General features: G+C 47.8%; 1 protein-coding gene and 1 non-coding gene across 6 annotated transcripts; one reads left to right on the forward strand and one right to left on the reverse strand.

Moving 5' to 3' along the window:
• Positions 1–19,730: 19,730 nt before the first annotated feature.
• PRDM5 (PR/SET domain 5) lies at positions 19,731–118,563 on the forward strand. Of its 5 annotated transcripts, none has more exons than XM_066233938.1 (18): positions 19,731–20,233; positions 30,128–30,273; positions 32,402–32,485; positions 33,036–33,185; positions 49,857–49,979; positions 62,798–62,978; positions 63,844–64,018; positions 65,592–65,684; positions 65,917–66,038; positions 68,731–68,810; positions 71,977–72,061; positions 73,284–73,441; positions 82,068–82,161; positions 86,538–86,698; positions 89,109–89,202; positions 95,121–95,206; positions 116,864–116,968; positions 118,032–118,563. In XM_066233938.1, the coding sequence occupies exons 3-18, from the start codon at positions 32,438–32,440 to the stop codon at positions 118,194–118,196; spliced, it is 1,920 nt and encodes a 639-aa protein (XP_066090035.1). In that variant the 5' UTR covers positions 19,731–20,233; positions 30,128–30,273; positions 32,402–32,437; the 3' UTR covers positions 118,197–118,563. The 5 variants fall into 5 exon arrangements, with proteins under 5 accessions (XP_066090035.1, XP_066090033.1, XP_066090032.1 ...); XM_066233937.1 differs by lacking the exon at positions 19,731–20,233 and adding an exon at positions 30,496–30,579 and having other exon boundaries at positions 30,232–30,273; XM_066233936.1 differs by lacking the exon at positions 30,128–30,273 and having other exon boundaries at positions 33,039–33,185.
• On the reverse strand, positions 80,398–80,504 carry LOC136321717 (U6 spliceosomal RNA). The gene has a single exon (XR_010728840.1). It is a non-coding gene; the product is annotated as a U6 spliceosomal RNA (small nuclear RNA).
• Positions 118,564–143,391: the final 24,828 nt, after the last annotated feature.

A 143,391-nucleotide genomic window follows, 5' to 3' on the forward strand; every position in this document is an offset into this window, starting at 1 on the left:
AGGCTTAAGAAATTAATGGGCTAGCTTGAAATACTGATGAAAGTCAAACAGTTTTGAAATAACTTCTAGAAGCAAATGTCTACCAATTTTTACCTTTAAAAATCATTTGCTTGTTGCAAATCAAAATCTATCAGAGAGAAAAACATACCGGTATGTTCTTTGTGTCATCAAAAATGTGGGCAAAGAGAACATAGAATTGGGGAGGGGGCAGGGTAGCCTTCTCCCTGAGGATGGAAGGACCTTTTCAGATGCTGACAAAGGCTTGTTTAATTGTTTAAGAAAGTAGATTCTATCTTTGATTTTTTTTTTTTGGAGGAACCTAAGTTTGAAATCAGCAGTGAGCATGTGGTTTGTGTTGAGTTCCCGTCAATGTGATTGGTCCCAGGTCTTCTGTCTCTAACTGTCCTATTGCTATCAACCACCAGGCTGTGAAGGAAGAAGAGAAGTCATGAAGCTCAATCTTTCAGGAGCAGAATGTGCAGGACATGGGATGCTCCATGACCTTGTCCATGCTCTGTGGTGATATCACATCCTTACATTAAATCCTTGCCCCTCCTAATGCCGCAAGGGGCCTTGTCTCGTGCTGAGCGATTGCTTTGGACACACAGAGCTGTCAAAGGCAATTTTTGTAAAGCAAGGTGTCACCTTGCAGACCCAAACCCTGAGTCTCAGCCCAAAACTGGCCGTGCATTTCCACGTACTCTCACCTGTGCCCGAGGAAACGGGCTCCCTGCTATAAAGGATCGCAGTTTCCTTCTTTTGAACTGGCTCTAATTTCCTTCTTTTGAACATTAGCTTGAACCTTCCAGGGGTTCCTTCCAGGCTGACAATTTTCTCAACCTTGCTCTCCCGTTCTAATCAACGGTGAGTGAAAATATAACTCAGTGTTAGGAAGCACTAGTCACATATTTGCTGAAGATATTATTTACATTGATCTTTTAGGAATATCAATAAAAGACAGTTTTCCAAAGGCCATGGACCTACCTCTTCTGTTAGGTTGTGGAAGAAACGTGCATATCCAAGGGTCTGTGCCTCATTTCAAGCATGTGAACTCCTTGCCTGATGTTTTCTGTCAACAATGTCTTAATCACCAAAATCAAAAGAAAATGTAAATATGGGAGAAAAATTTGCTTCCACTATTTCTTATGGTTCTTGCTACTGAATGCCTTGTCTCTGGAGTATACAGACTTTTGGCCAGTCAGTCATTAAAGAAAAGGTCCTTTATACATAATGACTATTATTAATAGTAAAAGTCTAAGTGCTGAGATAATATTAGGGTACAGAATGATGTGTATTTCAATACTCTAATATTGTAGACAGTTTGGTATTTATATAAAGACCTTGCCCCTCGGAGATTTCTGTCTTTCTCAGACTATTTTTTTTGTGTGTGTATTTGCCATAAACACTTAAATTTGAATAGCAAGTTAAAAGTGAACCGAACTCTGGAAAGTTTTCACACATTTATTTTTTATCACTAATTCTTATTCGCTAACAGGTTCCGTAAGAAGTCTGCTGGGAAGTTAAGGAGAATAATGATTTAGTTGCCTGAATAAAATCCAGGGAGAGGAAGCATTAGGAACCCTCTGTTTTAAAGATGCAATCTTAGATTTTTTTTCTTCATCCTATTAATTCCTTTCATATCATTATCACATATTCTTGCAAATGTATCCATGGGCTACTGATGGCAGGAGAGTTGAGATTCTAGAGTTCCCATTGAGTTCAGCTTCAAGAAATACCCTTTCCAGCAAACCTTAAGTATTATGCTTATCTTTCCTGAGCAGCACTGACAAAAGTGTTGACTGCACGTTTGCAGGCCACACGCTTCTCCTATTTGTCTTCTATGCACAAAGGGTTAGCACACGCTAGTTGTGACCGAAGTAAAGCTGACTTTGGCAAGGGAAAATTGCAGTGTTTTTTGTTTTTCATTTTAGTTGCATATTTACTGATGGGCGTTACCGTAGGTTATTAACACTCGCCCATATCTCCATTGAGTTCCTGCCTGCCATGCTCCTGTTCCCTTCCCTGAGGAAGTTGTAGTGGACCCACCATAAGTAAAGTGATGGGCTGCTCGTAATTCAAGTCCTCAGAGATTTTTTCCCCCAAGTGCACAGTATGAATCCCTTTTGAAAAGAGTACAGTATTATCACCATCATATAATCTGAAAGAATATATGCACCCCTATGCTCATTGCAGCATTATTTACAATAGCCAAGACATAAAAGCAAACTAGGTGTCCATCAACAGATGAAGGGATAAAGAAGAAGTGGTGCGTATAGACAATGGAATATTACACAGTCCTAAAAAATAATGAAATCTTGCCTTCTGTGACAACATGGATGAACCTAGAGGGTACTGTGCTCGGTGAAAAAAAGTCAGAGTGAGAAAGACAAGCACCACATGATTTCATTTACATGTAGACTCTAAAATAGTACAAATGAATAAACAAAACAGGAACATACCCATAGATATAGACAAGCTGATGCTGCCACAGGGAGGGTGGTAACTTTTTGTTTGTTTGTTTTTTTAAAGAGCACAGGCTGACGAATTGCTGCATTAGCAAGCTATGGAAAAGGAGGTTGTGACTCAGATCAAACAAACAAACCAAAGTAATGAGGGGAGAAGGAAGCTAGAATAGCTCAGAAAAGAGAAGAGGTTAAAAATAAAATAAAATAAAATAAAAAGACGAAGGAGAAGGGAGAGAAGGAGAAGGAAAAGGAGGAGAAGGAAAAGAAGAAGGAGAAGAAGGAAAAGGAAAAGGAGGAGAAGGAAAAGAAGAAGGAGAAGAAGGAAAAGGAAAAGGAGGAGAAGAAGAAAAGGAGGAGGAGGAAAAGGAGGAGAAGAAGAGGAAGAAAAAGAAGAAAAAAAGGGGGAGGAAGAGGAGGAGGAAGAGCAAGAAGAAGAAGGGGAAAAGGAGGAGGAGAAGGAAATTTCAGGCTAGAGTGAGCCATTTCTCAGAGATGTGTATAATTTATGAAAGATTGTGTACCACCTACATAAATATAATTCTTTTAATGAAAAGGTTATTTGTTCATGGAAGGTGATTTTCCACAGTGAAACTGGAGTAGGGGCGCAAGATTCATTCCCAGCAGCTGCTTTAATATTGAAATCACCAGTGCTTCAAGAAAAAGGCGTGGTCTGAAGAAGCAAGGAAGACTTCAAGGTTCAGAATGGGGAAAAAAAAAAGGCGTGGAGAATGTTCCGGATTGAGGGCTGCACCTGAACAGACAAGAAGACAAGAATGAATTTACCTGACTGTGAGAAGATGCATCGAAGGAAACCAGGAGAAGAAATGGAAAGGGAACTCTTTAGAAAAATGACACCTGAATCCTTTAAAGGTTATTAACATGATATTTATACTAATGGAATTGAGGAAGGATAGATTTGATAAGCATTTGCCATTTATTGAACAAGAAGGTAGATAGAAAAGATGAGTTCGCCTTCACAATTCCTTTTCCAGTATTCTACCGCTTGAATGTGTGGACATGGTCTTTCCCCTAGGTTCTGGGAACTTGGGTGGACATCATTGAATGTGAATGTAGCAGTGCACACTTCTATAATACTGGAGCTTTCTAGGGGAAACACCCAGATGTGTGCACTATGTGGGGTGACCCAGAGGGAGAACCCTGGGGGTGGATGTTTAGATGCAAACGCTTACTGTATTTACTGAAATTGCTTCCTATTACCTGGAGGGAATGCAAGGGAGAATTTAGTTTAAAAGTGATAAAAACTTGCCTAAGTCTGGTTTAAATGACTTAATCTAATGAGTGATTTGCTTCTGAAAGAAGACCACTCATCCTGGCTCTCTGCAGGCTCCAGCATAATGGAAAAACTTCCTCACTGTTTTTCACACGACCAAGCAGTATCTGTTTTATTGAAGCAAATATATAAAATGACACACAAATATATATATATATATATATGGAAAATATTCTCTATGGTATACCACTGCTAAAGATGAGCAATTTCTCGTTGACTAGCTAAGAAATAGTTGACTGTTGTGTTTTTCCAGAAGAGGGACAATTTTGTGTTTTAACTCTTTTAGCAATAAAAAAAAAAGGTTTGAAGAGGAATGGAAGAGAAAGGAAGAGAAACTGTTTAGTAGCTTTACATGTTATTAATAGAATTGGCAGTCACTCTTAGGTCTTTACAAACACAGAATGAATGGAAACTTGAAAATCGTTGCACATTTTATATATCGAAAGGTTTTAGCTAGCAAAGAAAAAAAAAACCAGCTTCAGAACCTTCTTCAGCAGGTCTAACATTAACCATAAACTAGAAAATAGATGGGCACAATAGATTTTTTTTTAATGTCCAGTCAGTATCTTTCATAGGTGCTATGGTTTGTATAATTTCATATTGAAATAAAAAGCATATTTATTGGGAAATGAGCTATTGGAGTGACTATGCAATTTTACATGTTTAGTCCTTCAAATAATGGGTGACTCTAAGACCACTAAAAAAAAAAAATCAACATGTGCCTTTCTTGGTTGGCAAATGGAATACTGAGCTGTGTATTTGTGCCTGTGAGCGTCTATATCTTACTTTTTATGAACGTCTTTGAATCCAGGGTGATGCCTAAATAAAGACAGCCTGGGGAAAGTGCTGGCTAAGAGAGAGGACAGAACCCTGCTTGTGTGGAGCTTGGCAAGGAAACGCCTTTCAGTTTTCTGTGCAAGTGAAGAGTCAGGGTGGGCTGTGGGGCCAGGGCAGGAGCCAAGGGAGCAGCAGCCTGAGGCACGGGACTTCATGGGGACTGGAATGCACTGCCTACGGTGGGATCCACTGACTTCCGGACCTGTGTCATTTTGTTCCTCTGGCCCCTTGGAATTCCTGGGAAAACTTATTTTCAGAATCTGATTCAGAATGCAGAATTTATTTTTTTAAGGAAACGCAGAGGAGGCTCCAACAGGAGTGTCACAGCACTTCCTGAACATGACATAAAGACCTGCCACCATCTTGACAGAGGTCTGGGGCACTGGGAACACTGGCGGACATCGGAATGGGTCTTGGCTTGGTTCTCCAGCTTGAGGACTTAATGGGGATTTATCAAATCCACAAGCTTAGAGATGGGCTTCTGTGATTTAGAAAAGAGACGACAGACAGAAACTAGAGTATTCTGACAATAACTTGATTAAAAATCCATCAATGTTACATTTATTGCAGGAGACATGTACTTGATACAGTGCATTGGTTTAAATCCTTTCTCAAACCTTCATCACCAGATCAGCTCCACAAAGATATTGCATTTTACAAATTCCAAGAAATTAAAAGGAGGCCATTGGATGGGAGAAAGAAATGCCATTTAACTTGTTTTTCATGGAGGATCAGATTTTCAAAGGGACCTTTTTGGTTAAGTTAGGGTTAGGCTTAATATCAGGATCTATATAGCCATATTATTAGGGCCTGAAAAAGTTGATTATCTCTTTGAAATGCAAATCACTGGGTGACTATTTTTTTGGCAGAGCCTGACAAATGGTCCCCATGTGCTTTAAAATCTTATCATCTTGTTCTCACTACATTCTTTTGACACAGGTGATGACAGCTGACGGTCAATAACACTTAATGTGACCTACGGAAGGGTAGTAGGACATTTTTGGGACTTTGTTATATACGGCAAGTCCTAGCAAACTATTATAATACAATGAATAAAAAAAAAGTTGAAATCAAGAAATAAAAATGTACTGATTCCAGGCACATGCTAGTGTTATTAATTTTTAGAATTCAAAGGTATCTTAGAGATGAACGGTTCCAATTGCTTTGCTCTGCAGTTGATGAAACCGAGTTATGGAGAGAACCCTAGAGCCCTTCTGTGGTGTAGCAGAGTAAGACCGGCCCATCCTATAGGACCCCGGTTCCTGGTCTTCTTCCCTCCATCGCTTGCTGTGTTTGGAGAGAAGTCCCTAGAACCCAAGGCCAGAAAGGCTCTAAGTGCCATAAACAATGTAGGTGAGTGTATCTGCTAGTCAGAGAAGGCAAAGATTATTTCCCTGGAAAGAGCAAGGAGGCTTCAGAGAAGAAGTAGGGTGTGGGTGTGGCTCTGCCTGTGTTTTGCTCCAAGTTTTAGGTTAGAAGAATACACAAACAGGAGCGCCCTGGGTGGAGGCAGGGGTGCAGGGTAAAGTCGGGAAAGGGGGGGGTTCAATTTGAGGGATGGATTGGTTCCTATGCACGTTTCCCAATATGTAAAACTGGAATGTTGGCAGAGGCCATACTACCAAGATTCAGAGGACTGGGAGGGAGGGCCATGCTGTACGGATATGTGACATTAGACCTGGCTAGGGGAGGGAATTCACGTTGACCCTGGGCCCAGGTAACCCTTCTGTCGGAATTCATTCCTCTTCTCCCCAGCGGGAGAGACCTGCCGATGAGTGATTCAGACTTGATTATAATGGCATCCAGGAACTACTATAATTTTTTGCCTGCTTGACGTCTCAGACCTGGTTACATAAGTGATTGCGTAATTGAATGTGTGTTCATACGTGTGTGTGCCCAAGAGAGACCCCAAGTGAAGCCCCCACACATTACACATCTGCTCAGAATGTTCAATCTATTCTAGCTCCTCCCATGCCTTTTGGGCATTGAGAATGCTGTGAAAACACCCCAAAAAGTTAACCTCAGTTCTTTTTTTTCCTGAACTGAGAAGCGAGGAGGCAGGCAGACAGACTCCCACATGCACCCAACAGGGATCCACCCGGCATTATCACCAGGGGGCAATGCTCTGCTCATCTGGGGCATTGCTCCATTGCGGCTGGAGCCATTCTAGCACCAGAGGTGGAGGCCATGGAACCATCCTCAGCGCCCAGTCCAACGTTGCTCCACTGGAGCCTTGGCTGTGGGAGGGGAAGAGAGAGACAGAGAGGAAGGAGAGAAGGAAGGGTGGAGAAGCAGATGGGCGCCTCTTCTATGTGCCCTGGCCAGGAATCAAACCTGGGACTTCCGCATGCCGGGCCGACGCTCTACCACTGAGCCAACTGTCCAGGGCCAATCCTCAGTTCTTAAGGGATGATATCTATTTCTCCCTAGACAGCTCTAAGGGGAGAATATTTTTTAAAGTTTTATACTTCACAAATACTCATCAACAGCCATTTTTATTATATGTGCACTAAGAATTCTTGCAAGTCAATGCACAGATTTTCTATTGAGTGCACTACTTCTACAAGCATTCCTGCATGCCATGTATGTCATGTGGCAGTTCCTGTGGAATGACAGTGCCTTATTTTTTTTATACCTATGTAGGTTATATGACTTTATATGTCTTTAAGTTGTGTGAGGAAAATGACTAATTTTTGAATCATGGACTAATTGACCTCAAAGGAAAGCGATAATACTTACCCTTTATAAATAACCACTCTGTCCTACCTTCTACCACCCCATCCCAAATTGTCAAAGATTCCACAAATAGTAATTTATTCCCACTTTTTTTCAGACTATTATCTTTATTTTTTAAAAAACTATATGGTTTAACTTCAACCAAAATTTTTTTTTTAATCTTACACCAGTAATTGCATTTAGACATATAGCTCTTAGACCATCATCTTTCTGGACACGCTGTCTCCACGGTGACTTGTATGCGGGCATGAGACTTTTTAAGGAATTATTATTGCTTGGGGGAGCGAGGTGCCCCAGGGGTTTGAATTAAAACTGATCACGGCCCTGGCCGGTTGGCTCAGTGGTAGAGCATCGGCCTGGTGTGCGGGGGACCCGGGTTCGATTCCCGGCCAGGGCACATAGGAGAAGCACCCATTTGCTTCTCCACCCCCCCCCCTCCTTCCTCTCTGTCTCTCTCTTCCCCTCCCGCAGCCAAGGCTCCATTGGAGCAAAGATGGCCTGGGTGCTGGGGATGGCTCCTTGGCCTCTGCCCCAGGCGCTAGAGTGGCTCTGGTCGCGGCAGAGCGACACCCCGGAGGGGCAGAGCATCGCCCCCTGGTGGGCAGAGCGTCGCCCCTGGTGGGCGTGCCGGGTGGATCCCGGTCGGGCGCATGCGGGAGTCTGTCTGACTGTCTCTCCCCGTTTCCAGCTTCAGAAAAAAAATACAAAAAACAAAAAACAAAAAAAACAAACTGATCACAAATAATTTAGGAATCAATTTAGCCTCCAATGTGTTTATCTCTAAGTCACAGATGTTTTCTTTCCTCCTTTCTGCGTTAGATGTACTAGATTCCTCTTTAACTTTATAATTGGAGTTAATAAATCAAGGTTTTCGTGGGGGAAAGCCATAGACTTTCAGCAGCGGTGAGCATCACTACATCGGTAAATTTATGTTTATTCTGCAGTAAAACAATAATGCACGGCCCTGGCCTGAATTCACAGATAAAATTTAATCTGTTTAATTGGGCAAGTTCAGGCTGAGGTCCTTCTGTCCTTCATAAAAATGGACACTGGCGGTTTACGACCCCAGCAAGCCTCGAAGAGTGAGTTATGATCTGGTGCTCAAACTGGGACCATCCATAGGATTATTCAGAAAGTAATACCCCAACTGGGGGCACTTTCTTTTTTTACAATGGGATATTTAATTTTACTGGGCCTAGAAATATTTGTCCAAGAAGCAAAAAAAAAAAAAAAAAAAAAAAAAGATTTTTTTTTTTTCAAAGACCTTTGCTTCTTTGCTCTGACTTTTCAGGGTGATTAGTGGTGTAGCAGCCTCTTGGTTCCTTTGACTGGAAAACCAGTGTTTTAAAACCGTCAGAGGCATTTTAAAGTCAAAGCTACATTCAGGCTAAGGAATCACGTTTGAATTTGGGGCTTGAGTACTCTCCCATCCCTCTAGTCAAGTGTTTCTCAGATACATTGCACATGGACTTGTGAACACACAGATTAGGCGCACCCTCAGAAAAAGGCTGAGCCCAGATTGTGTGCGTGTTGTCCTCATTAAATAGAAAGAGAAGGAAACTGGTATTTTTTGAGCACCTACCACAGACAGACACAGTCATCTATGTGTTATAAACATTAATGCATTCAATACTATTTATCTATATCTCTGTATATTATATCTCCCTGCTGGTACAGAACTATTACACATAATGTATATGATTATTATTACATATAATATATAATAACTATATAATTATACTTTATTAGCTAGTATATTATACTACATATACTGAATTATGTATTATAGATATTATCATGCTGTAGAAATTATTTTTCTATTATTATACTATATATACTAAACATAGTTCTATTATATATATTATAATATATAATAGTATTCCTACTTAGTAAAAGAGGAAACTGATGTTCAGACATCAAATAATTTTTCAGCGTGAAACTGGACACTAAAGCCTGATCTCTGTGGCTCTGAAATCTCTTTTTTCTTCATTTTTGTTTTTTAAAATTACCTATGTAAGGAAAAAAAATCCATTCTTTTTGGAAAACTCTAGAATAGTGTGATTAAACTAACGTGACTTTTCAAACCAGCTCTGATCCTGGTCTCCCCTTTTTCCTCCTCTGAGATGAACGATTTTATACATTTAATGTGTATTTTTCAGAATATTTCTTACATATACATACCATAAAAACAGAACGCACGGTGTTGGAGTGTTGTGTTATTTTCCCTATAAGACACAGGCAGCCCACACCGTCATCCAAGTTGCTTTTCTCCCTCAGCATCATGTGTGTGAGACACCCGGTCTCCCTCCGTCGTGTGAAGTGCTCTGCCCAGTTGGGAGTCTGTCCTATTCGTGTGTGCTGCTGCAATGACAAGGAATGTTGTCACAGCACATCTCCTTGAGCATGCGTGCTCGTGCTCCTGGGAGAGGGGAACCCAGAAGTAGAACTGCTGGATTAAAGAATACATGTAGCCCTGGCCGGTGGGCTCAGCAGTAGAGCGTCAGCCTGACATGTGGAAGTCCTGGGTTGGATTCCCGGCCAGGGCACACAGGAGAAGCGCCCATCTTCTTCTCCACCCCTCCCCCTCTCCTTTCTCTTTGTCTCTCTCTTCCTCTCCCGCAGCCGAGGCTCCATTGGAGCAAAGTTGGCCCGGGCACTGAGGATGGCTCCATGGCTTCCACCTCAGGCACTAGAATGGCTCTGGTTGCAACAGAGGGATGCCCCAGATGAGCAGAGCATCACCCCCTGGTGGGCATGCTGGGTGGATTCTGGTCGGGCACGTGCAGGGTCTGTCTCTGTCTGTCTCCCTGCTTCTAACTTTGGAAAAATACAGAAAAAAAGAAAAGAGTACATGCATTTTTAGGTTCAACCACTACTATGCTGCGTCTCCCCAAAGTGTCTGTCCAGTTCACCCTTGCAGAAACTGTGGGTGTGAGCCCCCACACATCACCGATGCTGGGGGCTGTCCGTCTTTGCCTGAGCAGTGGGATCAGAAGGTGGCAGCCCACGTTGCTGCAGTTTGTGCTTCCCTGGTGGCTCCGTGAGGTGATCATCTTCTCAGTGGCCATCTGTTTTTCCACTCCTCTTACTTTTTTTACTTTTGTCCAGTTTTCTATTAAAGTAGTTGTCATTTTCTTGCTGACAGGTGCTCCCTTATTTCTATTGCAAATATTTTCCTCAGTTCTATACTTTGTCTTCTAATGTTGTAATGATGTCTTAAATTATTCAGAAGTCTTACATTTTGATGTACCCTATTGTGTTGCTATTTTACATTAAAATGTTTATTCTCGAAGAAGGGTGACTCCACTCCAAAATCATGGAGATATCTTCTATTTTCTTTTTCCTAGTCATTCTAAAAATTTTTCTTTTTTTACATAGCAATGTTAGACGATAGTGTGAAGTACTGATTGACATCTTTCCCCTGTCTCTTGAGGTTACCAAACAGTGTAAGTCTGACTGTGGGGACAAATCTCTGTTGAGACCAAGATTACTAATTTCTCCAGGGTCCAGTTCAAACAGGGCCTGGGCCTTGGCGTGATTTCTTAGTCCGACTGCAGGTGCCAGGAAGGCTAACCGGCTTTGACAGTTTCTAACCAATAAGAGAAAAAAGAGGGAATTTAACCCTTTGAATAGTGAATTTTTTTCATGCTCGAAGAAGGGTGACCCCCCGAGAGTTTTTTTCAAAAGATGAAATTAGTTCCAGTTAGAGTTTTATTAACTTAAAATTATGTTTGTTTGATAACCAATTTATGGAAACCCAAGAAGAACATACATTTGCCTTTTTTTAATGTTGCCTTACACATTTTTAAAATAAATCAATCATACTCTGGATGGTCAGGAGGCACAAGGACGTACATGAACGTTTGTACTACTCAAAGGGTTAAAAAAAAAGTGCACTTGCTGCAAAATATGCTTGAAGTACAGCATTTTGGTCTTATCCCTATAGATTAGGGCAGTGAAAGAGATGTACGTCTATTGAAATTTAAGGGGTTGCTTAAACATAAAGACAAGAGACCATTTGCCATGTCAATAACGTGTAGAAGTAGAGGTCTAGATTGACATTCTAAACAACTTTTGAAGTGGAGGGGAGGCAGAGAGACAAACTTTCACATGTGCCCCAACCGGGATCCACCTGGCAAGCCCACTAAGGGGTGATGCTCTGCTCATCTGGGGCCGTTGCTCAGTTGCTCAGCAACCGAGCTCTTCTTAACGTCTGAGATTGAGGCCATGGATTCAGTCTCAGCACTTGGAGCCAATTCTCTCCATTGAACCATGGCTGCGTGCAGGCAGGGAGGAAAAGAGAGAGAGAGAGAAAGAGAAGCAAGAGGGGGAGGGTTGGAGAAGCAGATGGGTGCTTCTCCTGTGTGTCCTGACCGGGAATCCAACCTTGGACATCCACACATCGGGCTGACACTCTACTACTAAGCCAGGGCTGAAATACATCATTAAAGCCGGATGATTATTTCGTTTTTTAGTTTAATTGTTTTAGTATTTGTGTCTGTCTGTTCTTCTTAGAACCAGTGGTTCAAATCATCTGATTGCAACTAAATGTATAACATGGACCCAAATAGTGCTTCTTCATATAGGCAGTATAGCTTTTTCAGATTTTGCATTATGGAGGGTTGTCATCCAGAGTCTTACTGAGCTAGGAAATATTGATCCCATGAAAAAAGTGATGTTGATGTGAATAAATATTTTTGAATGAATAAGCGCTCTTTATCATATGTGTCCTTTAAAATGAATTAAAGCTCTTCAATGATTGTTAAATTAGCTTTTTAATTGAATTTTGCTATATTATGGGGTTTTAATGTCTTCCTTTTGAAAGTTCTACAGTTGCTATATAATCATAAATGTAAGAAATATTTTACCCTACAATCATTTTAAATTTCATGTGCCAAATTCTCCCCTCATATGTACTTTATATTAAACTCCCACCGAAGTGACTGGTGGAAATATAGTTAAAACTATCTGAGGGCAAAATTGGAATCACATTTGTAAAGATATTGACTTTTCCTGACTCATGTTTTATTGAGCAATTGGACATTTAAATTGGCTAGGATTATCTGTAATAAAATATTTGAATGTGATGCCATTTAGACATATTGGGAAAAGTAGAAAAATAATTTTTCACTGTAAGTTGCTACTTTTTCAGATTTTTAACTTTCATTTCTTGTGGAAAAAAAAATGTAAAACTGGAGAATTAAACACCTCCACATTTTTCCCTACTGAGCTTGAAAGTTAAAAGCATTGCAATGGCATGAGTAAAATATGTTTTATAGTATATAATAACACCGAGCTGCAGGAGGCTGGCAGGAAAAAGGAAAGAAAATAGAGGAGAATGTGTGTGAAATATGGGACCCAGGAATCCAAAACAAATGAACTGAATAGTTTTAAGATTAACTCACATTATTTCATTTCTACATTCTCATTGTGTAGAAACTAGTACAAAGATTTCAAACAGTTCTCTCTCTCTCTCTGGTGTTGACTTTAATTATCTTTTCTAAATATTAGAGTCATGGAGTGTATGTACCCAGGTGAAACTCAGCCCCAAGTAGACAGAATTCTTCAAGGGACACATCATTGTGTTGTCCCTGTTGGGCACCCGACTTCTGATGGCAAAGCACAGGCTGAGGTCATCCAGTTCTGCTGTTGACATTTAATTAATTTTGCAGGATTTTTTTTTTTTTAGTACCTAATGAAAGATTTGTTCAAGGCGACGGTGCCCGTCCTGTTAAGGAGAAAATCTTCAGTGTGTTCCTCATACCAACTTATAATTCACCATATGTCCGATTTGCTGTGTGTTCCCTGGGTAGGCGTTGGGTCCTCATGTTAGTCTCATGTTGCTCATGCTAACCTCGTGGGTGAAGAATCAGGGCTGATCCCTGTGTCTGTCAGGTGTCGCGTGTCCCTAATCATGGTCCTCCCGGGACCTTTGCTCATGCACCTTGCGCAGCCAGAATGTTCATGCTGAGTTGTTATAACTGATGCATAGAGGAGGCTCTGGGAGCTTCCCGTGAGCTCTGCGAGACGTGTCCTGTGTCAGTGCAGGACCACAGGGTTCACCTGTAAGGTGACTGCTCCGTGTCTGTGTCCCCTTCCAATTAATAAAGGGAATGCTCCGGTGACGGAAACATTGTCAAGCTGCCTCCTTGTTAGGAAGACTTGATTCCCCTAGGAACGCGCTCCGCCATCAAGCCGAGTCCCTGTGCTGGGCCCATCCTTACAGGTTCTATGACATACTTGTCGCGGGATTGTGTGATGACCTAAAAGGTTTCCTTTTATAAATAGACACCGCATCATCCTTTTGAGTTAAAAAATCGAAGACCTTCTTAATAAAGCTTTTTAAATCAAGTGGGGGAATATCGTCACAAACTGTATGCCTGCTGACCAGACCTGGTCAGCACTGTTTACTGCTGGTGGGTTCATTTCCTCCGTTCCTAAGAGACGTGCGGGGCCTACGAGCCAGGAGAACAATGTTTCTGCAGGCTGTTGCGGGAATCACGGGAATCCTGCTCGTCTCCGTGAAAGCATCCCTGTCGTCTAGTCAGCATTTACAGATACTAAAAAAAAAAAAAAAAAAAAAAAAAAAGTCATTCTTGGCCTGGGAGGATGGCTGGGGGCTACCACGCACACGTCGCAAGCGAACAGACTCCCTTCTGTCTGATTATGGCAGAAACCCAGGTGGCTGGCCAAGGAGCATGGAAGAGGGGCTAGGAAACTCAGCCCCAGCCCTGGTGATCACAGCCATGCCTCCCTGTATGTGGAAACCAGTCCATGCCTGGGGCTCTGCAAAGCCACCAGGAAGAGGAGACAGGGTGTGGGCGTGGTTCCAAACCACACCTTCCCTGCGGGGGTCTCACGTGAATCCGTCTCCACTTGGTGACTCGATCACTGTGTTTCTAGATTCCCCAATCCTTGATGTTGTTCCCATGGCTCCTTACTGCACCCACAGAGACCGAGATGCACCTGACAGGTAGGACTCCCCGGGGCAGGAACAATGGAGGTGACTGTTCTGGCAGGTGCTTTTGGAGGAAGAGGTTTCTGGAAGCTATGTTTGGTAGGTAGTCTGTATCATTTAGCACACACTCTGGCATGGTCTGTGTTTTTTATTTTTATTGTTTTTGTCTTTTGTTTCCTCCTGGCCTAAGGTTCTGTATAGCAAAACCTTGCAGAAACGTTCAGAACAGATGACTTGAGGAATCAGCATGATGCCAATTTTTTTCTCCCCGGCTGCATCGCGGCCTTCGGTAAAGAGACTTGCAACAACCGCACCCCTCAAAGCGAACAGCAGGGCAGGCTGGCTGGGTTGTAATTCATGGAGGAGACATCTGACCCGATGGAAGAAGGGAATCTGTTATTTTTGCCATATTTGATTATTTAAATTTTGGTGTCTTTTCTCCAGAGAATACACCTGTCACACAGCCAAAAGTCTTCCAATTTGGTTTGCTATATGTTGACAAGTTTCAACATAGGAATTATGTTAACAAAGGAATTATGTTATCTTCTGAGAGGTCATCAAGCCATCAGCACTCAAGTGTTGTATTTATTTGAAATAACAGTTTCTATGGAAAATGTTGATTCCTATCTCTGTGCTAAGGAGTTATGAAGACATTGTTATAATAATTATTTTTACTCTCTACATAGTTTCAGAGTGTATAGACAATGCCCACGTAAACAAAGAAATTCTTTATCACTTATTTGGAAGGATGTGTTAAGAAGGTGACTTTTAAAATAATACAAATTGAGCTCTTTAATCACCTTTTAAAAAAAATTTATGTATTGATTATAGAGAGAGGGGAAGGGAGGGAGAGAAAGAAAGAGAGAGAGAAACACTGATTTGTTGTTCCACTCATTTATGAATTTCATTGGTTAATTCTTATATGTACTCTGGCTGGATCAAACCTGCAACTTTGGTGTATTGAGGCCTGAACTACCTGCCCAGGGCTGTTACCATTTTATTTTAATAAGGGAAAAAGAAAAGTAGTGAAATAAATTGTGAGTTTTTGACAAACATAGGAATATTAGTATTGCTTTATTGATTGATTACCGATTCTTTTAAAATATTATTGTTTCTGTAGATTAAAAATTTGTGGATAAGCTAGGCCATGTCATAAATAGGCCAGGCCACAAAATATCTGCCAGATTCAGGGAAACTTTCTGAAAAGATAGGATCTTATCTTACAGCCCCTCTCTGCCGAGGAGCTATTCCTGGAACCACATGACTCCGTCTTCTCTTGGACACAGGTGACCCTGAACTTGGCTAATCATATTGTCTTTCAGTTTTAAAGGAGGAGTTGGAGGGGAGTTGGGAGGGAAGAAGAAAGAAATGAAGAGGAAGAGAGAGAGAGAGAGAGAGAGAGAACATGAACTGGAGAGTTCCATCTGTCCTGGGGTCTCTGCTAACCCTGGAGGGAAGCATAACAAAGGGTGCCCGTCTAAGTCACTGGAGCTACACTCCAGGACATTGCAATCAGCCAGTCCTTACTTTGAATTACCACCACCACTTCATGGATGTATGAAATTGCCTGAGATCAATCACCTCTCTGAGATTGTTTCTTCAAAATGGGGCTGTGAAAATTTACCTTGTGGGGCTGTGATGGAAGAGCCATTCGGGCTTTAAGATCATGGGTCCAAAGAACCCTGTCCAGTTTCTGGAATAGATGGGGCTCAATACATGGAAACTATTAGCCTCCTTGGGTTCCTCCCCTCATGGTCCACCAGCTTCTGGTTATCCCTCTATACTCTGCTCCACGAACAGAGCTGACTTTTGGGGTGAGATGAGCTCTGACTTAAGCATTGGCTTTTCTTTTTATAGCATTCCTCACTTAGTCCCAGCAACTTCTAGGTTTTTTCTAATTAAAGGATGCCTGCATTCTTCTCTGGTTCTGTATCTGAGTCATTGGTGTCACTGCACAAAACCAAGAAATGATGAAAAAATGAATGTATGGATTTTCAGGGGCCGGGGGGCCCTATTTTGGGGGCTCACTGGCTCTTGTGCAATCCACGTGAAGAAGAGATGGTTTCAGAGCCCACGTCCAATGTTGCATCCACCAGGTACAAGAACAAACGGCGGAGACTTTCAGGAGTTTAGATGTTACTTTATTGGCCAGTTTAACCTACGCAGGGGCGAACTCCCAAGATGTCCGGAGACACCGTGCTCACGAGGAGCTGCAAACGGAAGCCGCGCCAGGTCTTTATATATCCTAAGTGAGCAAGCATAATACAGAAGCAGATGTGGCAGTTTAGCTATTGGCTAGGGAGGTCGAATGCAGCATAGCAACAGGAGCCGGCATAGCAACAGGGGCCAGTTTTAGCATAGTGGAGAATTTCAAACATAAACTTCTGATAAGGGTCTCTGACCTTCTTTGTTCTCAGCCTCACAGAGGCCATATCAGCACTCCCTGTTCCTTCAATAGTTACACTCTTGGCAGCCCCAGAATATCAGTACTCCCTGAATCTAACATCCAACAGTCAATTTTATTTTCAAGGATTTTTTTTTCTTTTCATGAGTCACACCAAATAAATCTTTATTCTTTTCTGCTCAGCAAAGTTGGTTTTATATTCATCCACTATAAAATCCTTGTGACTCTCAGGAAACTAAAGACAAATCAACATCAGTATTCCTATCTGGCTTTTATTCTACTGTGATGGTGGGAAAGAGTCATTCACAACCGAGACACGATCAAAAGGGATCAACAGCAAGTATGGTAAAATAATTAACCGATACATAGTTATAATTCACGTCTTCCCTCGAATGAAAAAAAACAAGGCCCACACCAGGACATGAGTTTGAATTCAATAACTAGAGCTTGCTTTAGGCATATCAATATATATATATATATATATATATATATATATATATATATATAATTTATTTATTTATTTATTTATTTATTGCCAAAAGCAAATTTAGAAGTAAAGAGAAACATGTTTGGAGTCCTTTCTCGTGTGTCAAGGTCGTGCAATTGTTTCTGGAATCAATAAGGCAGGAGCAGGGCAGTATTTTAATGTCAATATTTTGATTTCCTTTTAAAGGCTGGATTTAGACTTTTGCTGTAGAGCAGAATTTTAATTTCCCATTTTTCAAAGATAATATGGAAAGGTCACTTTCTAGCTCTGCAAGTTTTAGGAGATGACTCATCAAACCACTGCTGTCTTATAGGTTTCAACATCTAATTTCTGGCTGCTGTTGTGTGTTGTAACCTGGCACACATGTGTCCAATGGTTTCTCTCTTTTTTTTTTCTGTGTTGTAATAGAGATGATTTTTATTGCCGATTCCCATGTTTTAGGTAGTAGCTCATAGGAACTCTCCATCAAACAGATAAAAAGAACATTGCATACTTTAATGAAATACATGATTTGCTCCGTAACAAAATCCCTGATGGAGATTTATAAAAGATCTGGAAAGCTTCTAGGCTTATTACTTTCAGATTTATCTCTACAAACGTAGTTATTTAATTTTTACTGTGTCCTTATTAGGAAAAAGGACTGCGTTCAGAAAGATGAGTACCTGGAGCTGGCCCACTCTGTTCCCCAGAAATGCAGTATGCAACCCACAGGGACATGGGCCCAGGCCAGGGTCACCGGTGAGTGAGGACTGTGTCAGGCTGAGACCTTTCTCTCTCTCATGATCAAGAGCTGTGGAAGCGTCAGTGCCCAGAGACGCGGCCAGACTGAAGGATAGTCTTCTGACAAAGGACACTTTTCTGAGGAGAGGCCATGGGCCACCCTCTGGTCTGATTCTAGGAGAGCCCAGTGTCCCAGGTCTGGGCTGGTTTTAGCACAGGTCAAAGGGCACCCAGGGAAAAGATACTCTAGTTCAGGTTCTCTGAAGCACAATGCTGAATTCTAGGGTCGTCATCGGCTAGTTTGAAAATCTCAGCTTAGCCTCGAAACTCACGTTCAACGAACAAATATTTATTGAACACCTATTATATGTTTCAAGACCATCTGATTTCAGATTTCCCCCAAACAAAATCTGTGTTTGTGTATTGATTCCATTTCCTCCGACAAAAGTTAGGAAGGATCTTCAATGGTGTATCAGAAAGGCCAAAATTCAGAGAATGATTCAGGTATCGTTCCTCTCACCCCTGGCATAGCCTCCCTGAAAAAAAAAATTTTTTTTAAAGGGTCATTTGCTTTATTCTTTGTAATCTCCAAATATTGCTATTATTGATTTTTTTTCATAATGCTTAAAATAACACCTTTTTCTAAACTTTAATAAAATTCTTCTTCTTAGGAAATTAGGAACTGTCTGCATCCTAAGGCCTTCCTTAGTTCTAAAGAAGCAGGAGTCATTTCCATGGAGGTGCTGTGAGAAACATGAGGACAGGCCCAAAATGGAGTCACTTATGCTAAGTACTGCAACCAAACTGAGACTAAACATATAGCTTGGGCTTCTCTAGAAATCGACTCTTAACACCAGTTGATCATGAGTTGTCTGATCATCACTAGTGAAGTCATCTGTCTGACTGAGACCTGCTGCCTCCTAAAATAAAGTGATCTTGCAATAACCAACCTACATTGTTGCCCAAACTTCCTTGGTCCCCTCCCCTTCCCTCCTGCCTATAAAAGTCTTCATTTCATAAAGTTCCTCTGAAGTCCTATCTGCTATATTGGATGCTGCCTGATTCATGGATTGTTAGGTAAACCCAGTAAGGTCTTTAAAATTTATTTAGTTGCACTTTGTTGTTGTTTTTATTAAGAGTGCAGTCTTTAATTTTGCCAAATTTATTATTTTACTGGTTTATAAGGGACATTTAATGTTTATTGGGACATCCATGGTTTCCAAGAAAAGACCCTGCATAGAAAATTATCAAGAATATCAAGAGAAAAAAAGTAGAAAGCTCTTGGTTTGTCTTGAAGGATTAAACAGCCTTTTAAGTTTCTTCTGGGTCCATTAGAACACCTACTAACTTTATCAAAAACACTGAAAAAAGACCTGTGGCTTTATTTGATTGCTCTGACCATGGATTCTACCGTTCCCTCCCAGGTCCCCCACCTCCACGGAGGTAGGTATGAACATTTATTAGGTGGTTTTTCAAGCAAGAGAGGATTCAGGAATCCTGTACCTTGGGAAATGTAAGAACTAAACAAACAAACAACCCCCAAAACAAAAACACTGGTTTCTACTCCATTTAAATATTAAACAGTTCAAGACAAATTCTGAATTAACTTTAAATGGATTGTTTGCAGGGGGTGTCCACCCCCTTCTCCTGTACGTTAAACAACATACTTATAGGTCCCCTTTAACTTCAAAGCTCTCCAACAAGCATGAAAAAACCAAGTTGCATCACTCTGATGTGAGAAGGATCCCTATTTCCCCGGCCCCCGGGGGCTGTGCTCTGGAGTCTGGAAGTGGGTAGAGCCCTTTGGGAGGATGCCCGGGCTGTGGCTGTGTCGGGCCCAACTGCGTTTTGCATCCAAGGAGTCAAATCCCCGCCTGGCACTCCCAGTGTTTTCGGAGGGGCAGACCCGGAGCAGGACAGGGCGGGGGCACTGAGCGGCCAGAGGCAGGCGGAGGCCCGGGTCAGCCCCGCTGCGGGTGCGGGTCAGAGCCGCCACCCCGGGCCAATCAGCGCGCGGCGTCCGGCGCCCCTGGCCGGCCGTCCCGCGCCCCCGCTGGGGCAGCTCCGGCAGCGGCGGATCGGCCGAGCCAGGGCCGAGGCGAGGAGGGGCCTAGCCGCGGGGGATCCTGGAATCGGCAGGGAGGTGGGGATTCTGGGAGGAAAGCTCCATTTCCTCCTTCCCGCCGCCTGGCTCTTGCACCAGCACCCCAAATTTCGATGTGCCGCCTACCGCGGAGTGAGAATGCTGGGCATGTACGTGCCAGACAGGTTCTCCCTGAAGTCGTCCCGCGTGCAGGACGGGATGGGGCTCTACACAGCCCGCAGAGTCGCAAAGGTGGGTGACCCGGCGGCCCGCGCGCCCTGCCCACCCCTTGCGCCCCGGGCCGCTCTGCGCAGGCCGGGCGCGGGCTTCTCGCCCGGGGTGCCGCCGGGCGGCCGGGGTCCTGCGGGGTCCTGCGGGGCGGCCTGGCTCGCCGGCCTCCCGGCGGCAGCGCCACGTCAGTGTCGGCCGCGGCCCGCTGCCCAGGCGGGGGGCGGCATTGCCCGCGGCCCTGCGGCAGGATGTCTGTCCTCCCGCTACAGGAAGTGTCCTTGTGCAGCCTCCTCTGGCCGGGCACCCGCGTCTCCGTGATGGCTTCGCCCGCGGGGCGGGGTCCCCGGGCATGCACGCGGCCCCGCGGCCGTCCTTCCTGAAGAACCCACGCGACCAGAGGCGTCGCGTCCGCCCCGCGCGCAGCACCCCCCCCCCCCCCCCCCCCCCCGGGTCTGAGTCTCGTTAGGAGCCCAGGAGGGCATCCGTTCTCTGGCTTCTGGGAGGTGCCATCCACAGGATGTTTTTCCTCTGCCTCTGGCTTTTTCCTCTGACTTGGTCTTTCCTTCTAGAAATTGAGAGGCAAGTGAGCAGGGCGAGCCCATAGCATTGCACACACAGGACTGCCTGGGAACGCAGGACGGACGCTGAGAGCAAAAGCCTTAGGCGGAGCGGTGACTAGAAAATTCGAAACTTTTGCATTTGATAGACATGCGTTTATAGCCCTTTCTCCGAGTATGTAAAATCTGGAGCCACAAAGGCAGGGGCGAGGTGCCCAGGGTAATGAGAGCCTCCGTTTACTGAGCGGATGCTTTGCTCCATGGCGGTACCTAGTACTCCACCTGCGAGAGAACCCTCACCAGCAACCACTCCTCCAGAACAGCGCTGACCATTCAGTAAGAGATGCAGAAACAGAAGTCCTGCAGGCTCTCCTTTCCTGCCGAGCTAGTGAGTTAGTCTCGGCACCCACTGCTTCAGGGTGCAGAGCTCATGTTCCTTAAATGAAGGTCCCTTACCATCTTCCCCGCACCCCCCCCTCCCCCCATCCCATCCTCATCTCCTTAACAGACATTTTTAGAAAGGGAGGTTTGGGCAAGAGAAGGCCTGTGCAGGCAAGGCATGCTGTCCAGCCCAGAGGGTCACTGGGATGCACCAGGGACACCAGGCTGCATTCTCTGAGTACAGACCTCCCACCCCTCACCTAAGAGCAGGTGGACCAGGGCGGACCAGTCCTCAGAGGGCTTCCCTGACGTGACCTGTAAGCAAGCTGCCAGGGCCAGTCTGGAACAGAGAGGCCAGGTGATCCCTTTCTTGGTGGGAGTTTGAAAGGACAGCTCAGAGGAGGCAGGTATCTGAGTAAGAGGTGGACTCAGTAGATGCTTCTGCCAGATGGAGGAATGTTCAAGTTAACAAGCTTTCAAACCAGAAGCTGAAATTTTACTTTCCTTTCTCCTAGGATATAAAAAAGTTCCAAATGGATTTTTTTTCTTGAAGCTCTCAGGCTTCAATGTAAATACGTAAAAATAAAACTGTTCTTTAACTCTACTTAATGTTATTAATAGTAATGTACTAAAAAAGTTGGTCAAATATTAGAACGACAGTAATTCCTATTTATTGCCTTATATGGGTAGGTTTTTAGGGATAGCTGGCCAGTGTACTTTCTTTTGATGTATTTATTAACTCCGACTTATTTTTCCATGTAGTTGATTACCTGGAAGTATTTAGTATTTGGGGGGCATAGCATGAACAGCTTCTAAAATCATCAGCCACATCATTTTGCTATTTGCAGTACTAAATGCCCCCCCCATGTGTAACTTCTATAAACAGAACAGTCACATCTAGAATGCATACCTATATTTCAGGTGAATATGCAGATGTTTGTGATAAATCCAAGTGACAGTCTCTGTGGGTGACATAGATTTGTTATGATTATAAGATACAGAATCATACAGGCCAGTGATCTCAGACAGGTTTGTTGATGCCAGAAGGGATCTGGAAGCAGGTTTCAGCGCCCTTACCTTCCCAGCCTGAGGGGGGAACAGAAGCTGGATTCAGATTTTAAATGAATGGTTAGGCTGACGCTGAGGATCCAAATGCCTTTAACCTAAGTGCGTATAGCACGGGGGTCGGGAAACTTTTTGGGTGAGAGAGCCGTGAACGCCACATATTTTAAAATGTAATTCCGTGAGAGCCATACAATGACCCGTGTACATTACACATTATCCAATAAAAATTTGGTGTTGTCCCCGAGGATAGCTGTGATTGGCTCCAGCCACCCGCAGCCATGAACATGAGCAGTAGGAAATGAATGGATTGTTTTATATTTTAACATTATTATTTTTTTTATTAAAGATTTGTCTGCGAGCCAGATGCAGCCATCAAAAGAGCCACATCTGGCTCGCGAGCCATAGGTTCCTGACCCCTGGCGTATAGTTTCTTGATTCCTACATGTCTCCCAGGTTACCTGTACCAGACCTCACTCTGGGCCTAAGTCGAGGGGTCTGAGAAGAGAGTATTTCAGCAGTTCATTAAAGACCTTAATTTAAAGTTTTTATATTCTCTAACCGGGTTATGGAATAGATCAACTTTAGACACATACGTTTGTTTCACAGACATTCAGTCGCCCTTGTAGAACACAGAGCAGCACGTAGACCGCTTGTTTGAGAAAATGATTGCTACCGAGCCTATGTTGAGTTCAGATTCGGAGAATTGAATCCAGATGGGTCCTGGGGTCGGGAAGCTGGCTGGAGACTTCACACCCCCCCCCCCCCCCCCCCCCCGCTTCCTTCACCAGGGTGACTTGGGATTCCCTCATCAAAGGGGACCCCTGCCGCTCTACACCTACCCCTTGCTGCTTAGTGTGCCTAGAGTGAGGTCCCCGGCTGCAGAATCGTGACATTTCCGGTCTCTACCTTGGTCCTACCAGGTTTTTTCTAGTAGATGATTATTGCTCTTTGCAGGCCTGTTGGCTCTTGTATGGGGGAGGGGAGGGGTAAAATCTAAGGAGTGACAACGAGGACTTCCTGTCCTTGTCTTTAGTTGCCATTATGGGAACTGGATGAGGAGGGCCACCTGGTAGCTATTTTCTCCTGTAAGTCCTGCATTGTGGTTGGGGAGACAACGGATGAGAGCCCGTCTCCAGGTTACCTGCGCCCTGCCTTTCCAATCAAGGCCCACACCCAGTGGAGGGCTTCACATAATTTAACGACTGGTTCTCTGCCCTAATGACCTTTTCAAGTATAAAAAAAGATATACCTGAAACGTAGTTTATTATTTCATGCATTTAATACTTAAATAAGAACAATAGAAGAGGTACACAAAACTAGATGATGTTAAAAGAGTTTTAAAATATTAATGAGAAAATATTAAATAATACCTGACAAAAAAACAATAAAATTGTTATTGAAGATATTTCCATATTGCTTCTTGATGGGAGTCCTCACTTGCAATTTTTTTCACCTGTGGACGGAATGAACATGTCCACAGGCGCTTAGGATATGCTGTTGCGCAGATGAAGGTTAACAAAGAGTAAGGAATGTTAATTTGTGATTTTCACACTGGGTGGCTGCCCAGGCCCCCACCTTAGAGAGAACCCTGATGACAAGTGCCATTTTAACAACCGGTTCACCAAACACAACAAAAAATTAGGTATTGGTTCTGCTGAACCCGTGTGAACCAGCTGACTCCCACCACTGCCCACACGTGTCAAAGATCGTTGCCTATATCCTTTTCACTGAAAAAATAAAACACTGAAAACTTTCTCTATTTTGATAAAATGCTGTGTCTGTGCTCATAGGGCGAACCCAGACACCCAGGTGAATGCTTTTAAAACATTATTTTGCAAAAATGAGACCAGCATTACACTCACTTCATCACCTGGTGTGTCTCAGTTTTCTTGAGGAAATCCCTCCAAGTAATCTTCTTTGGCTCCCGTGTGTGGTTTTTGATGACTGACTGTATTTCTGTGCTGTGGATATGCCATGATTTTCACTCACGCGGGCCTTGCCTCACGCCGTTGTTCCATACTGCTGCGTTGGCAGCTCTGCGCTGCCCGTTTGGAGCATGCTGGCGAACCAGACAGAAATGCTGGTGCTTGTGTAGCTTGCATTGTAGGGAGGGCAGAGGGAAAATAAACAAGGAGCATAGAAGATCAGTTTAGTACTGTGGTAGGTCGTGATCAGAGCTATGGAGAAAGGAAAACAGGGAGCTGGGTGAGGTTGACTGGACCCGGCAGGATGTGTGGGTGTGTACATGCAGGATGCTCTCATACCAGGTGGGCCAGTGCCCACCACACAGAGAGATCCGGGCAGGGATCGCAGCCAAACGTGTTTCTAGGGCAGAGCATTCTAGGCGGCAGCAGTAGGGCCTGGGCCCTGTGATGGGAGTTTACCTGTTGCGTCCAGATGAGGAGGCCAGCGAGGCCGGAATGGATGAACCAGGGGGCTGGGTGTAAGGGAGGAGGCCAGAGAGTCACTGAAGGGGAGAGGCACAAGCCAAAGAGCCACTTGCCTTCGACCTTTCAGTCCCCTGTGATGACAGTGCTTGGAGTGAAACAGGAGGGCTTGGAGCAGTGGAGGGACGTGTTCTGACTTGAGTTGATCAAGGATCACCCATCTGCTGGTGAGAAGAGGTGGGCCCAGGGCAGGTGTGTCAACTGGAGACCGTCCAGGTTCTATAGCAGTAATCCACGGGAAAGGTGATAGTGGCTTTTAGACCAGGATGGTGGCTATGCTGGTGACAGACTATGCTGCTGGGTTACGGGTGAAGGAAAGGGAAGGACCAAGGACATTGCAAGCATTTTCGCTTGAGAAATGGGCAGGGTTGGATTTTCCAGTTTGTTACTCAGCCCCCCTCCCGGTAGAGAAAGCCTCGCACCAGTTCTGGGCCAGGCCCGAGGCTCCCCCACACCCAGAGGCCTCTATGTGATAATAGCAGTTGTTCTGCTCACGAGAAGCAATGAGTTTAGGGTTGGGGTTAAGGGAAACAGTGGTGCAGAAGGTCACCGTATACCTAGCCTCTCTTCTTCCTTACAGCTCTCCCATACAGTACTTCCCATTCCATACTTATTTCCTCTGTGCTGATTGCTTCCTTTTTTTTTCTTTTTTTTTCTATTTTCTAAAGTCAGAAACAGGGAGGCAGAGAGACTCCTGCATGCACCCGACTGGGATCCACCTGACATGCCACCAGGGGGCAATGCTCTGCCCATTTGGGCCCTTGCTCCACTGAGGCTGGAGCCATTTCCAGTGCCTGAGGCGGAGGCCATGGAGCTGTCCTCAGTGCCTGGGCCAATTTGGAGCCTTGGCTGCGGGAGGGGAAGAGAGAGAAAGTAGAGGGAAAGGTGGAGAAGCAGAGGGGCACTTTTGTGTGCCCTGGCCAGGAATCAAACCTGAGACATCCACACACTGGGCCAAATCTCTACCACTGAGCCAACCGGCCAGGGCCCTGTGCTATATTTCTTAAAGAATAATTCTGTTATATCCTGGGCGTTCCTTCTCCCTCTGACTTCCACTGTATCAGCTGAGAGTGATAGGAACAACGCCAGTAACCTCAATCTTGGGGGTATATCTTCTCCCCATGACAAGAAGTTGGCAGGTGGACTTTGCTCTCACTTCTGTGGCTCACTGTCAGGGCGGGAGGCTCTGCGATTCTTCTGGCCCCAGGGTGGCTGCAGCAGCCCCAACCCCAACTGTGGCTCAGTGTCAGGGCGGGAGGCTCTGCGATTCTTCTGGCCCCAGGGTGGCTGCGGCAGCCCCAACCGTCATGCTGTTGTTATTCCAGGTGGAGAGAATGAAGGAGTGACCAAGGCTGACCAGCAAGAACTTTGGTGGTTTCTGCTTGGCAGTTGTTAGCCCTCCTCACTGTCTCAGTGGGAAGGCAGTCAATGGAGTTTTGCTACCTGGGTACATTGGTACCCTCGACAAGGTCAGCACTGCAGATCTCAGGAGGATGGGGATAGGGAGGGAGGCAGGTTGTCTCCCCAAGCAGTCACAGTAGGGAAGGAAGATTGGATATTTTTCAGAATTGCACTTTTTTTAGAACTGTACTTTGCGGGAGGCCCTATTTGTATTGCAAGAGCGCAGGCTCTCACAGTCACTTACTGTTGAAATACAATTATGCTGCCCGCGGGGACACCGGGCTCCTCCTGGGAAAAGTCATCACCTCGCATCTGAAGTGATTCACTTTAATTTATTTCCGCTACATGTATATATTTTTTATTTGCCAAACCATTTCAGAGTACATTACAGACTTGATGACAATGTACTCCTCGGTGTTGCAGGGTCAGGGCATGCTCCGAGGGGGCCAGGATGCCGATTTAACATCCCACAGAAATAACAGTGATTTCCTGCTGTCTTTATTTATTAATTTTGTGTGTGACAGAGAGAGAGAGACAGAGAGGAACAGATAGAGACAGACAAGAAGGGAGCTGATATGGTACGAATATCTATATCTCTATCCACCTTTTGCCTAATGGTTTTAGCCTCCTTTGATAATCCTTGCCTCCGTTACATTATTAGGGATTTCTTTCTTTTTTCTTTTTTTTTAAGTGCGTGAGAGAGACAGACAGGAAGGGAGAAAGGTGAGAAGCATCAACTCATAATTGCAGTGCCTTAGTTGTTCATTGATTGTTGTCCCATATGTGCCTTGACCGAAGGCTACAGCAGACTGAGTGACCCCTTGCTCAAGGCAGCAACTTTGGGCTCATGCCAGTGACGATGGGGTCATGTCTGTGATTCCACACTCAAGCTGGTGAGCCCATGCTCAAGCCGGCAACCTTGGGGTTTTGAACCTGGGTCCTCAGCATCCCAGGCCATCACTCTAGTCACTACGCCACCACCTGGTCAGGCTTAGGGACTTCAGAATGGTGATGTCACTCAAATATTCCTCCTCTGTTTGTACTCTGGTGATTATCTGTGAAGAAGAGCTTTCCTTTATCACTGACTGCCATCTGGTCATCCTGACCTACGGTTGTCATGGAGGAGGAGGCTGGCTACCCTGAACTACGATTGTCATGGAGGAGGAGGCTGGCTACCCTGAACTATGATTGTCATGGAGGAGGAGGCTGGCTACCCTGAACTACAGTTGTCATGGAGGAGGAGGCTGGCTACCCTGAACTACGGTTGTCATGGAGAAGGACACATGCCTTGTTCTTTCTCTTTTTTTTTTTTTTTTTTTTTTTTTTTTTACAGAGGCAGAGATAGACAGGGACAGACAGACAGGAACGGAGAGAGATGAGAAGCATCAATTATCAGTTTCTCGTTGCGCATTGCGACTTCTTAGTTTTTCATTGATTGCTTTCTCACATGTGCCTTGACCGCGGACCTTCAGCAGACCGAGTAACCCCCTGCTGGAGCCAACGACCTTGGGTCTAAGCTGATGAGCTCTTTGCTCAAGCCAGATGAGCCCGCGCTCAAGCTGGTGACCTCGGGGTCTCGAACCTGGATCCTTCTGCATCCCAGTCCGACGCTCTATCCACTGTGCCACCACCTGGTCAGGCCTTGTTCTTTCTCTTTAATGATTTTACTAAGCTGTTATCCTCGAAGGATGGCAAATGAGGTGTTTCTTTCATTTTTAATCAGAAGTTTCTTCTTTCTGACGATCATTATGGCCGTGAGTATGAACTAACATGCCTCAGCCAGTTCTACTCTGTTCTCCGGTTCTCCAGTTGCTCTACGTCTGGCCTGCGGGAGCGCTTTCTAATAGAATGTGAGCGCTGGAAGACATCTTAGAAGTCCACTAACCCAGGTCCCTGAGTTTTATCAACAAGGACACTGAGGCACAGTGGTGTGTGGCTTCCTGGTACGTCAGACAGCTAAATGAAAGACCGACAAGGACTGGGGTTCAGATCTCTTGAAGCCTCAGCTGGCATGTACCCAGCGTGAACCCCTCTTCTAAGGGGGTAAGCCTATGGTGTCTTGCTTTCATCTTCTTACTAATTATGTTAAGCAGAGGAACAGAAAGCGGCCCACATGTTTGCAATCATCCATTTTTTTTGTTTGTTTATTCAAAGTTATTGTCTAGCCCAGTGGGTGGCAAGATTGAATGGATTAATTAACTGCTTTGTCCAGAAGCACCATGGTAGGCTGGGCATTGGGCCGGTCTGTGAGGTAAGTTTGATGCGGACAGTTTGCAGGAAGCGAAATTGGACATCCAACCACAGACAAGCCGAGAACAGGTCAGGTGGGGGTGGCCAGGAGGGTGCACCCACTCGGGCCGTTTTTCTGTTTTCCTCTGGAATGTCGCCAGAGAGCTGCAGATATTTGAGAGAAGCCTGTGAGGTGAGGGAGTATGTGAAGTCCTCGCCTGGGAACGATCTTGCCATGAGAGCCCAGACCAGAGGCCGTGGTGATCATGCTGGCACACGGGAACTGCTGGAGGTGGGGTGGGGAGTTTGCCTACAGCTGGGACGGCAGCTTCAGCCGCTCATACACAATGAATCATGTAAACATTTTTCATTTCTATAAGTTGAAAATGGTCAAGTATTGACAATTTCATACGGTGCAACCAAAAGAAAAATTACATATATATGTGATTATATATATGGTGTGTGTCCCAAATCTTTCCTTCATTGGTATAGGAGAAACAACTATGTTAGGGCTTGTTCACTGGCACTTTGCATGATTAGTGCATGGCCATGTGCATGTAGCCTACCTAAGGCTACGGGCGTACCCTCAGCTTGGATGCTTATCTGTAAAGGGCAGTGTTCCTGGTCATCCGCCTGCACGCTGCTGTGAGGAGCGGTGTCCCTCTGCCTGTGGGCTCGTCCGCTGTTGCAGAGACTCTAATAAACGGGGATGATCCACCGCGTTCCAGCTCTGCAGCGTCTCTGCTGTCTGCCTGAATCTACGTGGTCCTGCCTGGCCATGGCCACTGGCATCACAATAGGTGTGTTACCCAAGTGGGATTGGAGCCCACAGAGGGCAGGGACTTCATCTCCTAGGGTGGAGAGCAGAGCGGTGGACACAGTGAAAGCATGACTCTGAGGAAGTGCTGCTTGTAGGGTGGAAACCACAGTGCTCGGAGAGGTGGAGGAGGGGCGGGGACCAGGCACTGGGGTCCTTCGGGAAGCCTTGGGGTGCGACTGGGCCTGGGGAGCCTGAATCTTCCTCTGAAGAAGCCAAAGGTAAATCGTGTTAATTACCTGCAGGGTTTCTGAGCGCCATAGCCGTCTACGGTTAAGAGTTGGCCATCCAGGTTCTTATAATCAGGCAGCCGCAGGAAACTCCAGTTGACCTGACCCCCTTGTTCTGGTGCATTCGCAGCTGTGCTCTGAAGGCCGTCTCTTCCGATCTGGGGTGCTAAACACTCTTACCAGTCTGCCTCCTTGGGGGCCTGTTTTTATGTCACTGATTTTCAGACTGTGGCAGCAACCTGTTGGTGAGTTGTGAAGTCAAGTTCCTGGGTCGAAACTCGTCTTTTAATGAAGGCGATTAAAACAGACTAGACTGGCCTGACCAGGCGGTGGTGCAGTGGATAAAGCGTCGGACTGGGATGCAGAGGACCCAGGTTCGAGACCCCGAGGTCGCCAACTTGAACGTGAGCTCATCTGGTTTGAGCAAAGGTTACCAGCTTGGACCCAAGGTCACTGGCTTGAGCAAGGGGTCACTCGGTCAAGACACATATGAGAAAGCAATCAATGAACAACTAAGGTGTTGCAATGAAAAACTAATGATTGATACTTCTCATCTCTTCGTTCCTGTCTGTCCCTATCTATCCCTCTCTCTGACTCTCTCTCTGTCTTTGTAAAAAATAAAAAATAAAAAGAAAGTAAAACAGACTAGACTGTGGGAGTGCATGCATTGTGCAGAGGAAGGCTAGGAGTGTTTCACAAAATTTCTGTTTTAGTTTTGCATGTGTGCGTCTCTCTGTGTGTATGGGGCCGTATGCTCAACGGAGATGAGAAATGTCTCTCTCACTCAGGGTTGAGGAGAAAACAGCAAGCCGCATCTCTCCTAGCATGGGTTTGCGACAGAGTGGCTGTCCACCATCACTAATGAGGAGCCAGAGTCAGAGTTCTGAGTCTTTATGTTGAAGATTCAAAGCGTTGAGTCCTGGAAGGCACTTAGGTGGGTTTCCATATTCTTAAGTCCTTTGCAGAATCGATCGAGTCATTGTGTTTCTTCCAAATTCATCCTGACTGTCCTGGGCTGATGGGGTGCACTGACATCAGCTTCTGCAATGGGTGATGAAGGCTGAACACAAACACGTGTCCAAAGGGAGTACACATGTTAACACCACATCCTCCCGTGTATTGCCAGAACGTACTGAGTGCTTGCTCTGTCTTCCAGATTGGCTTTATCGTCCGTCAGTCTTCTCGTGCCGTCCAGCAGTCAGTGAGCTGAGTGACTGCTGTGCACAGGCTGCCGGCCGGGGTAATGACGACATCGTCAGTGGGGCTGTGCGGTGATCTGTCCACGTTGGGACAGGTGGCTTGGGGCAGTGGACAGTACCTGTGCTGAGAAGGAACAGCTGGTTCCCTGTCCTCTCTCTGATCTTGGCCAGGTGACTGACCTTTGTCAGTCCAGTGATTTACACTCTTGGAGTCCCAGTGGCCTTCACTGTTCCCTGGGGACATTCTCACATGGGATTATTTGGCGTGTGGCACATTGAGGTTCTGTGCATATTCAGTTCCCTCCCTCTTCTTTTGTTTCTTGTACTGCCTTTCTTAACTGCCCTTCCATACTGGTGAGGTCCCCTGTCGAGGTGACGATTCCCTTCTATAGAAGCCTCTTTGGGTCTGTGGTGTGTTCTGCCTGAGGAGTGGTCCCAAGTATCCAGGGTCAGCGTGGAGTGGCGGCATGCAGGAGCATGGCCGCTTCCAGCCTCCCCGACCTCTGTTCCCTGACCTCTGCTCCCTGACCTCTATTCCCTGACCTCTGCTCCCTGACCTTTGCTCCCCGACCTTTGCTCCCTGACCTTTGTCCCGATTCGTGTGCTGCTTCCAGCCTCCTCGACCTCTGTCCCAATAACTGTGTGCTGCTTCCAGCCTCCCTGACCTCTGCTCCCCAACCTCAGTACCCTGACCTCTGTCCCGATACCTGCACAGTCCCTGTGTCTTTGGTGAGCCCTGTGGGGTTGTTAGGGTTAGAGTCCTGGCTTGAAGGATCTGAGCAGCACTCTCCGCCCCGAGGTCAGCATTCCAGAGGCTCGGCCTCTGCGGGTACTCAGGGCATCTGGGGCCCTTTCCTTCCTCTGTGAAGTGGGGGTCTGGGGTGGTGGTAACACTTGCTGTCCCCAGGGGCTTCGTGTTCTGTCCAGCATTAAGTAATTCATCTCCCTGGAATCACAACTCTGCTGGCTGTTGTTCTCCCTAACTGTGTCCATCAGAAGAGTCCCTGGAGGTTCTGGGGACCCCAGGTTGTACGGAAGGCCAGGCCAGCACAGGGCCGTGTCCTCTCTGAACACGTGTCCACTCTCCTGTCCCCCCTTTGGACGCCTCAGTGAGACAGGCGTCGCTTTCCTGTGGCGCCTGCCTCTCAGGTCCCCGCAGGGCTGACTGCAGCCCGTCCCAGTCCTCCAGGGGCTCTCACCTGGGAGCCTGTGGGAAGGCTGCTCCCTACGCCCCGTCCCAGAGCTATGATTCAATCAGCCCGGGCTCCCACGTCCGAGAGTCTCGTGCAGGTGGGCCACAAGCAGGTGTGTGGAGATCACTGGTTTCCAGCTGCCCCTTGGCTGTTTGGAAGATTGGCAGGAGACTTGAAACTTTATTTACGATGTCTTCTTCTGCGAGCGGCAAGCCTGCCCCTTCCTTCTCCACGATTGGGATGAATTTATGATCTTTATGGAAACCAGGTGATGTTCAGCCTGGTGGGCTTGTCTCTCAAGTCAGGCAGCCCCCCGCCCCCACCCCGTGCTTGTCATCTTAGGACCCCTTGCCAGGGCGGCCACGCAGAGCCCTGTCGGAACTTGAATGCTACAGTTTACGTCATTTAACCCTTTGATCTTGGCCTCTCGTATTTTGGATTCAAGATCTTAGGCTGAAAACAGATTACATTGGATTTTAAAGATGTAAATGCTTTTTTTTTTTTTTTTTTTGTATTGGACACGAGTTAATATTTTAAATGTGTCTCAATCATGGGGCCTGACGATTTAGAGATAAAAAGAAAATACTTTCCAGAAGAGAAAGAATAGTTTATTTCGTTAACTTTGTTGTTGTACTAATAATGCCTTTTCAATCTGATTGTCACTGTGCAGGGCGAGAAGTTTGGACCGTTTGCCGGAGAGAAGAGGATGCCGGAGGACCTGGATGAAAACATGGATTACAGGTTGATGTGGGAGGTGAGGACAAGGTGGCTCTTTTCCACGTCATATAAAGCGTGTTTCTCTGTGTGCAGTTTAATGCACTGAGTGGGTGTGCGTCGATATGTGTTGGGTCAACGCAGATGGTGGCTGCGTTGTCGTGGCTCAGCTCCGAGGAACCCGGATCACTTAAAAGACCAGCAATTCGAAGAAAAATGCTGTTGTTAGACTGTCTTACTAGACAGTTGGAGGGCTCTGCAGTGTGTGTAGCTCACCACCGAAGAAGAAGTTCTCCACGCAGAGGATGCTTGGATATCACAAGAAGCACGTTCTTGTTCAGGATGCGGGATATGCTCTCTGTACGTGAAATTGCGCTTGTCCCTTATTTTCCCGTTGTAGCTCTGACAGCATGGCAACAGTTCTGAGCTCCTCGCTGGAGTGAAACATCCCGCCCTCCCTACACCGTCCTTGGAGGATGTGATACAGTGATAATAACGTGTCTTTCTCGACACAAGGGCTTTAGGGAAGAAAAGAAAGCGGGATCTAAATGTTGTTTTGCACCCAGATGATGCTCTTTCTTACCCTCCAGAAGGTGTGGGCGTCTCCCGGGCCCAAAAGGACACGTTTGGGACACACGGAGCGCCCGAGATCAGTCTGCTTTCCCTGCCCGAGCCCCACTTCCTGGCATTTACAAGTTTTACACTTGCTGAATTTTCTAAGTCTTTCCCCTGGAGGATTGGTGAGTAAAAAAAAAAAAAAAAAAAAAAAAAACTGCTATGTTTTGCATCTGAGGCACGTTGCAAAATGCAGAACATCAAGGTGTGATAAGAGTTGTTTGTTTTTCCCACCAGAAAAGATTTCCGTGCCTCCTGCTAAATGGCATGTTTTCCCAGCTACAAATCCCAAAGTGCACGGTCACAAGATTGGCCCATGTGTCTTGTGAGAATTGTTCATCTCTATTTATAGCAAATTGTTACTTCATCGTAAATGTACACACCCCGGTGGGCTGGGGACCCCTTATGACATAGGGCTGTAAACATCATAAATAAGGATTATTTGGGGAAACTTCCTTCCCAAACCCCAATTGTCTACCTCACGTGCACACTTGGGTGGCTCTTCATTAAGAAGTCCCCTCTCCTTGCGGCTGACTGAGGAAGAACAGGTAGGCGCCAGGTGAAGACTGAGATAGCCACCTCGTGAACAGGCACACCAGAACCCGTATGTGGCTCTTGACTCAGGACAGGCTGGCTGGGTGGCAGAGTGTGACTTGGCCCCGAAGGCAGAGTGTGGACTTGATACTCTGCTTCTTTCATCCTGACCCTTGAGCCACATGTGGCAAGTGTTGGGCCTGCAAGGTCAATTCTGAATGCATTAGCCTGTTGACAGCGTGGACCTGTGTGGCCCGAGTCATGTGGGGGACACCAGCGGGCCTGGCCGGGGCTGGTCTCGGGAGCTGGCTGAAAAGGCACACTGGAGTGGCGAGAGGGAGCCCGGCCGAGAGAACTAGGACTGTCAGGGTCTCAGCTGTCACAGACCGGAAGGCACCATGCTGGGGGGGGCATACCTGGAGTGCATTTACTTTCCTCTCTCCGGGAGGAAAGCAGGACGCCTGGGAAGGGGAGGGAGAGGTCACACTGAGAACACATACCTGGAGAATCCAGGTTCCTTTTCTCACCCTGAGAAAAGGAGGTGGATGTTTGGAAATCTTCCCAAAGCAGGACCAGGCCCGGTGAGCGAGGCCTGGAAGTGTGCTCTGAAGGGTCAGCAAGTGACCCAAAAAAGGGCCACAAGTTACCAGGCAGCTCTGAAGTAGAAGGATGAGACTGTCGGACACTGAGCCTCCTTGTAAAGGAGTCCTGACTCAACACTGTGGTACTGATGCACAGGTGGACATGTGACATCGTCTTTCGTGAAGATGGTGTTAACAGCATGGTGGGGGGAGGGTGGCACTTACAATAAGAGTGTTGGGTAAAAACGATATCCTTGCGGCAAAAAATTATCCTGACCCCTAATGCACATCCTGTATAAAAATCAAGTTAGTATCCTTGTAAATGTAAACACACCAGGTAAAAACAATAAAGCTTTAGAAGGAAATGTAGACAGATACCTTCATGATCTTAGGGTAGGTGGAGGTTTCTTAAATAGTAAGAAATAAACACGGCGGCCTGACCAGGTTGGTGGCGCAGCGGATAGTGTCAACCTGGGACACAGAGGACCCCGGTTCGAAATACTGTGGTAACCGGCTTGGGCGAGGGCTCATCAGCTGAGCATGGGGTCTTCAGCTTGAGTATGAGATTATAGACATGACCCCATAGTCACTGTCTTGAGCCCAAAACTTGCTGACTTGAAGCCCAAGATTGCTCGCTGGCTTGAGCCCAAGGTCGCTGGCTCTGCTGTAGCCACCCCCTTTCAAGGCACATATGAGAAAGCAATCAATGAAACAACTAAGGTGCCACAGCAAAGAATTGATGCTTCTCATCTCTCTCCCTTCCTGTCTGTCTGCATCTCTCTCTCAAAATAAATAAACACTGTGAAGGGAAAAATGATTACTTGGAAACCAGTAAAATTAAGAACTGTTCATTGGAAGAACCATGAAGGGAATAAAGAATCAGGTAACAGAGGGCGAGAAGATATCTCAAACGCATCTGTCTGCAGCTGGATCTGTGTTCAAAACATAGGAAGAACAAGTTGATTTCACAATAGAAAAATGGGCAAAACACTTGAATAGACACTTCCCGGAAGGAGATATCCAGACAGCCGATAAACCTGCTGGAACCGGAGACAGAGACAGGCAGACCAGCAGCAGACATCCATCCTGGAGGGGACTGCATCAGGGACCTGGTGTGATCTCTGCGTGCCTCAGGGTGGGGGGGACCCCTGGGTCTGCTGGGTCTGGCCCAGCCAGCTGAGGAAGGCGGGAGTCCGCAGGGGTGCTGGGAGGGAAGGAGTCTGTTTGGTGACCAAGGCAGGAGTGATTTGACAGGCGCTGGACTGGGGGCCTCCAGCGTGCGGTCAGTGAGGAGTGGCCGGCTTCTGGTTGTGAGTGGTGAGAGGTAACTCATCCCCCATGGGGCTTGCTGATGGGGGTGCGTGTCAAAAGAGGCAAGTCCGGAACAACTTGGAAATGTTTGGCCTGTGCCACGTGGGTGGAAGGTGGTGGCACACTTGAGACAGGGCTGTTGGGGAAGGTGAGTGGCAGGGTGGGAGCATGGGGTGGGCTGCTGTCCTGTGGACTGTTAAAGACAGTATTAGCAGACTGATCTTGAGTGCCTGGGATCTAGAACATCAATATACTTGGATAAAAGGAGAGTTTATGTCACAGTCAATATTTAACAACATGTTAATATCTAGTAAGCATACTGAATAAATGTATGTTATTTTTACCGCTGGCCTTCTTAGGAAATGTAGAAGTTAACAGGAGAAACGGCTTGTCGCTTCCCCTGGTGTTTTACCGCCGTGGGTTTTTCTGCTTGGTTGAGGATTTTCTTAGTTGCGAAGATGGTGATTTACTGAACTGTGGTTTGCAGAGAGGCCGCTTGGGTGGATATTAAAGTGGACATGTTGTTTAGATGTTTTTCTCTCTCTCTGCAGTTATTTTGTGATTACAGCTGTTCTGCTGTTGGGGAACTTGATTCAGCACCAGGTTTCCAATGTGTTTTAGTTTTGGGAAAAAAATGTTCTCAATTGTTTAAAATCTTTTATTTTCCTTGATTGTTTATGGAAGTCTTTTTTTTTTTTTAGGTATTTGGAACCAAGAATTGTCTTCACCAAATGTTTTTCTTTTGCAGACAATAACATTTTGTTTCAGGTTCCAAATGGAACCACTTTAAGGGTCGATAGATATCACTGGACAGATACCACCCAGGAAGCCCAGTTGGAATGCTGGGAATCCCAAAACACACGTCGTGGTCCCCTTGACTCGGACCTTGGACACCCGTCCTCTCATTGGGGATAAGGCAAAGCAACGGAATGTCATATGTTTTTGGGAAGTTCCGTGTCAGGTTTATTGTTTTATTTTTCTATCAAGTAAGAGTCAGGGAAGTGGAGAGACAGACTGCCGCATGCACCCTGACTGGGATCTACCCAGCAACCCCCATCTGGGGCTGCTGCTCTGTTGTTTGGCTACTGAACTATTTTAGTGCCTGAGGAGAGGCCATGGAGTCATCCTCAGTGCCTGAGGCCAACTTGCTCATTGCTGTGGGAAGGGAAGAGAGAATGAGAGGGTGGGGGAGAGGGAGAGAAAGGGGAGGATGAGGGGTAAACAAGCAGATGGGCACTTCTCCTATGTGCCCTGAGTGGGAATCGAACCTGGGACTTCCACATGCTGAGCCAACCAGCCAGGGCCTGCGATGGTTTTGTGGTTGTCTTTTATTTTGCTTTTCACAAGAAGTTTTCTACCTGAATATGTTAGCCAACTGCTGGCCGCTCAGCCAAACCTGACATCTGATTAGAAGAGTCCTGGGAATCTAGGCCAAGGAGCTTGGTTGAAAAAAAACCCCAAGAAACACAACAATATCTGCATTGTTGTTGGCGCACGTTCACTGTATTTGAGGCCTGATCACAACTTACAGTGCTGTAGGGATTTTATAATAGATGCATCTGGCTCCAAAAACACAAAAACCAGCAACTACATCTCATGTAAACAAGGAGGCAAACGTCAAGTCAGAGGAAATTCTGGATGGTTGGTTAGTTAGCCGCGTGATGCCACCCACCTTATTCTACCCCTTTGCTGGCCTCAGCAGGGGCTTCATCCTCAAGCTGGTGGCAGGTGGCAGGCAGGGCTTAGACAGGTTGTGTCTGTCTGGGAAGGACGCCTTGTCAAGAGCTAGGTCCTCCCTTGCATTTCTCATACCGGTGGAGCAAAAGGAGGTTCCCAGCTGTTCCTATGGAAAACCACGCAACCGCTAATGAACAGGGACCCAGAAATGAACTCCATGTTCGCCTCCTTCTGATGGTACAACCACATTTACCCCCTCTCCACTTGTTTCACTGGGTTGTTCCCTCCTGTGGTCGCCCTGGAACTGGCCGGTGGGGAGGGCAGCGTTAGGGGAGCATGGACACGGGAACAAGTTCTGTTCTTTGAGGAAGGAGGACGGCTGTCCACTCCCAGGCTCCTTTCTCCATGGGATGTACATGCTGGTTATTTGTCCGGTCAACAACCACTGGGTCTTGAATGCTTGCTCCATCCTGATGATGACGTGTCAGGGGGCGGGTCCCCCTCGAGGGAGAGGCAGTGCCCAGCGAGGAAGGCTGAGCTTCCTGTCCGGAGGGAGTCCCGCGTTGGCCTCAAATCCTTCCTAGGTTCTCCGGGGTTTCGATGGGGGGGGGGGCAGTGTGGAAAGCACGCAGATTGGAAGCCATTCAGTTTTTAGAGTCAAGAACGGTGGTTGCCCCTGGAGGTTCCTCCTAGACGTGGGGCGTGTCACGTCAGGCGGAAGTGTGAGGGAAGGCAGGGGACAGGTGGACCAGGGGAGGAACATGTCAGCCAGCCTGGGGGGTGGGGGTGGAGGTTCAGGACACTCCTTTTCTGTGACAGAAGTCATGTAGGAGGACGTAATGTCAACCAGGAGAGCGCTGGACGGGAAGTTCTAGTCCCCCGTGGTCTTCCGTGAGCTCACGCTCACGGGTCATTTTGTGTGCATTTCCGTGTGTCTTGAAGACCAGCGGGGACTGTGTGGGTTTTGATGTTGATGTCTTTCAGTGTGAGCGGTGATGGGATAGCTTCTCTGACTGGTGATCTTCGAGTGAAGCTTCTGTTATACATGTTGGAGGCATGTGTGACACTTCTGTAGCTGCTTCACTGAGATGGCATTCATGTGCTGTAAAGTGTGCGAGCCAGTAGGTTCCAGCCTGCTAATAGAAGGTGAACGTCATCACCCCTCATCTTAGACTATTTGTCATCACTTAACATAGAAACCCAGCACCAATGAGCAGTCGCTATTGAATGTTTTGGGTAAATATCACCTTTCTTATAGAATATCTCACGGAAAATTGCATTGTCAAGAGCCATGGCTCCCTCAGTGACTTTCAAACGCAGAATTCCGGTCATTTCCTTTGCGAACTGATTTTGGCCCCGGGCTTCCTACATGGCCAGTTTTCTCATGGAGACTCGGGGGATGCCGCGCTCACCTGACCTGGCCCTCGGAGGACTGGGGGTGTCGGGTCGGGCTGCCCTGCAGGGCGTCTGCTGTGCATGACTGGCTGACAGCGGTTCAGGAGGAGCTCTGATTGCACCCTAGTGGGCACACGGGGCCCGGCTCCTGACCCCATCTCAGCACCGTGCCCCAGCGCCACCAGTGAGCCACTGGAGTTGGCCTGCAACCCAGAGTCTCCTCCCCATCTTTGTTTGCATCTGTTTTCTGTGTCTGTGTGGTGTCGGCCTTGGTTGCTGAGGGCGCCTGAGCCAGGGCCCTGCGTATGGGGGGACTCTAATAGGAGAAGATGCACCATGTGCCTTAGGTCACCAGATCTGGCCGGCAGGCCACTTCCAATATTCCTGCCAGCTGCCCAGGGAGGCATAGGCCAACCCTCCCGACATCACTGTGGGCTGAGAACCCTGTCCACTGCTGCCCAGTGCAGACAGGAGCTTGTCTGCAGCCTGTGGTGGGGCCTCCTGCCTGAGAACCGGGCAGGCGATGGGCACCCGGCTCCACAGACCACCCTGGGGTCTGGGGCCATCTCCTCCTTCCTGCTGGGGACCTGCCATTGCCCCACAGGCCATGGCTGTCGTCTCAGGCCCTTGGAAGGACACAGTCCTTCTGTCAGGGCTGGTACCTGAGAGAGACAGAGACGAGCAGCAGGGGACCAGTATCTTCAGTGTACCCACAGGGCTGCCGTTCCTGGTGAGGCAAAGACAGTCTCTGTTTATTTTATTTTATTTTATTTATTTTATTTTATTATTTTATTTTAATTTTAATTTTTTGGTACTGGCTACCGTGTTTGGAGTAGTGCGGAATAACAGTGGTCGTAATGAGCAATCTTGTCTTATTTCTGTTCTTTAATGTTGGTGCTGGTGTCTTTAGCCATGAAGATTTAAATTGGCTCTGGTTTTTATATGAAAAGTGCCTTTTTGTGCTTTGTGAGCTACTAAGAGGTTTTATTGGGAGTGTGGTGTGAAGTGGAACCGGCCATCAAATAGAGTGAATTCAGATGATGTTTCATTTGTTTTCAATCTCCTCTTGTGATCCTGAAGCAGAAATCCCAGTTTTAATTGTGCATCATTTAATCTCTATTTCATCTAGTGAGTAAAGACAGAAAAAAAAAAAAAACATTTCACATCCCCGGCCTCCCACTTTCTCCTCTTTCCCGGGCTGTGTATATTGATCTGGGATTAAGCCATTATTATAGAATTCACATTATCAATCTTCTGCTTCAATAATACAACCTTTTCCTTGGTGGGATTTTTGACTTCCTGATTTTCGATTATGTGGTCAATGGATTGGGAAAATCTTCATTCGTGGAAGGGACCCCGAATCTGCATGAACCTTTTTTTAAAGTGTGTAACGTTTTTTTATAAGGCGTCCTCATTGGAGATGCCCAAGGAAATCAAGGACCTGTTTAAATTAGATCGTGGGGCCGAAACCAAGGAGCTGTCATTCTTGCAGAAGCTTTGTATTCGTTTTTTGAGACATCATGGAGAATAGAGCAAAGGAATTCTTGGTTGGGGAAACGTTATCTGGAAATGACCCAAGTTCTTCAACTAATTTTTGAGTGAAAGACCAGACATATTGAGAGTAGTTAGGAGAGTGATGACTCCTAGAAGCCCATAGGATGGAATGGAGAGTGAGTTAGACCCGTGAGAGTTTTCAAGCCCGGGGAGTCCCAGAGACGTGACAAGATTTGAGTGTCACATTTGACAGTGGCTGTCATGATGACTTTGTACACAAGATGGTGGCAATGCGGCTAGAAGGGTGGACAGATGGTTGACCCCCTACAGCCAGGGTGCTGCTGGATTTTAATCTAAAAGGAGGCTCTGTCTTGGCCCTTCCTACCCAATATGTTTTATCCAAGACTCATGAAAATCGAGTACCTCATCAAACCAAAGGTATGCCTGAGCCAGGATCACAGTGGAGAGGGGCAGGTAATATCTTTTCCCTTTTTTATTGTGGTTAAAAAAAAGATAACAAAATTTACAATCTTCACCTTCTCTTAGGGGTACATTTCAATCATCTTAATACATTCACATTGTTTTGAAACAGACGGCCAGGAGATTTTTATCTTGCAGATCTGAAACTGTAACCCATGGACTTTTGCTTCCTTAACTAACCCCAACTCTGGTGACCATGGTTCTACTTTCAGGGGTTTGGCGGCTTTAGAGACCTCGTGTAAGTGGACTACTCAGGATGTGTCCTTCTGTGACTGTGTTTCTTCTCACTCGGCATGTCGGTGAGGCCCGTCCGTGGTGTAGCGAGTGTCAGGGTTTCCTTCCTGTGTGAAGGCTGAGGATTATTTCAGTGTGTGGCTAGACCACGTTTTGTTTATCCATGCATCCGGTAGTGGACATTTGCGTTACTTCCACCTCTCGGTCATTGTAAATAGTGCCGCTGTGAACATGGGTGTGTGCCTCTCTCTTTGACACCTTTCTTTCAAGCCTTTGGGGGGGGTGTCTAGAAGGGAGATTCCTCAGTGATACTATGATCGATCTATTTTTAATTCCTTGAGGAACCTCCCTACTGTTTTCCACAGTGGCTGCACCATTTTACGATCCCGCCAACTGTACTCAAGGGTTCCGATATTTCTACAGCCTAACACTTGCTGGGTTTTTTTGTTTATTTTTTGTGTGTTCGTTTGTTTCTTTGTTTTTTGATAGCAGCCATCCTAATGAGTGTGAGGGATAACATAAGACATATAGTCAGTATTCAAAAACTGTTGGTAACTAGAGTGTTGTTTCTATGACGGAGGTAAGCGTGGATAAATCTCAAGTCAATTTTAAAGTTTAATAAGGGTGATACCAGACCTACTATTGACTCACATGCAGATGCCTTAATTAAGGGTTTTTACTTGATTTTATGGACACTTTGGTTAGCAATATGACTTTTCAGAAGCTGAGTTGCCGTAAAAGAAGTGGGATGGAGGTCACAGGAGGGAACAGTGCTGTCTCACTGCTGGGACTGGTCAGGGGGATTGAGTCAAGTGTGGGGGTTCGCTCTGTGTCTGGACATTGCCGGCAGTGCACAGGGCTGTACACAGACAGGGTCTGGAAATGCCCTGTACGTCAGCCGGGGGAGGGAACTGGGCTCCTAACCTGAAGAAGAGCAGAAGCAAGGTCCTATTATTGGCTTCCCTTCCCCCTCTTCCTCCTCTTCCTCCTCTTCCTCCTCTTCCTCCTCTTCCTCCTCTTCCTCCTCTTCCTCCTCTTCCTCCCCTTCCTCCCCTTCCTCCCCTTCCTCCCCTTCCTCCCCTTCCTCCCCTACCTGCTTTTAGACTGTGCTCGCTGTCCATCTTACAGCCCAGCTCTCGGGCAGAGTCTGGCCGGCTCTTCTGTGCCACAGCTCGGGCATCGGCCACCTGAGCCCTGGCGCTCCCCAAGACCTTACTTAGAGGCACAGGTCTCAGAGGTTCCGGGTCTCTCGGCTGTGGCTGCGAGGATTTCGTTTCTCTCCTGTGGCAGGTGAGCTTCCAGTCCACCGTGTTCAGTCTCCACATTTGCCATTTTATTCAGTTGTCTTTCTATTTTTTATTTCTATTTTTTTTTTTTTGTATCTATGCTAGTCTCCTGATACCAACCATCTGCGGAGTCTCCAGTATTATAGCAACACAGGCTGCGTTTGTATGCAGGGTAGTTCACATTTCTGTTTGCCCAGACCTTTTGCTGTTATTTATGCGGTAAATTAAACGTGAGAACAGCAGGCAGGCCGCAGGTCTCTGAGCAAGCAGCTTGGTTTGTTTATGTCAGAGTGGATACACTGTTGTGTGGTTACTTAGTTTCTTTGGTCTATTTTAGTAACAAATTATATTGCTAATTTATATATATATATATATATATATATATATATATATATATATATATATATATATAAAAGTGGACTTAATGAATCTTTTCTAAAGTTAGGTATGGTATTTTATTTAAATCCAAAAACACTGACGTGCTTGAGACAGCTCTGTAGACACTGGAGGCCCTCCAAGCACTGCTGAGAGTTTGCACCACACTCTACCTGAGGAATTCCATGTTCTCATTTTATAGAGAGAAGATTAATGTTCATGGACTTGAATAAGTTCCCTTTAATGATCTGGCCTATAATTTCCTTACTGTATGATAAATGAGTCCTCGGAAAGGACTTTGTTCTTTGAAGAATTTTTAGGACAGCTCCAATAATTAATGTTTTGATGTGCATATTTGTTACTTTCTAACTTTTGTTTAATGAATCATTTTTTTTAATCTTTCCGTCTCACAGGCCCTAGAGATCAACTGAAATACATACAAATTCTTTTGTCCTCATTCAAGATGGTAATTTTGTATTTTTCAATCTCAGACATTTCAAAACCCAAAGGGAGGGTAAGTGTTGACACCCTGCCCAGGTCCTGCATGCTGTCTCCAATTTGCATATTCATGGGTAGATTGCTGGTGACTAGAAATCACCGAGAAAGTTGCCGAGAAAGGGACTATATTCTTAGGTACAGACGAGACTGTAGAGCTGAGGATCCCTGTTTTAAATCCGTGGGCTTCACCACCATGCAGAGAGAGAGTGGGAGATGTCCCCTACCAGGACGCTTTCTCCGTAGGACTGTGTGCTGAGCCACCCTGTGCTCGCCACCTGTCAGACCCCCAGCACTTGAAGGATCTCTGTGGCAGGCAGTTTGCATGTTCTCTGTGAATTCTGTGACCTTGCTTTTTCCCTGGGTACCACTGCAGAGCACCTGTCAGCATTCTAATAAATTTATCTCATCTCCGCGGAGCAAAAGGACTCAAATGGGTCGTCTCATCACTTATTTTAACCACTAGACTCATAGACACTCACCTGGAAACCTGCAATCCAAAAAGTTCTGAAAACCAAATAAACCAAATTCATTCCTCCCAACCTCCCTCCCTCCCTCCTTCTTTCTCTCCTTCCCTCCCTCCCAACCTCCCTCCCTCCCTTCCTCCCTCCCTTCCTCCCTTCCTCCCTCCCTTCCTTAGCAAAACCTGACTTGAACTTAAGTGAGGCTGCTTGTAGCCTTTTGTTTTTTCCTATTTAGCATGCCTGCTCATACACTGAGTTACAGAACTATGAATATTTGATTATGGCATGGTATTTTAAGTTTTGGAGGTTTTTTTGAGAGAGAGAGAGACAGGAAGGGAGAGAGATGAGAAGCATCAACTTGTAGTTGCGGCAACTTAGTTGTTCATTGATTGCTTCTCATACGTGCCTTGACCAGGGTGGGAGGAGGGCGGGTGGGAGGGTGCTCCAGCCGAGCCAGTGACCCCTTGCTCAAGCCAGTGGCCATGGGATTATGTCGATGATCCCATGCTCAAGCCGACGACCTGGGGGTTTTGAACCTGGGACCTCAGCATCCCAGGTCAACGCTTTATCCCCTGTGCCACCACTGGTCGGGTGGTGTTCCAACCTTTGTAAAAGTGTTTTGCAAACGCAGTATAAGTACTGTATTGCCTTTCTAAGACAAACTGTTAGAAAACTAGTTTTCCAAAACAACTGGCTGAGGAACTGTGATATTGTATAGGAACATCTCCAGTTCTTGCTTAGGTAAAAGTCCAAGAACTATTGACCTTTCTAAAGGAGGGAACCAGTAAAGGCAAATATAATAGGGGAACAATACTGAGTAAAGCAGTGGATTTTAGAGTCTGGAAAGGGCTCTTTGTTCATGGAAGTTCATGTCATGTATATCCATGAGATAGACGTGGTAATACCCACGTGCACAAGCTGTTCTGTCTTCCGGGAGTTAGTTGCAAACAACAGGCTTGTTTTGTTTCTACTCAGTGATACCTTTGGGTGGTGAGATCATGGGGACAGGAGCGGGTCCTCAGAGCATAACACCAGGGCTTTGACCTGTGCCCAGGACACGTTTTCTCTCTCTTGTGCTAACAGCTGCCACTGAAGTACAGTATCTCTGGACGGGGAAGGTGTTTTTGTCACTTTGTAACGTTAGATGACTTATCTTAAAGGTGGTTTGTTGCAAAATTAAAAACAATCTCTTAGGGAAAGCCCTCTTTAAAAAACTCAAAACCGATGTCACCTAATACCTTTTGAGTATCAGTTTCCCCAAATTCTTTTCTCCATTGTGCTCTACCTCTGTATCTTTAATGGCTTAGTGTGCCTTTATGAGGTGCAAATGTCATAGAAAAATGTTTGTGGCCAATTGTTTCCTTATGTGTTAAATTCTTGATGTAAGTTTGATATCTCTATACACACCAGTGAAAATGTACTCAGGCAGCTCTATAATAAATATTAAAAAAACATAATTTAAGATTTGCAGGAAACCGATGTAATGGGAAATGTTGAAACATATATATATATATATATATATATATATATATGTTTAATTTTATAAGGGAAAGTGATGATAAAGACTTAGAGTTAAAATTTAGAAAGACCATGTAGTAGTCTCTTTCCTATTCCGTTCCCTCCACTTCATTTAATATAAAACTAAATTCCTTACATTAAATTTATATTTATATTCTATTTAAAGGCTTTAGCATTTTCTTTCTTTTTTTTTTTACACAGCATTATGTAAGTTTAAAATCATCGTTTATCATCTCAACTAAAGTAAAAGAAGCAAGAACGTGTGGGCCTCTATGGGTCCTGCAGCCCCGAGGGACTGGAATTGGTCATTACCCAGATGGGCTCAGAGGCCAGTGCCCGCTCAGTCTTCCCCGTTAAACCTAGGCAGAAACGCGGACAAAGCACCTAGAATCCTGACCCATAGAACAATGAGATGAGTGAGAAGATTGTTTTAAGCTGTCCTGTTTGTGGTCATTGCTGTGCAGCAGTCCCAGGCTAATCCTGATGTTGGTACCAGGAGCAGCTGTTGTTGCCCATGACAAATTACCCCAGATACTTCAGTGGCTCAGAGCAATACCCTTCTTGTATTTTATCTTGCAGTTCTGTGGGTGGGACATCCGGGCAGGCTCTCTGGTTCAAGGATCTTCAAGGCCATATCCAGATGTTGGCCGGTCTGGTTCTTATCTGGGAGCTTGAGGATCAGCTTGTTTCCAAGCACCTTTGGATGGCTGGTTGAAATTCAGCTCCTTGAGGTTACAGGACTGAGGTACTTGTTCTACTGATTGACTGTGGAGGCAAAATGCCAGGAACTGAAACAGCTAAATAAGCTATTCAGTGAGCAAGCTGTGAATTCTGTCAAGAGACATAGTAGCTATCAAAATGAAAACTTGGCCCTGGCCGGTTGGCTCAGTGGTAGAGTGTTGACCTGGTGTGTGGACGTCCCGGGTTTAATTCTCATCCAGGCACACAGGAGAAGCGCCCATCTGCTTCTCCACCCTTCCCCCTCTCCTTCCTCTCTATCTCTCTCTTCCCCTCCCACAGTCAAGGCTCCATTGGAGCAAAGTTGGCCCAGGTGCTGAGCATGGCTCCATGGCCTCTGCCTCAGGTGCTAGAATGGCTCTGGGAGCAACGGAGCAACGCCCCAGATGGACAGAGCATTGTCCCCTAGTGGGCGTGCTGGGTGGATCCTGGTTGGGTGCATGCGGGAATCTGTCACTCTACCTCCCTGCTTCTCACTTCAGAAGAATACAAAAAAGAAAAAATGAAAACTGTGGCAACTGCAGAATAAACACCTGGGTATAATCTACTGGTGAAATTGATACAGGATATATAAACCCTGGGTCAGGATTACTAGCTGGTACTGGGTCAGGGTTGGGGGTGGAGGAATGAGGTTGATAAGCTATGTTGATGTGTGTTATGCACCAGAGCAAGAAGGATTTTAGATGGAATCCTTTGAAACATCAACAGAAGCAGGAGGTGTGCCCTTTGCTTAGAAAGGATAGATCACAGCCGTTTTCTAGTGATGAGCCCTGGTTTCAGTCTGCCCACAAGGCCTGTCAGTACCCATGGCTGGAGCACACCCCGCTCTCTCCCGTGCTCCGAAAGAAACTCTGACGTCTGGTTAACTCGACACAGAGCGAAGGCATCTGGTCTCATTAAAAACAATGGCAGGAGGAAGGCCTGTCATGTGAAGAAGAAAATTGTGACATTTTATGCTCTGAAGACATCCACACTTTAAATCGCAGCACTTACGACTACCTTCCTTGAAAAGCTTTGTCAAGAGAGACGGGAGGGATAACGCGTTCTCTTTAAGATGCAAATCACACCACCTAACATTCTGCGACTTCTCACACAGGATGCTGTGGCTTTCTTTTGGGGAAACTGAGTCTGTGTCACTGCCATTCCATCTTACATTAAACTGTTCCGGTTGCATGTACCACTGGCCCGCGGGCAGACCTGTCTGCCTGGCTTTGCCCTGGGCTCTGCGATAGGCTGTAGGCAGCGCCTCGTGAAAAATGTCCCGGGCAGTTGGAACCACTGCAGGGCAGTCATAAAGTAACACCGCAGACCCTTCTCCTGTGAAAATGAACAGTCCCAAGAATACATGTGCTTCTCTGTCTACACTTGACCTCATTTAACGAAGACAAAATGTGAATTGAACAGTCTATATTGATGATCTGTTTGTTGTTGTTGTTCATTTACCTGTCAGGGTGTTCTCTTCCTGAGCCAAATCTTTCTGTGATTTCCTCTGTCCCTTGCTGGGCAAGGAGACCAAAATCCGTGGTGACATCTTCAATATGGCATGTTGTCCATCGGGAAAGGGACAGAAGGGCCAGGATAGCATGTCTGGATGCGTGGAAAGCGATGTGAGCTGTGTTTTAACAGGAGGAGGGGAGGAGGACCTGGCACGTTCCTGGACAGCGAAAACTGTCATTTCACACAATGTAGCAAAGTCATGGAGGAAACAAACAGCTGTGTTGAAGCAGGAGGGTTTTCACTGTCACCTGAGGTTTCTTTTCCCTTCCTCCTTCGGCTGCTTTTGTGGACCTGGTGCAGGCAGCCTGTGCACAGCCCACGGGATCAGGATTCGGGTGGTTTTACTGCAGGATGAGCATGTCGATCGACTTCATGACAGATCCCAGATATATATATATATATATATATATATATATTTTAGCCACAAAGGTTAGTTAGGTGCTGGAACGTGATACTAAGAGGAATTCTGACTCTTCTTTATTTGTGAGTCTGTAAGAAATGGTCCATTTATTGACTTGGGGTTTTGTATTCCATTAACATAGATTAAGTGGAAATTTGAATAGCAGCCATCAGTCTGGAGTTTGTTGATTTGGTGGCTGTGAGACGGGAAAGGCCGGGTTAGAGTGTCCCTGGGTGTCTCATGTGGATATTCCCAGGAGGAGGAGGCTGTGGGCAGGGCAGGATGATCGAAGGCTTGTGAGTGGATAAGCCACCAGCTTGAAGGGATGTCCACAGAGGATCTGTGGCCGGGGCATGGCCTGACCTTTTGCCAGTGTCTGATCTCAGCACCCGTCTCTTCCTCCGTGGCTCTCTCTGTTCCAGGCCGTGGCCTTGTGGCTGTTCTGCCGGCAGACCTAACTTGTTTCCAACTCAGGGCCTCATTCTCCCTGCCTGGTACATAGCTCTGCTCCCTCTGCTCCCCCACCCTCCGCTGGAGGGGCCCCTTCACTGGGAACTCTTCCTCGGGTCACCTGCTCGGAGGGGCTGTGCCTGACCTGACCGCTGCATCCGGCTGGCCGAGCCTGTGTCCCCTGGCTCCATTTCCTCCTCTTCTGCTTGTCGTTGAGCGCTTGCCTGACCCTGCACCTGGTGGCGGCCACGCCAGCTGCTCGGGTGCCTGGACCTCAGGCTTCCTTGCCCTTGTTCACTGAGAGAACCCCAGGCTGGAAGCGCGTTCCTGGCACCTAGCAGCGACTCAGATGTTTGTCGAATGAACGATTGTCTGAATGTATCAGGAAAGTAGATTTATTGGGTTGGGGGTGCTTTGCTTCATAGAGTACAATTTTGGAAATTTGGAATTTGTTTTCCCTACCCCAAGTCTACAAAAATGAATTTATGGTCTTTTTTTTTTTTTAAATTGACTTTATTGATTAATAAACTATATAGGTTTCAGCTATACATTCTGTCACACATCATCTATACACTGTGTTGTGTGCTGACCACCCCAAATCCAGTCTCCTTCCTTCACCATGTACTCCCTTTCCCTTTTCTCCCTCCCCCATCCCCTTCCCTTAGAGTCTTTATCTCTGTGTCACTTGACATTGGAGATCTGGGAGCTGGTCACTCATTCCCTGTCTCTCTTCTCCTGGATTCCAGTAGCATAGCAACATGACAAGACCATGGGCTTAGGTGGTGGATGTTCTGTTCAGCAGACCAAGTGCCCAGTAGCTACAGTGCAGGGGTTTTGGAGAGGTCACATTCGAACAGCTTGGATTCAGGCATGTCCAGCAGACTCCCCGCTTCCCAGGCAGGCACCCCCTTCCTCCAGCGGAAAGCTGAGTGGCTCTGACGAGGAGGACTTACGGCATGAACCAAACACAGAGAGCTCTTTCCACAGGGTTGGGTTGGATGGGAAATAGGATCTTTTGGCAGCCAGAGATGTTCAAACCACTTCTAAAATTATGTATGACATGCCCAGTGGGTCCAGCCACACATTTAGAGCAGATTTTTTTTTTTTTAACATGTAGGAATTCATTTTTTTCTTCAAGTATCTTAACGTATTTTTGTAGTTTCCCAAGAGGCAAACTCACCTCACAAGGTCTCAGTCCTGTCATACTGTGAATTTATGGACCCAGTCTGGTTCTTTGCAAGTGTTCCTGATGCAAGTGTTCCTGATACCAGCCGTGCCCACAGGCGGGCCGCAGAGAGACAAAACCGAACTTGGTGTGGTTGCCCACTAGTTAGAAACGGGGAAACGAGGGCCCCGTGGCTGTCGGGTTCCGCTGGTTGGGTCAGCATGTCTTCCTCGTAGAGAAAGGGTTCAGAAAGCAGGTGGAGAGAGACACTGGAAGGATTGTTCCAGCTCGCCACCCCCAGTTGGGGGAGCCAGACAGTCAGTACCACCCTCTTCTGCTGAAAAAAAGAGGGTGGACTGCAGGCTCGGTCAGCCCCTCAACAGTCGCCATAGCAACGCACGTATAAGGCTCTACCTGCAGCTACGTGATCTTGACCAGGAGGTAGCCGTCAGCACAGGGTGTCTCTGGGAGTGGTGAGGGCCGCTGTGAATCATCTGGACGTCTGCCCAGTGACCCCCAGGCTCTCTCTGTACCCCTGTTCACAGGGAGGAAGGGGCGCAAATCCAGCATCGGCTCAGCTCCCGTGGATGAGAGAGGTGTATGCTTAGGAAGAAACGTCATGCGTGTTCTAGCCTCGATGCATTTAATGCACGGAGGACACGGACTTGACGGGGAGACTCAGGAGCCCCTTTTCTGTTCCAGGTCCGCGGGAGCAAGGGAGAAGTGCTGTACGTCTTGGACGCCACCAACCCGCGACACTCCAACTGGCTGCGTTTCGTCCACGAGGCGCCATCGCAGGAGCAGAAGAACCTAGCTGCCATTCAAGTGAGTGTCTCTGCTTCTCGTTTTCTCCTGTGCCCAGGGCGGAGCATGAACTCGTCTGTCACTGTACCCTGTGCTTTCGCTTAATTTCCCGACAACCTGCTACAAAAGGGAAAGAACGGTAACCCACTCACAGAAGCAGAAAGAGCCCATCTCGTCAGCTCCTGCAGGAAGGGCAGGGCGCGTGGTGAACACACACTGGATCCCTTACTTTATGGGAATTCCTGGCAGGGGTTGGGGGGACAGATCACAGGGTCTGAAACTGTCTTTGGCAGGCCATGCTGTCAAGCACTTGAATCCATTCCCCAAGTGTCTGCTGACAGTTTTTTTTTTTTGTTGTTGTTGTTGTTTTTTAATTTCTCTGAAGCTGAAAACGGGGAGGCAGTCAGACAGACTCCCGCATGTGCCCAACTGGGATCCACCCGGCACGCCCACCAGGGGGCGATGCTCTGCCCCTCCGGGACGTCGCTCTGTCACGATCAGAGCCACTCTAGCGCCTGGGGCAGAGGCCAAGGAACCATCCCCAGCGCCCGGGCCATCTTTTGCTCTAATGGAGCCTTGGCTGCGGGAGGGGATGAGAGAGACAGAGAGGAAGGAGAGGGGGAGGGGTAGAGAAGCAGATGGGCACCTCTCCTGTGTGCCCTGGCCGGGAATCAAACCCGGGACCTCCACACGCCAGGCCGACGCTGTACCACTGAGCCAACCGGCCAGGGCCGGAAGTTTTTTTTAAGTTTGATGGGTTACTTGGCTCACAGCACAATACTCTGTGCTATTGTTGGGTAAAGGCTTTCCAGAGAGCGTAAACTTGGGTACAGCCCCGCAGCCAGACTTTAACATCTTAAAGGATAGTGCACTGGTCAGGGCTCTCCAGAGAAACAGAGCCAGGAGGGTCCCTATCAGTCTGTCCATCTGTCTAGAGACCTACCTAGAGACAGAGGGGGACACAAAGAGATTTATTATAAGGAATTGGCTTATGCCACTAAGGCTGGCAAGACTGAGACCCATAGAGCCGCCATCCCACTGTGAGTTCAGAGGCTACTGGCTGCTCTAAAATGACTACCAAGGTCGTCAGGTTAGAGGAGCTGACGTTCTAGTTGGAAGGTCATCATATGGCAGGAGAATTCCCCTTCCTCAGGGGAGGGTCCCCTTTCTGTTCTCTTCAGGCCTTCAACTGATTGGATGCGGCCCACCCACATCTTTGAGGGCAATCTGCTTAAGTCTGTCTAGTTAAATGTTAATTTCATTCAGAAATATTCTCAGAAAAACACGTAGAATAATGTTTTGATGACTCTCTGGGCACCTGGTGGCCCAGTCAAGTTGACGCACAAAATTAACCCTCCCGCCCTGGCCGGTTGGCTCAGCGGTAGAGCGTCGGCCTAGCGTGCGGAGGACCCGGGTTCGATTCCCGGCCAGGGCACATAGGAGAAGCGCCCATTTGCTTCTCCACCCCTCCGCTGCGCTTTCCTCTCTGTCTCTCTCTTCCCCTCCCGCAGCCAAGGCTCCATTGGAGCAAGGATGGCCCGGGCGCTGGGGATGGCTCTGTGGCCTCTGCCTCAGGCGCTAGAGTGGCTCTGGTCGCAATATGGCGACGCCCAGGATGGGCAGAGCATCGCCCCCTGGTGGGCAGAGCATTGCCCCTGGTGGGCGTGCCGGGTGGATCCCGGTCGGGCGCATGCGGGAGTCTGTCTCACTGTCTCTCCCCGTTTCCAGCTTCAGAAAAATGATAAAGAAAAAAAAAAAATTAACCCTCCCAGGTGGGAATGATGGTTTTTAAATTTTGTATTCCCATAGCCTAATATTGTGCTACATAGAACAATAGGCTCTGGTACAAACTATGAGCTGGACTTACATGAACCCCCTAGGTGTAAATTAAAGGAAGAGGAGAAAAAATTAAGGTGAGAAGTTTTTGAAGGTTTTCAGAGGGGCTCTGTTAAAACTCATTGAACAGATGATCTAAAGAATACAGAAGTGTTATCTTCTGCTGAGAAAGGGATCACACGAAAAAATCCAGCTTCTGGGTTTTGCATTGTAGAAGAGAGAAGGGAAAAGAATAAGGGAACTAACATTTCTTTGAGTGTTTACTTTATGCAATGTTCTATTTATTCATAAAAACTGAGAGCTTAGTATTTACTGAGCCTTGTGCTGATGTCACTCAATTCCAAGTATAAAACCACACAGTGGCAGGAGGGAAAAAATGCATAGTTAGGTTTTTAAAGTAACCAGTAGACACAGTCATCGAGAATATTCCATTTCCTGATGTCATTAGCTATCCACATTTTTTTTTTCTTTTCAGTACAAATAAGTATTGGATAACTTATGTGACTACAGCCTCTTCTGTATGGAAAAATGAGAGAGCTCTTTCCACAGGGTTGGGTTGGATGGGAAATAGGATCTTTTGGCAGCCAGAGATATTCAAACCACTTCTAAAATTATGTATGACATGCACTGGCCCAATGGATCCAGCCACACAATTTAAGCAGATTTTTTTTTTTAACGTGTAGGTATTCATTTTTTTTCTTCAAGTATCTTAACATATTTTTGTAGTTTCCCAAGAGGCAAACTCACCTCACAAGGTCTCAGTCCTGTCATACTGTGAATTTATGGACCCGGTCTGGTTCTTTGCAAGTGTTCCTGATACCAGCTGTGCCCACGATGCTCTGAAATCTTACTTTGCTACCTGTTGTTCTGTATGTTCTTGAATGTTGGGTTTTTGATACTATTCTTCTTTTCAAACTAGGTTATCGTTTTCTTCTTGTGCTTGAATAATGGTTTGATGCTTTCCCCAAGTTCCTTTAGTTGAAGAATACTTTTCCCCTCTTTTCCTGTGATTTCTGTCACATAGGAGCTCTCTCCGTTGACCCAGACTTTCAAGGTGTTACATGCTGAGCGTTGGGTTTTACTGTGGAAATCTCCAGGATTCCTTTTGTTCCCTTTGAGCATTTTGCTTATCCTGTGGATAGAATGGCCCATGAGAACATCTTTCCCTCCATCTTTTATTCCCCACACTCACCTCCCTCTGGGCTCTTTTAACATTTCATGTAACTGCAGCCTCCTTGCAGAGGTCTCTGAGTTTGCGCCACTGTTTGCGAGACCCACCACGGCCTTTGTGCCTGTGCTGTGCATCCCAGGGGGTGGGCAGCACTCTTCCTCAGCATTATCAGCTGTGTGTCTTTTCCTCGAAGAAAGCAGGAATCTACAGAAGGTGACCCCCGTGGCTTCAGGGCTCCTCTAAGACGTTATGGTCCGACTTCGTGAGGGGTGAGGACCCTTGTGGGGTTAGAACGGGGACTCTCAGCGGACCAGAGGCTCTGTGGAGCGTCACACCAGACATTCCCCTTGCTGTTCCAAGGCCCCGTCAGAGTCTGGGGTGCAGAAGTGGGTGGTGGTGCCTTGATTCCTTAGCACCCTGCTTATTTAGCTGAGAGGAAGGTGGGGTGCATGGTGGCCACCGAGCAAAACGTGGGTCTTTGTGAGCTCTCCCCCAGTAACGTTTTTCCTATCTGAACAGTAGCTGGAGCAGCAGGCTGCTCAGGGATCAATATCCCATCTTCCCTGGGGCAGAGAGCTTATTCTTTGGGTCCCATGGCTGATAGTGGTCAGCCTTCTGATCAGTGGGGACAGCTCCCCCGAGGCTGGCATTCAAGAAACGCTGAGTTGCTAAGAGGTGAGCAGAACATTTTCCTGCATAGCATCAGGCGTGCCAAGTTGCATCTGAAATTTGGAGGGTTAAGGAAAATTTTTAATTGTGCCATGGGTCCCAGGAGGGGAGTAAATGAGAACCATTTGTGGCGATGTGGCTTTCTTAGTGGAAAACGTCAATATCTGGTCCAATGTGGTTTTGGACACGGGATGAAGAATCTGAGGTCTGTTCTGGCAGGGGATAGAACGTCTTTTCAGAGATGTGGTTCTAGCTCTGGTTTCGCAATGTGTTTGGTTCTGGAGACGTTTCTTTGGAAATGAGGACTTAAGTATCTGAGTTATTGAAGAAGGATTTCATAGGCAAACGGTTCTTCCCACGGGCACACCTTTGAGAACAATCAGGTAAACTGTGCGTTCAGACCTCTGAAAAATCATTTCCAAGTCAACCAGAACATTCTAAACAGGAAAGATGTGGCTTACCATGAACCAAAAGAATCCTTAAGCTCTACAAGAAATGGGTGATTCTTATTATGTGTTCATTTTGTTACACTGAAGGAAAAATGCATGTGTTGTATTTGAAACAAATATTAGACCTTGCTGTTTGGCAGGCTTTCAAAAAAACTTCTGCTCTTTTGTGATAGAAAACTATATGTTTAAATACAGAATTAGGTCACATAAAGGAGAAACTTGGCATTCTTTGGACATTTCAGAGAGAGGGTTCCATCTCATGTTCTTAAGGATATATGTTCCTGAATCTTCCTTCGAGACTTTTTTTTTCTTCAAAACATCATCAACATAAATGAACAGGCGGCTTGGTGTTTTACAAGAGTTGTGGAGGGAGAAACGGCTGGGTCAGGGTCACCTCCTGAGGGTATCTGGCCATAGGGGTGGTCTAAGTCAGTTGGAAGGGTCTGGGGCTGAGCTTCTAGCATCAACACAGCTCCACCTCAATTCTGAAGTCAGCTTGGACCCATGACCAGGAGGTTGGTTGGACGACTTAGAGCTGTTCTCCTTGCTTCGCCTCATGTGAGAACAGAGACGTGGGCAGGTCACCCAGAGCTGGGAGATCAGAGGCGAGTCTCCAAACAGAGCCACAGTTTGGATGTTTTTGAGCTCAGATAGGACTTTCTCCATTGTCAAGCTGTCGGGGTCCACCTGCTTATCAGCGATGCGGACGCAGAATTCAGGTAGCCGTCATACCAAGCAAGCAGCCAAACAGCCCACAAAAAGAAATCTCAGAATAGCCCGGATGTTATTGTTCCCTCCAATTTTTGTGGTTTTTTTGTTTTCTATTTGTTTCTTACCAGATTTACACAAGGACATTTCTACAATGTTTTCTAGACTGTCTTTTATAGAATAGTACGGTGCCACTGTCTTGTGGTTTTTCTTCAGTAATACCATTAAAATATCAGTTAAATGGCTTGTCTTTTAGTGGTGTTTTTTGTTTTTTTCAACCTTTTTACACCTGGGGACCCATGCAAATAGAATGATTTCAGGGACTGCGAAGGCAGAAATCACCCTGAGCTGAAGCAAATTTGACTAAGATCACTGGGTCAATAATCTTCATACAACATCAGGGTGGTTTAACTTTTTCATGGACCAGCACAGAGTTTCTGGCAGACCGGTCCGTGGACCAGCAGCTTAAAAACACTGGTTTAATGTGTTATCTTATGGTAAGGTATGTGTTTGTCTTTCAGTAGGGTAAAAGTTTAAAGTCAAATGCCTAGCCCTGAATCCTAGGAGGTTTTAAATACCAGCGCTGCTGTGATTGTGCATTCCAGGGGGGCGGGGTAGGGGGAAGTTGATTATTTATCAATTTATTATTTTCAATCATGTCGTCTGTTGTTTATTGGCAGGGCGAGTGAAGTCTCATGGTTTATGGCAACATAGATCTCCTCATTCGCACGAGTGTGGGCTGCTGCGGGCTCGCCCCCCAGCTCGGTTCCACGTGGTATCTCAGGAAGCGCTCTGACCAAGGGACATGCATTTTCCAGGCAGAGGGGGCAGGAGCAGTGGCCCAAACACGCGAGTCTTCGAGCTTTCTCTTGGACATGGTTCACTTCACTTGTAATCACATTTCATGGGTCAGTGCCAGTCACCTGGTGAAACCTGATACCTACACCCCTGTCAGTCCCCCCCCGCCCCCCCTCGTCCCCCCACCGGCAGCACACTAAGCCACATGGCAGCTCCTACAGGAGCAGGGTGAGCACTGGATTGTAAAGAGAGGGAAGGAGACAGACAGAAACATTGATCTGTTCCTGTATGTGCCCTGATCGGGGGTTGAACTGGCAACCTCTGTGTTTTGGGATAAAGATCTAACCGACTGAGCCATCCAGCCAGGGCGACAGTGCATGTCATTTGAAGCGTTTTGGTTTTTATCACTAGATTAATATTAATATGTTAATGTCACCTACATCGTCCTGCGGAAATGGTTTTTTCTCCTGATGGGCGTCGGCTTTGTCTCTTGAGCCCTCTGCAGGTGATACTGCGATACCAGTTGAGACGGAGGAAGGGTTTTCGTAAACAAGAGTTACGCGAGAGGGTATCAAACACGAAATCCTTGCGTGCTCCTTTAGTATTTTCTCCTTCTCTCTGCCTTCTCTGACGGTCTCCTTGTCATGCTGCTGCTGATCAAGGGGGAGTCCGACCTCCACCCTCCCCCAGCACCAGCCTAGACTGGTTCAGTTCGCACGCCCAGCGACTGCTCTGAGGTCTATCCCCTCAGAGTGGAGAGCATCGTCATCATTTCAGTTGGGCAGGCTGGGTTTCCTCAGCGCACCACTTTTTCAGTACGGCACCTGGTGCCTCTGCCAGTTTCCCGCTCACGGCTTTCCTCATGTTGTTCACATGCGGACAGCGGCCTGCCAGCTGGTCCTTAAAAGCCAAACCGAGTCACGGACGGACACAGGGGAAATACTGGGTCACCTGCGGCCTCCCCGGCAGCCGGTGTATTTGCGCACGGTGGAGAGGAGTGTTTTCCGGCAAAACGGGGACAGTGGCTCCGGTGGTTGGGACATAGCACCACTGAGCCTCCAGTGCGTGAGTCTGTGTGACTCATCCTCGAGGGGCATGGCCATGGAGAAGGGACAGTGGGCATGTGGTTGGAGGACGCTGCGGTGTGTTAGTGACACCTGATGTGGACGGGAGAGAGGGACTTGGAAAGGCAGGTCCGTCTTCTCGGGATCCAGGGTCACGTGTTTTGAGATCGTGATAGAAGAAGCAGACGGAGGGTGCCGTGAGTGGACCTGGCCCTGGCTACGGCCGCAGTGCGGAAGCTGTCCCATTCATTAATGTCTGGCTGCGCACGGTGTCCAATCTCCTCTGTCATTCTGCTTCAGAGAAGGGGCCTTCTGGCCTGACCAGGTTGTGCGATCTAGCTTTTCTTCATCGGCCTCCCATGTTGATGTTTCTTCTCATACCCTAGCACTATCCCGGTCAGCGGGGTGAGGCCTGAGAAGGGAGGGACAGCAGGGGTCACCTCAGCTTGAATGTGTCCTTGCCCCTGGAGTCAGTCATTCACAGGGCTCTCGCTTGTGCCTGACGCTGGCCCTGGGAGGGATGAGGTGATACCGTCTGACTTCAGCATTTTGCAGATGGAGTAGAAAGAGTTTCAGAGATGACGAGAGACTTGCCCAAGGTGACAGAGTCCCGGTGGGAAAGCCAGTAGCAGCACAGCACTCTTTGGCTCCTCTGGTGCACGGCGGGTGGGGGAGGGCCCTCTGAGACTGTGTTCCACCCGAGGGTGGCAGTCCGCGGCGGGGTCCAGCTTCTTCTCATGGGTGCCGATGGAGGCAACACAGGAAATAAAGGGTCCTGAGCCCAGGTTCTGACTCCAAAATGGAAAATTATTTTGTGAGTCACTGAAAAGTGAACAGAAAGAATAAAAAAAAATTAGATGGAGGCAAATTCCCTTTGGCCCTTAATGTGTCAGGTTATTTTAGGCTCACTGGGGACAGACATTATCCTGGGACACTGAGATTTTAGCTGCATAGACTGAGTCGGCTCCATTCTCACCACAGGTCATGACAGGGGTCCTCCTCAGGTCCATACAGGCTCTGGGATCTACCAGAGTGGACTTGACTCTCAGCTTCCCCGTGCGGAGAGGGCGGGCGGCAGGTTGCAGGCACTGTTGAAGCCGCACCCTGTTGCTGACCGTCTGTTCCACGCCTGCCGCCGGCCCACTGCCGAGCACACTATCTGTTCTGTGTCGTCTGATCCTCACAGCAGCTCTTCGAGGTCGGTACTGATGGCCCCAGTTTACAGAGGAGGTACCTGGGACGAAGAGAAAATGAGAAAACCTTCCTGAGGACACAGTTAGTGAGGTGTGCACTGGAGAGGGGGCAGGTGGAGCCTGTCTGACCCCCTTCTCCCTCCCCCCCAGCACAGCATGTCTGTCCCGTGTGCCTGACATGTCCCGTGTTGACCTGGCGAGGGGACTACAGTGATCTGATGAAGCAAAGCACAGAGACCCCTTCAGGAACCTGCAGAGTGCCAGATCACTGGGACAGGCCTGTTTCTTTCAAGTGATCTCAGCCACGTGTCGGAAATGAGCAGTGGGGACCAAGGCACCAGTACGTCAAGGTTGTGTTCTGTCTTCTGCTTGGCGGATGAGGAGACTGAGGCTGCGGAGATGATGAAGAGGCTCATGTAGCCAGTTCCTACTCCTGTGCTAAAGCCGACCTCTGGCTGCCTCTTCCTGCCCCGCCCCCGCCCCCCAGCTGGGCTCTTGCTCCTGTGTTGGGGCTAGAATTCCATCACCAGGGGGACTGACCCTTGTGACGGAACTGCCCAGCCAGCGTGTGGGGAGACCCTGCTAAGAAGACTAGTGTGGGACAAGAGAGGTACAGTGATGAGCGTGTTTGTATTTCAAGACTATTTACATCAAGTTAACTACTCCAAATTCAGGGCCGTTGACTCTAGCTGTATTTCCACGGCAACTCCTCTGTACTTCCTGCATTCAGAAACGATGACCGTGGTGACCAAGAGTGTTGGTGGGGTCTCTGCCTCAAAGAAACCCTGTCTAGGGGCCAACGTGGATTTCATAACGGGGGATGTTACTAAAACGATGAGTCTAGTAAAATCTCAGCCACTACCCTTTCAGTTTCACTCAAATAAACAGGTCAGAATTCTGCTGCGCTTTTTTTTTTATTATTTTTTTTATTTTTTAGGCCCTGGCCAGTTGGCTCAGTGGTGGAGTGTTGGCCTGGCGTGCAGGAGTCCTGGGTTCGATTCCCGGCCAGGGCACTCAGGAGAAGTGCCCATCTGCTTCTCCACCCCTCCCCCTCTCCTTCCTCTCTGTTTCTCTCTTCCCCTCCCACAGCCAAGGCTCCATTGGAGCAAAGTTGGCCCCGGGCGCTGAGGATGGCTCCATGGCCTCTGCCTCAGGCACTAGAATGGCTCTGGTTGACAGAGCAACGCCCCAGATGGGCAGAGCACCGCCCCCTGGTGGACATGCTGGGTGGATCCCGGTCGGGCACATGCAGGAGTCTGTCTGTCTGCCTCCCCCCCAACCTGCTTCTCACTTCGGAAAAATACAAAGAAAATTTTATTTACTTTTAAAATTAAATTTATTGAGGTGACATCAGTTAATACGATTATGTAGGTTTCAAGTGTGCATGTCTATGACACATGATCTATAGACTGCATTGTGTGCCCACTGCCCGATGTCACATCTTCTTCCATCACCATATGTTTGACCCCTGTACACTGTACTACCCACACCCTCTTCCCTCTGGTGACCACCACACTGTTGTCTGTGTGTGTCTATAAGGTTTTGTTTTTCTTATTGGCATGCATTGGCTGCAATTATTTTGTGATTTAAATTAACTTTTTTTTGGTTAGTCATTACACATGAGTCCTATTTTGCAGACTGGTGAAAGAATACCTAATAAGCCAGTGTAGAAAATGGCCGAATTGACTGATATTCTTTTTTTTTTTTCAGGGGGTTGGGAAGGCAGAGACAGATTCCCGCATGCATCCCAACAGGGATCCACCCAGCAAGCCCACTAGGGGGCGATGCTCTGCCCATCTGGGGCATTTCTTTGTTGCTCAGCAACTGAGCTCTTTTCAACCATGGAGCCATCCTCAGTGCCCCAGGGCCAACTAGCTCTAACCAGGCATGGCTGCAGGAGGGGGGAGGGAGAGAGAGAGAGAGAAGCAAGAGGAGGAGGGGTAGAGAAACAGATGGGCACTTCTCCTATGTCTCCTGACTGTAGAGATAGTGAGCTGAAAGTGATATACACATAAAACAAAAATGAAAGGAGACTAAAAAACACAAAACATTCAGAACGACGAACAATGATGTGGAGATGAGTAACACTTGTGAGACCAGGCCTGGTACCGCCTCCCAGTTCCCAGCGTGATGGAAGCTCAGGGCTGAGCCATGGTTTCCTCGGAGCAGATTGTGAGGTTGAACAGCCTCCTTTCTGCTGAAGTGTTTTCTGCAGACTCATTCAGAGCTGGTGACAGGAACCCTTAGTTGTCCCAGGGAGGTGACCAGCCCCTGAAATGTTAGTGTAAGGAGTGACTCTGTCATGGAGGAACCAACTGCAGGGCAGTGGTGACCTGTTAACCCAGCAACTGGGCATCATAACTGAAATTTTTTTTAAAAAGTGAATGTCCGGATACAAACATTAAAACAGTCATCCAAACTTGAGCATCAGGTCATAAGTAACCATGCTGATGACCACAGGGAGTTGATACTGAGTCAATGTTCCTTGAATCCTTCTTGCCCAAGGGGCAGGAGGTGAGCTGGGAGGGGTCTGCAGGTGCCAGATATCGGAAAACTACCCCAGAGAGCTCAGGAGGAGAGCAATCTGGCGGGCTCTGACCCTGGGAGGCCCTGAAGAAGGACAGTGATAAGATGAGGAGTTGTTGGGTGATTCAATCAGTTAAGTGTAGGCAAGGGAGCAATTTAAGAGGATACTTCTTAAAATTTTTGTGGTAGTGAATGAAAAGGAAGAGGCTCTTGGTTTAGGCGGCAGCAGCAGTGAAACATAGAAAGATGTCTAGATCGCTGCCTTAAATAAATAGATTGCAGTCATAGACGTAACGCCGTAACGCCGTTCCTCCTCTATCACGTATGCAGCACACGGATAAAACCAGTTGCTGGTTCTTGGAGCCTACCTTGCTGGCATTATTCTTAAGAACGTGAGGTTTTAACTGCTACCTGAACATTTTTCTTTTGTTATAGAGTCCCGGAAGAGGCATGCTGTGTCTTGTGATTGCAGTGTAAGTTAACATATCATGTTTTAAAATTAAAAATTGCCGTCTTTTCTTGGCGCTTAGGAAGGCTGACACAAAATGAATGGCTAACATGCGAGACAGACATTTCAATTAACTTTCTGGGATATTGATCAGATAAGCATGAGATTTATGATTGTATTCGGAAATCTTCATTAGATGAGTTCTTGGTTGCTTCGGGTAACTGTTAGCAAGTGGTTTCCCAAACCCGAGAAAGTACCGCACCTGGGTTCATTTAAAAAAAAGAGAGAGTTCTCTTTTGCTGAGTGTCTACGTTGTTGTTTTGTTTGTTTGTTTTTGTTGCCCTCAGAGTCACAATTGGGTGGAAGTTAATTCGGTGTTCTTAATTAAACATCAAACTTTTCATGTCTTTGGAGGTTTGGAATCCTGAAATTCCCAGGAATGCTCTAAATATGATAGCCACCTCCTTTCATGAACTGTGTAGTGAATGGTCAGATTTGCTTCAGAGCTTTGAGCCTTTGGAAGCAAGCCTCCCTGGTGCAGTCTCTGATGGATGTGATCATCATTTCTGTCTCTTCCAGGGCATGTTGCAATAGATATTTTTAAATTACAAAGTAATCTGGTTGTGTCTGTGGGAGAGGGGATTCTAAAAGAGCACTGAATAGAGACTACCCCTTCTCCCAGCTGCACAGGGTAACTGCCTAACTGAGTGATGCACAGTTAGTTTTACAGTTTTACACGGGGGTTGTGCTTGTGTACATGGACATGCATGCCAGCGTACATCCATATATACATACACACACACACACTTTCCTCTCCCTCCCTGCTGACCTCTCCCACTCCTCCCCGGTCCCATCTCCTTAACACGGGTGCTATGATGTCGCTGAGGAGAGAGGTCTGCTCTGTGCTTCCTGGAACGTGGTGGGGAGTGGGGTCCTTGTCCCCTCCTCTGCTTGCTCACTGCCAATGTGCAGCCAGTGCAGCTGTGCTCTGTTTCTCCTGATCCCCAGCAGCCAAACCAGGAGCCCACCCAGAACAAATCCTCACGTGTGGAGAAGACGGCCATTCTGGGTGCCCATCCTGGGGGGCTAAGGAGCCCCCTTCCGGCTTTCCTGGAGCTCGGCCCCAGGCCCTGCGGGGACTTTGGCCTTGATTCCAAGTGTGAGCTTCCCTGGGGTTTCACTGGGAAGAAGGTCCTTCTTCTCTGCAGCCTCCTTCTTCTCTGTCCATTTGTGGTAGAGATTCATTCTGCGTTAGTTAGGTCCATGTTAGCCCGTGTCTGAAGTCTTCTAGAATTTTCCAGGAAGCTTTGGTCTGTTGATGGAACTTTTCTTCTCTCTCCTGTCCCTGTAGCAGGATTTCTGTGCCAGGAGGACTTCATCAATGCTTTGGACCATTGAGTCTTCTTTTGCTATTTCTGGTCCGGCGTTTGGAAATTCTTTCCGGCATTGTTTGCAGTTCCTTTGGTTTGTGTTATGACTTGAAAGTTTATTCTTTCATCCCATTTTGCATTAAATGTTATTCAAAGGGATATCATTGCCTGCTCCTTGCTCTCTGTGTGGGTGGGGAAATGACACCGTGACTTAACAGAGTTCTCTTGACTGCGTTTCTGAGCCTCCTGGCTGGACTGCGTAAGGCTGATGAATGATGCAGAACTCACTTTTACAGGTTTAAATAATGATTCTGATTTCATTTGCTCTGTACTGATGTCACTACTATCATCTACATTTGCATTCTAGTTGAAGGTGACCGAATATTGTCAATTTCCTTTTTCAACATCCAGATGAGTCGGACCTAGAAAAAAAAAGGAATCGTAACTTTTTAAGGATGTGTGGTCCTCAATGCATCTTAAAATGTTTCTTAATTACTATTAGAAGTAAACGAATGGTTCGGCAGGCCTATTATTATTATTATTATTATTATTGAGATATATGCATTGTACAACACCATATCTATATGTTTTTTAAATTTTGCCTCAGGAAGGGGAAAATATTTTCTACTTGGCGCTTGAAGACATAGAGACAGACACAGAGCTTCTGATCGGCTACCTGGACAGCGACATGGAGGCTGACGAGGAAGAGCCGCAGACTATAACCGTGACCCGGGAAAGGGCAGTTGTTGGTAAACATGGCCAAGGACAGCCGGCCTCCGGCAGGACAGGTACTGCCTCTCGTCGGGGATCCCAGTGAGCGAGAGCGGAGGGGACCCCTAGCTGTGGTGGGTCATGGTTGCATGACCGAGGGTCTTCTCAGTCTCTAGTTACTTTGGTCAACTCAGTTCCCACAGGGCGTCCAGCGGTGTGCCCACCACACATAAAATGTGGGTGTCCAGGACACAGCTCAGACACCAACCGATCACAGGGCTGATCTCTCCATTGTGGGGTTAGTGGTGGTTTTTATTTTCTTCGTACTTTCTGCATAGTCTAAGTTTAATCTCATTTGATAATCAGAAAAACATATGTCACTTAAAATACACACTTTGGGGCATCTGGGCAGAGCCGGAGGAGTCCGGGAGGGACTGACCAGCCCGTGGCAGTGGAGTCGACCGCACTTGCTGTCAGTCACTCATGAGCCTGTTGTGTGACGCGGCTCCGCTCACACAGACATGACATTCCCCTTGAGGCTTCCACCCCGTTCTCCTCGACCAGGTGTGTCTCTCTGTGCATCCCAACGTGAACTCGAGAGGAGCCACTTCAGGGGAAACTTAAGTTTTCCAGTTCAGCACTTGTACTATAACGGCTCTTTGAAGTGAATGGCTCATATGATGGGGTCCATTAAAAACTGGTTTTGTAATCATTTGGTAGAACACACGTGAGATATGGAATAGTTAAAAACACACAATGTATTTCTCCCTAGTTAACACTTCCTATTATTTTCCGTGGAAAACGCTATCGATGTTCACAGAGATAATAAGAACCTGCAGCTCCTAATGCCACCAACACAATCAGTGGGGTTTTAGAATGAGGGGGACCGGAGCGGTTCCTTTCCTTTCTGGCCAGTGAGCCCGTGCCCCTGTCCACACGCAGACTGCTTCGGCTGTGACGGGGACCATGCCTGCCCCCAGTGCGACTCCAGCTTCACCAGCGAGGAGGTCCTCACCGAGCACCTCCATGCCCTGCACCAGACGCCTGGCGGGGACAAGGAGTTCAAGTGCAGGAGCTGCGGGAGGAAGTTCCCCGTGCGGCAGGCCCTGCAGAGACAGTGCGTACAGAAGGGCGGCTTTCACGCCTGCACTAACGCTTCCTTCCACCAGGTCTCTAACTTGCATGTGTGCGCGCACGCGCGTGTGGGTGTGTGTGTGTGTGTGAGAGAGAGAGAGAGACAGAGAGAGACAGAGACAGAGAGAGACAGAGGCAGGGAGAGAGACAGAGGCAGGGAGAGGGCATCATGCACACTGACGTCACCGTCACGGACTTGTCTGTGTGTAGCAGGTTGATTTCTGACACGTTCTGGTGGTGAGCTGAGCGAGGAAACATTGCGAAGGAGAGTCAATCTCCATCCACATCCCAGATGGCCATTCAGTGTTGAAGCTCGTGCGTTGACTTATCTGAAGTGAGAGATGCGACATGTAGGTTGAAGGGAGGGGTCAGGCCTCAGTGTTTGCATTGATATCTCCGCTGGAATCAATCAGTACAAGAACAGTTTTAAGAAGCATAGAGTTCAGCCTGACCAGGTGGTGGCGCAGTGGATAGAGCATCGGACTGGGATGCCGAGGACCCAGGTTTGAGACCCCGAGATCGCCAGCTTGAGTGCGGTCTCATCTGCCTTGAGCAAAAAGCTCACCAGCTTGGACCCAAGGTCTCTGGCTTGAGCAATGGGTTACTCGGTCTGCTGAAGGCCCACGGTCAAGGTACATATGAGAAAGCAATCAATGAACAACTAAGGTGTCGCAACGAAAAACTGATGATTGATGCTTCTCGTCTCTCTCCGTTCCTGTCAGTCTGTCCCTGTCTATCCCTCTCTCTGACTCTCTCTCTGTTCCTGTAAAAAAGAAGCGGAGAATTCAGAGCATAAGGAATCCGGGACATTGTGGGAAGCCCTGTATATTTTGTAGCAACTTTGAGGAATCACTGGAAGGGGAATGTGTGTAAGGAGCAGGAAGAGGAGATGAATGAGACGAGATCACATGTCACTCTGTGCCCTTGATGTCTTTCTCTGTATGTTAACCGCGTATACATGTATTCTCTCATGCAGACATCCTCTAGTGTCGCGAATGATTAAAAACGAAAGAGTCAAAACAATAGAGTCAATACATATTATATATTCATCAGCTTCCATTTTCAGCAGAATGTCACTTTGCATGATGAGCAAGAATTCCTTGACATTGGCTTACCAGTTCATTTGCTTTTTCTTTTTAATTGACTAAAGTAAAATTTGAAGTGTGTGCTACATTTTGTAGGAAGACTGATGGCCGTAGGTTGTAGCCAGCCATGCCAGCTTATGAAATTTGAGCTGAAAAATTTCTGCTCAGCACAAACTTAAGATGCTTCATTTTCATCCTAACAAGAGATGAAACATTTGGACACTCTTTTATAGGCACTTAAAAAAACGGGGGGAGGAAATGAGGGTGATACACTTGAAACCGACCTGGAGACTGCATCCAGTCAGGTTGTAGTGAGTTGAGCATCCTGTATTCTACACCAAAGACACTTCCGCTAGACACCGAAGGACCGGATGGCAGGGGGTGAGCGCTCGCACAACTGCGCTCTGCGTCGAGGGCTGGCTCTCGTGTCGGACTGGCCGTGTTTGTCCCCTGTCCCTCCTGTGTCCCCAGTGTTCTCCAGTGCCCAGCAAAGAGCAGTCCGAAGGATTCCTCCCGAAGCGTCCAGTGCTCCGTCTGCAGCTCCTCCTCCTGTGCGGCCTCCAGGTCTGTGTCTCGGGGGTCAGGGGCTGCTGGTCACTGTGGGTCCCTTTGGGCGTGCACACATTCTGGGCCTCTGAATGGTGCAGGGTCCTTGGCGACAGGGTGAAATGGCTTTCTTTCTGGCCTGCCTAGGTCCTGCACGTCACGACCCCAAGCATCTCTGCTGGGTGCGTGCCTTACAGAAGCCTCTCCCCCCCCCACCCTCCACCCCCGGCCCCTTTCCTCTGTCCTGCAGTTGTGAGCAGCACCAGGAGACCTGCCGGACCAAAGCCAGGTTCGTGTGCAAGGCCGGCAGCTGTGGAAAGAGGCTGAAGAGCAGGGACGCCCTGAGGAGACACCACGAGAACGTCCACGCTGGTGAGACATCCCGGGATGGTGTCCTCAGTGGGGGCTTCCCCTGTCCGGCCAGCTGCAGCTGTCTGTGTGTCCTTGTCACCGTGGAGCAGATAGCTGGCCTCTCCCTGGCAGCACATGCAGACCAGGGGCTCTTTGCTTTTCCCAGACGCTGTTCCTTTTTCGAGTGGATTTCAGCAGAATTTGTCATTTTCCTGTCTGAGTTCGTCGAAACCAAAACCCTAAGTGAGGATCGAGTCGTGCTTGCCAGTCAGGGGCACGAAGAATTGGTATTTTTTAAATATTAGTAATGATGGTTCGTCATAGGAGATTTGTGACATTTCATCACATGGAATCTTTTTTAGTAGAGCGACTTCGTAAACCAGTACACAGTGCCCTTCTGCCCTCCTATTTTTACTGTAAAATCCTATTTTTACAGTAAAATCTTATTTTATTTTTTAAACGCCTCTTGTTTCTCCTGTACTGGAGAAGGTTACCGACCACGTTGGATTTAGCAAAGCTCAGGTGCTCTTGGGTTCTTTCTGATGCCTGGATAAACAACGCAGCCAACATAGCATGTGACCGTCACCTGAGTCTCGTCTGCTGAGCGCAGGGCACACTGGTTCAGGGACAGAGCCCATCGCGAGGGGCCAAGCAGATGGCTACGTTGTTGGAGTTAACGCCTCACTCCGTGGGGACTGTCCCTCAAAGGAGGCGGAGGTTCCTGGAGCCCCCCCTCCTGTGCAGACCCTCTCTTTGGGGGTACCCCCCATGTCCTGGGCTTTCAGGAAGCAGTGAAAGGTTTCTTCTCTGCACCCCCCCTGCATGTGCCCTCATCAGGGAAAGAGGATAGCTGGGATGGGCCTCAGTGTCCCCCTGTGTGTTGTCTTCCTTGCTGCCGATGTCCTGGGGGCTGGTGTGAGCATGACTGCTGGCTGCCCATTAGGTTGTGAGCCCTGTGAGAGCCCCTTGGGGCTGACCAGGCAGCCTTGCCAGACGCAGCCTCGGGTGGGGCCCACTACCCAAACCCTTGGCTCTGCTTTTTTTCGTGTGCCCGAAGTGCGGAAGGCGGCGTTTTTCTGTGTGCGCCTGTCCTAGGGTCTTGGTGGTGCCGGTGATAGTCCGGCCCGACTTTTCGAAAGACCTTTGTCATTTGCAAGCGATTGTGCTCCAAAGGCTGCCTTGAGTTTTCTCCCCTGTGGTCTGCAGTGTGTTATAACAAGTCTTTCTTGGCATCTTCACGGTTGGCTCTGAAAAGCCAGCTGCAGAGACCATCTCTGGGCACTGCCATTACTGCCCGTGATGGGATGCGTGGGGTCTTCCGGCTGTGCCGTGTTAGCCTCGTGTCCTGGAGACTTCTGGTGGTTTAGCTGGGACATCCTCACGGTACTGGCACTGCGAACTCGTGGGGATTGTGTAGGAAATGGTTTACAGCAGTGGTCCCCAACCCCCGGGCCACCAACCAGTACCGGTCCATGGGCCATTTGGCACTGGTCTGCAGAGAAAGAATAAATAACTTACATTATTTCCGTTTTATTTATGTTTAAGTCTGAACGATGTTTTATTTTTAAAAAATGACCAGATTCCCTCTGTTATATCTGTCTAAGTCTCACTCTTGATGCTTGCCTCAGTCACGTGATACATTTATCCATCCCACCCTAAAGGCCGGTCCATGAAAATATTTTCTGACATTAAACCGGTCCGTGGCCCAAAAAAGGTTGGGGACCACTGGTTTATAGAACCAATTTTTTGAAATTATGTTGCTGTGTCATTGTGGGTCATATAAAACGTGCATCTCACCGTTTTCAGGCCGAGGTCCCCGGGCCCACCCTCTGCTGGGGTGGACCCCACTGTCTGTCTCCGCTGTCACCTCTGCCTGGCTTCTGCCTCTGCTCTGGGGCCTCTGCAGGCTTTTGGGGAAAGAGTGTTCCCTGATCCGAAGCAAAGCCGTGTTCGCACATGTGGTTGTGGGAACCTTTAACCAGACAGGCGAGGGATTCCCAGAAAGAGGGTCTTGTGGCTTTGACCATGGGTGGTGACAAGTGGTCCTTGTTAGCAGCCGTTTGAGCTGAAGATGCTGAGAGCAGAGAAGCTGAACTTGCAAATGAGCACCACATTTTCCCAGAGAAACTGCACCATGTGTGGCCAGGCTCTCGGACCAGCTCCTAGAAGCATCTTTCGCCCACACTGTGCGGACGCCTGCAGTACCTGCGTGTGTGCTCCGTCTAGGTGTGTTCTTTTCTCGTGCATCTCTCACCTTTGTGGTGCACCTGTTCCTGTTTCTGGAAATTGGATCTGAGAGTCCGATATCGGATTGATTAGAATGCAGGAAAAGTATAATAGTATAAAAGCTAGTTCCGGCTCTGTGGTTGCTGCTGTCGTTGACCCTAGGGATGCTGGTGGGGTGCTAGGAACAGTCACGGTTTCCCAGGAGGAAACAGAGTGAAGGGGTGACTTCCTTAACCCACGTCCCAGGTTTAGCCTTGGCTTAGATTCCGGGGGATGTGAGCTGCGAGGTTTTGTATTTATGGGAGATCACATGGATCTATAGTCTCAGGTGAAATGTCAGCTGTCCCCATGTTTCTTCTCCGAGAAATGAGGACTCCAGTTCTGTAACAGAAGATGTGAAGGAGAGAGAAATGCTTCGAAACCTTGCCTCTGATGCTCCGCTTCATGTTGCCACTTAAATCATGATGATATTTTGTGTCTATTTCAGGGGATCCTAAGAAAAAGCTCGTGTGTTCAGTGTGCAATAAAAAGTGTTCTTCAGCATCAAGCCTACAGGAGCATAGAAAGGTCAGTAAGATTAAGGTTAATGCTTCTCCGAGTATAAGATTTTTTTTTTTACTCATTTCTGGCACCTGCTGTGTCTATTTAAGTTGATTTTTTTTTTAACTGTTGTAAAGCCAGAGCTTGTCACTCATTTACATGCAAACGTAGTATATAAAAACACAAGACTGGTCATGTAGAGGAGCAAACCCTTCCAGCGAATATTTTGAGTTCTGTGGCTCAGAATTAGTAGAAATCACTCTTGAAGACTATTGTCATGTCTAGCCAGGTCCTTCACTTGCAAGTTTCATCTGGGGCTGTTTGTTCAGATCTCGGTAGATCTAAATCCTACCTGGTGGCGGTGGAACACGGCACCTGGGTTGTCTCTACAGGAGTATTAGTAACCAATCAGTTCAAGGCAGCGTTTCCTCCGCGCGCGCGGGGCAGCACAGCTCCATCTGATGTCTCATAGAGGTTGGTTGCAGTACTTCACGTGGCCAGTAGATGGTGCCGCGTTCCACTTACTCCACGTCTTGTTTCCCACACCACTCTATGCAATCCCAATGTTTCTCAACCAACCACTGGTCCGCCCGAAATTTTGTGCCGTTCTGAGCGTCACCCGCCCTGCTGGCATCCCTGTACTTTCCAGTAAGATATCCTGTGCTCCTTCTTGAAAATTATTAAATTTGGGGCTTGACATTTTACGTTATTACCCCTCCATATCGATTAGTACACTGGGGACGTTTTACACAATGTACTTAGCATTAGGCATAAATGGCATTACCGATCATTTTCCCTTTAAATCTAATGGTTTTATTACACCTTTGTAGGCATTTGGAAAACAGCGTTTGCCTGGGTTTTCCACAAAACATGAGATATTTAATGCACAAATGCTTTCGTGCACAGCAAACGCTTTCTGGTTTATAAATTGGGGAATACCAGTTCAGGTCAACCTTTAAAAAATGTTTTTATGTTTCAGAAACCGTGAGGGTTAAGAAGTAAACAAAAATGATTACTATGCTGCCGTCTTTTTTTTTTTAAACAGCTTCCATTTTATAGATCCATGAGTCATCTTTTACATTTTTTTTTCTTTTTTTTTTTGTATTTTTCTGAAGCTGGAAACGGGGAGGACAGTCAGACAGACTCCCGCATGCGCCCGACCAGGATCCACCTGGCATGCCCACCACGGGCGATGCTCTGCCCACCAGGGGGTGATGCTCTGCCCACCAGGGGGTGATGCTCTGCCCCTCCGGGGCATCGCTCTGCCGCGACCAGAGCCACTCTAGCGCCTGGGGCAGAGTCCAAGGAGCCATCCCCAGCGCTCGGGCCATCTTTGCTCCAATGGAGCCTCGGCTGCAGGAGGGGAAGAGAGAGACAGAGAGGAAGGAGAGGGGGAGGGGTGGAGAAGCAAATGGGTGCTTCTCCTATGTGCCCTGGCCGGGAATCGATCCCGGGTCCCCCGCACGCCAGGCCGACACTCTACCACTGAGCCAACCGGCCAGGGCGAGTCATCTTTTACATTTTATTTATTAATAAAAGTTTAACATTAAAAATGAAAGTAAAGTAAATACGATTTCATTTATGTACAGCTGAGAAGGCCGAATATCCTTCTCAGAGCATCCTGTCATCATAAAGGGTGTTACTATGTATTGCAGACACATACGGTTTAAGACCAGACATCTGTTTTTGAATAAACAGCGCACGTCATAGCCTTGCGCCCCCACGGAGGGGTTCAGTCAGAGCCTCTGTGATGGTCTGTGGTGACTGGAGAGGCTGCTGGTCACCTGTCTCAAGCTGGAGTCCTTCTCCTGTTCCATGCGGCTTGTGCCTTCTGAGTGGGTGACCATATGCCACTCTGCTTTCTGAGGGACCATGGATCCCTCTGGACACCACATGGCCCTCTGATCAGAGGAACTGTCCTTGCATCTAGGGACAAAGGCCAGGCCAGTGGGAGGACCTCTGTCTGCTTCTGCTCGGTCTCTTGGCCTTTTCTGTGCTTTTCTCGGCTGTGTTGACAGGGTCCTCAGGAGTCGGCTCTGACGGGAGCCGTTAGGCGGGTCGGCAGCCTGTGACCTGCCGTGTGGTGGGTTGGGCGCAGAATGAAGGCCCAGACGGTGGACCTGGGTTCGGGGCCCCCCTGCACACCTTGTCCCCTCTTTTTAGGGCCACTTGGATTGGGAGATGACGGTCTTCCTCCCTCATCTACTGCTCATTACTCACTGACGTACCTGGTCAGGGGCCTCTGCCATGACCTCGCTTGCGGGCAGGGCCCTCACTGTCCTGCAGGGGTGCGTGGTGCCATGGCTTCCCGCACAGGTCCTCTACTGGCCTGGGGTTAGCACGTGAGCCCCACCTGTAGCAAGGCTGAGCCAAACCCGGGGCTTCACCACTGTCACTTCTGTGTCCCCAGCCACACACTGTGAGGCTCCCACTTATCAGGAAGGTCAGGGCGCCTCACATAAGGCTTCACCCAGCGTCCTCCTGTTAGGACTCACTGCACTGGTGTCTGTAGGAAACCAGACTCACTCTTGTCATACGTGCCCCCTGGGCTTCCTGACTGAGTGTTGGTGCGGGAAGGGACGACCCCAGGATGCGGCTGTGACCTCCACGTCAGCCAGGAGTCTGCTAAAGCGATCCCCCTTATCTGTTGAGGCTTCTGATCCTTCCTTTTCCTGGTGTCCCCGTCACGCGAGGGGGTACTGCACACGAAGGGTTTCTCAGAGTCACACATCCCCATGGCTTCCCCAGCCGTCCGCGTGGTGTTCTGTGCTGTGTACATTTAAGCTTCAAATGCCTTCGACTCCGATAGCGGGACTGTTACCACCTGCAGGCCACTTGTCTCCCGGTCTCCATCTCTGCATAACCGAGGGTTAACACAGCAGGAGGATTTTTTTTTTTTTTTTTTTTTTTTTTTTTTTACGGAAGGGATACATTTAATATTAAGGAGGTCAGCAGTGTTACATATTTAAACAGCTACATCTTACTTTCTTTTAATGACATGTGTTCACTAAGTAACGTAGGTCTCATTGCAATTTCAGCTGATAGTGGGGGAATGAACAAGGGAGGGTAGACAATGACAGGCCGTCTGGTTGTTACTGTAGTGACTGCCTCGCAAGTTCCTGCTGCCCTCTGAGCTCTGTGTAATTTATTTCGCTTTGACGGTGGATGTAACTGTCAGCTTCCCCTTTGGCAGGTTCACGAGATATTCGGTTGTCAAGAATGTAGGAAGAAATTTATTTCAGCGAATCAGCTAAAACGTCATATGATCACCCACTCAGGTAAAACACACACAATATTTTTTATTTATATTGAAACCACTCCAGTATTCACCTTGTCATTTCCAGGAGCTCGGAGACTGGTTATCAGGAGACCTAGCTGTTAGTTCTAGCTCTGTATTTACTAGCTGTGCTATTGTGAACAAGTCAGCTAACTCCCCCCGCCACCCCTCACCCCCCCCGACCTCAGTCTGATTATATAATATATAGAGCAAGGCTGGCCGGACTAGTGGAGTTCGAAGATCTTCAAAGCCAGCACTAAGTTTGTTCCTGAGTCCTCCTGGCGACTCAGTTTCTGCATTTCTCATCTGCGAAATGGGATGCTGGTTCTTCCACTTCCAAGCTGCCAGGATTGCGCTCATCTGGGGGTCGAGCCAGCGGAGGGTCTGGAACTGAGGGCCGCATGGGCGGTTACGGTTCCTACGTGTGGAGATGCTTCCCGTGTTCTAACAATGGGACTGATAAACACTAGCGCGACGTTTACAAATACATTTTGAGGATGTATGTTTTAAAACTTGTAAAAAACATCACAAATAGGTCTGTCACACAGATTTGTAAAATCTCAGTTCTGAAGAGAACTCTGGCTTTATGAGGTCTCTTTCTAGAGTGCAGGACGTCTCTAACTTCTAACTTGAGGCCACTGAAGTCACAATGTTTTTGAGCGTCCACTCTGGAGATAGGTATAGATATTTTGGTAAATGAAAATAGGAGATTGGGAGCAGATGACCTTCAGATATGCTTTGTTTGAAATGCAGGGTGTTGTTGTTTTTTTTTACACCTACTTGTCAACATCACACAAATACTGTGTAAGCTGTGTGGGGGTCAGCGGGCTGAGCGGGAGGCCAGGCCGTCCTTTCTGTCTGTCACTGTCAGGCCACTCCTGGCCTTGGGGAGTTTACCCAGATGTAAACTCGCACCTATTAGCAGATGTTTCACCGGCTAGTAGGATTTCTTCACTGAATTTTAACTTCACCTTTCTATCTAAGCTGTGTGACCCATTGAGTTGACCAAGGGGGCCCTGCGGAGAACGAGATCGCGTCTCTCTTGCGGCCAGGCCCATGTCCAGCGTGGGTGCCTCAGGCCAGGGGGTGGGGGTCAGCCATTTTGATTTTGGTCGTGTCCGAGACACCATGGCCCTGAGACATGATACAGGGTGAGGCTGCTGTTCCCCTTTGTGTCCTGTTCCTCGTGTGGACGTGAGATTGTCTGCTCTCGCTTTTCACAGAGAAACGGCCCTATAATTGCGAGATTTGCAATAAGTCTTTCAAGAGGCTTGACCAGGTGGGCGCTCACAAAGTCATCCACAGTGAAGACAAGCCTTACAAGTGCAAGCTCTGCGGGAAGGGCTTTGCTCACCGGAATGTGTACAAGAATCACAAGAAGGTAAATGCGATGAGTAGTGTCACTCCCTCCCCCCCCCCCAACATGATTTTCCAACTGTTTATCTTTTAAAGAAGTTTCTGAGCAGCAGGGCAGGCTGTATCTGGCACAGTGGGAGAACCCAGTGCGGTGACTTCACCCCTCCCTCAGGCCCTGAGCCCCAGGGCCCCGGGGCCTTCCGTTCTCTGTCGGGGGTCTTCTGTTCTCTGTAGAGGGTGCTGTCCTCACAGGCACAGTGTCCCCTGCCTTGCTGTGCTCTCAGGTTGTGTGAATTATGACGCCTTTGTTCTTCTCCTCCTCTGCATGAGGTCTGACGCCTTTGTCCCTGTCCCCTTTCTGAGAGTCTCTTCGCCCACGCGCGGTGCGGTCTCTGCTGAGGAGTCTTCTGTCCGTCCCTCTGAGCACCGGGGTCCTGACCCTGGGGGGTGGAGGCACCCTGGGTACTTTCTGCTGGACCTCTTCCCACTCTTCCGTGTCGACCACAACCCTGACTGCTGCAGTCCGCTCTAGACGGGTGAATTCCAAATGACTCGTCCTTTGAATCCCAAGCTTTCGCCCGACCTTTGTGTGCGACTGCTTACCTGATACATAGCTGGGTGTCTTTCTGACCCAGTGAATTCAGCCTGTCCCCGGGTGGCCTTTCCATTCTTTGTGCCTCGGATAACCTTGCTTTTGGAAGGTCCCTATTTCAATACTCCGTTCACAACGACAGTGTAGATGTGTCCCTGTGTCTTTCTGTTAGTTTTAGCCCCGTTTTTGAAGTTAGAAGGCAGTTCTTTAAAGAGTCTCCCCTCTGTGTGACCTCACCACCTTCCCAGCCCTACGTCCCTTCACCGTCCCTGGTGGTGGCTCGTTGTCACGATGTCTAAGGAGGCTTCCGGTCTTGTCACTTCCCATTCCAGTGCCCCCGCCAGGTAGAGCATCCCAGAGCACAGCTCTGATCGGTCCCTCCTGTGCTCTCGTGTGGTCAGCAGGATCCCGACACCGAGGGATGGCACAGTGCACACACCTCACCCTGTCACCTGGCTCTCTGCACTGTGGCCTCAGTATTTTCCCAGCTTTCTGTCCTTAATTCTCTGTGTCACCATGTCTAAAACTGCTTGACATTTGTCTTCATTCGGTGTGACCTCATTGACTTCCCTCTTCCTCATTTTTTTAAAACCAATCTTTTTTTAAAGATTCTGTTTATTCATTTGAGAGAGGAGAGAGAGAGAGAGAGAACGAGAGAGGAGAGAGAAGGGGGAGGAGCAGGAAGCATCAACTCCCATAGGTGCCTTGACCAGGCTAGCCCAGGGTTTTGAACCTGCAGCCTCAGTGTTCCAGGTCGACACTCTATCCACTGCGCCACCAAAGGTCAGGCCCCTCTTCCTCCTTTCTAACGGGACTCTCTTTAAATCATCATCCCTTCCTTCTCTGTGTGGATTTCTGTTTGCATTCTGACACTTGACTCAAGCTCTTGGCTCCAGAATGTATCAAATTGTGTTTGATTGAATTAAGGGGGAAATTGTCCAAAGAGACTAGACATCTTAGAAATGTATGTTCAGATGTATTTCTGATGTGATAAATATTTGCTTATTGATTTTGGTGGATCGGGAATCCTATCTTTTCAAAAAACTCGTTACTTACTTTCGACTCCCCAAGAGCCAAAAGGCGGATAGCCTCTTGTTGACAGGAAGCCATACTGTGAACATAAACAGTCGGTTAACACGTATATTCTATGTTGATATGTGTTATATGCTGCATTCTTTTTGTGTGTGTGTGTGTGTGTTTTTCTGAAGCTGGAAACGGGGAGTCAGACAGACTCCCGCATGCGCCCGACCGGGATCCACCCGGCACGCCCACCAGGGGCGATGCTCTGCCCACCAGGGGGCGATGCTCTGCCCCTCCGGGGCGTCACTCTGCCGCGACCAGAGCCACTCTAGCGCCTGGGGCAGAGGCCAAGGAGCCATCCCCAGCGCCCGGGCCATCTTTGCTCCAATGGAGCCTTGGCTGCAGGAAGGGAAGAGAGAGACAGAGAGGAAGGAGAGGGGGAGGGGTGGAGAAGCAAATGGGCGCTTCTCCTGTGTGCCCTGGCCGAGAATCGAACCTGGGACTTCTGCATGCCAGGCCGACGCTCTACCGCTGAGCCACCGGCCAGGGCTGCATTCTTCCAATAAAGGAAGAAATTGAAAAGAAAAAAGAAAACGTTAAGAAAACCCTAAGGACATGAAAATACATTTATGATATTTACTGGGGAATAAAAAAGCCCCACGTGTTCATGGAACCACACAGTTCCAACTTGTGTGGTACCAGGGTCAATGGTCGGGATGTCAGTATTTTGGGGGACTTTTCAAAGACAGCTCTTTTGAGGTCACTTAAACAGTTATTATTTCAGTGTCCATATTAAAAAGAAAAGAACAACGAAAGGCAGGTATAGAAAAGAGTGCACAGGTTGGTAGAGAGTGTCTGGATCTCCCTGCTGCCCACCTTCTGTGGCTCGCCGGCGAGGCGTGCCCAGGGGCTGGAGCGCACTTGTTCCCGTGGCGTGACGGGGACACGTATCTGGCCGATTTCCTGCCCTGTCCCTGGAAGCCTCTGGTTCTCTCTCTCTGATGAAACTGATCTGCCCACACGCCTGAGTTTCTCACAGCATGGTTGACGTGACGTGCTATGTGGGAGCCTTGGCCCGGGGCCTTCGTGCCACTGCCTGTGCTCTGGGCCCTAAATCAGTGGTCCCCAGCCCCTGGGCCGTGGACCGGTACTGGTCCATGGGCCATTTGATACCAGTCCGCAGAGAAAGAATAAATAACTTACATTATTTCCATTTTATTTATATTTAAGTCTGAACGATGTTTTATTTTTTTTTAAATGACCAGATTCCCTCTGTTACATCTGTCTAAGACTCACTCTTGACGCTTGTCTCGGTCACGTGATACATTTATCCGTCTCACCCTAAAGGCGGGTCCGTGAAAATATTTTCTGACATTAAACCAGTCCGTGGCCCAAAAAAGGTTGGGGACCACTGCCCTAAGTCATCTGAAAGTAACAATGATGCCTCGGGAAGGACAGAAACAACGACACCTGTGGTTTCCAACGGGGAGAGCACATTCGACCTGCTGTTGCTGCTGCTGCTGCAGACAGAGGGCTCTGCGGACTGTGTGACGGGCTCCTGTGTGTGTTCTTGCCGCAGTTGTGGGAAAGTGTCTGAAATAGCCTCCAGGAGTGAGGCGATAAAACCAAATCAACTCTTTCTTCTGTTGTTCTTCACCAGTCGCCAGGTGGGATGTGGAAGAATAGGGGGGACAGGTAAGAAAAGCAGGGGGTGGGGGTGGGGTGGAAATACCATTCGGAGTCAGACAGATCTTCCTCATGCAGCATGACTGAAGGTGGTTATTTTAAATAATTTTTTATTGTACATGAACTTTTTTGTTGTTGTTTTAGTTTTGATGCTGTAACTCAGGGGTAGTCAACCTTTTTATACTTACCGCTCAGTTTTGTATTTCTGTTAGTAGTAAAATTTTCTAACCACCCATCAGTTCCACAGTAATGGTGATTTATAAAGTAGGGAAGTCACTTTACTTTATAAAGTTTATAAAGCAGAGTTACAGCAAGTTAAAGCATATAATAATAATTACTTACCAAGTACTTTATGTTGGATTTTTGCTAAGATTGGCAGAATAAATCTTTATAAAACAACTTACTATAGTTAAATCTACCTTTTTATTTATACTTTGGTTGCTCCGCTACCACCCACCATGAAAACTGGAGCGCCCACTAGTGGGTGGTAGGGACCAGGTTGACTACCACTGCTGTAACCCATGCTTTTTTATTATGCTTATTTGATTTATCTTCAGGTCAATTATCTTAATGTTTAGGTTTACTTGCAAAGGGGGTGTGGTCCTTCACGGGGATCCTGACAATATGTAGTGGAGTTGGGAGGGAGCACCTTCTGTTTCCAAAATCGAGGTGCTTGCTGGCGCCTCCTGTTAGTCACATAGGCCGGCATTCCTTTCCCTCCCCCTAGTCTTCTCTGGGAGCCACGGGACCTGATGCGTGGCTGTCCTTCAGGGTCTAGCTACAATAACAGATGGCTTCTCTGGGTCCAAGTGTACTTAAAGCCTGTAAATCACAACTGGACCAATGTTTCGGAACCCCTTGGACAGAAACCACTCCATTCGTCTTCCCCCTCCATTTGATTCCCTATCAAACTTGATGCGATGCAAAACTGGGGTGAGGCGAACCTCTTCCTCCAGGCAGGACGCCGGGATAGACTGACCTAGCTCAGACTCTGGGGCTGGCAGTGCTCGCTTGAGGGTGGAAGTGTGCACAGCGGACATTTGTCCTGAGGAAGTCATAAACAAGCTCCCAGGGTAGGGGGTTGGCAGGATGGGGGGACAGGGACGGAGGAGTGTCCAGTCTAAAAAAAAAAAAAAGACTCTTTTTCTTGTCTCTTTACATAGCCTTCCAGAGGGGAACTTTTTGAGCTCTCTCGGGACCTCTGGTCATAGTCTTTCTTGGAATATAGTATACTATCCAGTGACTTCCAAATTTGGGGCCATGACCACTTTGTGTTTAAGGTGCCATGGCCAGTCCATTAAAAATAGCACAGAGAAGGTAAAAAGGAGAGTAAGGTCATTGAATGAAATAATATGTGTCTGGCGTGCATATGCTGGATTTTTGTTTGTGTGTGTGTGTGTGTGTGTGTGTATCATTGACTTGGTCACAGTCAGTTTGAAAGATGCTACAGCTCAGACTTGGCCTGGGTGACATTTTATCAGACCTCACAGAGAAGGACAAATCTTTCTCTCAAGAGATGAGCGGATTGGGTTCTAACACTGTAATGGCTGGCTTGCGTTTCACACAGTGACAAGAAGAACGTAAGTCCTTGAAAACACCTTAGGAAGGCGCCGCTCTCACTGCAGCTCTGCGTCTGGTCTCTCCCCTTCACGTCCGCCACGGGCGTCGCAGGGGGTCGTAGAAGGGGGCGACAGGCTTGTACAGCACCCACCACCCCTGAAGTCTAGGAGATCAGAATGCTCTCCGGATGGTGGCTGAAGAGGTGTGGCTGCTGTCCCCATGGAGTCAGAGCTTCCCTGAGGGAGAGAGAAAGCGCTCATTAGGATCTGGGAGCTAGTCTACGGCCATCGGGGGCAGAACTTCCATGGGCACAGTCAAGGTAGCGAGCTGGCCAGGTTCTGTAGGAAGCCGTGTTGCCCGGAGCATCTTTGGTCAGACATTGGGGTGGCATCTCTGAGCACGTCGTAGAGGGCACAGTGCCCCGAGTGGGGGTCCGAATGGCTGTCTTGGAGGAAGACCTCGGACAGTCTGTGGTGACTCCCCATTGGCAGACTCTGTGCACTCTCAGGGAATGCTTCAGGCCAGAGGATTTAGTCATTGGCTCCCTGCGGGGCGGGGAGGGGGAAATGGCTTTGTACTAATGGAGCTTTGTGTTGTGGGTGTGGCCCTGCTGGACTCTAATTCTGTAGGGACATCAGCTAAATTGTATCCTCTTCATTCTCTGAGGGGGAAGAAGGCCTTTTCCTGTCCTGAGCTTAAAGAAATGAATTTCTTCTCTCTCTCTCTCTCTCTCTCTCTCTCTCTCTCTCTCTCTCTCTCTCAGGTTTCCATCGGTTTTTGTGAGAAGGCAGCCTTGTAAAGAGGCAGTTATAAAGCCGGCAGTAAAAATTTAACTCACAGACGGCACAAACAGCCAGATGACACACATTTGATGCGGCTTAATGTTTATTAGGTGACCCAATGGAATGGTAATGTGCTTATGATATGCAGACTTGAGACTTCAATGACCAAATTCTTAAAGAAAGAAAAAAAAAGAAGAAGAAAAAGAATAGTGCTAACCCATATTTCTGGAATATTCAAGTTTTTTTTCTCTATGTATTTCTCCTGAATTTCATGAAAGTTTTCTTGCTTTGCGCATGGCCATTTCCAGTAAATACTGTTACCTGTGGAGCTACCATACTGAGAGTCAAGGTTCTCACTTTTCATTGTGAATGGCCCTGGTGAAAATTTTACTTTGCTCTCATGCAATTAATATTTAGTCTCTGTGGCTACAAATGTACTAATTCGGTAGTTACTCTATGAAAAACCATGCCATAAACCTTCTGACTCATCTTGATGACATCTTATGAGGTGTTATGAAGAGTGCAGCAAATTTTCTCCCGTGTTTTTTCATCAGCAGTGGTCATCAGACTCGGTGCACACAAGGATCTGTTTCATCACACGTGTCCGTGAGTCCGTCCCCTTGTTCTACCAGCAGATGTTGGTGTCATCAGTGAACTTGGCACTCAAATAGGGACACCCTGTAACTCAAGGATCATGTGATTCCTGTCGGGGAAACATTTGTTTCCCTTTAAAGATGAAAAATGGAAGCCTAAGTCACCTTTAAAAAAAAAAAAAGAAGGCTACATTTTATCCAGTTCTTATAAAATGTATCTCGGAGACAGAAGTCATCTATCCACACTAGGGGCTGCACTCTACCCCCCTGACTCAAGTCAGATGGCCTCCAAGGGTCGTCAGAACAGTGGCACCTGTGGATTCTCTGCTGCGCCTTCCCAAAGCCACGCTGTCTCCACTCCGTGCGTGGAATTGCAGCCTCGTGGCAGAAGTGTTTATAGTCACCTGCTAGGCACTGACCGATTATTAGTTAAAATATGCTGCCGACTTCAGGCCAGCATCTCTGAGTGGTGGTTTTGGTTTGCTTAAGCGGGTTGCATGGCACATTGCTGTCCCAAGTGTTTCATAATCGAGCTGATCCATATCCATAGGTGGTTTTGTCCTGCATCGAGAAAAAGAGGAAGCATGCGTTATGGTGGAATATGATATTTTCAGAAGGCTAAAGCAACCCAGTGTTTCAGACCTTTTTTTGCCTTGCATTTTAAAATTTAATTCTTTCTTTCATATGAATACCTGGGTTTCTGACATGCTGAGGAACCTTTCTCCACTCAAAAATTATATATATATATTTAAATATGGAACACTCCATGAATTTGACTGCCATCCTTGCACAGGGACCATGTTAATCTCTGTATTTTTCCATTTTTTTAAGTATATGCGCTGCCAAAGCCAGCACCAAAAATCATTAAAATTTACTTATATTTCCTTATAGTTTGCTTAGGGTTTTATTCAAAAAAAAAAAAAGACACCTGAATTGAATTGGAATTTATCTTGCAGGGATATGGAACAGATCGAACTTATTTTATTCCCCTGAATGTCTAATAGAGTTGTCTAAACACCATTTACTAATAAACATGTTACAGTTTTCCTGTCTATTTGAAATGCCCTATTTTTCTTTGCTGAATGTTAGTATATTTTATGTAATAAAAGGAACCTCTCCTCCTCCTCCTCCTCCTCCTCCTCCTCCTCCTCCTCCTCCTCCTCCTCCTTCTTCTTCTTCTTCTTCTTCTTCTTCTTCTCTCTCTCTCTCTCTCTCTCTCTCATATTGATCTGAGTTCACCTATCATTTCACGTTTCTGTGGCTGAATAGCACCTTGGAAGATCCATCCTTTCTCGATAGTTTTCACAGCTGAAAACAGGCATGATGGGTAGGTGCCTCTCTCACCAACCTAGTGTTCATAGGACACGCTTGTATCCCGAATGTCTTCGTATCCACTCACCCAAGAAAATATGCCCATCCCTGTGTGGTGAATTAAGCAACTTCCTTTAGATTATTCCCTTGATTGGTATGCCCCATGCATCATAAAAGCCCCTCAGTAACACAACTTGTTTCATTATAAGGGGAGAGCACAGTCCAATGGTGGATGTCATGGTGTGCCCTTGCTGTCCATGCTGCCATCAGGTTTCATCCACAGATCTGTGCCAAGTGGATTGGTGCCGGCGTGTGATGCGGAACAGGTGTTGGCTTGGTGGTGGGTGTTTCCAAGTCTTAGATCTTAGCAGGAGGTTTCTGTTGCTTCTCGTGCATTCATATATTTTGTTTGTCGTGTGTTCAGCAGTGCTTGCTGCATCAGAACTGTTGGATATCCGGCCCGTTATTGAAACGGTTTGAGCTTATCGGTAAATGGGGATAATAGTTGTATTGTTATTCATTGAGTGACTGCTGGGATAAAGCAAAATAATTCCTGGAAAATGTCTGGCCTCGGACACAAAATGAACATTTGACACATGCTCCCTAGCATTAATCAGCGATGAGTGAAGGTTCTGGTAGAATTTAGGGGGAAAGCATTGCCTAGGGTTAAAATTGATCTGAAGTTCTTCATTGAAGCTGAGTGGGGAGGGGGCCAGCAGTCTCCCCAGTTGGCTTTCTGTGGACAGTGCCCGACCAGCAGCACCACTAGAGGCTGGGCCATAATGGAGGAACTTGTGGTTCAGAATATTAGGCGTTGATTAGACTAGAAGTAGAGCCCCAAAAATCTCCACGTCCCGAGCAGTATTTTGTGATGATAGGCACAGCTGCCTTTCCCGTTGATCAGATTTCTAATTAACGTGAGCATTGGAACACACGGCGTTCTCCTGCAGACGCAGCGGCATATTTGTGGGGACAGTTTACTGGTGGGAGAGGGTCACCAGGAGGAGGAGATGGGGTGTCTGCTTTCCCATCTTGTCTCCTCATCTTGAGCCCAAGCTCAGATTCTTGCAAGCTTGGCCTCCCCCGACTCGGTTTCTCTGTCTGCAGACCCACTCTGAAGAGAGGCCGTTCCAGTGCGAGGAGTGCAAGGCCCTGTTCCGCACACCGTTCTCCCTGCACCGGCACCTGCTCATCCACAACAGTAAGTCCGTCCAGTGGGCGCGAGCGGCGGGGTGAGCCCGTTGGTCCTTGTCCCCCTGGAGCGCGGGTAGGCACAGGAGGGTGGACCTGAAGTCATCGTCTGCTGTACACCCAGGACTGCTTGGCTGTGTCTGATAGGGACAGACAGGAAGGGAGAGAGATGAGAAGCATCAGTTCTTTGTTGAGGATCCTTAGTCTCCTTAGTTGTTCATTGATTGCTTTCTCATATGTGCCTTGACCGGAGGTGGTGGGGGCTACAGCAGAGCCAGTGACTCCATGCTCAAGCCAGAGAGCCTGGGCTCTAGCAAGTGACCTTTGGCTTCAAACCAGTGACCTTTGGGCTCAAGCCAGCGACCATGGAGTCATGTCTATGACACCACACTCAAGCCTTGGGCTCAAGCTGGTGAGCGTGCGCTCAAGCCGGTGACCTTGAGGTTTCAAACCTGGGTCCTCTGCATCCCAGTCCTACGCTCTATCCATTGCGCCACCACCTGGTCAGGCTCATCTTTCCTTTCTTTATCCTTGCTTTAATTTCCCACAGTGAGAGCAATCATTTCATGAGGTGTCATATTTCATATCACTTCTTCCCACTATTTAAAAGTTTGGGTAGGAAAATATTTCCTATGTTCCAGAAGGCATCTTGGAGATTTGTTCTAAAGCAGACGTTTTGGTCTCTTTTCACTGGAACGATTTTATATTCTTGGGTACTGACATGTTTTGGGTGTTGACCCAAGCAGCAGTGACCTGGGTGTACGTGTGTGCGAAACGCTTGAGGGGTGGCTGCTTCCCAGTAAAATAATAAAAGCAACGACAGAGGGAACGTAGCTGACTCTTTAAAACATGCTGACTCTGGAGTGATTGCGTGAGCTCATGGAGGTTGGACGTTGGGAAGGGTCGGAGTAGTCATCAATCTGAGCCCTTAGAGGGAGGGGTTGAGAAGGACTGAGACGCAGAGAGAAGCGGGGGCATCCTGCAGGCCCAACGGGGCGGGGCGGCATCCCGTCATAAGCAGCCAACGGTTTCCCGCTCACCACACAGCCTCTGGGGCCTCACTTCTTTGGCAGGGGCATGTGTTTGCTTTTGGTTCATTACACACATCCATCTGCACCTTGAAAATCCGTGCGGGAGTCCCACGTAGAGCTATTTTTAGAATACAACAGCCACATCACCGAAGGGCATCAATCTGTTTCAGAGAAGATGTTCCTGCCCAGCTGAATTTTAAAGTGGGTTCACTGCTCAGGTGTTAAAGTCACCTGAGATTTCCTGCACGATCGTATCTAAAAATCAAAGCAAAAGTGGTCATGACCTAGTAATATGTCTCTTTCTGGCTTTTAATTCACGCCGTTTTAATTAGCAGAATATCCTCTTCACGTGCCCCCTCTACCGCTGATTAAATTGTTAATATGTCTGAGGAGAGCTGAAGGAGTTATTCTCTCCTGACAGTTGATGGGACAGCGTCAGATAGCATCTTGGGAGGCATATTCTCCGGCCAGAAGACATATCTCAAAATCAAAACCATAACGATATTAAGGTTGTTAGGCACACGGAAGGTGTGGAGGACAGTGGAGTGCACCTTTTCCCATAGGCAAGGGCTGTGTGATCTCACTGTTCCCCGGACTCCTGGTTGCTCTGGGGACGTTCTTAGCGTGGCTTTCTGTTTTCCTTATACAGAACAGCTGGACCCTGAATAAGCACAGCATGTCGTGTCGCCGCAGGGATGCCCGTTCTGTGTCGCTGTCACCGTGGTCAGAAAGAGAACTGTTACAAGATGAGTGGGTTTCAGACTAGGGATGTAGGCAAGGGAGCCTCTTCACTTACAGGCCTGGCCCCGACACTCAGGAGGACATCATTTTTCTTTGCGTAGAAGAAATTTTATTTTTCATACCAGCAAGGGAGTTTCCACGGAAGGAATCCAATACTTTTTGACTTTGGCCTGTCTGTTCTCATCCCTTTGGGGGGCAGGGGACCGAGGTGACCGAAGATGGAACCTTGCCTGTGTGTTCAGCATCATGGTGACCAACGCAGGGGGCAGGTGGTTCCTGATGCCGCATGGGGACACTGTTTAGGAAGAGGAGCTCTGGAAGTGAGTGAGTGAGTGATGTGGGTGACGCAGACATCAGGTCAGTGAGCTAGAATGATGGGGAACCAGACATGGCCCCGATGGAGGACAGAATACCACGTCTCATCCTACACGGCAGGAAATGGGAACCTGTCAGAACTTACAATGTGAAGGCGGTTATTAGAAGCTTGCATCAGAGCTCAGGACACAAGGAACACTCGCCACAATTACCTGTGGAAATTGTTACTATTTTCTGGTACCCTGAGAACCAAAAGGCAGGTTGCTAAGCCAGCTTCTTGGTTGTGAGGTAAGGACAAAGCCTGATAAATTTGAGGTAGAGAAATCTGGCAAAAGCCGATAAAAAAAAAAAAATCTCATGTCAGAATTTAAAAATTCTGATAAACTTTAAAACCAAGCTGTCTGGACTTAAAAGTGAAAAGAGACAGGTGAGGACCCCCGTGGGACAGTTTGAGGAGGATTTTTCTTGGGAAGCAATGTTTCAATTCACTTGACCGTTGAATGAAAATGCTTTGATAGGAGCCAGTCCCATCCTGAAGGGTTTGTTTTTACATTCCTTTCAGCGCCTGAATAAGATCGAGGATTAACATTTGTAAACTTAGGCCAGTTTATTAATATTTCATTCTCTTCTCACTGGTTACTTCTTTTATATCAATACAATGTTTAGGTGGATCTAAATAGGTCCATGAAGACAGACGAGGTCATGTCAGTAGCCTCTGCCACACAGACGAGCCAGGGCGGGGACAGGCAGCTCTCGGCACCTGCCCGATGCCTGAGTGATCTTTACTTTTGCACGTGACTGTTTCCAGTTCAGATTTCAACAGGCCTCTGAGAGGCTGTACCCAGCCATCATTCTGTTTGAAAAGACAACGGGAGAGTGACTTGTCTTTCTTTTCTCGTTTCCTTCTTTCTGTCCTTCCTTCCTTCCGTTGACTGTGAAGAAGGAATGGGCTCTCATGTTACTTATCCGTGTGCTGGTTCCAGTGCAGGGAGTCCAAGGGTTGGAACGGGGGTCCCCTCTGATGGAGACATAGAAAGTGACCGGTGTGCTTGGTCTCAGAGTGCGTGTGTGAATCAGGGTTAATGGAATGGTCCTCTCACGAGGGATGATATACCCGAGCACTGCTCTGCCTTACCCATGGGACTGTGTGCTCTGTGCATCTTACACCTTTCCGAGAGCTGTCCCTGTCTTCTGATTGTTGTACATTCATCACTTAAAATGTATTGCCATCGGATTGTGGAGCGTTGGACCTATGTGTTACGAGGAGTGCTACAGAGGTGGCGTTCTGTGAACACTGAAAAAGTGCCGTGAGCTCCCTGAACACAGGTTCCAGGGAGGGGGAAGGCCAGGCTCCCTAATGGGAAGGGGCACCCCGGGGCTCTAGAGCAGTGGTCAGCAAACTCATTAGTCAGCAGAGCCAAATATCAACAGCACAACGATTGAAATTTCTTTTGAGAGCCAAATTTTTTAAACTTAAACTATATAGGTAGGTACATTCCTTATTGAGGTAGCGCCCGCACGCGGTATTTTGTGGAAGAGCCACACTCAAGGGGCATGTGGCTTGCGAGCCGCAGTTTGCCAACCAGGGCTCTAGGGTATGAATCAGAAGTTGCCCCTCTGGGCTTCCCTGCTCTCCACAAGGTGTCAGAGAGCCTGTGTTGAACCCCAGCTGTTTGACAGCTGACTAAGGTCCCCTGTAGGGGCCTCCTGTCCATCCAAGTGCCTGAGACCAAGTCCCTGAGACTGTGCTGTGGCAGAAAGGGGGTGGAGGGTGCCCCTGTCCTGGCATGGGAAGGCTGCTCGGACCCACTTCTGCCTGCCTTTGGAGCCTCCCTCCCCAGCTGGCTGCCTGTGACCTGGCCTGACCATACCCCCTTTTCAGAAGACCAGGGGAATCATCGTGGGGTTCAGGGGAGAAAGGAGGGGGAACCCCACCGCCTCTCACTGCTTGACAGAGGCCTCTGGTCACCGCGAGACTACTTACCTTGAAGCCCAGCCCCTGCCCTGCACACTGACTTTTAAAGAAGATGCATGGTACCTCAAGAAAAGTGATCCCCACCTTTTTTCAGTTGAAGGGAATGAGACTGTACATGAAGGTCTTCTCCCTCCATCCCCACCCCCTGTCACACAGTGATTTAGCAAATAGGGAACCAAAATGTGTGGTGGAAAAATGGCCTTTTGTGATGATGACAAGTTGTTGGAGCTGTGACGCTAACTTGCAGGGCAAACACAGGCGGACAGCGGGCTGGACCCTCCTGCTGCGTCTCACCTTCCTCCCCTGTGCCCTTCGATCTCTCAGGTGAGAGGACTTTCAAGTGTCACCACTGTGAGGCCGCCTTCAAGAGGAAGGACACCTTGAACGTCCACGTCCAGGTGGTCCATGAGCGGCACAAGAAGTACAGGTGCGAGCTGTGCAACAAGGCCTTCGTCACGCCGTCTGTCCTGAGGAGCCACAAGAAGGTCAGTCTCAAAGCCCCCTGGGCGTGGGGGGCCTGGTGCGTCTGTTGTCCAGGTAGCGTGGGCGCACGCAGTGGGGCACATGCGAGAATCAAGATGGCGTTTACTGATCCACAGATGACTGCAAACTGGACAAGGAACGCATGAGTTACAATATATCAGCTCTTCGGGACCTGTTTCCTTCCCTTTTTTCAGAAAAGATAGGTTTTTTGTAGGAAAGGAAACCTAGCATTGAGGTCGAGGCCACACAGCCCCTGAGAGCTGTGGGGGCAAGGCGGTCAGAGCACTCTGTGCATGGGAGCCCCCCCTCTCTTTTTATAGGTTTTTGGATTAACACGGGTGTTTTTAAAAACAAAATAGGAAGTGCCTTAGTCATTGCATTATTCAAAGCTAATTCAGATGTCGAGTGACAGGTTATGAGGCTATCGGGTGAGCAGGTGGCAGGCCAGGCCTGTGCATTGCTTTACAAACACCTTTCCGGTTTTTTTCTCCATCAGCCCATGTCGGTTCAGATAATACTACTTGCCAGTTGTTTATAGAAAAACAAGTGTGAATGCCGGCTGTGTGAGCTCGGATTTATGGGTCAGCCCAGAGGGCCCACTGAGTGCCCCCTCCAGGGTTCAAGCTGTCTCTGCAGTGGAAAAAGTTCTGAAAGCACTTTCATAGAAGACAGGCTGGTCCTTGAGGTGACGACCTCTGTGCCCCCTCCCGAGCTCCAGCCCCTCCCTCTGGTGCCATGGCCTGTTTTGATGTTGGCACAATAACTGTTCTTCCCCAGGAGATTTTGAGAGGAGTTTCAAATGCTTAATCTGTCTTCTCTTTTTGGAGAGATCCGGTTTTGTTTTTGTTTTTTTCTCTTTGAACTTTGTAACATTGTATTGGAAATTGTTTTAAAAAATTCTCAGGCTGTGTAAGTTTCAGGCATGCAGCCTTATGATTGGACAAAGTGATCACCAGCACAAGTTCATTACCATAGGTTTCACCCCTATACCAATCCCACCTCCCCGACCTCCTCCTCACTGCCAATCTGTTCTCTCTTCTCTGAGTTTATTTTTGTTTTGTTTGTTTGTTTTGCTATCTTTAGAGCAAACAGAGGAATGAAATCATACGCTATTTGTTTTTCTCTATTTGACCTATTTCCATTAGTACAATACCCTCTCCGGTCCATCAATGCTGGTCACAAATGCCAAGATTTCCACCTCCCCCCTTTTTATGGCCAAGTAATGTTCCATTGTCTATATGTATCACATCTTCTTTTTTTTTTTTAATTTTTTTTATTCTTTTTTTTTTTTTTTTTTTTTAGAGAGGAGAGAGAAAGGGAGAGAGAGAGACAGAGAGGGAGAGAGAGAGAGGAGAGAGAGACAGAGAGAGAAGGTGGGAAGGAGCTGGAAGCATCAACTCCCATATGTGCCTTGACCAGGCTTTCGAACCGGCGACCTCAGCATTTCCAGGTCGATGCTTTATCCACTGTACCACCACAGGTCAGGCTCACATCTTCTTTATCCAGTCACCAGTCCATGTAAAGTTACATTGTTTCCCTTTCTTGGGTGTGGTAAATAACGCTGCAATGAACATGTATTTGTGAATCCGTTTCTTTGGATTCAGTCCCAGAAGAGGGATCACTGTCAGAAGGCAGTTGAACTTTTAATTTTTTTGAGGCTTCTCCATACCAGTTCCCACAGTGGCTGCGCCAGACCGCATTCCCAGCAGCGGTGCAGGAGGGTTCCCCTTTCTCCTCCTCCTCACCAACATGTGCTGTTTGTTGTCTTTTTGATGACAGCCCATCTGACAGGTGTGAGGTTCAAATACCTGCTTTGGAGGAGACTCATGTAGCTTTCCTTGTGTGGTTTTTATACCCATTAAAGGTATATTGATTGCGGGCAGTGATGGTCTTTCAAACTGACTGACCGCTCGAGTAACACCTGCTGATTTTAAAGGTTGAATTAGTCAAAGTGAGTCCAGTTCAGACAAGCAGGATGCAGGTAACCTGACTTCACTGAGATTGAGTCCGTCCTCAAGGGTTAAATACACCCAAAGAATGTGGGCCATGCATCCAAGGAAACGTTCCTTGGCAACAGCCAGGGGCAGCCGGAGCCCCATTCTGACCCTGTGGCTTGCTGGCATAGACTGGCTTCGTTAGAGCTGAGTCATTTTAGGCGGGGGCCCCATAAAAGGCTTAGAAAGTAAACTGTGGAATTATTTTCAGCTTAACACTAATGCACGGTTCTGAGAGCTTTTGCTTTGAACTAGTGGGAATACCCATGATAAATAGTTGAAAATCTCACTGTGCTATTAAATCATCTTAATGAAACATAACCCAGGAAGAAAGGATTTACCGTTGTCAGAAGCACTTAATCATCTTTACCTAATTCTTGACGTTTATCCTCAACCCTTTCTATCCCGTCCCATTTAGACACACACGGGAGAAAAGGAGAAAATCTGCCCCTATTGTGGCCAGAAATTCGCCAGCACCGGGACCCTGCGAGTTCACATCCGTAGCCACACAGGTACACACGCGGTGACTGATGATAAAAACCACCTTCTCCAGATTCTTCCAGAAAGACCAGGAACATGGCGATAATACGAAATATCTCCCAAATGAAGAATTAACCTGGCTGTTTTCTCTCCCTTAAAAGTTTTATAAAAGCCAATTTCTTCCTCTAGAAAAATGTTGAATGTGTCCATGTTCTGCAGCTAAGTGGAATAGCTAATGTGAAAATGATCTGATCACTGTTTGTGCTATGACAGCGCTTTAATTGATACACTGTCCTCACGGACAGAAGAGGGAAGAGAGGATGCACTTTCTCTGGAAGGCTGGGGAAGGGGACCTGCTCTGAAAAACATCCCTCCTATAAGACTTAAAAAGTGGTGTTTCTTTAAAAGGCACTGTCGTGTAGAACTTCAGATCACTTCCCAGAGCGTGTCCCGGTCTGTCATGTTCAAGTCTGTAAGCGTGACCCGCACTTTGCTCTTTTCCCTAGTCCTGCGTGATTCTGTCACACAGTGCACAGCTCACTTGGGAAATGTCGGCTTCCTGAGGGACCCGGTTTCCCTCATGCATTAATGTCATTACTGGTCTCACTTCACAAGGCTGCCTTTGAGCATGTGGTGGCAGATACACCGTTTTTACCATTCTAGATTTTGATTGATTTTTCTAATTCTTGTATTTAGTAAAAAATTCCTTCCTTCCTTCCTTCCTTCCTTCCTTCCTTCCTTCCTTCCTTCCTTCCTTCCTTCCTTCCTTCCTTCTTTCCTTCCTTCCTTCTTTCCTCCTTTCCTTCTTTCCTTCCTTCTTTCCTTCTTCCCTTCCTCCCTCCCTCCTTCTACCTTCCCTCCCTCCCTCCTTCCCTCCTTCCCTCCTTCCGTCCTTCTTCTCTTCCTTTCCTTTCCTTTCCTTTCCTTTCCTTTCCTTTCCTTTCCTTTCCTTTCCTTTCCTTTCCCTTTCCCTTTCCCTTTCCCTTTCCCTTTCCCTTTCCTTTCCTCCTTCCCTTCAGTACACAGCTGTTATAATTAACACAATATTCTAAAATGCTTTGACATTCTTCAGGATAAAAGACGAGGAATGAAATTCTAAAAGGCTTCCATTATTTCAGTAATTTGAAACTTTTATGCTTCAGTGCCAAATGAGAGGTGTTTTCAAAATACTCTTAACATTCCCACGTCCCTGTACTCCTGTGTCACCTTAATGGTGGTAGTAACATACAGAGAGAAAAATGATGATTCAATGCAGTTTCACCAGATTCCTCTTTTCAGAAACGGCCTTTATGTTTTAGAGCAATTTTAGGCTCACAGTACAGTTAAGAGAAAGTACAGTGATTTGCCCATCAATCTCCTGCCCCAACATGCATAGCTCCCTGATATCCGCCTTCCCAGCCAGAGGGGTGTGTTTGTTACAACTGATGAACTTACACCAACACAGAAGAACCACCCAGAGTCCATAGTCTACATTAGGGTTCCCTCTGGGTGGTGAATATCCTGTGGGTTTGGACACATGCGCAGTGGCGTGCACCCACGATGGCAGCACCCACCGTGTAGATTCACTGCCCTCACATCCTCTGTGTTCTGCCTGTTCCCAGTAACTCCCGATGTCTCACTGTCTCCACAGTTGTTGTTTTTTCCCCAGAATGTTACCTGGCTGGATAGATGACTTTATTCCTAGGAAATGCTGATGAGCTGATAGACCTGGTAGTGAGGTGATGTACCTGTGAATGCCCAGCGATAGGAGGAGGTCTTAGTGGAGGTGATGACCGTCTTCCCATTTTCCCTCACGTCGAAGGGGTTGGTTTCATTTTGTTTTCATTGTCTGCACACTGTCCCTCAGTATTTTGGGAAGCAGATTCCCCTGTGTGGTCACAGCCGCTAAGGTATACGAAGAGGAAACCGGACTGCAGCCTGGGCCTCCTCCTTCCAGTATGCCCGCTGGTGTCTCTCGTCACTTCCTGTCTAGTGTAGGGACCCACGTGGTGTCTGTTGTGTCGAAGGCAGTTTTCTGCCTGTTCACTTTCTCAGGACGGGTCTTAACTTGGCTGGCTCATGGCTAACAGTCATGTGTGATAACTTAGCTACTGAATTTCTCCTACCCGTCTGTTAGTTCTGGGTGGAATCTTAGTGTCTATGCCTCTGTTGAAAATTTTTTTTATTAGTGTTTAAAGGAAACATTAAAAAAGAAAATCCCTCTGGTTCTTCATGTTTTGATATTTTTTCCCCTTTTACTGCTAGATAACCAGCCAGTTGTATCCTTGCCTTATCTGTCTCTTCTGCATGCCCCATCTCTCCCCCCAGCCCCCACCCCCTGCTCTATTCCCATTCCCACCCTCCTATACTGCTCTGGCAAAGTCTGACAAAATTTTGTTGTTGTTGTTGTTTTCATGAACCTTGAAAATATTATTTTTTCATAACTTTGTATCTACCATCTAAAGTCAGCTCATTCTTCATAATTCAGTGATTAGAATAAGGGCACATGCCACGTGTGTGCACGCGACATTTGCTTTTATGGATCGTTAACAGAATATTCTTGATTTTGGAAATAGGAGGGAATTTCAGAAAGTTTCCCGTTCAAGCTTCTTGCTTGAACGAATGCCCCTTAGAACACAGCGACTAGCTCAAGTTGCATAACTTGTGTCTGGTTCATCGAGGACATAGCTAAGCCTCAGCGTGTCCCTCGGTGTATCACGCTGCCAGTATTCTTATCTCTTAGTCTTCAGCAGTGCTGCCTCACCCTTACCGAGGCCCTGGGGCTCTTACCGTGGAATTGCATACATTCCTTCTGTCATGTGTGTGATGGTATTACCTTGGGGATCAATCCGTTGAGGGTAATAATCTCGACTGGGAAGCTTGAGGGTGTGCCGTTTGTCAGTTAGGGTCTACCTGACACTCCCCACATGGAGAAGCTTTTCCACCACAGAACCAACTCCCTCTCATCCCTGTGTACTTAATGCTGGTCCCTGTGCGGAGCGCGGGTCCTGGAATCCAACTACCGAATTCCGAACCCCATCTTATGCCTCTCCTCCCTGCGTGAGCTTTCTTCAAGTGCTTACATCTCTTCCAAGCTTTGTTTCCGGGTCTGAAAAGCAGGGGTCGCGGAGCCCCAGCCTCCCAGGGCTGGTTCAGGACCCTATGAAGGTGCTTGTGTGTGTGCAGGGACCGTGCGCGGTGCCTAGCAGCAGATGAGCATGCCGTCACCCGGCAGTGACGTGGGCTTTGTGGTGCTTCATGCTCGCTGTGCCCGCTTGGGTTGGATCGCAGGTATGCACACTCCCAGATACGCTGTCTGACCTTCTGTTCCCGGGTCCCCCACTTCCCGTTTCTCTTGAGAACCTCTAGCAGCAGCATGTAGATCATCTGTGAACACACAGAAGAATAGGGGTGTCCGTTGTCATCTGGGGCTGTGGCGAGGCGAGGGTGGGGCGGGGGCATGCTGTCCCCTCGGTGAGGTGCCTGTTGTGGTCCGTGCCTGGTCGGCAGCTCCATCATCCGTCACCAAGGGTCCTGGGCTAGAGCGACAAGGAGGGTGCCCTGCGGGTCAGCTGATATCGCCGGGCACCAGCTCCTGAGGGTTTATAGCTGCTCAGGGTCAATGAGAACCGGGGTGAATTCCGCAAGGGAGTCCACGGACTGTGACATGAATTCCATCAGTTGTTCATAAATTATGAAAGAAATTCTAGGAACTGCTTTTAGGGTTTTAAAGCTGTAGGCCAGGAGGTTAATTACTTGCCTATGGTTCCAACCAGCTTTCTGTTTTAATAGATACCGGCTGTGCTGGCCTTCTGTTCTGGGCTTGCGTGCACACTGGTATTTGAATGTAGTAATAAATCACTGTCCTAGGAAATATTTAATTTTTCAGTAAATACCTGTGATCAGCTTGGAAATAAAGGATCGGTATATTATATATTATATAATATAATTCGATTCTCCTTGGATTTTAGCTAGCAGGTTTTCTTTTCTAATACATTTTGCTGTAAAGAATTTTATTCATCCTTTTCGGAGTATTTGTTCACAATTTTAAAAGCAGTAGCTATCAATGATTACACGTAACTATATGATAATCACCAGCAAACAAAAGCAGACAATTAGCAAAGTATAAACACAAATGAAAAATTAAAACACGTTCTTCACATTTTTATAAGAAGCAGAGAGTCCTGATATGGTGAGAGGGGAAATTATTTCTGCCACGTGTATTTTCTAATTGGTTAATGACCAACATTAGGCCACATTGAATCTTCCAATACCCGCGCTGGTCTGTGAGCTAGCAGGACAGCTGAGCATAAACTCTGTGTAGGAATGAGTGATCTCACCTCAGCATCACGCCTGAGAGATCTCAGGTTTCCCAGAGAAGTCTTATTCAAAGGTGAAGTCGTGGACTGCAGGATTTTTGTTTCCTCTGTTATTATGACACTCAGATCATTTCTGACCACCCACCCGTGGAGTGTCCTGTTTCTTCCTCCTTCCTCTCCCCACCCCCACTCAGTTCCTCACAGTTGATTTTGGGTTAGTTGCAAACAAACGTATCTAACGAGAGAAAAAGAGAGACGCTCATTGTGACTTTCTGTGATCGTCTGATTACTTTTTATTTTACCCCCCCTTCTGCGCCCCCCCCTTACTTTTCCTCGTTGAGCTTGGAGAACCGAGAATGCCCCCATCTGTGCCTCAGAAAGAACTGGTGTGTCAGCTGTCACTTCAAGGAGCCGTTTCTGTCAACAACCTGAGAAACTCTCACCTTAGATGACACAGACGACTGGCCTTGTTCACTATTATCACCTGACAGGACAGTGTTACATCGGATTAGACTCTGATCCCACCCCCCGGTAGCTGAGTTATCCCGAGCAAAGTGTGCTCACCCTCTCTGTTCCCAGGCTTTCCTCATGGGTAGGGTGCCTGGATCGGAACGTTGTTGCCAGAATGAAAATCATGACCAAAGCATCGGGCAGGCGTGTGGTGGTTATTCTTTCTGTTCAGATGAGTCTTTTTATCTTCCTTCTCTTGGCTAATGTTTAGATGAACTGACTTTTCACACAATTTGGAATGCCGGGGTTTAGCCTAAACAAAACGGAGTCAGCGTCCACATCTACCGGCAACAGGAAGAAATAGCAGCTGTTGGGACTTGGTGGCCTGTAGTACTCAGAATCTGCGGCTGGGCGCTCCCCTGAGGAAGGCGGACGTGGATTCCTAGGAGCTCATGCAGACTGAAGGCTAGAGTCTAGTTCCTGTTCCTGCCGTAGTAACTTTCTGTGTAGACAAAATACTTCCTGGAAACATTCTCATCCTGGAAATTTGAGAAAATGAAGGAAAGCATAATATGTGCAATATGAAAAAAAATAGAAATAACAGTTTAATGTGCAAATAAAGCAAAGGACTTGAATGGTTTTTAACACACTGACTTGTACAGTGTGCAGAGTGTGTGGCCAGGCAGATGGATTAATCCTCAGAGTTGAAGAAAGGCAGGATTACCCTCTCTGTGTCTCTCTCCCCTCCTCTCTCTCTCTCTCTCTCTCTCTAAAACTCAATTAAAAAGTAAATAAATAAAAGCAAAGTATCAGTGAAACAGAGGCCTTCCAAATGAGCAGTAAGTACAGTGCTCATTGCTTAATATAGCTCGAAAATAAATCGAAGATTCATATAAAATCTTTTACTCACAAATTTTTCAAATGAGGAGATGTCATAATGGCTCACATATTGAAAGGAAAATGCCTCAGGCCTGTTTCTGGGGAAATGTCACCTGTTTCAGGGCCCTGGACATGCTCTGGGCACGGTCCTGGGCGGTGGGAGGGAACACCAGCGGTCTACCCGCGCTGCCCACGGTGCGTGGGCCCCGCTGTGCCCCCAGCGCAGAGGGGACCGGACCTCGGGTGGGCTGGTGATGGCTGGTGGCACGTGCTTCATTTGTGCGTCCTGTTTTTCTGACACGGAGCCCCCCTCTGTCTCGCAGGCGAGCGTCCCTACCAGTGCCCTTACTGCGAGAAGGGGTTCAGCAAGAACGATGGCCTGAAGATGCACATCCGGACTCACACCCAGGTAAGACGGTTTCTGTCTCCTTCCAGCTGATGACCAAGACCACGCTTCCCATGCAAAAGTCAAGGCCATGTGCCTGAAATGACGTGTATATATTTATGATGGACATGTGGGGGATACATACTTGTAAGGACAAAACAGTGAAAGAAGCAAAAAATCCAAACCCCCAAAGGGTCCCTGTCCTTTGAACTGTGTGTGACTCGGTTTCCGGGAGTCATAGGAGTTACTAGTGAGTGACAAACTTCCGCGTAAATGGGTGGCAACATTTTGGTACTAAGAATACACTGAAGATGCCCTCTTTCTGAGTATTTGCTAGGAGCCATTCTTGAACAAAGGCATCTGTCCACATGGTTAACACACATGTTCACAAGAAAACCATTGGAAACAATGTCAGTTGTTGGGGGAGGTGGAAGGCAGGGACAGCCTGTTGATGGTCAGGTGAGCCTGGTGATGTCCGTCTCTTTCCCGGGTCCCCTCTGTGCTATGTTGTGCACCCCTCTGCTTGGATGGTTGTCACCCCATCCTACACGGCTTGTCCAGACGTGCGCACGTGGCTGCCTGACAGCAGCTCAGTCCCGGCCCTTTGCTCAGGGCTGAGCGCCTGAGGGTCCTGTGTGTGACAACTCGAGGTTGTTTCTAGGAGTGCTTCTTGATGGGGCTCCTTTGCGTTGTCCTTGTAGCCTCTTTCTCTGCAGTTTGGCCTTTAAAGGTGCTTCTGGTCTGGATATACAGGACATGACTTGTCTAGATTTTTCAGAGACCTGCCTGATCTGCTGAAGAATGACTTGCATTCAGGCCTCTCCTGGGTTTCCCTGCATACCTTCACTGTAAAATAAAAGCTTTAGATAAAACACATAAGAATAATGACGTCCTTCCTGGGTGATCATGTGCGGGGCCTCCACGCAGTGTCCTAGGCCAGGAGAGATGCCCTCTGAGGTCCCATGGGGACAGTCCTCTTTTTTATTTTTTGAACAGAAGAGAGAGAGAGAGAGAATGCCAATCCTCAGTGGGTTTACCCTTCTGATTTATAACATCATGTTCCTGTTACATGACGATTAGGCACTGGTCTACTTCCTACATATGAAATTACTCCCAATAAAGTGACTTACAGTATACATATATACTGAAGATATTTAATTCACAGTGAGCCTTGTTCAGGAGTTTTAAGCCTGTTTGCGTGTAGTTTACTTTTTTCTTATACATGTGCAGCTGTTACAGACGTTCCAGTAATGTGTTCTAAAGATATAGGCATGTAAAGATGCCACTGTCCAGGCAGAGGGGCCTGGTGCCTCGTACCAAACCCTGGGCATGCAGGTACTGCCATATCCTGTGGTCACCGATGACAGACATGCCACAGAAGAGGCTGTTTAAGTCACTGCAGAAGGAAAAATAGCCTTTGGGTTTTCTCCAAGAAAGAGGGGTATTTCTTTTTTTTTTGTATTTTTTTTTTTTTGTATTTTTCTGAAGCTGGAAACAGGGAGAGACAGTCAGACAGACTCCCGCATGCGCCCCACCGGGATCCACCTGGCACGCCCACCAGGGGGCGATCCTCTGCCCCTCCAGGGTGTCGCTCTGTTGCGACCAGAGCCACTCTAGCGCCTGGGGCAGAGGCCAAGGAGCCATCCCCAGCGCCCGGGCCGTCTTTGCTCCAATGGAGCCTCGGCTGCGGGAGGGGAAGAGAGAGACAGAGAGGAAGGAGAGGGGGAGGGGTGGAGAAGCAGATGGGCGCTTCTCCTATGTGCCCTGGCCCGGAATCGAACCCGGGACTTCTGCACGCCAGGCCGACGCTCTACCATTGAGCCAACCGGCCAGGGCCAAGAGGGGAATTTCACATTCAGCTAATTTGTGTTCTACTTTTGAATAGAAGTTTATAAGTGAGCCTCATAAACAGACAGGTACATTCTAGTGCCTTCCCGTTTACTAATTCAGATAAGCCTCAGAGTTATTCATCAGTGCATTCCTTGTTCACTGCAGCCCCTGTGGGTAGGGGTGATGTTCTCTTTGGCTCCCACTTCCGGAAAGTGGTCATTTATCTGTCACAACCTGGGTTTCCCGGGCTCACCTGTTTCACTTGGTGACTATGGTTAGTTTTCTGCTTGGGGCCTGATGAAGACAGAAATTCTGATGTTCTCTGTCCCTTCCATCAGAGAGGTGCCCTCTACAAGGCCCCGTGGGGACAAAGTCCCCATGTGGCCGTGGCCCTGAGGGGAGTTTCTCCAGAAGGCTGAGTCTCCCAGGTGCACAGTGGTCCACAGTGGTCCAGCGGCCAGGACAGGGGCCTTGTCGTGGGCCGGGTCGTGGGCCGTGTCTAATCTCTCTCCAGCATCCTTCTGGCGGGGGGGGGGTGGTGCCTCGGTGGGGGCCGGTTTCATACTTCCGACTCTGTGGCTTGACTTGAGACCAGGGCTTGAAAACACCCTTAAGAGGAAATATGAATTTTCCCAAGGCACACCGCCAGGGCCTGCCCTCTGCACCCTTGCTGTCTCCATAGGAAAGTTCGGTCTCCCCTCCCGGGGTCTAACCCCAGCAGACACATCTCGGGTGAACTCCTTGTGTAACGCCTGCAGTCCATTTGCATGCCTGGCACTTAGAACCGACGGGTCACTTGGAAGTCGTGGGCCTTAGCTTCTCCTGTCTTAGACCCATTGAGCCAGAACACTCACTGTCCTCGCTGTTGGTGCCTTAGGGTTCATGCGCATGAGTATCTATTTTGTAAACATCAAGTTCAATAGAAATTGCTGTTTGTAGCCACTTACCACAGAAAGCTTTGTGTCTCGTGTACTCACTTTTGATTTTCAACATGAGAAGCACCCGGACCCATTAGAAAGTTATTTCAGAAACTCTGCCTTTGGAACTCCACTCTAGAACCCCGACTCACTGACCCGGGTTTGGGGAGCCCGTTCACGGGGGCAGCCAGGTTTATCCTTACAGATAGTCAAGTGTGGTTCATGGCCAGGGGTTAACAGCGGCAGGGGGTCTCTTTGGCTGCTGTCTATTTCAGTCCTTTTCTTTTAGGAAACTTCCTGTCCCCTGACCCTCAGATGGTTCAGCCTGTCGGCGGGTGTGACCAACGTGTGCATGTGGCACTTTGTCCTGACTTCGTGCAGCCCACCCTGGGGCTGTGTCCGGACTGTGGTCTGAGTTCCCAGGTCTCGGGCACAGAGAGTGAATGCTGCAGTGGCCATGCAGGCCGGATGGGGAGGAAAAGGAAGAGTGACCGTTGTGAGGGGCGCAGATGCTGGGGGAGGGGGGCGTGGCGTGGGGCTCCTGTGGCCTGGATGAGACCAGGAAAGGGTCTCGTAGGGGGGAGAGTCAGCACGGAGTCCCCATGGACACATGGGGAGGCCCGTATGGAAAACTTAGAGATGAATGCCTAAGCCGGTCTGTGGAAGCATCTGACTCAAGCTTTGAGGAAATTGTGTGTGTGTTGGGGGGTGGAGGGTCAGGCACACCTACCCACCAGGACCAGGACCATGTGAAGGCGGTACCCACAGCCCCGTCAGGCTGGCCTGTCCCCTGTGGCTGAGCGTGAGGATGCGCGTTGCGGTCTGAATGCGTCCGGGGGAGAGTCTGGGCTCGAGGACCTGGTGCAAGTTCTAGAGGCGTATTTTGGTAGCTGCTTTGGAAAGGTTGCTGTAAAGTCGTGCTCAAGAGGAGAGTTGAAGGAGGCAGGCCACGGCCGGGTGAACCGGACAGGGCACTGCGCCAGGGTGGCCGTGGGCAGGCTGTGAGAGACTCCTGTGACAGCGTTGACAAGGCTTGGACTAGTAGTGTCTGTATTCGGTGCTGAACCACAGGGTGAGGTCCCGGATGAACCTGGGGCTCCCAGACGGGCGGTGCAGGGCAGGGGGATGTCCCTGTAGGGTTAGAGGGATACCGAGGGCTGGGATGCCTGGGCCGGTTCACCGCTGGGAGCGTGCTCACTGCTTCCCTGTTTGTAACACGGCAAGAGGACGAGATAAAAACAAACGGAATAACTCTTCAAAAATGTGTTACAATTTCAGAGGAAACCTTTACATTTGTTTTTATTTTTTTTTATGTTCCCAAATGCCGTCTGCTTTGTGTTCTGTGTGGACCCGGGAGGAGGACGTGGCTCATTGCCCTGGTTTGAAAATCACTTTGATTTGGTTTGATTGTTTCTAGAACCCACATGTTTCTCAGGGGAAGGGGGTTGATAGGCCTGGTAAGTGACTCATTTAAGACAAATGGCTTTAAGATACGATTGTGTTTTGTTTGGCTCAGAAAATGCACCTGCGTGAAACTGGACATTCTTCCTCCAACACAACAAGCCGCCTTTCCTTTTGTAAAATGGCAAAATCCATGGCTTCCTTCTCAGGGACCGACAATGGCATGTTCTCCCTGGGTCATCCCTTTTTCATCTTGGTGACAATTCTTTGTGATGGTTGTCAGCCCACTTGGCAGAGAATTCCTCCCCTTACTCCATGTGGCCGTGCCATGAGCTGGTCCTCCCGGGCCAGGAAGACATCTGTGGCACGCCGGACGAGGTCCCTGAGGTCGGGTGTCTGATCCAGGCATTCTAGAATGTGCCAGAGGGTCCCGACCTTCCCTAGGCTTTGAGGGTGAGAGGTGAAATGTTACAATAAATCGGATGTCATACTCTTTGACATGATTATTGGGGTAGGCAGATGACGCCGTAGGAGATGAGATGGAAGTCTTTTGGGACATTAAGTTGTTTCCCTGTAGGTAGGTGTCCTGGGGCGAGCAGCTCTGATGTGAGGGGCTGACCAGGACCCGGGCTTGAAATGTGATTTTTTTTACAGCTCTTTTAATGACACGTTCATTTTCATTCAGTATTTCTGTGACTGGTTTTATTTGGGGAGGAGGTGGGAAGAAAGCCAGTCCTGTCAATCTAAAACATAGTACATACCATGACAAAATAAATGACAAAAAATAAAAAATAAAGACCAAAAAGATAGAGAAATTAAAGACAAAACAAAACAAAAACACAAAAGATAGAACATAATGTGCATTGATCAGAAGGTCGGGGTGGGTAGTGAGGTGGTCTCAGGGTGGCTGCTGTTGTCACCTCCCTCCCTGAGGGCCCTGTGCCCGTCTCGCATCTGCCGGCCGGCCGGCTTCCTTCCCTGTGAGTGACAGCTTGGCCGGCACAGTGAAGCACACGTGACAGTCCGGGACATCAGAGGCACGGCTGTGAGAGCCCTGCAGCTCTTCCCGGTGTCTCTGGGAACCAACCCCCAGGCTGTGAGGACCCAGGTCACAAGAGGAGGCCACAGACAGCTAGTGGGAAGTCCTTTGAATCTTAAGATTCCAGCTGCAGCCTCCCGGCTACCCCAGTGGAGAGGCTCTGAGCGGGGACCCAACCACGGGCCCGGGCAGCCCACAAACCGCGGGGAATACGTCCGTTCCAGCCCCCGTTAGAGGTGCAGACCATGGAATCGGGCTGCAGCACCTTCGGCAGTAGGTCACTGGCCCTGGTGCTCAGTGTTGCACATCGGCGAGATGAGGACAGTTTTAATTGTGTCTGAAGTGACCCACTCCTTCCCGCCCTCGTGCGGTCCAGGACACAGAGACAGACGGACAGATGGACGTTACAGAAAGGCCGCCTCCTTTCCCATCTGCCCCCTGGCCCTCGGGGGCCTTCAACACAGCCGGATTTACCGGATACTATAACTGAGGTACCAGTGGAACTTTGAGTCCGCTCTCATCGGAGCCAATGAGTAACATACATTTTAGACAGGATTTCACTTGTAGGGATTAGTCAGGGTACATGCAGCTGTTACCGTGAACAACGGGAATAACGTTAGATCTCTGTGTGGGAAGTCGCAGAGACTGGTGACATGTGGTTTTCTCGATACCCTCAGGTGATCCCTTAAAAATTAAAAATGAAAGAATGTATCTTCGGGGACTCTGTGACCGTTCCTGTTTAACTTTGCTCAACAGAGACCTCAGCAGGCCGTGGTTGGCTGCACGGAGCACCCCTGAGGGAAGAAGTTGTCTTTGACGAGTGGGGTGCATTCCAATGATAATTCTTGTAAGATTCAGAAGGGTGCACTTGGGCTGCCTTGGCCCGCACGACATCTTATTGAGTCCACTTCTGTGCTGTGTGGTGTTTTCAAAGAAGGGTGAAGGGACAGTTGAGGCCCTTCAGGATTCAGGATGAGGGGCTGATCAGACAGAACATGAACAGGACCGGAGAGACGTGCCCCTGGGGTGCCATGAGCCCCACAGAGGGAGCACCTGGCTCTCCGGGCAGAGGGCACGGGCAGGAGGTGGTCTCAGGAGAGATGGACTGGAGGTTAGCTGGCAGGAGGAGACTGCCACTCACCTGTGAGGTCACTGTGGAATGAGCAGGAACCGCTGGGCTGCAGGAGGCCGGCCAGCAGCCAGAGAGGCCGACAGTGCCCCTAGTCATGGCAGCCTCCGCTGGAGGTGGGGGGTGGGGGGGGGGGGGGGGGGAGGCTCCCTGAGCTGTTTTGCATCTGCATCCGTGTTTCTTCAGCGTATCAGTGAAACTGTCCTTGTGTTCTGTCTTCTTCATGGTCTCCTGTCCCCTCCTCCTCCCTGGTCAGGTGTCAGCTCCTGTGCAACTGTGGATGTGTTGACTGACACATTCATTCGTTACTGTATCAGCTCGGTGTGGCCACTTTTGGGTCCTAGTTTTCCTTCTCTTTCATCTTCCTTTGGAGCCAATTAGTTCCTATTCGTTCAGCATGATCACTATATACTTATCCGTGCTGGTGTCTGTCTGTCTTTTCTGTAACAATGGACTTTCCAAACAGATCTGTGTTGATGTAGAAAGGACCAAACCTCTCAGACCCGGTCGCCGCCCCGGGAGTGCGCTGTGCCCTCAGGATGGAGGGAATTGGACACTAAGGTTGTCCCACCAGCTCCTTCTTCAGAGCGAGGACTGGGCGTGGTGGGAACGTTGGCACTTGGGAACCAGTTGGCACTGTGCCCGAGGGAGACCGGGTGGAGGTCACTGAGCGAGCTTGAGGTGGGTCAGAAAGCGTGATGACAAGTTTCTAGGGAAAGGAGCAGTGTCGAGGGGAGGGTACTGCATGCTTCTGTGCGCAGGTGTCAAGTTGTGCTTGTGGCTGGGGAGGGACCTGGGGCAGAGCCCAGGGATGGGAGCAGCAGGCCGGACCGGGCAGGGTCCACAAGCCCGGGGTCCACTTTGCATGCTGAGCAAAGACACGGTTGAGCCTGTAGGTTGCAGTGAGTCTGCACAGGCTTGTGTGTGCTGTGCAGTAAGAGATGAGCAATAATCGTAGGTGTCCCTGCCTTTTAGAAACAACCAGGAATAAAGCAAACATTCATTCCAAGCCACTCTGTGCCCTGAGATCACTGTGTGTCACCTTCTATATAACTTTTTCCCCCCACATGACAAAAACGGTCTTGCAAGGTAAGACTCATCAAGTTCTAACTCAATTGCTATGTCTGTCGTTATTACTAGGAATACTCCGAGAGCGAAATTTAAGGAAGATGTTACTAAAATTCCTTTACCGGTTTTGACCTCTTTTGAGTATTTGTGGAACCCATGAGAGAGCATCAGTTAAGAACAAGTGTCAGCACACAGCTTTCAGTCAACGGCCATATTAGTCCCAGTGTCATTTCCTATGGCAGCTGCAGGGGAAAGCTGACTGATGGCATGTGTCCCCGTACCCAACTGGACCTGTTCCATCTGGGCCAGAGGACAGCGGTGTCAGCAGCCTCGCACCCTGGCTGGGCAGCCCGTCTGTGACAATCATGCACATCTTCCCCAGGTGTCCAAAGAACCCCGTCGTGAACTCGGTATATCACCACGGAGCACACGCAGAGCAGTCTGCAGACTTAGGTAAAATAAAACTCTAGAAATATTTGCATGGAGGCTGATGGCGGCTCTGCCACCAGGGTGTTATCTTTAGACTTTAATAACAAACTTCAGGATGTTAGGAAAGTGCATGCCATCTGAGATGCATATAAAGAGAAATTTTCTTTGTTTCTAAGATAAGCAACTTCCTTAGGAAAGTGATTCATTTTCTGTACTATTTTCTCTCTGAAACAGAATTGTATATCCATCTTGTCCTCCATTCAGGGGGTTTAATTACTAAAGGAGCAAGTAAGAATCTTGAAATAAAGGACCACGTAATTGCGTGAAGCATCTTGACATAAAAGGCCATCTATTTATGTGACTGGATTCCAAAAACAGCGCGATTATCAGGAGATTCATACGTTAATTCCCTTTCTTCATCCAAGCACTCTATTTATATAAAGTGCACCCTTTTTTATTTGGATTCTATTATTCACATATATATTTTGATAACTACGCAGATGAAAGGAGGTTCGTCTAACACCTAACTTGTCCTTCTCGAACTCTAACTGTGGGCCAAGCCTTAATGATAAGCAGACCCTGTACCGTAATAGCTCACGGTACAAAGGAGAGGGGTGGGCTGGGAGAGGGTCAGCTGGCCTGTCCCGAGTCGGGGATGGGAAATTAGATGTCTTCGTTGCTGAAGGCTATATTCTTTATTACTATGTATGCAGCTATTGAGATGTTGTAAACGCTTAGGTTCCATATTATATGAACTGATCTTTATACAGAAATTCTAAGAAAACAGGTTCTGATTCTCCATTTCAAACAGCTTGCTGCCACAGGGTCTCCTAAACCCACTGGGACCCTCCCTCCCCCTCCCCCTCCCTCACCGGCTGCATGGAGCCCAGGTCTTGGGCTCCAACGTGTCTAGCAGGAGAACACCCAAGGTGCCTGTCATGAAGACAGCACCCCCGCCCCTCACCTGCAGAATTATTCAGCAGCCCCGGGATCACCTCTAAGAGCACTGTCCCCTTCAGTTTGCATGTTTTAAGCTATTTTCAGTAAACTATTGTTAGTTATTTTGAAAGCCACTGGGGAACCCCTTGTAATTCATTTCAGTAAGTGACATTTCATTGTGGGGAGACTCACGCCCTCACGTTTTACCTACATTCCTCATCCTGAAGTTTCTATGCGTCCTTGGAAAACCCTGAACAGCACTGTCAGCGTGCGAACCTTCCAGACCAGCGGAGGTGGCTTTTCTAGGAGTGATGTGTTCCCAGGGAGATATGCCCGAGCCAGGAATGACTCGCAGGCAGCGGGTCACGCAGCGAGTCAGGGCCATGGGCAGTGGTGAGGCCGAGGGAACGGTGGCCTAGAAGAGCCTGTCGGGCCTGTTGGTCACACCACCTTCCTGGAGGAGGCTGGGAACAGGTTTTCCATGATTTGATCTGGGTGTTATCTAGAAAGGTCTTGAGGTGTGAAAGGTCCTTTATTTTAGATTCGGGTAAAAGTCTAGGCGTGGCCCTTTTTCTCCATAGAAGGGAAAAGGCTTTGATGTACTTTTCTGTCTAAAAGAGGCAGGCTGTGGGTGGTTCTAAGAACAGGAATGTCATTGACAAGTTGACTGACCCAGACTGTGCCGATGCTCCTGGACACCTGCTTATGCAGAGGAGCTGAATCCCTGACTGTCTCTACCTCGATCTTCATGGTACGACACACTGCATCCAGGCCACTGCAACCCATCAGAGAGGGGTCACCCCCTTCTGGGGCCCGGGGCCCAGCTTCCAGGTAGCCTTCTCCCCGCTGCACTTCTTCTAAAAGTCCACTCTGTTTTCAGTCTTGTTCTCAACTGAGAATGACCGTTTTTTCTCTTTTTATTTATTTATTTATTTAGTCACAGATTTGGGTGTTTTCCACTCCAGTCCCAGTGCTGTGTATTTTCGAATTAATCTTCTTAGGGTGGGAAACGCGTAATGCGAAGCTACCCTTTCCTGCGACTCAGTCCTTCTGGAAAGGATGTGAGCAGAGACACACTGCTCACAAACATTAGGGGGTGTTTCAGAATGAACATGAGGCGATACAGTATCCTGTAAGTTGTGGGAGCAGGGTATTATCAGGCTAACAGCACGGGTCTGATGCGGCATGCGGCCGAGGATGGACGTGGTGGGGGGTGTTCGGTGGGGAAGCGAGAGAGCAGAGAAGCTGCACAAGTTCGAGGACATTGTCACACCCTTGCGGAGGAAAGCAGGCGTTCGTTTAGAGAAAAACCAACTGGCCCTTTGACTCGCGTGCATATTCAGATACTATTCAATGTAACGAAGTGTTCCCAGAAACCACCCTTGTGCAGACTCACAAGCAGAAAGAATATATGTGAGTAATATTATCTATAACAACAGCATATAGGAAGTAGATATATAAAATATATAATTTTGTAGTGTTATTTTATAAATGTATAAAATATGTAATTTTTTAGTTAACTAAATAGGAAACACAGAAATTAAAAAATGTAAATATATACTATTTCTATAAACTTACATATACTGCTAGATGCCTGTATCATGGTATGCTCAAGATTTTAACTAGGACTCATAGCGAAGCAGAATCCAGAGGAACTTCTCAGACACGGTTTTGTTACTGTTATTTACTTATACGGGCAAAGACCTGTCGGGCAGAGGGGCTGCTTCCCCAAGTTTCTTTTCCTTTGTAAGACTGTGGTTTCTGGCGCTCATGCTGACAGCTCGTGGCCATGCTGTTGGGTCATACCGAGTCCACCTGAGAGGTTGCTGGCTTGAGGTGTGGCGTTCTGGAAACCCTGATGCAGGAGTGGGCAGGGGGGCTTTGGGGACCGGTCATAAGATCTGGGCCTTCCCCTCGGGGTCCGCAGTGGAACAAGGGCAGGTTGGGGGTGATGTGAGACGTGTCCGGGGACCGACCCTTATCCTGACGGAAAACCCCTGGTCCGAGCTTCTGCTCTGCTGCTTGCTAACTGCCTAGGACTGTCAGCCTCATCCAAAGTATGCACATTTGAGAACCTCCGTAAGCTTCAGGACGACCACCCCCGGGGCTCCCTGTGTTCCTGCCCATCCAGCCCTCCGGCCTGCGCCCCAGGCACTGAACATCCTGCATATTCACTCCAGATGCAGGCTGGACCGCAGCCCGCAGCAAACTCAGCATGTCTGTGGGGGCCGTCTGTGGGGCTGTCCCGGGACTGGTCTCAATATGCATAACACTCTAACTCTGAATGAATCCCATCTAACTCCAGCCTTCATCAGTCCCGTCGACACCACAACTGTGTGTGCAGTCAATGTGATGTGCACCCTTCCCTTTGTGTGTGGTTTGCTCCTTCTGCTCAGCGGGTGAACACGGGCAGCTCACGGTGCCAGGATGAGTTACAATGAACATTTCGCTGGAATGGGATGTGCCCGACTGCTCTGGAATATTAAAGCTATTGGCTTTGTCGCGGCAACAGAAGTAAACCAGCTAAAACTAACATGTGTTTTTAGACATGTGAGCAATGTACCGAGCCACTGCCAAAAAAAAAAAAAAAAAAAAAGGACATTCCCGCCGCAGCAGAGTCTGTAACATGCGGGTCAGTTTATTGCCATGTAATATATGACTTGATGGCTGAAGTGTACATGTTTTAAATATTAAATCCTGTTTCTGTTTCTCCGTTGGCAGGACATGAGTGAGTTCTCCAACATCTGTCCTGTTTAGGTGCTGGCCAGCGCCGGGCCGCTGCAAGGCTGCACGCCTGTTCTTTTCGTGACATCTTGAGCCCTGACCCCAGGTTCACTCCCTGCCCCGACCCTCATGGGTGTGACTTGAGGTGACCTGTCTAGAGAGAGAGAGAGAGCTTTGGAGATGGTTTTTTTGTTTGATAGGCACGGAATACGTGCTCTCACTGGGCGCTGAACCAACGTTCACTGGGGCTCAGTTGCTGGGTGTGCAAACAAGAGTTCCATGAGTTGACTCTTCCACCAGGCACCTTATTTGTGTTGGTTTGATGGATGTCTGGCTACTGGTACTGTCGCTGCGATTGTAGACGAGAGAGCGAATTTCGGGGAGATTGTCCTGGCTGGCAATGCGGAAATCTCAACCAAGGAACCAAGGCAAAGGATTCAACCAACAGGGTAATCTCAGAATGCTTCCCAGTGGCCGCTGTGATTCCAAGCAGATTTCTGTCCTGGAGTTTACCAAAAACGAGGAAATTACCTCAATGCAAAGTCGTCTTTTATCCCGTGTATTCCGAGAGAAGGAGCCGGGCAGTTTCTGAGTCACACGGGCAGTTCCTAAGTTATGTCATTCTTCTTCCTTTAAACAAAACAAGAGATGAAATCTGGACCTTGCCCCTGAAGCTCTGAGTTTCTTATCCCCTCTCCCCATGCCTCTCATCCTGTTGCCTGTGTTCTTGAAACTCCAGCCACTGTCCCCAGTAGGGTAGTCCGTACTCTTCCTGGGTAGCTGTGTTCATCCTGTCACAGGGACTGTAGACTAAGTGACACACACACAGGAGGCAGGACCCTGGGAGGGGGGAGTCCTGGGGGGCCCTTGTATTAGCAAAGTCCTTGGTCTATTGTCAGGTGACTGCTGGTGGATTCAGAGGATGATGCCTACAGTTACAGCTGTAACTTCCCAGTTCAGGTGGGCGGTGTTCATACAGAAATTGATCCGACCCACCATGCTTTTCATCCCACACTGAGGTGGGACTTTCAGGGCCGACACAGGGCTGACCCCGGGGACACGGGAACCGTGGGGCATACTCGTTGTGGTGCTTGAGAGAGAGAGTCATCAGAAGTCCCTTCTCTGGGAACACACCAAGCCCCCAGCATTCAGAAGCTAGTGGGTAAAAACGTCACCATTAACGTTTCTTTTCAAAAAGTGCCCTCTGGTTGAGTTTCTGGTTCCTGCGGCCGATGGTCAGTCATCTTATTTTGGGGAATGTGGGGGTGGGGGGGTGTTATTTTGCAGAAGGAAGCAAGCACCTCCAAAAATCAGTTTCCACAAAGGACCTCACTTTTGAACAAGGACAGAGCTTGGATGTACTTGCAGAACAAAGCTGGACCTGAGAGAAAGGGTCAAGCGTGAGGTGCTAATTAGATGACTCAAAATGATGTTCTGCGGTCACTGCTGGGATTAAATAATGTGGACAGTGTTCAAGTTTGTGGAAACAGAAATAGCTGCCTGTACTCCAGCAGTCCTGTCCAGTAGTCTTCCCCTCTCTCTCTCTCTCTTTCTTTCTTTCTTTTTTTTTTAATTTGGCCTTTTAGGTCGACTGATACTTTGTCAAAAGTCTCGAGGATCTGAGCACATTGAAACCTAGTGACATCTCTGCCAGGACAGCTACGGGATCCTCATCTGTGCAAATAGGCGGGCTGTTTTGTTTTTTTTTCCTCCCCCTAAGCATTTTGAGGTTTGAAAGGAGCCGTTTAAGCTACTAGCTCCCTGCCATCTGGGCAGTGTGTTGACTCAGATATGTAATTTATATTGATGATCTGACTTCCTACAACTTCTGCCCGCTCTGTGATGGCTCTGTTTTCACCTGTTGACACGAACTTGGCTGAAACGAAACGCCGTCTTGGCCGTGGGTGAATTGGTTGCATGTGTGATCGTACCTTTCCGCTGTGTTCTTATTACTTTTAAAATGCTGTAATGAGATAAGTATGTTATTTCTTTAGAATGAGAGATCCCTTTTTTCTGAGGCTGTGCATTTACATAATTCCTTTCTCGTGCGGACCTCGGCATAAGCTTACAGTTTTTATTCGAAGATGGGTTGCGCTGGCCACCAACACGTCTGTCAGAAAGCATGCTTGTTGTTTTTGGAAGGAGGCAATTTGAGTTAAATCAGTTCTCTGTGGGCTGATTGCTGGATTGGCCTTTACTTCAATGTAGAGTCTGGAACCAGACTGTATTCTTATTTCTCACTCCCTGCACCCCACTGCTATGCCCCCTAAACTGGCGGGGGTACTCGTGATGGGGCGCGTACCCGGGTTTCTGAGTAGCCCGGACAGCTCAGGCCGATGGGCAGGTCCACCGGACTCCGCCTGTGCCTCTCCCTTTGTGCTTTTGCATGTCTTTGGGACTCCTCACCTCGAGGACGAGGACCACGTTGTAAACTTGTGTCTTCTCCAGTTCCTAACGCCTTGTCTTGCTCAGTACACACAGCCACATTTGCCGCTGAGCTTCCCCGCAGTTACATCACCGGACGGTGGGGATTATCCCCACTGCTTTGGGCTCCCATGTCCATAGAGCTGGAAACGTCTCAATTCATTGGTTTGTAAGCCGAAAGTGCTAGGTCGTCAAGTCGAGCAAAGGGCCTTCTTAGAGGAAGTGGTTAATCTTTTCCTTCCTGAGTTTGCTTTTGCTGGGGGATTACTATGTCTGAGACTATAAACTTCTCAGGAACGTTCCAGTGTTTGAAAAAACAAAAGCTCCCTGGAACATGCAAAAAAATAAATAAACAAACAAAAAAGCCCACTTAGGCTGCCGTACACTTACTTTGATTTTCACGAGCAGGTTTTTAGGACACAGCCAGCTAAAATGTTGGAGACTGGATTTGACAAGAGAAGGCAGGTGCATTAGCACCTTGAGTGTGATCTCACAACTCTGACAGTTTGTGTCCATAATCAGCTTCCATTCTGACTGTTGTTTAAAACTCAACATTTTTGCCTTGGACACATACACACATATATTTATGTGACACACATACACACATATATTGTATATACACATACATGTATGTATATATGTATGTATATATGTATATGTATATATGTATACATGCATGTGTGTATATGGATCTTGTCCTTATATCCTCTATATCTTCTATTGTATTTTTTTCTTTACCATATATTTTCTTATATTTTCATTATAATTTATATTTCAAAGTTTGTTTATTTATAATTTTTTTTTACCTTGTGAGCATAATTTTTCTTTATAAGATGTCCCTGCTTGCCTGACCTGTGGTGGCTCAGTGGATAAAGCGTCGACCTGGAAATGCTGAGGTCACCGGTTTGAAACCCTGGGCTTGCCTGGTCAAGGCACATATGGGAGTTGATGCTTCCTGCTCCTCCCCCCCTTCTCTCTCTCTGTCTCTCTCTTCTCTCTCTCTCTCCCTTTCTCCTTTCTAAAAATGAATTAAAAAAAATAAAAAAAGATGTCCCTGTTTATCTGATTAGTCTTCTTTTGTAAGATTTTTGAGAAAGAAGAGAAAAAATCTCAACAATTAATTGTTATGCAGGGAAAGAAATATCTCAAGTTTCCTCTTAGATAATTTAAATAATAACAGTCTTTCACTGAACAAGCATTCCTTTTCTTCCAAGGATTACAAAGAACCTCCTTTATGATGCCCAGTTCTCACAGTGTTCTCAGAATGCCCAACAGCAAATATATTTTCAGTTCCTTTTAAACTCCCTTTAAGAGGCTGCCATCTGAAAGAACGCCCCCCTCCTGTTTCTAGAGCCGGGTCCGGGGACTGTGTTGTATCTTACCACATCTAATAGACGGCCACACCATGGGGTCTCTATTCACTGCTGCAGTTTCGCCCTTCCCTCCAAGCTAGTCACGCAGGAGGGTGGCGGGTCTCAGCATCAGCCCTCCCTGAAGCTCCCCAGGGGATCCCATAGGCAGGCAGACCGGGGTCCAGGCTTGGCCTCACCAGGAATCCCTGTCTTGGCTGGCTTGGGGAGTCCCCTCTTCCGAGCCCTTGACCAGGTGGACACGTGAGCACCCACGCAGAGTCAGGGTCCTGCCGGCAGAGACTGTAGAGAAGGGGGAAGGGATTGGGTGGGTAGGTGGATGGGTAGGAAGCCACCAGGTCACTACAGACGTTGGCCCTGGAGTAGGTGTGTCCTGTAACCTTGGTTACATTTGTAAGTTCTTATTTCTCCATCTGCAGAGGGACCCTGGCCATTCCAAATGTGCAGCCCTTCTTGTCCAACACGTCAGTGGCACACACCGTGCCACGTTCCAAGCACTCAGCCAGCCAGAGGGAGGAGGGCAGTCAGGGAGCCTGGGCCACGCTGTATGTAGCAGGGACGGGTCAGAGGAAGGGAAGGACATGCCAGTGGTGCCATTGTGCTGATTGTTACCGTTACAATGACCTGGAGGGGACAGGGGCCTGGCCAGCACCCTCCGCTGCTGGTTGCTCACGGCAGTAGCTGGTGATGACCTGGAGGGGACAGGGGCCCGGCCAGCACCCCCTGTTGCTGGTTGCTTACGGCAGTAGCTGGTGATGACCTGGAGGGGACGGGGGCTGGGCCAGTACCCCTCGCTGCTGGTTGCTCATGGCAGTAGCTGGGAAGCTTTTGCGGACTCAGTTTCGCAAGGCTCGTGGGGTAGGCCCAGGCATCAATGTTTTTTAAAAGGATTCCCAGGTGACTAAGTGTGCAGGCGAGGATGAAGTCCTCTGGGGCGGAGAGGTGGAGGGTCCGAGGGCAGAGTCCAGTCTGGTCGTTTGCATGGCTGTCCCTTACGGGCTGGTCTGAGTCACCCCGGGAGCCCTGGAGAACAAGGTTTTCCACTGGTTTGGGTGACTCTTGGCTTCATCCCAGATGAGCTGCCCTCGGACCTCAAAGCCAGGGATAGGGCTTCTTCTCTTGCAGGCATTCCATTGACCCACATGGTTCTGTGGGCTCAGGAGTGGGTTATCTCCAGAGGGACTGAGTGCCTTCCATCGCTAGGTAACGTCTGCACAGCACTTGAAGGCAACTTCCTATTCTGTTTACTGGGCTTATTTTTACTTTTCTCTATGGGAGCCGTGTGTGTTCATTTTTTCTAGAGAGCGTGTTTCCCATTAGCTGCGATGTGAAACCGAGGATGGCGTGTTGGGTAGGAACCTGCTCTAACATGTAGCTTTCTTTCGGGTTTCCTATGAGTTATAGTTTTTAGGTGCATGGTTTATGGGGCCATGGGTACTCTGTTGAAAGGTCACACCGGCTATAAAAATAAGATGGTGAATGAAAAAGCCACAGAGGCCGTGAACATCTGTGATGGGAGGTTCCCGGCTGGCTCCTCGTGAAAGGGAGCGCCAGGCTCTGTCTGAGAAAGTGTGTAGCCACATGCAGTTCCAGGACCCATGAGATAGATGGCTAGGGACTTGTGGGCTGCCCCCTGTCCCCTTGGTTGTGTGTAACAGCACAGTGGGGACACCCTCGAGCCCTCCGCTACATTGCTGCATTCCACCTGCAGCTTGTTGTGAATCGGATGTTATATGGAACTGGGAGTCGTCGGTGTCACTGAGGGAATTAGCCAGCCCCTAGGAAAGCAGAAAAATCTGGAAATATCAGCATGGGCTTCACAGCATCTGCCGCAGAGAGGAGTTGAGGCTGACTGAGCTCTGGTCAGTGGTCACTGCAGGACACTGCAGGGCTCCCTAGGCTTGGAGGAGGTGCCGAGTAACATCCTGAGGGACATTACTGGGGACACACATCTGAGTGACCGGCTGGGCATGCTGGGCTGGCTGGTGGGCGGGGAGGGCTGCGGCTCTGTGGCTGACAGCCTGGCTGGTCCCAGGGGCACCGCACGGGCCCTGAGCAGGCATTTCTGAGTCACAGTTTCTGGTTTCTAATGGTTGAATGTTTATACAACCCACCTCCCTGACATCAAAAATGGCGCTTGCAAAGAGACAAGATCTTTGGAGCGGAAGGAGAGGGGTGATGTTTTTAGTTCTAGAGTTTCTCTTAACTTTTCATAAGGAAAATGTCAAACCTTGAGGAAGGATAAGGAATCCCCAGGTGGCCTCCCCGGGTTCAAGGAGAATCCATCCTTTTCCCATTTATAACCTCCCTGCTAACCCAGCCTAGGACTTGGCATTTCTACACATAACATTAACATGTTATTTCATTCAGGGTTTACCTAACTCTGATGGTAGGTATCTTTTTAGATGAGGTGCATTATAGGATTTGTTCACCTGGATGACTCCTGTGACTAGAGATATTTTTATTTGAGATGAGTTGCTCTTCTAAGTGGGGCTGGAAGAAGCTCCCGGCCCATGAACTCTGTTTCTGGACCGTGACAGGTGCCGAGTTGGAGAGGAAACGTTCAGAAGGTCGACAGCATGTTTGCATGGCTGCACATCGATGTGCACGGTCATTACAGAGGCATTCCTTTGTATTGGATTTTACGAAGTCAGCAACACGTGGGGAAAAACAGAATCTGTCACTACAGACAGTTTGAGATGCGTCCTTCCGTATGGTGCTTCTGTGACTTGGCCTCTGGAAGGGGGAGACACGTGGCCATGTCTGCAGACATGTTGCATGTTGAGTCATGGCCTGAGACCCCACCCTGGGCCACCGCAGAGGCCCGGCTGCTCTGGGCCCCATCGAAGGGAGGTTTCAAATGGGCCTTGCCGGTGCGGAGGCTGGAGACAGTCCAGGACTTTGTGTGAGAGCTCGCCTCACATCTGAAGCTCCATGTTTTCCCCTTTGGAAGCCAGGGAGACGTCCTGCAGATGGAAAAGTTGGAGGATTAAATAAATGACTTTGCCCCAGATCCTTAAAAAAAAATAACTAGTAACTCAGCCCTTTTAGTCACAGATTGCTACTTCCTCCTGGCCAAGGGTTCTCGTTTGTCTAGCAGGAGAAAGTGGGCCACGGCCATGACAGCTGGGACAACGGGAAACTAGGAATTTAGACAATTTTTGCTTATTTAGAAGTTTTATGTTTAGGAAATTCGTACCAAATCTCTGCTTTATGAGGTTTCCTTTTTTTTTTCTTTTTAAAGATTTTCTTTTAAATGTAGAATATGATCCTCCCGTGCAAGCCATGATCATTTTTTGGTGAACTCGAATAGGATAAATATTTCTGCCTGTGTAATACTTGAAGCTAGAAAAAGAAATCAGATGAAATTAATTGGGGACAAAAAATAACTTTTATGTCCTACCACAACACTGTTGTGGGAGGGGGGGAGTGGAGAGACATTTCTTTCTCTGACTCCTCATTAGTGAGTTTCTGCTCTTAGAGTGTATCTAACACTCAGGTGGCTCACCCGGACGCTGGCTCATTCGCAGTGCAGACACAGTAGCCCTGTCACAGCTCTGAGCAAGACAGACAGAACAGGTTTGTCCTCCAAGTGGAGTCACGTACAGTGTAACAACCGAGGAGCCTAGGTTTTGCTCACAAACTGAGCCTTCTTTTAAGTAAACTGTGTGGCTATCACTCCAAGCACTGTGAACTCTGTTGGTCCTCACCGCACTTTCTAATTCCCCTTCCTTCGTTTCATGGGGCACCAGCTGCTGCCATCACGTACCTTTATTAAGCATTGTTCTGTGATTTCCTGACACCAGTTACCTTAACCTCCATTGACAAGGGGGGAGAAAAGGGCTTCTTAGATTTTCCGTTTCTGTTTGGTGATGGTCTAACGTGGTAATGACCACAGGGGACATGAGGATTCTGTGCCCATGGCGTGCAAGAACTCTCTCCCCGCGTGATCAGCCTGGTCTCTGGGTGTCTGTGTGGAGGAGGCATACGTCTTTTCTCCTGCCAGGCCATCCTTAGCTAAACGAAGACGAAGCCTCCATCCCATAAGCTACATATTTCAAAGAACTCCAATATGGCAATCCCTCCAAGATTGATTTAAAACAACAACAACAACAAAATGTGCCCTGGTTTCTCCAGAACTCTGTGACGTGGTATTGAGATGTACTAATTCAGTTTATGTTGGCAAAAAGAGAACATTTGAAGTTACACTTCTTTTACTGAGACGGGCACTCACAGCGTGAAAACACGGAGTCTCAGTGGCTGTATCGCCTGGTGCAGGGTGGAGCACTCCGTAAGTCCCACCTTCTGCATGAAATCCGCCCAGTGCTGTCTGATAGAGCTAGACGCGTGCGCTTCTGAAGAAATTACACAGAGCGTGGGGCAGAGAGATGGACGAGGTAAGGAGAGGTCAGGAGGCAGGAGAAAGGGCCTACTGTACTCTCATGGAGTCGGCAGACCGCATTCTACAACAGAAGAGGAAAAGAGTCGTTTTCAATCCAGGGAAAACAACAGACTCTCTGCAGAGCCTCTGAAGGTCAGGCATGTATAAGCCAGCGGGGAAAAGTCAAGAAGTTGTTGCAAGGTATGAAGCCCCACCACACTGATTGTATCAAGTAGTTAATTCCATAGGAGGCACTAAAAGTTCAAGATACAAATAAAATAGTACTGCTAACATATACCAGGTGAGCTGGGAGCATTCTACAGGACGGGTTGTTTGGTAGGAGGGACACCGATAGATGACGCTGCGATGGTGTGAAACGCACAAGGGGTAAAACATGCTCATAGTAACAGAGGTCAAGTTCATAACTGCTGTTATAATATAGGTGGGAAACGAACAATCCTAGCCGTGCAAGAAAATAGAGGAGAAAATACTTAGGAAACAAGCCAGATAAAAGTGATATATAGATATATATATATATACAGTGTGTCTGTAAAGTCATGGTGCACTTTTGACCGGTCACAGGAAAGCAACAAAATACGATAGAAATGTGAAATCTGCACCAAATAAAAGGAAAACTCTCCCAGTTTCATACCTATTCAGTGCAGTTCAATGTGGGCTCACACACAGGTTTTTTTAGGGCTCCTTAGGTAGCTATCCCGTGTAGCCTCTACAGACTCGTCACTGACTGATGGCCTACCAGAATGGGGTTTCTCCACCAAACTGCCAGTTTCCTTCAACTGCTTATCCCACCGAGTAATGTTATTCCTATGTGGTGGCGCTTCATTATAAACGCGCCGATATTCACGTTGCACTTTGGTCCCGGATTCGAATTTAGCGAGCCACAGAACACACTGAACTTTCCTCTGTACCATCTACATCTCAACAGGCATGGCTGTGGGCTGCTCTGCTGTATACACGGTGTTACGTCATTATCTGCGCATGCACACATGCTGCCACATCATCCTACAGAAACTGGGAGGGTTTTCCTTTTATTTGGTGCAGATTTCACATTTCTATCATCTTTTGTTGCTTTCCTGTGACCGGTCAAAAGTGCACTGTGACTTTATGGACGCACTGTATTAGTACCTAATGGGAGTCTCACCCATACACACATTTTGCAGGGTGATGACCACCATAGTGTTTGCTGACAGTTTAATCCTGTCACCAGTGCTATTACCATTTTTTTGTGTGAGGAGAACACTTAATATCTAGTTTCTTAGCAGCTATCAGTATATACTACAGTGTTGCTGACTATCATTGATGCTGAACAGTAGATTTCCAAAACGTACTCATGCTCTAACTGCACACGTGTACCCTTCGGTCACCGCCTCCCAATTTCCCCACCCTCCTCCGGTGAATACTAATTTATAAAAGCTTTTATAGCTGTGTTGATACCACGTTGATTTTAAGGTAAAAAAGGATTTTTACAGATGAAGATCACTTCAAAATGCGCAGAGGTCCTCTATTTCCAGGAGCACCTTGGCTGAAATTTACAGTCACAGGAGAGTGTGTCTAATGGTACTGAATGGGAGTCCCACAGATTGTCTGTAAATCAGTGATGGGCTCCATCCGCGAAAGTGGGGGATGGGTTTTCACGTTCTGCCCGTGGGAGTGGGAGTTGGGGTTTCACACTATATAGAGCTCTTTGGCCGTTCCTGTGTACTTGCCGAGAGAACTCCACCCCGAGACCTAAAGGAAACCGGGGTGCAGTTCGCTCAGGGGTGAGACCGTTGCCACTCAGAGTCCCGCTTTGCCAAGGTCGGGCTCCCCGAGAGACAGGTGCGGCCCTGTGTGGACCTGGGAGCCCCAAGCCAGGTGCATTCAGACTGCCCAGCGGATGTGAGGATTGCTGTCCCCCAGAAGCGGAGAATCATGCATGGCACCCCTGTGAACTTGCTGCAGCACCGCCCACACACCACGACAGGGAGGGCGCAGCCGCGGGGCTCATGGTGGTCTCCCTGTTGGTGCAGGAGAAGCCGTACAAGTGTTCCGACTGCAGCAAGGCCTTCAGCCAGAAGCGAGGCCTGGACGAGCACCGCAGGACGCACACTGGGGAGAAGCCGTTCCAGTGTGACGTGAGTGGGGTGCCACCAGGAGGGGCGTGTGAGGGGCGTGCGCCTGTGTGTGCATGTGCACGTACCTGACTACGTGTGTGTGTGTGTGTGCCTAAGTGGGTGTGTCTCAGTGTCTGTGTGTGTCTGAGCATGTGCGTGTGGACCTATGTGTTCATGCATGAGCATGTGTGTGTGCCTGACGCCCAGTCACACTCTTCTGCTGTTTTTGTGTTAGAGATCAGCATCCATGTGTTTTCCCGAACAACTGCGTTACTTCTGTCCATGGTCACTTCTGTCCATGGTGGTCTCACCCAGGAGGACCATGGCATGGCGACCCAGGAACCTGTCCTCCTTAAATTAATCCATCTCTGATTATTTTTACTGATGGTGGTCGTGTTTCTTCCTTTCCTCAGCAACGTCAACAGCTGCGCCAGTGACTTTGTGTCTATTCAGATGTCCTAAGCGGGATACCTCAACAGCAATAGAGCTGTTCAAACAAAGGAGCTGGTGCATGCTTTAGAAATGCTTGTATCTATGAGCAGTTAAATCTCTGCTTTAGTTTTCAACAACCGTCAAAGCCTCCTTCCTTCCTTCCTTCCTCCTTTCTTCCTCCTTCCTTCCTCCTTCCTTCCTCCTTCTTCCTTCCTCCCTCCCTCCCTCCCTCTCTCCCAAAAGGGACGAAAGTGAGGGACTCGCTAGTAAGACAAGTCTTGTGCTGTTGATGCCATTTAGAGAGGTGCCCTCTAACCCACAAGGCACTTTGTTTAAGAGGTCTCATGGGAAAGTGTCCATATAGTCCATCATGGGGAAAAACATCCTGTTTTCAGGCCTTGTTTCCTAGACATGTTTGAATACAGTCACTGGGGGTGACTGAGGACACATTTGGTGCAAATAACTCTTGGGAACTACAATTAATTTTCTTTCTCCTTTAACTGCATGTTAAATTCCATTCATTTCAGGAGAAGTGTTGCCTGCTGGACCATCTGGAGCACAGGAAGGGGCGGAATGTCCCTCGGATGGACAGTGAGAGGTGTGACCGCAGAGGTCTCTGTGTAATGTGCCTGTTGTGTTTGGGCTCTTCTAGGTTTGTGACCTGGCGTTCAGCCTGAAGAAAATGTTGATCCGGCATAAGATGACTCACAACCCTAATCGTCCACTGGCCGAGTGCCAGTTCTGCCACAAGAAGTTCACAAGGAGCGACTACCTCAAAGTGCACATGGACAACATCCATGGGGAGGCTGACAGCTGATGGCAGCAGAGGGGGCGGAGCCTGTGAGGAAGGGAGGGACCCAGGGAAGAGGTGGGGCCCTGGGGAGGGGTGGGGCTCTGACAGGAAGCCCAGGTTTCACCCACCCCATCAGTGGAGCAGAAGTGGCCAATGTCATTCCTCCAAGCTCACGGTCTTTCTGGGCCTACCTTTAGTCTGTAGCTACATATGCAAAAATAAAAAAAAGAAAATCTTACTTTTTCCAAGAAATGGTAGAAATGGAAAAAAGCATAACTTTGTAGTAGCCTTATGAAAAAACTACTTGTGCTCTGTTCTTATAAAAATGGGAAAAAGAAGTCACGGCTCTCCTTGGCCATCCCTCTAATGAAGTTTATTAACATGCTCCTTAGTAAGCCTTTTTATTGTTATATTTGTGGGTGTGGGTGTGTGCTACGCATATGCTGGTGATTGCAACCGTTTATTACTAATTTAGCCTTAGAGAAATTAAGACATCCAAGTGATTTCACGGCAGGTGAGGAAAAGGGCAGGAGTCTTCAGTGTCTCGAGCAGAGTTAACAGGATCAAACTTGCTGTGATCGAGTTGTGTGGCACAGACCAAAAGTGGACTTCACTTATTAACATCTCCCGACAGCAGGTTAATTTAAAATAGAGATGAATTTAAGAACTAAAATGGCTATGGGAACATGGCTCATTTTCAGCAGTCCTTAGAAGATAGCACAACTTGCCCTCACAATTCAGAGACAGATGCTTCCAGCCTGGAACACTTTGGTAAGATCTATATACAAGTTACCAAGCCAGGCCCCCCGAGTATCTACAAGTTCTCTTTAGAAGTGACCAACAGACACACACACACACACACACACACACACACACCTGAAAAGGGAAGCAGGACAGGTCCTCGGGGTTGGGGGACCCACAGGGGCAGCCCAGAAGTGTCATGACAATGTTCAATAGGATGTGTCCAGCCCTTCCTTCTCATCCCACAGAGTCACAGGACATGAGCTCTCAGGTGGGAGTCCTCAGAGCAGTAACATTCTGTTTTGTAAAAGACTGTCTTCTGGAATCCTGGGAGGAGCAATTCTGAAACACTTCTGGATTGCTCAAAATCATCCTGTGTTACCAGGAATCCAGAATAAAAAAAAGCAAACCTGGCAATTGTTAGGATCGAAGCGGTCACTGATGCTGAGGAGAGAAAGTGAAACAAGCCTAATTTCCTCCTTTAGGTGACATTTCTCAGCGGCGTGTTTCAGAGTGACGCAGGACAGACAGCTTGTTTGGGGAGAGGAGATGAGGAAATGCTATCGTGAGGTCAAGTAGCATCTATGGGAATCCAAACCCAGAAAAAAAAAAGAACTAAAACAAAACCCACATTCTGGACTGTTCTATGTGGGGCCTGCTCCAAAGAAAGGAAGTGTAGTTCTGAGAAGTGACTTGATTCTCATGACTTAAGAAGAAAGATTAGACACAAGTCTTTTAAGTCGACTCTTGTTTTAGTATTCTATTCATGCTCAGTTCCAGTTCTGGGGAGGGAGGAAGCCAAAAAGATTCAATGTGGATATCTAAACTCTCTAAAAATACTAAATTTGCAAACTGAGCAGAGATCACTTTAACATATATCTACAAATTCCTAGCTTATAACACAGGAGATATCTACACCTTTGTGGTGAGATGTAGCATTCTGCGTCGGAAGTCATGGACCGTTAAGTGGGACAGGTTTGGGTCCTGTTCCTCCCGCGTCATTTGTCCCAACACTGTATTTTAAGATCCTGAATGTCCATGGTCTGAACCGACCGGGCACCAATACCCTCTGAATAGAAAGAGACAGCTGCACGAGAGGGTTGTATGCACAATTCACATGTCTACACATCCCTCGGGGCACTGCCCTCTCTGGGCGGGATGCTTCCCATCCCAGTGCTGTGACGGAAGTGAGGCTTGAAGCCAAATACCTAGCTGGTGCGAGCCTCCGTGACTCCCACGGGGTGGGGTTGCTGAGGGAATTTACTCGGAGAACCCGTGTCACCCTGTGCGGAGTGGTGCAGAGTGGTGTGGCCAGGAAGAGGTGCCGGGCCTCACCAGGCTGAGGGTTGGTAGTCGAGGGAGACTCCAGGAAAGGTGTGGAAAGACCCGCCATCCCGTATTGAAGTCACTGCCACCAAACCGGGTCCTCTGGAGACTCGTGTACACGCTGTCAAAAGGACGCAGCGTTGCGGATCTAGCACCGTTTGTGTCCTGCAGTGTTGAGGTCAGGTAGTGACACCAGAAAGATGACCCCATTTCAAGATGGATTGAGAGCTGAGAAGATCGAGAGCCATGGAGGGCAAGGCTTCTGGGCACGCAGGAGCACGGGGCCCCACAGCGAGGGGTCTTCCTCCTCTTTCCCGCTGGGAAGGAGTGTGGCTCACGTGATCGCTCGGGGGAAAAAGGACAGACCCTCGGGGACCCATGAAGTCAGAGCTCAGCCATTTTTAAGAGGTGCTCAGGTAGGTCCCAGTATCCTTTTCTACTTACTAGCTTTGAATATTGGCATTCAGGGTGTTTGTATACATTGAAGCCTTCCTGTTTCATCATCACTGGCTTATTTTCTTTCCTCTTCTTCCTCTTCCTCCTCCTCCTCCTCCTCCTCCTCCTCCTCCTCTTCCTCCTTGTTCGGATGCTGGCTAGATAGAGCACTTTATCGATCAGCCATGATCAGCAGTGGCAGCCTAAGATTCATGCTTGAGGTTGCTCTGGATAGTTCCAGTGCTGCTTTTAAGAAACGTCTGTATCACGCATGCACATGCCTGTGTGTCTGCAGAAGATTGCGTGCAAAGATTATCCACGTAAATCCATTATTTTGCTCCAGACTTTTTAAACCTGTTGCCGCCCACTCACTGCTGAGAGTGACCATGGGTCACAGAAGGTCGCCCAGCCTAGCATGTGTATCCGCTGTGCCCGGTGCTGAAAGAGACGGAGGCGAGAGGGCATGGGTACAGGAGACACTCATTTTCCCCCACACACACATCTGTCCCTTGTGAAAACCCATCTTGCAGTTGTGACTAGATGGAGATGAGTAGGCAGGAGGAAACATGCCTCGTTAAAGCCCTTAGATTGCACCATTAATGCTGAGGCCTGTTTGCATGTATGTAAATGCAGAACTTCAGTCGCACTTTTATTGTCCTGTAAGTCTATAATAAATCCACGCAGGTCACCGTGTCGGTGGTCTGAGCCCTGTCTTTTACCACAGAACCATCACAATCCCTGTTCTGTAATAAAATCCGGATGAACATTTTAAAGATTTTTTTTGTGTGTGGGAGAGAATTAAAACACAATTGCCGTCACACCCCGGGCTTCTGCTGCTGCGGTTGACTTCAGAGCGTCCCTAGGTGGGAAGTACCCTACAGTCTGGCCGAGTTGGTCTCAGGGCAGTCCGGGAACGGCTCACTCCGTCTCTTCTCACCCTGGGTCTCATGTCGACTGCGTGAAGAGGAGGGAGTCCACCGCGAACCACAGAAACCTGAACGAGCAGCAGCACCTCAGAGAGAGAACATCCTGACGGTCACACGTTGACTTGAAGGGTGATAAAAGTTATAGCTTGTATTTTAGGTAGTCCCTATTTTTTTTAAAGTCCTATTTCATCATCTCTGTAGTCCCTTGATCTTGAGAGATTTCCCTGATCCAGATAATAATCATCATAATCACCATCATTATCTTGAGTCTCCAAGAGTCGGGTTTGGAAGCCATCCACGCGTTCACTAAACTTCGATTTCTCGGAATCGGCTGAGACACTCTTTCTTTGGAGTGGACTCGTAGCCTTGACCGCCTTGGGCTCAAAAAGATGTCATCACCCAGGTTTTAATTAGTTGTATGACAGAATAAAAACAAAACAAAACCCTGGATCCTTCCCTGCAGACCCCGTCAGAACACCCCTGCTCTCCTAGGCCCATGAACTAACCTGGAACTCAACAACTTTCTTAGAAAATGGTGCTGCTGACCAGTGTCTTAAGTTTTATTTTCTCCCTTTAAAAAAAAGGGGGTTTAACACACTATTGTTAAACAAATGTTTATATTTGTTACTCAGGAAGCTGCCTAAACATTTGATGGTATATTTAACTTCCTAATTCTGCAAACAGTGAGGCAGGTAGAATACATTTTTATTCCTTGGGCTGGTGCCAAGTTGGCATATGACATTGCAGGAGAAATCTAAGATTTTAAGTAATGTTGGTAATTTATATGCTGGAAATTGAGAAAGGACTCAAGACTGCGGAAACTTGATCGTCTGAATTAATGCAAAGGAGTTCATATAAAATGTCACTGTTTCTGACAAGAAACACTGTAGGCTTACTAGGAGCTAATTGCACTTAGAAAGCACACACTTTCCTCCGCTAAATAGTATAAAAATTAAAAGAATCCCAGCTCCTAGTGGACCCTAGAATCATTCCATTACTTCATGCCTGACTTTTGCCTTCTTGGAAAACATCCTTTGATGCTCTCTGGTCCTTTGAGTTCATTTTTCTCTGACATCTTACACAAAATGTTTGACTGGCCGATCTTTCTTCCCACCCCCATTTTTCTGTGAAAACTATTGTATGTGCACATTTTAAAAGTGTTTCTGAGAAACAACCAATGGTAAGATTTTACATTTGTATCTCGTCTGACAGTGCTGCGTGGTTTGTCTCTGGTGATGAATTTGTCCGCACCCCACCCCTGCCCACATCTCATCCGATCTCCATGGATGGCTGACGGATGGGCTTGGATTAGGGTCTGCGCCTAGAGAGACATACGTCCTTTATACCTAACAAACAAAATTCCTCATCACCCGCGTGTAAATCTGACAGCAGCCTGACGGTCGGTATCCAAATGAGACAGCCTTGGAAAGTTCACTGGGAGCTTGTGGACCATGGACGCCAACCTCACTGCGGAAGTCAGAAAGGATAGACCACAGTTCCCGGGATTTGTTGGAACAATGCACCCTCTGTTGTTTCTTTTTCTTTTTTTAATTTATTTTTGTTTTTTTTATTTTATTTATTTATTTTTAGAAAAGAGAGAGAGACAGAGAGGGAGAGAGAGGAGAGAGAGACAGAGAGAGAGAGAAGGGGGAGGAGCTGGAAGCATCAACTCCTATATGTGCCTTGACCAGGCAAGCCCAGGGTTTTGAACTGGCAACCTCAGCATTTCCAGGTCAACACTTTATCCACTGTGCCACCACAGGTCAGGCTGTTCTTTCTTGAATACCTGATAAAGCAACCCATCAGAAGGGAACCACACTGGCTTCCAACACTGTTTTTTCCTTTCTAAAATGCTAGCATCTGGAGAACTTATGAAAATGCCTTGGACAGACAACAGATGGTCTGAAATTACCTTTATGAAATCGACACACACTGTAGAGTCCCTATGCTAAGTAGGAACATGGACAGACAAAGCTGGGGAGCTGTACCATGTTTAATCTCTTCTAAAACTTGAATGTGGCAAGCTGATGAGTCTGATGGAATATCGTCTATAGTAATCAGGAGTTCGGATGCTAGGTGACAGTTAACCAGCCACTGCTTTGAATGGTCTGGAGTCTAGTTTTATTGTTGAAATATAGTCCCACCCACCACCATTGACCCAGGTCTACCCCAGAGCAGACTGTTTGCTGCTGGTCCCCTCCCGGCCCACAGAGCACACGGCACTTTGCAGACGGGCAATGACTAGCGCTGGTTACCACAACCCGCCACCTCCAGCCTTTCCCACTCCCCCCATATGGAGTTCATTCCTCATGCTGTTCCAGCAGCTTCCCCCTCTGTGAGGTGGCCTCCACCTCCACCTTTAGCAGGGCTTATGGAGCAACAAGGTGCTATATTGTTCCTGGACCCAAATTAGGATGTTTAGGACATTAAGCTGAATGATTTCTGCTCTGACTGTAAAATATGAACTTAGGGCAGACAACATGCAGTTGATTAGGGTATTATTAGACTAAGTGTGTGCATGGAGCCCATTGGCTTGATACTGAGAAAAACTGTCCCATAACCTCCTGAGTCACAGATCTCAGCCCTAATGGCAGTGGCCTCGTAAAGGGTGCGTTGTCTCTTGCTTACCACAGATCCCGAGAAAGACGGCAGTCCCAAGTCATGGAGACAAAAAGCAGAATTAAAGATATCTTACAGACGGGAGTGACAATACCCTTCCAAAAATGGGTAAGTGGGAAGTAAAATTCCAGATAAGAGTGTTGCAATTTCAAAACTCCAACATCCTTCCTATTATACATTATAGATAGGGTTCAGGGTCAAACCCTCATCTCCCCTTTTACCGGAGACCAACCACATCCTCCCTCTACAACACCAGTTCCGAGAGTCTAAGGACGAATGTGATATATGTCACCTCCTTGCCTGGCACATTCAGGACCCCTTTAAAGGAGTGGTTTCTTCCTTGTGTCCAAGAACTGATGCTAACACGAGACAAGGACAGGAACTTAGTCCTTCAGATTTACAGGTGTCGTGTCAGACTCAGGTCTCTGTTATTATCTCAAGCCCAGGCCAGAAATCGTGGTCGCTGGGACCTGCCTCCTCCTAGGCCCCCATGCATGTGGGGAGACCCCAGTATCTCCCAATCAGGTGGTGCAGAGGGTGCAGCTGCTGCACCCCACACTCCCCAGAGCCCTCTGTTGGGTCCTGGACTTTGAGGGCCCATCCCAGTCCTGCATTTCTGGTCAGTGCCATTGGCAGGTGTCCAAATGACTGAATTCTCTACCATTTTCTGACCCCACCATGCTCTGAATCTTCTCATTCCTGATGTAGCCCACACCCCTCAACATCAGCCACCCCTGGACCTGGCATTGCAGCAATATAATGTTATAGTAACTAAATATATAGAAATATTAAAAAATATGGAAGATGTATAGAAATAATTAGGATATAATATTAAAAGCAATTAAAGAAATTAAATAAGTTATGCCATCTGGATAGGAATTAATCTAGGGTGTACAGATATGATAGGCAGACTCTGACTTTTGTGCAGGGCCCAGCTAGTGTGTGTGTGAAGTTCTATATAGATAAGAAGTGGCTTGATGTCATCACTCTGTAGGTTAACATAAACAAGACACTTCCCTAGGAACACCTTAAAAGTGGATTGATGTGACATTTCAGTAGATTAACATAAAATGGACTCCCTGCTGGGAACTCCCCAAAAGGTGGTTTTAGGTGATAATCCTGTAGATTGACACCTGTTAGAAGGGATTCCCAGAAAAGGTACTAAAGCTGAGGGGCCCCCTGCTATGGTAGTTGCCCACACTTCAACTGTGAAGGTGGACTGTCTCCATGCCGCTCTGACCAAGGACAGCCGAGAGGAGCATGCCTATGGAGCCTTCTTAATCTGTACCCAGGCACGCCAAAAGGATTTGTGAGTAATAAACTGCCCCTGTGATTCTTGCAACTAACTTGTGTGTCGGTTGTGTCTTTCGTCTGGTGGCAGTTGGTGTCGGCACTGATAAGTAGCATCCTCAAAGCCACCTCAAGAGTAGTCTCAAAGAGGCTGACAGCCCTGCTGATAAGCAGGACTGTCCCACTGCACGGGGAAGTCGAGTCAGGATGCCTGATCGATGTGGAGCTCGGGCTCTCCTGGGACACCTGGTGTCCGCTGCCCAGGTCTTCCAGGCATCTTCTGCAACCCTGCCTGTTTTCAGCCCTGACTGCGGTTTTCCTGAGCATGCTTTGCCGTCCAGCATGGCCCGTTCACGTCTTACATGGTGGAGACATTTCCTCCCACGTCTCACAAGCCCTGTAGTCAGGAGATGTGAGTGGGGCCCAGAGAGGCAAGGTTGGCTTAACACTCGAAAGTGAAGGTAATTTAATTCACCATGCCAACAGAGTGGAAAAATATCAAACCGATATGCTCATCCCCACAGGCACAGGAAAAGCATCTGATGCACTTCAGCATCAATAGCTGACACAGTTACTGGCACACCAAGAATAAATAGAAAGGGGACTTTCTCAACCCAATGTGGACAGCAGAAAGCAGTAGCTTGCACCACACTGGGTGGTGGGAGACAGGGCACTTCCCCCTGAGCCCAGCGAGGAGACGGGCCACCGGCTCTCCCCGCCTGCCGTCCACCCTGTCCTGCAGGGTCTGGCCGGGTTGTTACCAGACAACATGACCATCTACCTAGAAAATGTGATGGAGTTGACAAACAGCAACTCACTAATAAGTGCTCTTGGCCAGGTGGCAAGGCATGAGAACATTATACAAAAATCAACTCTATTTCTGGATACTAAGAATCATTACCGTATTTCCCCATGTAGAAGATGCACATTTTTTCAAAAAATTTGGGGTCTGAAAACTGGGTGCGTGGTTGTGGCATTTCAAATGCCATTGATGAAACTAAGGATGAGGCAATTTATGAAGACAGTGATTCGTCATCAGAAACAGAAGAGGACAAGCTAATGGAGGGGAGTCCAGACAGTGCTGAGGAGTTGTGTGAATTTTACAATGAATAAAACTTGAGTTCAATAACTTTATGTGATACATTTTTTTTTTCAAATTTCAGGCCCCCAAATTAAGGTGCATCTTATACATGGGAGTGTCTTATACGTGGGGAAATATGGTAATCAGAAATTGAAATAAAACCGAATAAAATAATTTAGAATGGCATCAGAAATACAAAACACTTTGGAGTAAATCTAACAAAGGATGTGTAAGATCTGAAAATTACAAAATATCACTGAGACAAACCTTCTAAGATCGAAATAAATGAAGACACACGCTCCGTTCATGGGTGGGAAGGCTCAATATTGCTAACATGATAACTTTTCCCACATCAATCTGTCCAGACGAAAGTTTCAGTGGGGTTTCGGTTTGTTTAGAAATCAAGAAGATGATTTTGGATTCCTTTAGACACACCAATGATCAGGAATAGATGAAACACTTGGGAAAGGAGTAAAATGGAGGGCCTGCATCACCTAACTTCGGGTTACAGCAGCCCTGGCGATAAGGTCCCAACACAAAGATTAGATAGAGATCAACAGGACAGCACAGGAACAGGGACGACAAAGGGTGCCAAGGAAATTGATGGAGAGAAGGCTGTCTTTTCAGCAAGCGGCGCCGGGCCCTCTGGACCACGGCGCAGAGTCCAGTGAGTGGGGTGGCCCAGCTCCGGGCTGACTCCGGTGGCCTGCGCTGTGACTGGAAGGCCCTGGCAAGCACCGCTGCCTTCTATGTGGTTTTGAGAAAGGGCGAGCCACTTCCGGAAGACTTCCAAACAAATCAAGAGCAGAACAGAATGGAGCCATCACACCTTCTGTGGTCGTTATGTTCCTGGAAAACTCAGCATTGACTCAAATGATGCCAGATGATTTGTGTTGATAGAGCCGGAGACATTAGGCTCAGATAAGCAGAGGAGTGGCTGGTGCGTGAGTTATTGGACAGACCTAATGAGAGGCTGCTCACTGACCTTCACCTCTCGCCATGCCCCTTCCACTTTGACCTTTAAACTCTCCCAAAGGCTATGTGAAAGGAAAAGGGGAAATGCTTCAAATCTCATTCATTTTTCCAGGGGCCTGTTTTACTCTGGGAAATTTGACCAAATGCCCAAGACTCTCCAGACTGATCTTTCCTGTGATATATGAGCTATGGGAGCAAGGATGGCTGGTCCTGCCACAGCCCACGCTCAACCTTCCTTCAGGGAAGCCTGCCCTCCGCCTGCGGGCCACACACTCTCTCTCTCCACTGACAGACAGCACGGGAGCTTCCTAAGGTTTCCACTGTCACTCATCTACATGCTGGTTGTCCCCAGTTTGTGTTCAGCCCCATGCTGCGAGCAGCCCACAGTTGGCTGCGGTTGACTCGGCGGCCTACCGCAGGGCGTCAGGCGGAACCCTGAGCCGGCCTCACTGCCTCTCACATCACACCGCCCCAATCAACTGCGTCCACCTGGACGCTAACGACTGTAGTTCTGATTACCTTATTCTCCATCCTGAAAACTCTCGGAGGCCTAAATGACTCTATTTCGTTGCCTTTCAGTACAACTACCAGATTCGGTCAAACAAGATGCACAACAATCCTGAGAAAGAAGTTCTGGGGAGTGGTCCATGCATTATGTCTCAGGGGTGGGGCACCACTATTCTGAAAATGCAGGAATACCTGGCAATGCCAAAAGGCCCTGTGGTGTGATGTCACCCACACCCAGGTCACAGAGACCTCAGGGGCTCTGGACATCCACAGGGACAAACAGTAAACACTGAGTCAGGGCTGCAAAGCATAACATCTCCCCTTCCATTTTATAAACCTTCCATTTTCCAGTGAGGATTTCAGTGGCTTAGAAGGATGTTACCTGGGGCCACGTTTGACGGACGGTCGTTAAGAGGATTAAGGGACTGAAAACGTCATAAAGCCCGTAATGGACCACCCTCCGCGCGGTTGGTAGTACAAGATTTTTGTTTTGTCAGAAAGAGGAACATTAAGAGGTTGAACACTAAGGGGCTGTGGTCAGAGAGCATTCTCCTGTCCCGTTCTCCTCCCCCACCTGCAACGTTTGAATTTCCACTGGTGTCTTTATGCTGGAGGTCAGTCACTGTCAGTTTCTGTTCAAGAGAAAGCAATCTGCCTGCCTCTGACTCTGGTGGGATGGCCCTCAGCATTCCTGTCTGGGTCCCTTCCCGACTGCTAATCTTTGCACCCCGCACAATACTGGGGAGCGGGGACTTAATTCCAGCCCCCTTGGGTGTGCTGGGCAGCTCACCTCTTCACTGAATCACTGCTTTGCCACTCGGCTGCAGGCCATTATTTCTACCGTCTTCCGTGTCTCCCCCCTCCCCCCCCCCTCCCCCCAGGAGACATTCCTCTGGTTTTGACTAGGAATTTGTTGGTCAACACTTGGGACTAAACAGATGCGGAAGCGAAGAAGCCTGTGGCACCAGACATGCAGAAATGCAACCCCTCCCATTCAGCACGGTTCAAGCTGACAAGAGCCATGACAGTAATGGATGTGACCCTCAGAGGAACAATCTGGAACCTCAGCACTCTGGGACCTCCCGTTCGTTTCTCGCTCAGCTACTACTGAATTAATGTGGGCAATAAATTGCTACTCAGAGGGGCACTTCATAACGTCAGAGTTTCTGGGACAGATCGCACACTGGGAGACACCGCCACACTCATTCATTCTCCCGGCTTCTCACCATGCGCTGTCACTGATGGTGCCGCATGCAGTCCCCAGGTGGGAGAGGAAAGCGCTCATTTCTCCGCAGTGCACTTGGTCAGGGGACAGAGCTTCATAACTCAGGTGGCTTCCCAGGAGGAGAAGCCACTAGTTCGGAATGTCTGAGCTGGTTGTCAGGTTTTGTAGGGCGTGTGGTGGACCCCCTTCACCAGCTCGGGGGTGCGGGACGTGCTGCCCCTGCCTTGCAGAAACAGCCCGTCTTGAGGTGTACTCCCACAAAAGATGATGTAACATGTGGACGGGTGTTTTCTTTCTTTCCTTCTTTCTTTTTTCTTTTTTTAAGTGAGAGAGATGGTGGGGTGGAGATGAGAAACATGATCTCATCATTGTGTTACTTTAGTTGTTCAATGATTACTTCTCATATGTGCCTTGACCAGGGGGCTCCAGCCAAGCCAGTAACCCCTTGCTCAAGCCAGAGACCTTGGGCTCAAGCTAGCGACCTTGGGCTCAAGCTAGCGATGGTAGGATTATGTCAATGATCCCACACTCAAGCTGGTGATCCCTACACTCAAGTTAGTGAGCCTGCGCTCAAGCTGGCAACCTCGGGGTTTTGAACCTGGGACCTTCATGTCCCGGGTTGACACTCCATTCACTGTGCCACCACCAGTCAGGCCATTTTTCTTTTTCTAAAAGGCACATGCCTAAGTTCCACGCCCGAGTAAGACAGCAGTCCTGTGCAATGTAGGTCAACACCCATATCACCCAGAGCAGGCTCCAGTGTCTGAAGCATGGTCCACTGGGGTTGCCATGTCAACCGACAGTTGGTTCTTAACTGTAAAAAGGAATAAGCCTACCTATCTTTCAGTAATGGAAACTGACTCACATCTCCTTACTCAGTCCGTACATCAGAAGGTCACAGGTCACGTAACATGACGAGAGTCCCACCAGGTGAAAAGACCCACTTGGCATCCTCACTCACAACAACGTCAGCATGTCCTAGGCATGTAGTCAGAGTGATGGATTGTCATGTAGTTCCCGCTGCCACACCTCACAACATACACACATGACTTTAAAAAATCTTTATAAATGAATCAGGCATTAGCAATAATACAATCATGCAAGTGAAAGAATTATGCTGACACCTGCTCTACTCCCAAGTCTGTCACCCACATCACAGAAGAATCATATGTATCCAATCAGGTCTCCTGAGAGAATGGCCACAGTGGTTTGAAATGATCAAGAAGACCATTTGCCATCAGGATTTATATGCATGAACATTAACTATAGTTAAATAAAGCTTCAACGCTGTATTTCAAATTTAACTCCTCTCTTTAAGATTCAGTTTTATATATTTTACAACGTATATCATATATTAATATGGTAGGAAATATATGTGCTTTGTGAATCGATAGGTATTTTATTGAATATACATATTCAAAATATTTAAGAGATTGAGGACACATTCAACTATAGACCAATTTTTTTCATATTCAGAGTCAGAGTGTAGTTAAGTATGGAGAATTGGTGAGATTCTAAGGTATTTGAAGTCTACAGCTCTAGAGCAGGAGTCCCCAAACTACGGCCCGCAGGCCACATGCGGCCCCCTGAGGCCATTTATCCGGCCCCGCTGCACTTCTGGAAGGGCACCTCTTTCATTGGTGGTCAGTGAGAGGAGCACTATATGTGGCAGTGCCGCAAAGTGCGGCGTCACTCAGTACAGTACTACTTCCGATGATGGGGGACGCACGCATCATGGCTCTGGAAGCACGTCATATATCACTTGTTATGGCTAGCAGTGACAAATATGGAACTGGACATTGATCATCTCATTAGCCAAAAGCAGGCCCATAGTTCCCATTGAAATACTGGTCAGTTTGTTGATTTAAATTTACTTGTTCTTTATTTTAAATATTGTATTTGTTCCCGTTTTGTTTTTTTTACTTTAAAATAAGATATGTGCAGTGTGCATAGGGATTTGTTCATAGTTTTTTTATAGTCCGGCCCTCCAACGGTCTGAGGGACAGTGAACTGGCCCCCTGTGTAAAAAGTTTGGGGACCCCTGCTCTAGAGTTATATTATTTTGAGTAACACTGTGAACCTAAAAATTACATGGTTGTTTTTTCAGTCTTGGAAATCTGTGAGCCATACAGCAGTCACAGTCAGGCTGGCCACAGGCACTCCCTAGTGGGGGGACATATAACGTTGATTAAGTAACTTGCCTAAGAGAAGAGAGGAGGACACCCCCTCCCCACGTTTTCCATGCAAAACCCTTATACTACGTTCAAACCTAAACCAAGCCCAAAACTATGACCCACAGAATATCATAACCAGGACTGTGTGAGTGTGGACTTGCGTGGCTGTGATCTAGGAAATGGAGTGAGTTGCGTTGCAGCCTGGTACACGTTGGACCAAACTGCCTCCCCCTCAATGTCATCACTGGGGGTGAATGACAATGCCGTCACCTGCAAGCACGCCATAACCTGTGAGGGACAGCTGGGCCTCGATATCCCCAGCACTCTCTGTACACTAACGCTCAGGGTACCCTGACATCAGACCAGGAAGTGGACCTTACCTCATCCACTGTACAGAGGAGTAAGCTGAAAGGTTCCGGGTTCGATGGAGCTCACCAGCTGATAACGTCCCACCTCTGCTATGGGAATCCGCACTGGGAATTCGGTTCGGAAGCAGAATCAGAGGGGAAATTCAGAGGAACAGACATGGCTGCGATAATAGAAAGGGTTTTCAAGAACTTGACCTGTCAGATCCCCGAGCAGGGCGCTGCCAGGGAAGGGCTCTCTCTTTCCCTCTTTCTCTCCGGAGATGATGTTGGAGTGACTGGTCTGGTGGTGACTTTATAGAGACCGGGGTTCGGATGTTGTGTAGGCTTAGGGCAGGTGTCGTCCTTCACTGTCATTCCACGACTTGACCCCACAAAACTTTTTTTAAAGTTTCAAGGTTTTCTAAAGCCAAAGGCATTTTGCTGTTATCATCACTCACGCCAAAACACCACATTGTTACTAAGATAAACAAAGATAGCCCAAGACTTAAGATGATAATTAATTTGCTAACACACAGTTTAAAAGAGCATGTATTTACTGTGTAATTTTGACCAAAAAAAAAAAAAAGTCTATTATTTCTCATCTTTGAAGCTTGGGAGCTAGTGATTACCGTGACAACCAGGAGGGAGTGCACCTGCAGAAGGCAAGGAGGGTTTTTAAATAATGGCGTGTGCTTCTGAGTTTCCCATTACAAGTGGCTTATACAAAAGGGGGCACATTTCTTTTTCCAAGTGCTGAATATACAATTGCCATATTACAAATTATAAAACAAGATACACATTTATCCGTAACAATATCTACATGTGAGCCACACACATAGGGGTAAATAGATAGACATTGGGTATCACATTCATTCATACAACACTTGTGCCTGTATAAGATGATAAGGACTGAAAACTACCTGTCAAAGACTTTGAACAGTCTGAAATTTCTCCGTTTACAAGGTAACACACCAGCCTGCCATTTCTCTCCCTCCCTCCCTCCGTTCCTCCCTTCCTCCCTCTCCCTTTCTTTCCTTCCTTCCTTCCTTCCTTCCTTCCTTCCTTCCTTCCTTCCTTCCTTCCTTCCTCCCTCCCTCCCTCCCTCCCTCCCTCCCTCCCTCCCTCCCTCCCTCCCTTCCTTCCTTCCTTCCTTCCTTCCTTCCTTCCTTCCTTCCTTCCTTTTTTTGTGACAGAGACAGAGAGAGTAACAGATACAGACAGACAGGAAGGGAGAGATGAGAAGCATCAGTTCTTTGTTGAGGCACCTTAGTTGTTCATTGATTGCTTTCTCATATGTGTCTAGACCATGGGGCTATGGCAGACTGAGTGACTCCTTGCTCAAGCCAGTGACCTTGGGCTCAAGCTGGTGAGCCTTGCTCAAACCAGATGAGCCCACACTCAAGTCGGTGACCTCGAAGTTTCAACCCTGGGTCCCCTGTGTCCCAGTCCAACACTCTATCCACTGTACCACCGCCTGGTCAGGCTAGCCTGCCCATTCATGGGTGCTGGCAGAAGGCTCAAGACTCTGGGATCAGAGACAGAAGACAATGTATTACTCATAGCCAGAGTATTAGCATTTTTGCATCAATTGCTGGCCCCCAGGTAATATGGGACAATGGAACAAAGGCCAGGTGACACCTGTGTGTGCCCTACATTGTATTAGCAAAACTGCACCCTAAGCTTACAGAACCAAATTCTTTTGTAGCTGATGGTAGGTCCCCCTGCCCTAATTCAAGAGGGGGCAGACATTGTTTACATTCTACCTGATAGTAATCAAACCCTTTCTCTCTCCCATGGCAGCTCGCTGAACTAATATCTTGGAAAGATGTTCTAGAACAGAGGGTGTCAGTGCCTCTGTTTGTAAGACAATCAATATGCAGAAGACTTACAGGGAGGGCTGCCTCCCAGCACCCCTGGAAATGTTTTATCATCAGTATTTGGTTTGGAAAGCGACACGTGGCCCGGGGCTTGTGGAAATCATCTGGCCTTCCATCCCGAAATGACCAAACATAACACGCAGACACATCCCACACGTGGACTTTCCCACATCACGTCCTGCAGAACACATGTTTTCTACCCAGGGGTCCCTGCACGACAGCTGGTGGAGGAGGCCATTGCAGCTGACTGCATCTGCGTCACGGGCCACCCGGGGGCTGTGCTGCCAGCCTGCCTTCGGAGCCCCACAGAAGGGTGAGTAATGGAGCATTAAATACCCACAATCTGGCGATCACAGGGGCTGAATCTCTTTAAACCCACAGGGGTCTGGGCCAGCATCACAATCAGCACACCAAATGTGGCTTCTATCAGCTCTTTGGGCAGAACAGTAAGGCCCCAGAGGGAGCGAAGGAGGCTCAGGACTGTTTGCCTTGTAAACCGCGCGTTCAGACATCTTCCTCTCAGGCGGCAACACAGGGAGTCCACACCAGGCCCCACACCGGGCCCTCCCACCAGGCAGCAGCCAACTGAGAGCTGAATGGCATTGAGGCTGAAAAAGCCCCCAGTCATGACGTCATTGCCCAGGATGTCACAGACAGAGATGGAGGACAGAAAGGGTTTTCATCCCCACTTACACGGCAGTCTCTGTCAGGCGTCCTGAAATGCTGCTGCTTTACTCTGAGCTGCCTACCACGGTGATGGGTGGGGGCTACAGGGTATCAATCATGTTTCCAACTGTTACAGCCTCTGGATATGGCCCGGAGTCCAGCGAGGGGGGCCAAGCTTCTGACCGGTCCCAGGTTTGCACCCTGATTCTAGGCAGGTAACTTTATCCTTTACGATGTCTGCTTTCTCATTCTAAGTACCACTGATAATTTATTCGTGTAGGACTGAAGACAGAAAGAGAAAGCACATTTGCATCGCCATAGAGTGTAACACGTAGATATATACTTAAGACGGCCACCTTATGGGGTGGCCCGAATCCTAAGGATGGCTTCCTGGTGGAGTTTGGGCCACTGATTCTGTGGAGCTATGGGATGGTGTGCCCGGGGACACACCGGCTAAATGGTACGCCCGATTCAGACTAAGCTCTGGGAAATAACAACTGATGAAAACTGCCGGGTGTTCTTCTCCCAAACCCGTCACCTGTACAGGGACTGTGTGGATATTGTATCTCAGGGTAGTGAGGGCGGGGAGGAAAAGACCACTGTCAGGAGCAGCAGCAGCCCCCTGAATGGGAGAGTTCTCTCTGTGCCAATAAGCCAAATCTGTGCAGAGGCCCTGGTGACAGTCAACCCCACCAGCAGCAAGACCTGTGCCTATACCTGATTGGAAAAGGGCCGTCCTAGGGACATAACTGCTATCTGCCCCACGAATGAAATCGTGTCTCCAGCCCCTACTCTCTGCCCACATTTACCGCACAAATGAAACGGTGCTCAGGGACGAGGCCGCTTTCATGGGCACTGGCTCTTCTCTTCTAACCCAAAGCCATTGCCGGCTGTGGGCTGCATAAATGCCGTTGGTAAACTCATCTTGTATGGACAGTCCTGTGTGCCTGCAACTTTATGAATCAGGCTTTGGGCCCTGTCCGGTTGGCTCAGTGATAGAGCATCAGCCCACTGTTTGGAAGTCCTGGGTTCGATTCCGAGCCAGGGCACACAGGAGAAGTACCCATCTGCTTCCCCACCCCTCCCCTTCTCACTTCTCTTTCTCTCTCTCTTCCCCTCCCGCAGCCAAGGCTCCACTGGAGCAAAGTTGGCCCAGGCACTGAGGATGGCTCCATGACCTCCACCTCAGGTGCTAGAATGGCTCCTGCCACAAGGGAGTGATGCCCCAGATAGGCAGAGCATCGCCCCCTGGTGGGTTTGCCGGGTGGATCCTGAATGGGCACATGTGGGAGGCTGTCTCTGCCTCCCCTCCTCGCACTAAAATTAAAAAAAAAGAATTGGTGTTTGTGCAATTACTGTTGTTTGTCGTTTATTCTAAACCACCATGTGGGAAAAATATGCTCAGATGCTACTTATTGGACATGTTTTCTAAAGATGCGTTAGTAGGACAAACGCCGCCCTGACGTGTCAGTGCAGCTTGCTGAGAAGCAGGCCCCGATTAACACGAGTACAAACACTGCATTTGTGATGTGGCGTGAAATATACTCCATCATTTTATTCTGAAATACTCTGACATGATTCATACTCTTCCCCAGTTATGAGAGCACACTATGAAGTAACACGATTTAAAGAAACGAATGAAGAACTTCATCTCTGGCTACAGTTTCAACATTTCTCCAGTAAATCAGCTCTGAAGAAAGATGGAAAATGTTTGCTGTCACATCTACTGACGCATGCTTCCTTCCTGTAAAACTGGTGCAGCTGCATGGACACGGGAAGTGTTTTCTGTCTGTCCTTGCTGTGTTCTGTAGTCATACATGTTCCGATGCCTTGCACTAAGCCTGGGCCTTGTGGGACGTTTGGTTCTGTTCGAAACAGCTATAGAGCCATTCGGCCCAGGCCCAAAGGTCCTTGAAATTTGGTTTTTGAAATGTGGTCCTGTTCAAAACATCTCAGGACAACTGTGGTCCATGCCGACCCATCTGGGTGACCCTGTGCACCATGACCAGCGAGGTGAGGTGGGTTCTGATGAGCGATCCAGCCCATGGCACCCTCACTGGACCAATGACATGCTATAGTGTATTTCTGTATGAATCCTCTAAACTAAAAGTATAGATGATGTCAGGGGCTCCTTGATTCCAGGGGTGTTTTCTCAGCATGAACATTTTTGATAGGACCCAAAGACAAGAAAAGACGTCTCTATGGACCTTCTGGGACCAAATGTCTGCGGCTCAGTCTGTGTTCAGAAGATGGAGCCGGGAGTGAGCACGCAGAATGATGGTTAATACAATGTCACCACTTCCTCACCCGGCCACTGACCTAGGCTGCGAGTGGCACCCCAGGACGTGGGACATTTCTCTGGGGTCCCCGAAGTTTCTCTTGGGGGTGGTGTCACTATGTCTTCATGATGTCACTCCACCGTTTTGTCTCACCTTCTTCCTTTCCTCCTCTTTGTCTTCTTATTTAGTTTTTAGTTCCCTCCCCCGACCCTCCCTAGGTTCAGGCCCTCTGACACTCTTCCTCCTTTCTGCCCCATTCTCCGGGGGAAGTCAGGACAGACAGACAACCTTGCAGACTGGCTGGGTGGGGAGGAACTGACACCTCTTGCTGATGGCCATTGAGTGAGTCACCCTCGAAAGTGGATCCTCCAACCCCAGTCAAACCTTCTCAGATGACTGCGGCCCAGCTGATACCTGATTGCCAGCTCATGGGGATGGCAGGCCCAAACCGTCCAGCCAACATGCTACTGAACTCCCGACTCATGGCAACTACCCAGAAGTCAAGCGAGGCCCTAAGTTTTAGAGTCATTTGTTAGACAGGAGTCGATGTGTTTTATAGGTTTAACTATAGCCTTCCCAAACTCATGTGTTGAAATCGTAACCCCCAACAGAATGTGTCTTCATTTGGAGATAGGGTCTTCATAGAGATGATTCTGTTACAGTGAGCTCATTAGAGTGGGCCCTAACCCAATAAGATTATTTATGTGTAACAGCCCTTTATAATTTGGACCACATAAAATGGTTATCCATTAACCGCAAGGGTATGAAAACACACCTCACAGAGAAACAAAGAAAATTCAATGAAGTAATGCCTCTTATGTCCACCATTTTTTGGAGGAATTATGGAAGTGAATTTTCTAGAATTAGTAGTATATTTTTTGAAGTGGTCAAATAAAAAAAACCATTGTAACTGTTTTGATTTTTTTTTCTTTGAGTCTTAAAATATTATATATATGAAAACCATGGTCAGAATGACACTAAGTTATAGTCTAAACTCATTCTGTTTATTCCCATGGACAATCTTCTGCTGACTGTGATTCATATGACAGCTACAGACTAGTGACATGCTGTCTCTAAGTCACTAGAATTTGAGAAATCAAATTTCCAATATTGTTTGAATTAAGTATGAACTAAGAGCCAGTATGTTCTGACTGATGACCTCCAGGCGTCTGTGATGGGTCTGGGACACAGTGCAGAATTATGTTAGAATAATGTTAGTTAACGCTGTCTGCATGAAAATATATGTAGTTTGGCTTACAGTCTTTAAGTATAGAGCTTTAGCACAATTTCTAGTCTTTCCTCTGCTGACTCAGAGATGCCCCAGCCCTGCTATTCCTCATATGTCTTGGTTCCCCCTTTGAATTTCATACATCTTTCAGACCACCGGATTGTGCAGCTGTGTATCTACAAAACCTCACAAGCTGGGACCGGGTTTATACGTCTGTGTGCACGGGGGGTGGGGGTGGGGTGGAGACAGGTAGTTTTTATCCATTCAGTTATTTCCATTTGCCATTTTATTCCCACTTCTTCTACCAAGAAAATGAAATGGTTTTTCTATTTGTCTTAAAAGGGATGGGAGTGCAGCCCCACATCAAGATGTAATACTTTGTTTTTCATTTGTTTTGAGATGTTTGAGGTCTTGTGTCCTGAATCTGAACCACAGCAGACACTCTGAAGGACACAGCCACGTCGGAGCTGGCTGGAGCGTGTCCAAAGGGCCCGTGTGCCCTGCAGGGTCCCGCAGACGCAGCCTGTCTGGGGAGGGCCGCGCTGGCTGCCTCTACAATCTGTCCCACTCCGGCTAAGTGATTGCAGGTGACAGAAGCTGACCCTGGAAATGACAGGGACAAATTAGACAGCATGGACTGATTTCTGATGGGACAGATGGCCACCTCGTGGAGCCACTCATATTTATAGAGAGAGAAGCCAGAGCACTTTATTACTTCTCAGAGGTTCTTTTTAACAGCCCAGTGTGTCCATCAAGTTTTGTTTTTGTTTGTTTTTTAAATCCAAAGCAAATGTTACTGATCATTTGAGTCCAGCCATCCCAGTCAGGAGGCCACTTCTCAAACTCACAGCCCACATAGCCTCTGGCCAATTCACTTGGTTCTCTGCACTTCTGGAAAAGAAAGACTTCATCCTGGGGGTCTGACAGAGGCTACTGTGCTCTCAGAGGAGTGGGCAGACGATGAAAGACTCCACACCTTTTCCCTTCTCTCTCCGAGGTCTCGTTGTGAAATACCAGGATGTTTTCTTCTTCAGTGATACTTTTCCAGATTTCAGGCTAGATCCTCTGATTTTTTTTCCAAGGAGAGTTAGAAATCCAGAGTTCATGCCTTTTCTTCTCACTTAAAAATACTATTTACCTTTTTAAAAAAAATAGATTTTGCAGCCCTTCTCAGAGCAAGCAAAATACATCCATGGGCTAGATACAGCCCGTGACCTGCCGGATTTTGCCTGTATTTTAAGGACCTCCTCCCCCAAAGCAGAATGAATAACTAAGACATAACCAACAATTCTTCTAGTTACCTTAGCTACCACTGAATAATAAAATAAAATCACATCCAAAAACCACGGGCAACACAGCTCCTTGGTTTGCAGCTCGGACTGTGGAGTAAATTAGACCAGTGATGTGATCCCGACCTATTTGCTTGGCTGTGTGACCTCAGGAAGGTCACCTAGGAGGTGCAAGCTTCCCATGGAAAGTGCCAACACGTAGCCAGCATTCCATCTGTGTCAGCGATTTTACTTCTCAGAGTAACGACAGACAGAAATGGCTCACCTGCAGAAGTCTTGCAAAAGAAAACATGTTTTCATTCAACACATTAGATAGCTTTCAAACTCTTTTAAAACTGGGAAGAAAAAGCTCTGTTCTCTTCCCTTCCTTCCCACTTGTAGCTTCATTTTCTGATGTGCGCAGAGGGGCCAGATGTAAACTCCTGGACATCAAGTTCCAGCAGACAAGCCCCTTGATGCGATTGTGGAAATTGACGGCATGACATAATTAGCAGGGCCGAGTGGAGCGGGAGAACACGGGCGCCACGTGGCCCCTCCGGAGGCCTCTAGCCCTGAGCGCAGTGTGTCAGTGTGGCTAACTGGGGATGAGCAGTTGGCAAGGTGGAAACACAGGCCCTCCTGTTCCACTGGCTTGAGTGTGGACTCATCTGGCTTGAGCGTAGAATCATGGCTTGAACCCAAAGGTCACTGGCTTGAACTGAAGGTCGCTGACTTGAGCAAGGGGTCACTGGCTCAGCTGGAGTCCCCCTGGTCAAGACACACATGAGAAAGCAATCAATGAACAACTAAAGTTCCACAACTATGAGCTGATGTCTCTCATCTCTCTCTCTTCTTGTCTGTCTGTCCCTCTCTCTCTCTCTCTCTCTTCTTCGCTACAAAAGAAAAAAAAAAGATTGTACATTAGGTAAATACTTTGCAGTGGATATTTTTTGGTCACTGCTGTACACAAGAACAGTGATGTCAACGAGAGTGACGGCAGTCGGCCGGAATGTGGTAGGGACCTGCGGCTGGCCTCCCTCTCTGTTGTGTTCTCACGCACACAGAGTCACGTCCATTGCTGCTCTCAGACACTGGTTACTGCTCCTGGTATCACTGATAACATTTCTTAAAAATTAAGAATGGTTCAGGGTAGAATGATGTTAAAATGTTCTCCTCCCTCTTGAAGCACCTGCTCTCTAAAGCCTGTTTCTCCTGTCAGTTTAGTTTGGAAAGAAACATCTGCAAGCTTCCTTTGGAACTTGGGGAGGGAGAACAGAGAGACCAGGAGTCTGCCCTTGATGGCTTCTTCCCTTGGATCCCTCCGGCCCGCCGGACTGTCTGCAAATAGCTTCACAGAGGCATGCTATTATTAGCATGTGCAAACATTAACTTGACACCAGGAGCATGCATATATCGAAAGTTCCGTATAATAGACAATGGCTTTTGCTGCAGAGATTAGCATCTCTCAGTCTTGGTGGGGGTTGTGGGGTGGGGTGGGGACCATGGTGAAACAATCAAACAGACTGACATGAACACTATGAGAGAGGATATCCTTTGATAAATTGAGACACACCTATGAAAGGTATGCCAAGGATGGCCTTATTCTTCTTACGATTTAACTGTTCTCGATATTTGTAATATTATTTGCTCCTTGGTATTAATAAGGATTTACAGGATCAGATCCCATTGTTTTAGAAAACAGGGTTCATCATGTCTGTATGTTTAAAACTATGTTGGGCATAGATCAGAGAATATCAGAAAATTCAAGTCCGTAAAGAAATCAAGCATTGTCTCAACATTTTTATAAGTACATAAATATCTCATCGCCAGAGATGCAGTGGTGAGGGGAGGACCCAGACCGGTCACACGCATGTGGACAGCAAGTGTCAGAACACCAGACATCGGGCTTCCAGTGGCTACACACAGAATTTCAAATTGTTTCAGAATTGGGAAGAAAGCTCTGTTCTGTTCCCTTCCTCCCCACTTGTAGCTTCATTTTTTGATGCGCGGAGAGGCTAGATGTAAACTCCTGGACATCAAGTTCTTGGCTTCTTGTCAAGAAAGGAGGGGGGAAAGTATTCTCAAGAAATAATAGGAGGAAAGATGTTTAGTGACTACCCTATAATAGCAAGCTGGCTTTGTATTTATGAAAAATGTCTTTTCAATTAGAAAGTAGATACCAGGTTAATTTATAATAGATACACACACACACATACACACACACACACGTGTGCCTGTACACACCAATGTCATCATACATGATGGGTATGGACCCTGTCTTTGTCAGCTTGGACAGCCATAATAAAGTACCCTGGCCTGGGAGGACTGAACAACAGACCTTTATTTTGTAGAGTTCTAGAGGCTGGAAGCCTGAGACAGGGTCTGGCTGGGTGGAGTTGTGGGGAGACCCCTCCTCCTGGTGTGCAGATAACATGCTGGTGGAGATAGAGACCCCCGGTCTCTTTCTCTTCCCATAAGGACACTAATTCCATCATGGGGTCCCCACCCTCACACGGTCGTATCTAAACCCAATCACTCCTCCCACAGGCCCCACTTTTAAATACTATCCCATTGAGGGTGAACACGTCGACTTATGGATTTTGGGAGACACAAACATTCAGCCCATCACAATAATATACTATCCTTTTAAAAAAAATCAATGATTCATCGACTCTTTCTCTCTCTTTCTCTCTCTCTCCATTGATCTGAAGTCAGGTGCCCAGAGTCTACCTGCGGCCAGGCATCAGCTGGCACTTCAGAGTGCCTGTCAGAGGTGGGGGGCTGTGAAGCAGATTAATTCACAGTGCTGTTAAGGCTGTTACGAGGGTGGGGGCGGGGTGCGTGCCCTCCCAGTGGGCCTTCTGGCTTTAGGCTTATTTTTAAATCCCAGCTGTTACGTAATCTTTCCTGCGGCAGGGGTGGCACTGTGCACCTACTGTATTCGAGGGCGCAGAGAGGAGCATGGTGACTTAATCACTCACAGGCTACCCGTGGGTAACACCAGAGCTGGCTGGGGGGAAGGGGCCGCCGGCTTGGAGCTCGGCCCCTCCGTCACTGGGCCCTGTGTCCCCACTCTGCTCCCTCACACATAGCCCTGTTTGTTAGCTTTGGGTCAGCCTCTCTGACTCCCTCGTCTTCGGAGCCCTGCTGTTGCTGGAGGATGGCAGCGTGCTTGGAAAACCTGTCAGAGTTTCCATGACGTCCCTGCAGGGCTGTGGAGACTCTGCCCATTGTGGGCACCGGACTCTCCTTGGTGATGAGGGGTGTGAGTTGGTGTTGGGTTTCCCGGATTCCCGCAATCTCCTTCCACACCAGGCCTCCCTGGGCAGCTCCTGACTCAGTGTCAGAATGTCATTCCCCTGTGCCCCCAAGTCACCGCAGTGCGTTCATTGTCAACTGCTCACGAGCCTCTGCGCTGAGCTGGAAGATGGACACCTTCCTCCGGGAGAGGTGTGCAGCTGTGTTATGGTCCCTCCTGCAATTTTCACCAGCGGGTCCCCAGAGGGTGGCCTGCACTGCTCTCTCTCCTCACGACGGGTTTTTTGGTGACTTTTTAAATATAAAGGGCAATTTAAAAATGTCCTGGGCAGAGGTAACTTCTAATCATTCCACTAACAATGGTGATATGATGGTTTTAATGGTGATAACAGGTGAGATCTAAACAGCGCCTGATGCAAGCAACGGCACAGAGAGCGTGGCTTCCATCATCTCTGGAACCAATGTTGCTACATCCTCAGATTCTTGTTTGCAAGTAGACGTTGACTGTGTACGCTTTTTCTCCCTAGCTGGGGGATACCTCACGGGTCCATAAGCCTGCATGCAAACACGTTTACATTCTGGAAATAACCACGCAGTGAGCACCCACAGAATTGCTATCCCGGCCAAGAAGTAGCACGTGGCCAACAACAGCCATGGCCTTATTGGTGTCCCTCACTGCCCAGAGTTGTATGATGACCATTCTTTTGTTTTTTAAGCTCAGTCTGTACATCCAGGCCCCATCATCTCAGCATGTCCATTTTTTGAACTTTATGGAACAAGAATCACTAGTGTACGTTTTCCTTTGCAGCTTCTCTGTTCTAGACGCTCTGTCTGAGAGAGAGATCCACGTGCTCGCCTGATACGGAGGACCATTTATTCATTATAAATAACATTCTGTTGGCCTGACCTGTGGTGGTGCAGTGGATAAAGCATCAACCTGGCACGCTGTGGTCGCCAGTTCAAAAGCCTGGGCTTGCCTGGTCAAGGCACATACGAG

This window comes from Saccopteryx bilineata, chromosome 1 (assembly GCF_036850765.1).
Source record: "Saccopteryx bilineata isolate mSacBil1 chromosome 1, mSacBil1_pri_phased_curated, whole genome shotgun sequence".
NCBI classification, from domain to species: Eukaryota; Metazoa; Chordata; class Mammalia; order Chiroptera; family Emballonuridae; genus Saccopteryx; species Saccopteryx bilineata.

Excerpts from the sequence above, each read along its gene's own strand:
- PRDM5 (XM_066233935.1), top strand. The coding sequence starts at position 20,141 with ATGCTGGGCATGTACGTGCCAGACAGGTTCTCCCTGAAGTCGTCCCGC. Across the intron at positions 72,062-73,283 it reads TCATATGATCACCCACTCAG|AGAAACGGCCCTATAATTGC; the intron begins GTAAAACACACA and ends CGCTTTTCACAG. Across the intron at positions 89,203-95,120 it reads TCACATCCGTAGCCACACAG|GCGAGCGTCCCTACCAGTGC; the intron begins GTACACACGCGG and ends TCTGTCTCGCAG.